A 129,851-nucleotide genomic window follows, 5' to 3' on the forward strand; every position below is an offset into this window, starting at 1 on the left:
GTGGAAAGCTCGGGGCTGCGACACAGCTCACCTAGGATTGCACACACCTTACTAAGTGTGAGGTCCTGAGTTCAAGCCCTGGTACCACATAGGGCACTGGGACAGAGCTGAGCAAAACTCCATGGACGGTGGAGTGGGGCCGGGCGTCTTTCCTCCCTCAGTGTCTCCCTGAAGTTAAAAATAGCACGCCAGGGGTGGCGGGCGGGATGGCCAGGCTTCACAGACCTGGAGAAAGTAAGAGCTCAAATGACAATAAGGGTCGAGTCGCTGCCCCAGGCGCACAGCAGCAGGTGGTTCACTGGACTAGCAGCCCCGAGGCTCTGGATTCAAACCTTGGCACCACAGGGTCAAGCAGGAGCCGCCCAGATGAGCTTTCTTGCAAATCCTTAAAATAAATATTAAGGGAGTCGGGCTGTAGCGCAGCGGGTTAAGCACAGGTGGCGCAAAGCACAAGGTCGGCATAAGGATCCCGGTTCGAGCCCCGGCTCCCCACCTGCAGGGGAGTCGCTTCACAGGCGGTGAAGCAGGTCTGCAGGTGTCTATCTTTCTCTGCCCCTCTCTGTCTTCCCCCCTCTCCATTTCTCTCTGTCCTATCTAACAATGACAACATCAATAACAATAATAACTACAACAATGAAAAACAACAAGGACAACAAAAGAGAAAATAAATAAATAAATAAATAAAATTAACAAAAAAAATATTAAAAATGTAACGTGCTGATCTCTGGAGAGGGAGCACAGACTGAGTTCTCGCACATGGAGGATGTGGAGTCAAACCCAGGACGTCCCTTCTGCTGTAAATGGGGAATGTGAACAGAAGCCTTGACCCCGGGATCAGGGTGCAGAAACAGTTGAGTGGCACTGACCCAGAATTGGCTCACACTATAACTTCTGAGCCCTGAATCTCAGCAGTTTCTTTTTTATGGTGAAACAGTCCACAAAAAAAAAAAAAAAGGAAAAGAAAAAGCTTGGCTAATGATTCACCAGGACCAGGAGATGGAGAGAGGTAATAAAAGGCTTCAGGATTTCAGGGCCATAAACACCAGAAAGGCTTGGCATTGAGATATCCTGAAAAAACGATTCGAATACTCGCAATTATTTTTATATGTGATTTCAACAGCACACCCTGTGTGCTACCCACTGGGCTACCCCAGCCGCTATTTCTGGGACCTGCGCTCTGGCCCCGGACCCCACACCCACCCAGTCCCATCTGTCTGTTCACATTGACCGTCTTAAGCTGTGAGATTTGGGGAGGGGGTCCAGAAAGCCTCAATGAGTCACACCCCCCATTGAAGGGAAAGAGGAACCTGAGGAAGAGCCCCAAGCTGGCCCCAGCACCCGGATGCAGCCACACCTGCTGGTCCCGGCACCTGGATGCAGCCACCCCCAAAGGTGGCCCCAGCTTCTCATTTAGAAGTCTGCCCAGTTCCTCTTTGCTTTTCTGCTGCTGGGCCCCAACAGTCATTCCAGCTGCCTGGGGGGTGAGGCAGGTTGGGTGTCAGACCAGAGGGTCCCCCACCCCCACCCGACCTCCTTTCCAACTTGGAGAAAGAAGAGAAGCCTGAGAAAGAAGGGAGGGAGGGAGTGAGGGAGGAGGAGAGGAGGATGTAGTTGTTTGTTTACCAATGGACCTTCTGAGGTTGTGAAACCTGGGGGTTTGCAAGGGCTGTTTGGGGACACCGACTGGGGGCTGGGGCTCCCCTCTGCCGGCTGCCCAGCCCGAGGGGCCGCCCCCCACCCCCTGGGCAGCTCTGCACCAGAACCCAGAGGCAGGGACCCCAGAACCGGCTGCCAGTTGCTTAAAGTTTGCGGCACAGGCCTCCCCTCCACCCCAGGGGAGGGTGGAGGCATGGAGGGACCGGCTCCCCTTTGCCCCCACTGGCAGAGGCCCGGGAGCCGCCCCTCTGGCACCCATAAAAGCAGCCAGGGCCGTGGCGGGCACTGTGGAGACATGGCAGCTGGCCGGGTGCAAGTGGGGGTCCTGCTTCTGCTGGGCGCAGCCCTGTGTGGTGAGTGCCCTGGCTGAGGATTCCTAATCCCCCCCATAAGCACCCCCCCCCCGCCCCTCCGCTCAGGCTGTCTGGGCGCCCCGGGAATTCTCGTCCCGGACCCTCAGGACGAACAAGCTGTGGGGCAGGTGCCTGGGTCAGGGTGCTCAGGCTGGGGGTGCAGGTCTGGGAGGCGGACTCCCCGATTTCTTCTGTACACCCCCTCCAGCGGCACAGCCACGCGGTCGGATCCTGGGGGGCCGGGAGTCAGGGCCCCACGCCCGTCCCTACATGGTGTCCGTGCAGGTGGACGGCAAGCACGTGTGTGGGGGATTCCTGGTGGCCGAGCAGTGGGTGCTGAGTGCTGCCCACTGCCTGGAGGACGTGTGAGTGGGGCTGGGGGGGGACTCATGAGTAGGGCTGGAGGATGCGTGAGTGGGGCTGGGGGGACTCAGTGGGGCTGGGGGACTCATGAGTGGGGCTGGGGGGACTGGAGGATGCGTGAGTGGGGCTGGGGCTGGAGGCTGGGGTCAGCGCCTAGGCGGGGAGGTGTGGCCCCGTCTGGTGCCCCCAGCTGCTCCGTGGCGTAGGGAGGGTCCCCTGACTGCCCCGTCCGGCCCCCAGCGGCCCAGGGAAGACGGTGCAGGTGCTCCTGGGCGCCCACTCGCTGTCGCAGCCGGAACCCACCCAGCAGCGCTACGACGTGCTCCGCGCGGTGCCACACCCGGACAGCCGGCCTGACACCATTGACCACGACCTGCTGCTGCTGCAGGTGCGCCCCAGGCCCGGGCCCACCGCCCCCACCGCGTCCGCAGTGCCCCTCCACGCAGCCCGCCACTGACCCACCCTGGGCCCCGCCGTGACCCCCTGACCGCCCCCAGCCCCCGCAGAAGCCCACCCTGGGCCCCGCCGTGACCCCCTGACCGCCCCCAGCTCCCGCAGAAGGCCACCCTGGGCCCCGCCGTGCAGCTCCTGGCGTGGCAGCGCAAGGACCGCGACGTGGAGGCGGGCACCCTGTGCGACGTGGCGGGCTGGGGCGTGGTGAGCCACACTGGGCGGCGGGCCGACCGCCTGCAGCACCTGACGTTGCCCGTCATGGCCCGCGCCACCTGCAACCAGCGCACCTACCACGACGGAACCATCACCCAGCGCATGATGTGCGCAGAGAGCAACCGCAGGGACAGCTGCAAGGTGCGCGGGGCGGGGCTTGTTGGGTGGGCGGGGCCGCCGGGCGCGGCTTGTTGGGTGGGCGGAGCTGCCGGGCCACGTGGGCGCGTACAGGGCGGGGCCACCGGGCCAGGGCTCCTCCAGTGGGCGGGGTCACATATCCGTGGGGCTTCCCGAGAGGTCGAGGTCTAAGGTGGGCGGGGGGGGGGGGGCCAGCACGCGATGTGGGCGTGGCTAAGTCGGGGCGGGGCGGGGCCTGGGTGGAAGCGAAAATGGAGAGTGTCCGGCGGGGTGGTCCGATGGGTAGGGATGGTTGCAGGCGTAGGAGGTGGAGGGCAGGGCCAGGAACCTGGACGGGGAGCCCAGGCCAAGGGCCCACGGCCGGGCCGAGGTCTGGGGAAGTGGGCCCGGGTCCTGGGGTGCCAGCCCTCTCCCCCCCACGCAGGGCGACTCCGGGGGCCCGCTGGTGTGCGGCGGCGTGGCGGAGGGCGTGGTTACGTCGGGCTCGCGCGTCTGCGGCAACCGCAAGCGGCCGGGCATCTACACGCGCGTGGCCAGCTACGCCGCCTGGATTGACAGCGTGATGGGCGGCGCCGCCTGAGCCGCCCGCAATAAAGCCTGCAGCATCCGCCCGCCCGCCCCGCCCCGTGTGCTGCTTCCTGACCGCCAGCTAGGCCTCCACTTTTCCCTGCTGAGCCCTCACCCTGGGTGAGGGACCCACCCGCCCCTCTCCCGAGCCCCCTGCGCGGGGCCCGGTCCACGGTCACCCCTACACTGACCCTGGATGGGTAGGACCATCCGGCCCGTGCTTGGAGAAACTGAGGCTCAGAGCAGCCCGACTCCCAAGCAGAGCCGCCAGGCCTGTGTTCCCTGCGTCAGTGGGGTCGTTGCCCGGGCCTGCTCGCCCCACCCCACCACGCGCCCTGCCCCAGGACCCCAGGCCTCTCCCTGGCGGGACCCCCGTCTGAACCCCGCTGGCTGTCGCTTCCCCACGAGTTCGGGGGCAGAGACAGGGGCTCGAGGTGGTGGGAGACCCCCTTGGGCTTGCGCTCTTCGTCCATCCACTCACTGGAGTCACGCGTTCGTCCTGTGCGCTTGTGTGGAGGGTTTGGTGGAGTCCAGCTGGTCAGCTCCACATGTGGCCTCGGGGCACCCAGCTGGAAGGGGACACTTCAGCTGTGAGGCCACCAGGTGGCTCTGGGGAGACAGTAGCTCACTAGCTACCCGTGGGTGCGGCCCTGGGGTAGGGGGGCAGGTGGGCGAGGCTCTGCCCACAGAGGGAGGGTGCCACACACAGCCTGGCCTGAGCCCGGGGCCCCACAGCAGGACCAGCCTCATCTGTGGTGCCTCCCTGTCCCGAGCCTGAGACTGTGCTTGGAGAGGTGGCCTTGGAGTGGCACACCCGGGAGAGCAGAAGCATTGCCGGGCGGAGGGACCTGAGTTCAAGCCCGGCTCCACACCTGCAGGGGGAGCTCCTTGAGTGCCGGAGCCGGGCTGCAGGTGTCTCTCATTCGGTCTGTCTCCGCCTCCCCCGCAATTTCTGTCTTTATAAAGAAAAAGCAGGGCAGAAGGGTAGATAGCATGGTTATGCACACACACTCATGCCTGAGGCTCCAAGGTTCCAGGTTCAGTCCCACACACCACCGTAAGTCAGAGCTGAACTGTGCACTACTGGGAAAGAGAGAGAGAAAGAAAGAGAAGCAGGAGCAGGTGGGAGTGCACCTGGCTGGGCACATGTCAACTCAAGGACCCGGGTTCAAGCCCCTGGGCCCCACTGTAGGGGGGAAGCTTCATAAGCAGTGGAGTGGGGATGCAGGTATGTCTGTCTGTCTGTCTCTCTCCTCCTCCTCCCTCTCACTTTCTCTCCATCTCCATCCAATAGGTAAGTAAACGAGACAGAAGTCTGGGAGTTAAAGGACTATTTACAAGATGTTTTAATGGAAGCCAAAGACGACTGAAGGGCGTGCTGCTGGGGGAGGGGGGAGGATGGCACCTGAGGGGTTCCCTCCCGATGCCTCTCGGGGGCCCAGGTGGCCCAGGTGATGCCCGCACAGCCCCCCTCCCACGTCCTCTTCTAGAACGAAACCAGCTGTTGCCACTCAGCCGGCAGGTGCCTGGGGCACAGGGTCCCAAGGGGGCCCAGAGGGGGCTCAGGCGGGGCTGAGCAGGTGGACGGACAGATGGGCTCAGGGGCAGCTGCGGGGCAGCCTCCGCCACAGCCCCCCGCACAGGCAGTTCTTGGTCCAGCGCTGCTCCCACTGCTGCACGGCCGTCGCCGCGTTGGGGGACCTAAGCATTGTCACGCAGCCGCACCTGCGGGCACCGGGTGGCCTCCTGAGCCCCAGGATCCCATCCCCGGAGAGTCCTCTGGGTCCCGGGACCCCACCCCCACGGAGAGCCCCCTCACCGGGTGCAGGCCTTGCACTCCTCTGTAGGGTAGGCACCCAGGTGCAGCCGCCGCAGGTGGTCGATCTTCGGCTGGCCCGGGGCCCTAGGGGGGCGAGAGGGTGGGCACTGATTTCCCTGCGCGGGGTCAGGCAGCTGGGGGAGTACACGTGCCCCACTAGGGAGAGACACCGGGCAGGAGAGACAGGGGCCCTCAACTCCGGCCGTCCGGCAGCAAGTCAAAAATCAAGTAGATGGGGAGCCGGACGGAAGCCGGCCAAAGGGGTGTACCTGAGCAGGCCATCGAGCTGCAGGGCTGTGGCACTGCTGGGCAGGGCGGGGGCCTGGCCAAAGCGCAGGCGCAGGGGCTGCTTGGGCTGCAGGCGGCTGGCCAGCCCGTCGCTGACCGGCAGCCAGTCCAGGCGGGGCGGGAGCAGCTGGCTGGGCAGCAGGCAGCACTCGTCCAGCAGAGTCTCGTCCGGCTCGTTCGCAGGGCCCTCGTCCCGGCCTGAGGGGGGCACACTCAGCGCTGGGCGGGGCCCTGACGCCCACCCACCTGCCCATCCACGTGGGGCCCAGGGGACACCGGGACTGCAGGCCGGGAGCTGAGCATAGGCCAGCCCAGGGGCTGCACCAGCACGTGGGGGCCACGCCAGGACCTGGCCTGGGGCAGAGGGCTGCAGGGACTGGCGTTTTGGTGGAGAGCCCTCACAGGAGTCTTACTTTGGCGGGGAGCATGGGGGGGGCTGGGTGGGGACTCACAGCTGGTCCAGAGCTTGGTGAGCAGACGGAAGAGCAGGGACATGCTGTCCTGGGTGTCCGACGTGGCCGTGTAGACCGGCAGGCAGCTGGGCTTCAGCAGCCCCCAGATGCGGATCACTACCATGAGCTCCCGAAGCATGCCCAGCGAGGGCCCGTCCCGCAGGAAGCTGTGGCCCGGCCGCAGCGGGGAGCCCTGGGGGAGGTGGGGTCAGACCATAGCTGGGGGAGCCCCAGTGACAGACCAAATCTAGGATCTAGGGGAGCCCCGGGGGCAGTGGGGGCAGACCCTAGCTGGGGGAGCCCGGGAGCACAGGACAGGGAGTACAGGACAGCCAGGGGAGAGTGAGCGGCCCTCCGGAATGGCCGAGCAGGCACCTGGTTGGGCAGGCTGGTCAGCAGGTAGAGCACAAAGTCGCCCACCCACTGGAGCAGCTGCTGCAGTGCCTGGAGCGTGTTCATGTCGAGCACGAACTCCTCCGTCTTCAGGTTGATCATCACCTTGTCGATGTCTGCGGGTGGCCCGGGTGGCGGGGTGAGACCTGCCCCGCCCCGGCCGCCCGCTCGTCCCACGCACCCACGCACCCACGCACCCACGTACCCACGTCGGTGATCTTAGCGCAGACCTCGCTGAGCCGGTCGCCAGGGCTCTTGTCGGGCGTGTTGAGGAAGTGCGGGCGCAGCAGAGACTTGAGCGTGGAGCTGACGGCGATGAGGAAGAGCTTGGCGTGGTAGTCGCACACGCGGGTCAGCGTGCAGGGCGACAGCTTGCAGAGCGACGCCTTCATGGCCAGGATGCGCGTGGACAGCACCTGGGGGCCCAGCACAACCTCAGGCTCCGACCCCCACCCGTGCACACACTCGCTCTCCTGGCTCGACAAGGGCAAAAGTCTGTTACCGAACCCCCGTCACCTTCCTGGGGGCACACAGAGTGCGCCCAGAGTTGCTCCAGGACCCCGGGCCTCAGCCGCCCTGTGCCCCTCCCAAGTTCAGAAGTCTCCCGCAAAAGGAAACCATGGGGGCTGCGGGGATAGCTCGGTAGGTAGGGCACCCACCTTTCCTCTTCATGGTAACAACAGAGAGAAAAGCAAGGCGTTGCACTGACACCCACCAGGCTTCGGGTCTCAGGCTGCATGTCCTGGGCTGAGCTCTGACCCCTGACCCCGCGGGCCCCACCTGCCACAGCGAGGCGCTCTGACCCCTGACCCCGAGGGCCCCACCTGCCGCAGCGAGGCGCTCTGACCCCTGACCCCGCGGGCCCCACCTGCTGCAGCGAGGCGCTCTGGCGCGTGTACTCCTCGTGCAGCCGCTCCACCAGGCTCTGCACCATGCCCGGCTGCACGTGCAGCAGGATGTCCCACCAGTCGTAGCCCGTCACCATGCAGTACTCCAGCAAGAACAGCAGGTGGCGCAGCGCCAGGCTCACCTCCAGCGGGTGGCCCAGGGACGGCGACACGCGCAGCAGGCTGAGCTGCAGGACAGGATGGGAGGGGGCGGTCACTGGGGTCAGGGCTGGTCCTGTCTCCGCACCGCACCGCCCCGCCCCGCCGCACCCCCACCTTGCCGTGGCTGTCGATGGCCACCAGCGCCAGCGAGGTCCAGGACAGCTGCACGGCCTTGAAGTGCACGGCGGGGCCGGCGGGGCGCGGGCGCTTGAGGGCCGGCTCGTCCAGGGAACGGGGGGCCGCGGCTCCGTAGAACACAGCCATGCTCTGCAGCGACAGCCGGTGCACGATGTGCACGCTGCCATCGTGGAAGGCCAGCGCCAAGCCTGGGGGTGGGCGGGGTCAGCGGGGGAGGCCCCGCCCCCGCCGAGGCCCCGCCCCCGCCAGCCAGCAGGCCCAGGCCCCGCCTCACCCAGGCCTGGGTAGAACTGGGTGTCGTTGGCCACCTTCAGGTCGGTGTTGGTGAGGGAGATGGGCAGCTTGGGCAGCGCCACCGCCGACACGCGGTCCAGGTCGTTGGTGGCCGACAGGATCCGCCACTTGAGGATCATGGGCTGCTTGTCACCCACTGCGGGAGACGGGGTCACACTGTGGAGCTCTCGGCCGGCAGGGGCTCTGGCCCCGCTCCCACTGACCAGGCACCAGGGCACTAAGGGCCCGAGGTGACCACCGGCCCCCTTCCCAGGACCCTCAGGACAGGGGACACGCCGGCTGGCCGGCCCCCGACGTCTGTATGGGTGTTCCCTGCTCTCTGGCCCTGGGCTATGGGCTGTCACATGACCACGGGGCCTGGCCAGCCAGCAAATGGGGCTCCAGGGTGGCAGGCCAGCTCGGGGGTCCAGCCAGGAGGAGGTGGCGCGGACCAAGACGCACCCACGGGGGAGATTTGCTGGAAGATGTTGTTCACCGGGAGCCCCTCCTTCCGCAGAGACCAGCACTCCACGATGCTGCTCGTCTGGCTGGACGCGCACAAGAGCACCTGGGGGAGTGGCAGCGAGGGCACGCATTGGGAGGCGGGCGGGATAGAAGGGGGCGGGGCCGGGCAAGGTGAGGCCAGCGGGGAAATGAGGGGGCTGGGCCGGGCGGGGCCATGGAGGTGGGCAGTGAGGCCCTAGGTAAATGAGGGGGCGGGGCCGGGGCCAGGGAGGCGGGCAGCGAGGCCCTAGGTAAATGAGGGGGCGGGGCCGGGGCGGGGCCAGGGAGGTGGGCAGCGAGGCCCTAGGTAAATGAGGGGGCGGGGCCGGGGCCAGGGAGGTGGGGGGGCGTCCAGCGAGGCCCTAGGTAAATGAGGGGGCGGGGCCGGGGAGGCCAGAGGGGAGTCGAGTTGAGGGGGGGCAGGTCCAAGCAGGCTGGTGGGGGTCCCCACTCTTTCTGCAGCACCCCAGCTCTGCCCGCCAAGGCGGCCCACCTGCTCCGACATGTCGCGGGCCAGGAATCTGAGGTGTGTGACTGCGGGGAATTTGTCCCGCCTGGCGAGGTCGGTGGTGCAGCGCATGAAGAGCGAGGGCAGGATCTCCGTGTCGATGTGGCACTTGTCGCTGACGACGCTCACGCACACCTTGAAGAACTGCACCGGTGATGCGCTGCTGCCGTCCGCTGTGGCCACCACGATGTTGCCACCGCCCGTGAAGGCGATGTCGGCCAGCGCCACGCGGCCCCGCAGCCGGCACAGGCTCTCGGTGGACGTGAGCACCTGCCCGCTCGGCCTGAGCAGGGACACGGTGACCAGGCCGCTGACCGTCACTGCGATCCAGCCCTCCATGGGCTTGCCCCCGAACAGCGTGAGCGACGGCGAGAACTTGACGCGGGAGAACTTCTCCCCGAAGCTGGAGGCGGCCGACTGCAGGGGCGGAGGGTAGGGGAGGGAAGGGGAGGGGAGGGGAGGGGTGTCGCTGGAGCACGGTCGGTCGGGACTCAGGGTCAGGAGCTGCAGCAGGGAGCCCCCACACCACCCAGGAGGGCAGGAGGAAGGGGCACTGCGGCTCATGTGCACGGTGCCCCCAGTTAGATGGGGGTCGAGGAGAGTCAAGGGGAAGCTCTTGAGGGGTCAATATTAGAAGACTGAAGACTGCAGCCACCGGCTAAGGGAAGGGACAGAGACTGAGGCCACCACCCACCAGTTAAGAAAAAGCTTTGGGGGCGGGGAGACAGCATAACAGTCATGCAAACAGACTCTCCTGCCTGAGGCTACAAAGTCCCAGGTTCAATCCCCCGCACCACCATCAGCCAGAGCTGAGCAGTGCTCTGGTGTTTCTCTGTCTTCTCTCTCTGCATCTCTCTCAAAAGTAAAATAAATTTAAAAAAAAATTTTAATTATCTATGTTTAAAAAAAAGAAAAGAAAAAGCTTTGGGCGGTAGCACAGCGGGTTAAGCACACATGGCGCAAAGCGCAAGGACCTGCGTGAGGATCCCGGTTCAAGCCCCTGGCTCAAGCCCCCGGCTCTCCACCCGCAGGGGTGTCACTTCACAGGCGGTAAAGCAGGTCTGCAGGTTGTCTTGCCTTTCTCTCCCCCTCTCTCCTTTTCTCTCTGGCCTATCCAACAACGATGACAACAATAACTACAGCAACAATAAAAAAAAAAAAAAAAGGGCAACAAAAGGGAATAAATATATTTTGGGGGTCGGGCAGTATCACAGCGGGTTAAGCACACATAGCGCAAAGCGCAAGGACCAGTGGAAGGATCCCGGTTCGAGCCCCCAGCTCCCCACCTGCAGGGGTGTCGCTTCACAGGCAGTGAAGCAGGTCTGCAGGTGTCTGTCTTTCTCTCCCCCTCTCTGTCTTCCCTCCCCTCTCCATTTCTCTCTGTCCTATCCAACAACAACAACAATAATAACAATAACAAGAGCAACAAAGCGGGGGGGGGGGGGGATGGCCTGAATCTTAATCTGCTTTTCACCTGAAAAGTGAAATTAGTGATAGTGGCATTTTGTTTACAAATATATACTTAAAGCATTTTAAATCGGGCCTTCACAGTGCTAGCTGTTAAGAGCATTTACCTTTCTCTGGGTTCAGAAAAAGAAAGAAAGAAAGAAAGAAAGAAAGAAAGAAAGAAAGAAAGAAGGAAAGAAAAAGCTCCTTTGAGGACAGCCGCCACCAGTAGAACAAGAGGCTACTAAGAGCCCAGGTCTGACAGACTCTCGCTGGTCGGCGCAGGGCCCCGGGTTCAAAACCCCCAGAAGCTGGTGGAGGGAGGGGCCGCTGGCAGGTATCGGGCAGGGAAAGGGCATCCCCGACCCGACCCAGGCGCAGCACCCACCTTCTCCACGTGCAGAGCCAGCTTCACCCCATTGTGCAGCCAGGACAGGGCCACGATGGGGTCACCCTCTACCAGGCTGCCCGTCAGGCTCTCCCAGCTGTTGGCCAGGTGGTCGGCCATGCTCCAGCACTTGATCTGCCCGTCCGCGTCTGCTGACAGGAGCCGCGAGCCTGTGGGGGGACGGGACAGCGGGCGTCAGGCGGGTGGGCAGGGGCACGGGAAGGGGTGTGGCCCGCAGGCACCCTCACCTGACTGGTCCCACTCGAGGCAGGTGATGGCCTCGCGGTGCTCCGAGGGGATGGAGTGCACGTCCCAGGGGTGCTCGGTGTCCAGGATGTGAATCGTGCGGGTCAGGTCTGGGGGAGGGGTGGGGGTGACTCGGGTGCCCGCTTGAGAAACCCGCCCGCCCGAGTGCAGAGCAGGCTGGGGCGTTTCCTCCCGCCGGCTTCAGGGTTTCTGGAGCCTTCTCTGGAGCCGGCACCAAGTACAGCCACCTGCCTGGGAGAGGCCCGCCCCACCGCCCCACCGCCCCACCGCCCCACCGCAGCCTGCAGCTCCAGCCCTCATTCTAGGTGGGGGCGCACCCTGCTCATCGTTCCGGAGGTCGGTGGTGAAGGCGATGAGGTTCCGGCAGGACCAGGCACAGGCCAGAGGCACCGACGGGCAGTGGGTGCTCCGGGGCCACTTCTCCCACTCGCAGACGTAGGCCAGGTCCATGGAGGCTGGGGATCCCGCCGTCAGGGGCAGAGCCTTGGGAGTGAGGGAGGCAGGGGTCCCTGCAGGGAAAGCAGCGGGCCAGCACTCAAGTGGGTGGGCTGCGCTCCCAACACGGCGGAGGGGTCGTCACGGGATGGCAACACGGGTGGGAGGCAGAGTGGGGGGACAGGAGACAGGAGGGGTCCCTGTGAGTGCCTCCCTGTGGCAAGGCCCTGCTGGCTGGCTGGGAGGCCGGCAGAGGGTCTGAGTCTGCTGAGGCACTGGGGGCAATGACACAGGTAGGGAGGTCGCAGTCTATCTCGGGGAACCCCACAGACTTGCAGGGGGGCGCTGGCAGAGTCCTGGGAAGCCTCCGATTAAGCAGGTCTGTCTGCACCGAACACTAGCTTCTGACCCTGCAAAAGAGAAGCCGGACTGACCACCCGCACCTCCATTCTCTATCACTCCGCGGAGCTATGCCCCCACCCCACACCCTTCAACAGTTTGCAAGGTCTCCCAGGCCAGCCCCCAGCCCCAGTTTTCCCCCTGAGCCCTCCAGTGCGACCTCAGCTCTCAGACCGGCTCCGCTGGGACCACACAGCCTCTAAGGCCCTTCTCAAGGGCTGCAGATCCCGACCAAAAGCCGATCGGCAGACCACGCTGCAGACCCCGGCCTAGCACACGCCTCAGCCTTGCCTCTGAGCCTACAAGGTCCAGGCATTCCTGCCTCGCGAGAGTCGCAAAGCCAGCAGCACCCAAAAGCTCCAGGCCCCAGAGCAGGCGAGATCCGATTCCGCCCACCTTGACCACGCCCACCGAAGGCACAGGCTCCGCCCCCAACTCAATCCCCAGCTCTGTGATTGGAGCAGACTCGCTCCGGGCCCCGCCCCCATCCCGGAGCAGCCCCGAGCCCCGCCCTGTGATTGGAAGCGACTCGCTCCGGGCCCCGCCCCCGAGCGTTCGCTTACTAAGATCCACAGGCCCCGCCCGCACTCTGCTCCAGGGCCTCCCCGAGGACTCCCGGGCCCGGCACAGACACCCCGCTCTCCCCGCCGCTCTCCGGCAGCCTCTGCGCCCAGCCCCGCCCGCTGACCCCTCAGGCCCCGCCCCGCCCCGCCCCGCCCCCTCAAAACCCGCGAATCCCCGGCCGCGCTCCCTGAGCCCGCTCGCACCGTCTGGAGTCTGCCGCTGCCACGGCCCCGCAGCCCCGCGCTCACCGGCCCGTCCGAACGTCCCTCCGAGCGGGCGGCGGCGCCTCCCGGCTTCCTACAGCGCCGTCTCCGGCGCTGCCATTTTCCCGGCGTTTCAAGGTGCGCGCGCAGCGCAGTCGCTTGCAAAGGCTGCTGGGACAGTGGTGGCTCCAGTCCCGCCCGCTCTCCGCGGGCATATTTGCATGTAATCTGAATAAACTTCCCAGCAACCCCAGTTCAGGGTGGTAAAATGAAAAGTACTCGATAAAGAGTCCCTCCAGTGACTAGCCCTGTTGTGTTATGCTTTGCGTGCCATGAGAGTATACTGTATAAAGTATATATCTTTAAAGCTATGATGAGATCCACGGGGTGGGGGAGTCAAAGTCATCATAACTGCGAAGTGATAGTTCTTTTGTGCTTTAAATAGTCCTGAAAGTGACTCTGCCTTCGTGCTCGCTTCGGCAGCACATATACTAAAATTGGAACGATACAGAGAAGATTAGCATGGCCCCTGCGCAAGGATGACACGCAAATTCGTGAAGCGTTCCATATTTTGCTGCCCTCCTGGGGCGGTCCTCCCGCAGACTCCCCAGGAAACACTAAGCACAGCACGCACTCCACCTGCACTCAAGGAATGGACTGCAAGTACCAGGGCCCCCCAGCAAAGAGCCAGTTCCCCAGGGAAATGCAGATAATGTTCCGGAACTAGCATAGCATACAACATCCGACACACATAACTGCTTGTTTCGTACACTCTCGTATAGCGACAGAAACTGCGGGGAAGGCGAAGTTAGCAGCCCTACTTCATCACTTATTAAGCTTCCCCTGCGGATAGGGATCAGGGGCTTGAACCTGGGTCCTTGTGTCTGGGAACATGTGTGCTCAACTGGATGCATACCCCCTGGTCCAGAAGTGCTGGACACACTCCTGGAGGGTCATCTGCGGCAGGAAGGGTGTTCCCCTGCCCTCTGCGGGTGAGGCCGGCTCAGCCACCAGAGCTAAACACCCGGACCCCAAGGCCAGGCGCTGGAGACCAGGTGTCTCCGGCCGACAGGTCCTCTATGCCGGCTTTTCACTGTCACAGATGTCCCCCAACCAAGGAGTCCTCGGAGTGGGTACCGGGCCCTCTGCACCACATCACCAGCCATCCCCTTAACCGACTGAAGCCAGCCCCAAACCGGTTGGTTGGTTGGTTGGTTGGTTGGTTGGTTGGTTAGTTGGTTGGTTGATTTTTGAGAAAACTGTAGAAACATGAAAGAGGGCTAGGTCCTCACTGCTAAAAGACACGTTTTAGGGCAGGCCAGGCCTGGCCAGCTAAGTCTCCCCATCCAAATACAAGTCCTGAAGTGAACCAGTCAAGGCAACAATGGAGGACCAAGGAAGAGAGGGGACATGAGAGATGTCCACCCCCAGGAAGAGTGAGTTGCCAAGGAATACTCCTGAAAATATAAAAGCATGGGGGCAGGGGAGCTAATGAGAGCAGCAGCTGTTGGGCTTTCAACAGTCTGCAGGAGGATCACCCCACGAGTGCCCTGGCCCCAGGAGCAGGAAAGGGACACACACCCAGCCCGAAGCCTGTCTGATTCTGGTGGTCCAACCCGTCTCAGGAGTCAGCACATTCTATTACTAAACAGTGACTGTGGGAGTCACACAGCTGACAAGTGGGAGTGTAGGGCAGTGTCCCCCCCATTCCAGCTGGGCTGTCCCTGAAGCCCACCTCACCCCAGTAAAGGAAAACCATGCAGTCCATGCCCAGAGCACCAGAATTTTATTGAGGTCTGTACTCAGCACACACGGGGTGCAGGAATCCCCCCGCTCAAGGGACGCAAGGACACACCATATCCACAGAGCCAGGCTGGGGGCTGAGGGGCCATGGGGAGGGGACGGAGCAGTGGGGCAGTGGCTTCTGGCTGGAAGTCCCGGACCCCAGAATGAAGGCGAGGGAGGACAGTGAGGGGACAGCCGGCAGGGAACCCTCCCAAAAGGCACGGGGAGGGGTGGCAGGGTACATCCCAGAGCAGGGTAAAATGCAGTCACATGCATGCACACACAACGCCACGCACCTGGCGAGGGGGGCCAGCCCCAGAGACCCCCCCCCCCATCCAGGCCCCACAACAGAGAGGGTCACGCAGGAGCAGGAGTGAACCTCCTCCCCTCTCAGTGGGAGCGAGGTTTTGGTTTTTTTTTCCCCCCAAAAGGGAACTTTTTAAAATCTACAACAAATCACACCAAATTCTTTAAAAGTGATAAAAACCCAGCCTCTAAAGCTGAAGGCAGAAAATAACAGCAGTGAGCAGACCCAGGCCCCCACCGAAATACAAGGCTCAGTGGGAGAAAGCCAGGGCCACCAGGGTCTCGACACCAGTCAGGTGGGCTTCTGGTCGAGGTGGGCAGGAGTGGCTGGGGGAGACAGCCACCCCGAGGTGGACGAGAACGGGGTGTCGTAGAGAGACAAACATGATCAAGGCGGGCTGGCGCGGGCAGCCATCAGCTGTGCCGCCCCAGGTAGGCCGACAGGAGCAGTCCGGGGGGCAGGAAGTCCAGGTGGCGGTTGCTCACCTTCATCTGGCGCTGGCCCTCCAGGTCTGTACCTGGGAGTGGACCGGGAGGGGTGGAGGACAGGGGGATGGGGGATACGGAGGGAGCAGGGAGGACAGTGCGACAGGGAGGGGACCAAGGGGTCAGAGAAGGACAGGGGCGCACAGAGACCACGTTGAGCCGCTGCTCACCTGGCGGCCCAGGGCCCACCCCCAACCGCAGGATCTGTACCCCCCCTTCACATTCAGGCTCACTTGCCCCGCCTGGCCTCCGGCCCCCAGCCCCCATGGCTGCAGAACAAAGACCAGGACAGGCTTCCCCACCATCTGCGGGAAACCATCCTGGGGTTGGCATGGAAACTATTCCCTAGCAACCGCAGCTTGCTGCACTAGACAGATGTGGGGAGGGGGCCCACAGCTCTTGCCAGCCTGGGGTTCCTCCCCCAAAAGTCAAGTGGGACACTTGACTAAGGGGACACTGCGGACCTGGGAACACCCCCTCCCATGCTCTCTGCCTGGTTCCATGGCCCCCGACCCCCAAGGGCAACGGGGAAGACCCGGTCGATGGGCAAGACACCCTGCCTCAGTTTCTGCGGGGTCACTCACTGGCCGAGATGAGGTCCATGTACTGGCAGACAGCGTGGAGGAGGAGGCGCTCAAAGCTGCAGAAAGAACACCGGTGTGAGCAGCTGGGCGGGATCCTTCCCAGCACTCCCCCCAGGCCCTGAGCCTCACACCTGTTGTCCAGCAGGGCGGTGTACACGGCCTGAGGGGACACGGAGAAGAAGCTCAACAGCCGCTCCTCCCAGTTCTCCAGGGTCTCCTGCGACAAGGTCATACGGGGCTGGGGAGAGGCTTCCAGAGCACAGGCCCCTGGGGGTCAGACTTGTCGGGAGAACTCGACAGCCAGCAGGCCCGGCACACCCTGGAGGGACCCCCACAGCGCCCCCTCACCATGGGAATGCGGCTCCTCTTCAGGACGGCCCGCAGCCGCCGGCTGATGCGCTGGAAGCACTCGCTGGGCGTGTAGGCGGGGTGCTCTGCAAGGCCGGGTCCCCAGGTCCCACTCTGCACGGCCAGCTAGCCCGGGCCCCGCCCACCTCTCCTGGCCTCCCGCAGCCACAGGCCCCGCCCACTGAACACTCACCCCGCCTCCCTCCCGCCACGCCCCCTCCAGGAGCCTATCCTGTTGGCTCCCCATCCATGCCGGACACGCCCACCCACAGGGACCTATCCAGAGCTGGCCACGCCCAGTGCCCCGCCCCCAAGCGGCACTCGCCCCGCCTCTCTCCAGCCACGCCCACCACCCCCGGCCCAGCCCACAGGGACCGATCCAGTGCCGGCCCGCCCACCTCTGCGCCGGTCCTCCCCGCGGCCGGGCCCCCTCCTGCGGGCCTTGCAGGGGCCCTGCTCCTCCAGGTAGCGCAGCACCCGCTCCTGCTCCTCCCCGGAGCGGTTCATGAAGTCATTCCACGCCTGCAGGGCGGCCGGGCCTCAGTTTCCCAGCCAAGCACACGGAGGACCCGCTGCTAGAACTGCTCCTGGGGGCCAGGGGGGCCTAGCTAATGGAAGGACAGGGACTGGGGGGCCCTGCTAGGAGGGGGGCGACCCGGGGGGCCTAGCTAGTGGATGGAGAGGGACTGGGGGGGGCCTGCTAGAAGGAGGGGAGCGACCAGGGGGGCCTAGCTAGTGGAAGGACAGGGACTGGGGGGCCCTGCTAGGAGGGGGGCGACCAGGGGTGCCTAGCTAGTGGATGGAGAGGGACTGGGGGGCCCTGCTAGAAGGAGGGGGGTGACCAGGGGTGCCTAGCTAGTGGATGGAGAGGGACTGGGGGGGCCTGCTAGAAGGAGGGGGGTCACCAGGGGGGCCTAGCTAGTGGAAGGAAAGGGACTGGGGGGGCCTGCTAGGAGGAGGGCGACCAGGGGGGCCTAGCTAATGGATGGAGAGGGACTGGGGGGGGCCTGCTAGAAGGAGGGGAGCGACCAGGGGGGCCTAGCTAGTGGAAGGACAGGGACTGGGGGGCCCTGCTAGGAGGGGGGCAACCAGGGGGGCCTAGCTAGTGGATGGAGAGGGACTGGGGGGGCCCTGCTAGAAGGAGGGGGGCGACCAGGGGGGCCTAGCTAGTGGATGGAGAGGGACTGGGGGGGCCTGCTAGAAGGAGGGGGGCAACCAGGGGGGCCTAGCTAGTAGATGGAGAGGGACTGGGGGGGCCTGCTAGAAGGAGGTGGGACGACCGGGGGGGCCTAGCTAGTGGAAGGAAAGGGACTGGGGGTGCCTGCTAGAAGGAGGGGGGGGCGACCAGGGGGGCCTAGCTAGTGGAAGGACAGGGACTGGGGGGCCTGCTAGAAGAAGCGGGGGGGGGGGGGGGGCGACCAGGGGCCTAGCTAGTGGAAGGAGGGGATCCGAAGGCTGGTGGAGGGGGGTCCAGAGCCTGGTAGGGGTTGGGGATGTCGCCCACCTCCACGTAGCTCTCGTTGTTACAGGCCTCAGCAAATATGCGGGGAGCTGCGGGGGCGGCCAGGTCCCCCTCGTCTGCACACGCGCCCCCATCCGCCTCCAGCAGCGTCAAGAGGTACTGGGCTGGGGGAAGCAGGTCTGAGCAGGTGGCAGGTAGCCCCCCAGGCTCCTTGGGGACCCAGGCCCACCCTCCTTGTCCCTCCCCTCCATGCTGGCCACCAGAACCTCCCCACGTGCTACACTCCGCATCCCACAAAACCCCACCTGCAGTACCCAGACCCCTGCTCACTGTTCTCCAGGCGCTGGAGGCTCTTACGCCCCTTGGCCTTGGGTACGAGGTCCGAGTTCCGCACAGCCTGGTTGATGAAGTGCTGCTTCCGCCTGGCGGCCGAGAGCCTCTTGACCTGGGGGCTGGCCAGTGGGGGCAGGCAGCCGGGCAGGGAGCTGTGAAGGGATGGGGGGTGTCACCGGATCCACAGGAGCCAGGACCCCTGAGGAGGATGCCCCTGCCCTGCCCGAGCCCCGGGAAACACACAGAACCCCACCTTCAGGGATATGGGGACAACTGCGGGGCAGATGGGTAAACTGAGGCAGAGGAAGCCCTGGGGCCCTGTCCACACATGTGGTGCTGGGCTGCAATTCTCTTTGTATTTGTTATTAGATAAGAGACAGAAAGAAATTGAGAGGGGCAGGTAGTGGAGCACCTGGTTGAGTGCACATGACCCAAGTTCAAGTCCCCAGCCCCCACCTGCAGGGGGAAAGCTTCACGGGTGGTAAAGCAGGGGTACAGGTGTCTCTCTGTCTCTCTTCCTATTACCCCCTACCCTCTCGATTTCTGGCTGTCTCTATCTAATTAATAAGACAATAAAGAAAATTTTTTCAAGAAATTGAGAGGGGAAGGGGCGATAGAGAGGGAGAGGGACAGAGAGACACCTGTACCCCTGTTTAACCACCCGTGAAGCTTCAGGGACCAGGAGCTCAAACCCGGGTCCTTGAGCACTGTAATGTGAGCACTTAACCAGATGCACCACTGCTGCTCCCCCCGCCAACTCACTTAGGAGTTTATTGATTCTGAGAGTGAGGAGACATCCCAGCCCCGCTCTATCACCAGAGGAGAGCCTCCGCTGGTGCCAGGTGGCTGGGACCCAGGGCCAGGCACAGGGCCAGGCGTGTGCTGTACCCCGAGCTGGCGTCTGGAACAGCCCCCAGTACCCCAGTGTGCCCAGCTGGGGCCAAGAGTTAAGCTGGCCTCCTTCTGGTAGATGCCCTTAATGGGGAGGGAGATTAGCAGGCACAGCTGGGCTCCCCGTCCCCTCCCTCCCACTCCCAGAGCACCCCATGGTCTGGACCACAAGAAATGAACAGGGTGGAAGGGTAGGCGCCGAGAGGCGGCAGCACCAGAGCCCATTACGGGGCTTGCACTGCACCCAGGGCCGAGCCCAGCCCCAGTACACTGGAGGGAACCCTTTCTGTCTGTCTTTAAAAGGCAGCTTGGAGCAGTCAGCCCCAGGGAGGACGAAAGCGTTAAGCAGGCCCGGCCGGGTGGGGGCGCAGCTGCTTAAGCAACGGAACCATGCTCAAGGAACGCAGGTTCAAGCCCCTGCTCCCCACCTCCAGGGAGGAAGCTTCAGGGCTGCAGGGGTCTCTGTCTCTCCCTCCCCTCCCCTCTCAATCTCCCCTCCTAGCCACTAATAATGGTAATTCAGGCCAGGGAGGCAATGCAGTGGGGATGTGGCAGACTCCTGCCATCAGCAGAGCTGAGCAGGGCTCAGGTCCGAAATGAGAAACACTCGTGAGTCCCGGCTCACGCCAACAAGGCGGGGGGACCCTGGGAGTTCCCCCGCTCCCTCCTGCGGCCAGCCCTCGGCCACCACCTGAGAGTGTGGAAGGGGGCCAGGAGCCGGTGGCCGAGGGCCAACAGTGCTGACAACAGCCTGACACCCCAAAGCTGCGGGGGCGGGGGCGGGGGCAGGAGCTGGATGGCGTCCAGGGTGGCAGCCTGGCAGTGCCAGATAACAGAGCCTGGACGGGGGCCTGGGGAGACCTCACAGTGGGCGGGTGACGTCCTGCGGCCCAGCCCATGTTTTCCCTCCTTTCCAGAGCCCGGCTCAGCTCTGGCTGAAGGTGGTGCTGGGGATTGAACCTGGGACTTTGGAGACTCGGGCAGGTGAACCCCTGTGATGTCTCCCAGCTTCCTCCCCTGCCCATTCTTAGAACAAAGAAAAACGGGGTCCAGGAAGGAGGCGCAGGGGGCAGAGAACTAGATTTTAAACCATCAGGTCCTGAGTTCAGTCCCTATACCCAACATGCCAGAGCGAGGCTCTGTTTCTCTGTCTTTCTAACGAATGCATTTTTTCCCTCTAGGGTTATCACTGGGGCTCGGCGCCAGCACCACGAATCCACTGCTCCTGGAAGCTGCTTGGACCATTTTGTTGCCCTTGTTGTGGTGGTTGTTGTTGGACAGGACAGAGAGAAATGGAGAGAGGAGGGGAAGACAGAGCGGGGGAGAGAAAGACAGACACCTGCAGACCTGCTTCACCGCTTGCAAAGTGACCATCCTGCAGGTGGGGGGGGGGGGGGGGCTCGAACCAGGATCCTTACACCGGTCCTTGCACTGGTCACTGTGCTACTGCCCAGCCCCTACAAATGGACCTTTAAAAAATATTTTATGGGAGTCAGGTGGTAGCGTAGTGAGTCAAGCGCAGGTGGCGCAAAGCGCAAGGACTGGCTTAAGGATCTCGGTTCGAGCCCCTGGCTCCCCACCTGCAGGGGAGTCGCTTCACAGGCGGTGAAGCAGGTCTGCAGGTGTCTATCTTTCTCTCCCCCTCTGTCTTCCCCTCCTCTCTCCATTTCTCTGTCCTATCCAACAACAACAACATCAATAACAACAACAATAAGAACTACAACAATAAAACAAGGGCAACAAAAGGAAACAAATAAAATATTTTATATATTTAATGAGATAAAGAGATACACAGAACAAGACCAGAGCCCTGCTCAGCTCTAGGTGGTGGTGGTGCTAAGAATTGAACCTGGGCGGGGGAGACAGCATAATGGTTATGCAAACAGACTCTCATGCCTGAGGCTCCTAAGTCCCAGGTTCAATCCCCCCCCCACCCCCCCCACCCCCCCACCCCCCGCACCACTATAAGCCTGAGCGTGCTCTGGTGTTTCTCTCTCTCTCTCTGCATCTCTCTCAAAAGTAAAATTAATTTTAAAAAAAAATTGAACCTGGGACCTCAGGCAGGAGATTCTTTTTTTAAAAAATATTTATTTATTTATTTATTTATTCCCCTTTGTTGCCATTGTTGTTTTATTGTTGTCATTATTGTTGTTGTTGATGTCGCCGTTGGGGAGCCGGGGGCTCCGACCTGGATCCTTGCTGTGGTCCTTGTGCTTTGCGCCACCTGCGCTTAACCCGGCTTAACCCGCTGCGCTGCCGCCCAACTCCCAGAGGATTCTTTTCACAATCACTGCGCTGTCCCCCCAGCCCCACAGATACCCTTAACATAAACAAATCAGACAGGACCAGGTGGCGGCGCACCTGGCTAAGCGCACACACTACAATGCGTGAGGACCCAGGTTCAAGCCCCCCGTCCCCACCTGCAGGGGGAAAGCCTCGGGAGTGATGGAGCAGGCTGGCAAGTGTCTGTCTCTCTCCCTCTCCCCACAACTGCTCTGTCTGTATCCAATAATAAGTAAGTAAAACCTAAACTATAGTGAACAAATAAGTAAAAATAAGGCCAGAACACAGCTGACCAGGCAGAGCAGGTCTAGTGCCTACTGTGCACTAGACCCCTGGGTTCGAGCCCCAGCACCAGTGGGAGCATCATGGACAGCACTGGGGGGAAGCTCGTGGATGGTGGCTCAGGGCTTTGGGGGTGTCCCCTCTCTCTGTCTCAGAAAATCAAAGGAGATGGCCAGGGAGTATCAAGTGGATGGCCTGAGGCCCCAGAGGCCCTAGGTTCAATCCTCGGCTCTGCCTCATGCCAGAGCTGAGCAGTGTTCTAGGTTTTCTCTCACTATGACAGGATAAAGAAATAGGTACAAAAATATACTCTCCAGGTTGAGCGCACATGGCGCAAAGCGCAAGGACCGGCGTTAACGATCCCGGTTCGAGCCCCCGGCTCCCCAGCTGCAGGGGGAGTCCCTTCACAGCCGCTGAAGCAGGTCTGCAGCTGTCTGTCTTTCTCTCCCCCTCTCTGTCTTCCCCTCCTCTCTCCATTTCTCTCTGGCCTATCCAACTGTGATGACAAGAAGAATAAGTGCAACAATAAAACAACAAGGGCAACAAAAGGAAACAAATAAATACTTTAAAAAACATGTATATATTATATGTATATACATACTTTCCAGAACGGAAGCCCGAGCTGAGGAGTTCACTGGGCATGACTTCCTTCATGCCCAACTGAGTCTCAGCAAAAATAAGTCAAATGTGGTTGGGGTCAGGGGCACAGTGTGAGGTCCCAAGTTCAAGCCCCAGCAGCACACGGACCAGAGTGGTGTGCGGGTCTTCCTCTCCCTCCTCTATCTTTCTCACTAATGAATAAAACCTTAAGAAAGGGGCCGGGTGGCGGCACACCTAGTTGAGCACACATGCACACAGTACAGCGCACAAGGCCCCAGGTTGGAGCCCCCGGTCCCCACCTGCAGGGGAGACACTTCACAATCGGTGAAGCAGGGCTGCAGGTGTCTGTCACTCTCTCTCCCTCTCTGTCTCCTTCCCCCCTCTCAATTTCTCTGTCTCTATCCAATAAATAAAGATTTCAGAAAGTTAAAAAAAATAACTAAGAAAAGTGAAATTGGGGCTGGGCCCCGTTAAGCACACCTGCTCCCACACTCAGGACCTGGGTTCGAGCCCCCACTCCCCACCTGCAGGGGGAAGCTTCATAAGTGGTGGAGCGGGTCTGTAGGTGTCTCTCTCCCTGTCTCCCCTCCTCTCTTGATTTCTCTCTGTCTCGTGAAATAAAATGAAAAAATTAAAAGTTAAATTGCAGATTCTCTCCCCCCCCCCCCCATGAATCAAGACACAACTGAAAAAACAAAACAAGACAAAACAAAGCAGGAGAGGCAGAGGAGACCCAGCCAAGGGGGCCGCTCTCTGCCCCAGGGCCTTTGCACAGCCCCACCCTGAGCCCCAGGCTCCACCTTCCACTTGTTTATTTCTAGCTCCGGCTCCTCCTCCCTGGGCTCCTGGGGGCAGGTTCATGGCCGCCTCCCCAGCCCAGAGCTGCTCCCTTTCTGTGTTTGTTGAATGAATATCAGCCCCTGCTAGTGGGGAAATTGAGGCACTGAAGGCTTCCCCCTCACAGTCACCCAGTGGGGGTCGGAATGAAATGGGGGCCCCTTTGGCAGAAGGACCCACCCACCCTCACACCCAGTTCCCCAAAGGCTCTGAGATGTGGCCTTGTGACCGCAGGGCGGGTGGGGTCCCCGGAAGCTGCGGGAGAGGATGGCGCGGAAGCCAGGGGGGCGTGCGGGGGGGGGGGGGGGTGACTCAGGCGGGTGGGGCGCCTCAGAGGGCAGATCTGGGGAGCCGCGGGTGGGGGTCTCTCAACCTGCCTCACCCGGGGCGGGGAAGACAAGCTGTGACACCTGCCAAGAGGCCATCAGGGCGGGAGAGGGCCACCTGGCCCTCCCGTTACAGCTGGGGCTGGACAGGGGACCCCCACCCGCAACCCCGGCGTGGGGAGGGGTGTCCACGTCGACAAGGGAGCTGCCATAAGGGGGCCACCTCGGCGAGGCCGTCCCCGGGTTTGGGGGACCCCTTTCCATCTGGGTTCAATCTGAACCTCCACCTGGATACCGAGCGCCCCGTCTGCTGGGGAGCGGGGCTGCCGCCCTGACCCGACCCGAGGCGGCGGGGCGCCCCCAGCCCCGCTTTCCAGACGCGTGGCGACCACAGCACCCGCGGGTGGACGGCGCACGGGGACCCGCGGGCTCAGTGCGGGGACCCCGGATTCAGGTCCGTCCCCACCGCCACGTGGAAACCCACCAAAGGGGGTCTCCACTAACGGGGGGCCCCCGCTCCGCGAACCCCCGAGACTTTCGAGGGGGCGCCGGGAAGCCCCCCGAGCCGAGACCCCGCGCACCCCCAGCCGGGAGCGCAGGCGGCCCTGGGGAGGCTCAGGGAGGGAAGGGGGTCCCGGGGAGGAAGGGGCGAGCGCCCCGGTTCGCTCACAGCGTCCGCCGCCCGCCCTGCGCGACCCCCGCCAGCGCCGCCGCCTCCGAGCTGCCCTCCGGGTTGTCCAGCGCCACCATGGCTCGGACCCGCGGTAGCCGCCGCCGCCCGGCAGGCCCGCCGGCCCGGCAGGAAATGACGCGAGGGGCGGACGGGGGCGGGGACCGGGGCGGGGACCGGGGACAGTGTGGGGGGCAGGGGGCAGAGACGGGGGTTACCAGGGGGCAGGGGTAAGGGACTCTGGAAGCAGAGGTGGGGATACTGGGTGTCGGGGTGCAAGGAGTGGGGACACTGAACCCGGGACAATGGGGGGCGGCGGTCTGGGGCCGCAGGACAGGGGGCCGCACTGCCCTCCCGCGGGCACTGGGGCAGGGTTGTTCTGGGGGGTGGGTGCAAATCCCCCAGCGCGGGAACTCTGTCTTCCGGGGTGGGTGGGAAGCAGGCTCAGAGTGAGGAGGGAGCTGCATGGCCCAGGCTCCCCCCAAGTGTGGGGCTTAGGCCGAGGGCCCCAGTCCACCCACCCACACACACACACCCAGTGCTGCTCTGCCTCTCTCTAATTTTTAAATTTTTAATACGTTTTTTAAGGTTTATTATTATTATTTGCCTCCACTACGAGTCCACTGTTCCTCTAGGTCATTTTTCCTATTTTGTTGCCTTGTTGTTATCGTTGCCACTGCTGATGTTCGATAGGACAGAGAGAAATCAAAAGAGGAGGGGAAGACAAAGAGGAAGAGAGAAAGACAGACACCTGCAGACCTGCTTCCTCTTGTGAGGCGACTCCCTGCAGGTGGGGAGCCGGGGGCTCAAACCGGGATCCTTACTCAGGTCATTGCCCTTCGTGCCATGTGCGCTTAACCCACTGTGCTACCGCCCAGCCCCAATTTTTTTTAACTCTCTTTATTAGGGGATTAATGGCTTACATGAGGGGATTAATGGCTTACATCAACAGTAAACACAACGGTTTTTTGTTTGTTTTAAATTTTTATTTATTCCCTTTTGTTGCCATTGTTGCAGTTATTATTGTTGTTGATGTCATCGTTGTTGGATAGGCCAGAGAGAAATGGAGAGAGGAGGGGAAGACAGAGAGGGGGAGAGAAAGACAGACACCTGCAGACCTTCTTCAGCGGCTGTGAAGGGACTCCCCTGCAGCTGGGGAGCCGGGGGCTCGAACAGGGATCCTTACTCCAGTCCTTGCGTTTTGCGCCACATGTGCTCAACCCGGCTGCGCTACCGACGGACTCCCCCAATTTTTTTAAATTATCTTTATTTGGATAGAGACAGCCAGAAATCGAGAGAGTAGGGGAGGTAGAGGGGGAGAGAGCAAAACAAACACCTGCAGACCTGCTTCGCCAGGGTCCCCAGGATCCCCGTCCCCCAGGCCCCACCGCCCACCAGGGCCCCCAGCCCCCCCGAGGACCCTCGGGCCCGGCACCCACCCGACCACTCTCCGGCCCAGATCCCAAGGCTGACGGCCTGTCGGCTACGGGCCCTGCACCACCGCACCCAGGTCCAGGCTCATGACGACCAGCGAGGCGCACGTGACCAGTCGCGACACCTGCGGGGGCCGGAACCACTCTGCTCAGCCAGACTCCCCGCTGCCCTGGGATGTCGCGACCCCAACCCTACCCACTCAACCCCTGGGTCCCCCTTGCAGGTTCTGCCAGCTCAGAACCGCACCTCCCAAACCCAGACTCTCTCCACAGGTCGCCACCCACCAAGTCCCACGACAGACCCCTCACCCCAGACTGCCCACAGGGGCCCCGCTGAGCAGCCCAGACCTGGTCCTCCCGCCCTAGACACGCCCACATGACACCCAGACCCGCCCTCCCCACGTCTCGCCCACGTGGGCCACACCCACCCACCAATCTCTGCTCGACCACGCCCACCCCCGGGATGGTTGCCTTGGGGAGTGGGGGCCCTAGGGGACTGGGGACCCTAGTGGGTGGGGGATCCTGGGGAACGGGGGACTCTTGGGAGTGGGGACCCAGAGAATGGGTGCCCTGGGGTGTGGGGGCCCTGGGGGACAGAGGTTCCTGGGGGATTGGGGGCCCAGGGAGACGGGGGCCCTGGGCAGTGGGGACCCTGGGGGACGGGAGACCCTGGGGAGTGGGGACCCTGGTGGGCGGGAGACCCTGGGGGACGGGAATCTTGGGGGTCGGGGCCCCTGGGGAGTGAGGATCCTGGTGGGCGGGGGGCCCTGGGGGGGTCGGGATCCCTGGGGGCAGGAGCGCAGCCCGACACCCGCCTTCCCTGGGGTGCGGGGTGGGGGCGCGGGCTCTGCGGCCGTGTTGGCGCGGGTGCTGGCTCTACACCGCGAGTCCCCGGCCCCGCGCCCCAGCCTCCACGCCACCCTCCCTGCACGGCCACCCCCCGGGCGCTACAGGTGCGACCCCACCCAGGTGCACCCCAGTCCCTTCCCTCAGCGACCGGCAGGTGCGGGGACCCCCTTTCCCGTGGGCGCGCCTGGCATGCCCACAGCCCTCCAACCTGTCCCCTGCAGGTGCAGCCCCTCACCTCCTCCCCACGCCCCCCAGGCCCAGGTGCAGCCCCCACTTCACGTCCCTGGCCCCCAGGCCCAGGTGCCGGCACAGGTGTCGCCAAGGTGCTGCTGTTCACCGCGTCCTGGCGGACACCCAGCTGATCCTGCTGCTGCGGGTGCTGAACCCCCGCTCATGCCGCCTACGTGCTCAACACCTGGGCGCACGGCCTGTCCTGCAGCTCCACACGCAGCCCACTGCTGCGCGCTTCCGCCAGGCGCTCTGCCAGGCTTGCCCGCAGCCAACACGTCGAATAAAGTGAGTCCTGAGACGTTTCTGAAAGCGTGATGGAGTGTGTGGCCAGGGAGGCTGTCGAATCCAGCCTGACTTCATCAGGCTCAAATGCACATATGTGCACATATGCACCTATGTGGCGCAGCGGGTTAAGCGCACGTGGCGCAAAGCACAAGGACCCGCATAAGAATCCCGGGTTCGAGCCCCCGGCTCCCCACCTGCAGGGGAGTCGGTTCACAGGCGGTGAAGCAGGTCTGCAGGTGTCTGTCTGTCTCTCCCCCTCTCTGTCTCCCCCTCCTCTCTCCATTTCGCTCTGTCCTATCCAACAACAACGACAACATCAACAATAATAACAACAATAAAGCAACAAAGGCAACAAAAGGGAATAAATAAACAAATATTTATTTTAAAATGTCTTATATTTATTTTCCCTTTTGTTGTCCTTGTTGATTTTTTATTGTTGTAGTTATTATTATTGCTGTTGTTGTTGTCATCATTGTTGGATAGGACAGAGCGAAATGGAGAGAGGAGGGGAAGACAGAGAGGGGGAGAGACAGACAGACACCTGCAGACCTGCTTCACCGCCTGTGAACCGACTCCCCTGCGGGTGGGGAGCCGGGGGCTCGAACTGGGATACTTAAGCCGGTCCTTGAGCTTTGCGCCATATGCGCTTAAACCACTGTGCTGCTGCCCAACTAATTTTTTTTTTTCCACCAGAGCACTGCTCAGCTCTGGCTTATGGTGGTGTGGGGGATTGAACCTGGGATTTTGGAGCCTCAGGCATGAGAGTCTCTTTGCATAACCGTTATGCTATCTAGCCCTGCCCATAAATAAGTATTTTTTAAAATGCACACACATACCCTCAGGAGCACACACAGAGTCTCTGGCTACCTCCTGCAGAGCCAGCTGTCTCCTCCAGGAAGTCCTCCTAGACACCATGCCCAGCCTTCCCCTGCTAAGTCTGACACCACCACCTGACAGAAACAGGTCTGTCTTGTCCCCCATTCCATAGGCTGTGTGCACAGCAGGACTGAGTAACCCTTTGTGGCAAGGTCACCAAGCCTGAGCCGGCAGGGGGAGGAGCAAACACGAAGCATAGTCCAGGGGGACTTCCTGTACCTGAGGCCCTGGGTTTGAGACCCTGTTCCACAAGCACCAGAGGAAGCTGCATGAACGGTGCTTTATTTTTATTTTTTTTTTAACTTTTTAATTATCTTTAGTTACTGGATAGAGACAGCCAGAAATCAAGAGGGAAGGGGATGATAGAGAGGAAGAGAGAACCCTGCAGCCCTGCTTCACCACTCGCAAAGCTTTCCCCCTGCAGGTGAGGACGGGGCTACATCCCGGGTCCTTGAGCATTGTAATACATGCGCTCAAACAGGTGCACCACCGCCCAGCCCCTAGGATTATTTTTTTTCATTTCAAAATTGTATTATTTTATTTCAGCTATTTTTATTCAACAGGACAGAGAGAAATCAAGAGGGGGAGACAGACACATTTTGCCCATCACTCATGAAGCTTCTCCCCTGCAGGTGGGGACTGAGGGCTTGAACCTGGGTCCTTGCACAAAGTGATATGTGCGCTTAGCCAAGCGCACCACAGCCTAGCCCCTCATTTCAGTGTCTGACTTAGCGGGGCCCGGGAGATGGTGCAGCTTCAGACTTCCGTCCTTGGCAGACATGGAGCCATCCTCTGCTCTGTGTTTGCTCCTCCCCCTGGCCTGTAGCACTCTCAGAAATAAACAAGCAACATCTATTTAAGTTCCTATCTATCTATCTATCTATCTATCTACCGTTTGAAAGAGAAAAGGGACCAGACAGAGAAAAGGAGAGACAGACTCTTCAACCTGCTGGGCTCCTAGGAGGTGCCCGGGGCTGGGACCCAGGGCCGCAAGCGTAGCCAAGGGGGGTGCCCTGTCCTCTGAGCTGTGTACTCAGGTTCTGGAAATTCCTGAGGGCAGCATTATGGGCACAGAGAGAAGCGGTGTATGCAGAGCTCCTGGTTAGCTGGGCTGGGGGGGGGCTGAGTCGTGAGTGACCCCTGTGACAAACCACTCCATCCTGGACCCTGGTGGTGTGTGCAGGCTCTCTCTGTGTCTCTCGCACTGCGTGGGGCGGGATGGGAAGGCCTGGTGTCCGCACGCAGGTCAGCCTCTTGTGCGCTGGCATGGCCTGGCTGCAGAGGGTCAGCTACTGCGGGGCCGCTGAGACCCTCCAGGGCATCAGGTGGCTCCGTGGGCAGGCGGCTTGGCACCTCCAGGGTGGTGGAGGGGCGGGGACCTGGGTCCTGAGCATGGAGAGCAAGTGCCTCTGTGTGGGACATCTCACTGCACCAGTTACCCCATTCGCGAAGTTCATCACTCAGGGCCCGGAGGTGATGCAGCCCACACAGCCCCTTGGGGTTGAGCTTCCCAGCAGCACCTGAGGGCACCTGGTGGGGGGCAGGGGGAGACACAGAGTGTCCAGGTGAGGAGACATAGAGACCCGGCAATGGAAATAATAATAACACAAAAAATAAATAAAAATAATGAATTAAAAGTAAAAGTAGGGAGTCAGGCAGTAGCGCAGTGGGTTAAGCGCACGTGGTGCAAAGCGCAAGGACCAGTTCTTCTTCTAGCGTTCGCCCTTCTTCCGTAGCCAGTCAACAGCGTCAGGTTGAGCCTGATGTCAAGTTTCGAGACCTCCTTTGAATCTGGAGAGGTGGCAGTCGTTGACTGTGTGGGTCATAGTCTGTCTGGAGCCGCAGGGGCAGTTCGGGTCGTCTCTGGCTCCCCAGTGATGGAACATAGCGGCACACCGGCCATGGCCTGTTCGATAGCGATGGAGGAGGGCCCGATCATAACGTGCTAGGTCAGAGCCGGGTTGACGCTCGCAGGGGTCTGTGATGAGGTGTTTGTTCTTGACCTCAGCTGACTGCCAACTCTGTTTCCAAGAGACTGGAACAGAGAAGTTCAGTGTAGGCGTAGGGGACCAGATTGGGTGACGAGACGACAAGCGTTGGACAGGGTGGGCGAAGATATCCGCGTAGATTGGCAGGTCCGGTCGAGTGTAGACTTGGGAAATGAACTTAGATGATGCCGCATCCCGACGAATATCTGGCGGGGCAAGTTGCTGAGAACTGGCAGCCATGGAACCGGGGTGGAACGGATGGTTCCAGAATTATCCTCATGGAGGAATATAATTTGGAATCGACCAAGTGGACATGGGGGCTATGGAACCATCCTGGGGCACAGTATTCTGCAGCGGAATAGCATAATGCCAGAGAGGATGATCGCAGTGTGGAAGCGCTCGCGCCCCATGAGGAGCTGGCCAGTCTTGCAATGATGTGATTCCTCGCGCCCACCTTTGCTGCAGTTTTTATGAGATGTTCGTGAAATGACAGAGTGCGATCGAGAGTAACGCCGAGATAGACTGGCTGGGCTTCATGCCGGATTCTCGTATCGCCAAGCTGCACATTAAGCTCACGCGAGGCCGAGGCATGGTGTAGATGGAAAACAGATGATACCGTTTTTGCAGTGCTAGGGATTAGTCGCCATTTTTTACAGTCATCAGATATCAGAGACATGTCTTTCGTGAGTGTTTCCTCGAGGATGTTGAACTTGGATGCCTGAGTTGCACAGCAGATGTCATCGGTGTAGATGAACTTCCTTGAAGAAGTTTCTGGGAGGTCATTGATGTAAATATTAAATAGCGTAGGAGCCAGAACAGAGCCCTGGGAGAGGCCACTTGAGACAAGTCTCCATCTGCTAGACTTGTCACCCAGATGCACCCGGAATCTTCTGTTTTGGAGAAGAAACGATATAGTGTTGGCCACCCATGGAGGCAGGCATCTTGAGATCTTGACCAGGAGACCACGGTGCCAGACCGTGTCGTAGGCTGCTGTGAGATCCACAAAGACAGCACCCGTCTTTAAATTCTTCTGGAATCCATTTTCAATGTAAGTTGAGAGGGCCAGGGTTTGTTCGCAGGTAGATCTTTCTGGGCGGAAACCAGCTTGGGCGGGTGATAGGAATTTCTCTGTAAGATGAGAAATACGTGACAGAAGCAGCCTCTCAAGGAGTTTGTAACACACGGAGAGGAGAGAAATTGGTCTATAGCTGGCGGCCAGTGTTGGGTCTTTCTTTAGTTTCAAAACTGCTATTATCTTCGCCCGACGCCAAATTTTGGGCATAGATTCAGATTCCAAGGACCAGTGTAAATATATAAATAAATAAATAGATAATAATAATAATAATAAAATAAAGGACATGGGTAGATAGCATAATGCTGATGCAAACAGACTCTCCTGCCTGAGGCTCTGAGGTCCCAGGTTCAATCTCCAGCACTACCATCAGCCAGAATCAGTAGGATTCTGGGGAAATAATAACAACGACAATAATAAATGATAATAGTTCTGCAAACAGAGTCTACTGCCTGAGGCTCTCAGGTACTAAGTTGAATACCCAGCTCCACCACCAGCCAGAATCAGCAGGGCTCTGGGGAAATAACAACAATCACAATAAGAATAATGGTTCTGCAAAAAGACTTTCCTGCCTGAGACTCTCAGGTCCCAGGTTCAGTCCCCCGCACCACCAAAAACCAGAGCTGAGCAGGGCTCTGGAAAAATTAAATGGAATGAAAAAAAATGAAGTGAAATAAATAAAATAAAAATTAAATTAAATTTAAAAAGTATACACAAAATTAAGAAATCAGAGAGGCCTCCCTGAGGTTGCACAGGCTGGAGTGTGGGGTTTCATCGATTTCAAGGGGGATGGTGCCACCTAGTGGAGAGAGGCGGAAGCGCAGGAGCTAGAGCTAGGCCCCGCTGCCGGCAGGCTGCACCCGCCCTCCTTAGGCCCCGCCCATCCCGAGGCATCGCCCCAGTTGCAGTCCCGCACCTGCCCACCAGGTGGCGCGCGCGCCCTGCAGGTTTCCCAGAGTTTTTTTGTGGGGGCGGCAGTTAACAACCCAACCTGGACGTCCAGTGGCGACTTCCCGGCTGTGCCGTGCATAACAGCCATCTCACATGGACAAACTACATTAGGTGGGTTTTTGTCATCACTGGGACTACACCCCTCTAGGCCGACGGTTTCAGGTAGAAAGACAGACGAAAGGACAGACAACATGCCACCCATGTGTCCCTCCAATACCGTGGGCATGGACTCAAACCCCGGTGATACCCATGGCAAAGCAGTGCACGCTCCAAGGAGCTATTTGCTGACTGTGGGAAGGAAAAAAATAATAATAAAAGGACTTATGAGCACATGTACAGTGCGCAAGGATCTGGGTTCGAGCCCCTGGTCCCCACCTGCAGGGGAAAAGCTTCATGAGTGGTGAAGCAGGGCTGCAGGTGTCTCTGTCTCTTTCCCTTTCTTTTCTTTTTTTAAAATATTTTTAAAGTATTTATTTATTCCATGTTGTTGCCCTTTTTGTTTTATTGTTGTCATTATTATTCTTGTTGTTATGGATGTCGTAGTTGTTGGAAAGGACAGAGAGAAATGGAGAGAGGAGGGGAAGACAGAGAGGAGGAGAGAAAGACAGACACTTGCAGACCTGCTTCACCGCCTGTGAAGCGACTCCCCTGCAGGTGGGGAGCCGGGGACTCGAACCAGGATCCTTGCACCGGTCTTGCACATTGTACCACGTGCAGCACTTAACCTGCTGCACTACCACCCGACTCCCCATCTCTTTCCCTTTCCATCTCCCCGTCCTCTCTCAATTTCTCTCGGCCTCTATCCAATAATTATGAACAAATAAGAATATTAATATGGTTTTTAAAAAATATTCATTCATTATTGTTGGGAGGAGACTCAGCAGGAATACACGCCTTACCGTGGTCGAGGATCTGGGTTCAAGCCCAGGCTCACCAGGTGGGAACACCAGGACGAAGCTTCCAGGGTAGTAGAGCTTAATCCCCCTTCAGTGGTAGGATGGAGCATGCACAGAAGCCCCTGAAATAAGAATAATATTTAAAATAAAATACAAAAGCCGGGGCCCTGGAAGCCCCACACTGGGAAGCAGAATTTCAAGAGCGATGTCGCCATCTCGTGGACACCAGCGGGATCGCAGCGCAGGAACACTAGCCCCGCCCCAGACCACGCCCACCACCCCAGGCCCCGCCCCGACACCGCGTCGCGCCCATAGGCCCCTCCCCCGCGGACCGCCCCGCTCGCAATTCAGCAACCGCCCGGCAGGTGGCGACGGCGCGCTGTGGAAATCTCTCTTCCCGGTTCCCCCACAAAAGAGAGCCCAAGATTGGGGTGAGGCAGTTGGCACCCCAACCTAGACACCCCGAGGTTCCGAGCTGGCATGGGGAGACGTCCCCAGCACCACCGGCAGCCGGCGCTGAGCAGGGCTCTGGGGAAAATAACAATAATAATAATATCAACAGCAACAATAATAGTGGTGCTGCAAAAAGACTCTGCTGTCAGAGGCTCCGAGGTCGCAGGTTCCATCCCCAGCACCACCGGCAGCCGGCGAGCCCCCCAGCTGCCCACCTGCAGGGGAGTCGCTTCCCAGGCGGTGAAGCAGGTCTGCAGGTGTCTGTCTTTCTCTGCCCCCTCTGTCTTCCCCTCCTCTCTCCATTTCTCTCTGTCCTAGCCAACAACATCAATAACTACAACAATGAAACAACAGCAATAAAAAAACAAGGGTAACAGAAGGGAAAATAAATACAGTTTTATATATACATATGGAATATATATATAATATATATACTCCATATATACATATGGAAAATACTTGCAACTGAGGGTGTGGGAGACAGTATAATGGTCCTGAGAAAGACTCTCATACCTTGGACTCCAGGTTCAATCCCCTGCACCGTCATAAGTCAGAGCTGAGCAGGGGTCTGGTAATAAATAAATAAATAAATAAGGGCCAGGCTGTGGCGCACCTTATTAAGTGCTCACATTACAGGGCACAAGGGCTCAGGTTCAAGCCCCTGGTCCCCACCTGAAGGGGGAAACTTGGCGAGTGGTGAAGCAGGGAAGGCATCCCTCTGTGTCTCACTTCCCTCTCGATTTCTGGCTATCTCTATCCAATACATAGAGAGAATAAAAGATTAAAAAACAAAGACCTTCTTGTGGTCTAGGAGGTGGCACAGTGGATAAAGAACTTGACTCTCAAGCATGAGGTCCTGAGTTCAATCCCTGGCAGCACATGTACCAGAGTGATGTCTGGTTCTTTCTCTCTCCTCCTAGCTTTCTCATGAATAAATATATTTTTAAAAAAACCTTAAAACAACATGCATGGGAGTTAGGCAGTAGCGCTGCGGGTTAAAGCACGTCGTGGCACAAAGCGCAAGGACCGGCGTAAGGATCCTGGTTCAAACCCCCGGCTCCCCACCTGCAGAGGAGTCGCTTCACAGGTGGTGAAGCAGGTCTGCAGGTGTCTGTCTTTCTCTCCCCCTCTCTGTCTTCCCCTCCTCTCTCCATTTCTCTCTGTCCTGTCCAACAACAACAACAACAAGGGCAAAAACAAATGCAGAGAAAATGGCCTCCAGGAGCAATGGATTTACGAATCGGTGTAGGCAGCAAGCCACAGCATTAGCCCTGGAGGCAAAATATATATTTCCAGAACTTGGGACCTGGTGCTTGAGTTCTGCCCTTTACCCACTGAACCTCTTCACAGACCACTCTTTCGACTTTTTCCTTTTTAATTATTTTTAAATTTTAACCAGAGCCCCACTCAGCTCTGGCTAATGGTGGTGCTAGGGATTGAACCTCAGGCAGGAGAGTCTTTTCATTTATTTATTTCTTTATTGACTTCAGGATTGTTGCTGGGGCTTGGCGCCAGCACTATGAATTCTCTACTTTTGGCAGCCACTTTTTCCATTTTATTGGAAATCAAGAGGGGAGGGGAAGATACAGAGGGAGAGAGATAGAAAGACACTTACAGCCCTGTTTCACCACTGTGTAGCTCCCCCTGCAGGTGAGGACCAGGCTTGAATTTTTTTTTTTTTTTTTTTTTTTTGCCTACAGGGTTATCGCTGGGGCTCAGTGCCAGCTGTACGAATCCACTACTCCTGGGGGCAATTTTTCCTATTTTTTTTGTTGTTGTTGCCCCTTGGTGTTGCCCTTGGTGTGGTTGTTATTGTTGCTATTGCTGTTGTTGTTGGATAGGACAGAGAGAACTGGAGAGAGGAGGGGAAGACGGGGGGGGGGGGGGGGGGAGAAAGACAGACACCTGCAGACCTGCTTCACCACCTGTGAAACGACTCCCCTGAAAGTGGGGAGCCGGGGGCTCGAACCGGGATCTTAACACCAGTGCTTGTGCTTTGTGCCACGTGCGCTTAACCTTCTGTGCTACAGCCTGACTCCCTAGTTTTGGTCTTTTTGAATCTTTTCAAGATGTTTCTATTTTCTTTATTTTTTTTATATTTATTTGTTTATTCCCTTTTGTTGTCCTTTTTTTTTAGTACTATTTTTTATTGGGGAACTAATGTTTTACATTCAACAGTAAGTACAATAGTTTGTACACGCATAACATTCCCCAGTTTCCCATATAACAATACAACCCCCACTATGTCATCTATCATCCTTCATGGACCTGTATTCTCCCCACCCACCCACCCACCCCAGAGTCTTTTACTTTGGTGCGATACGCCAATTCCATTTCAGGTTCTACTTGTGTTTTCTTTTCTGTTCTTGTTTTTCAACTTCTGCCTGAGAGTGAGATCGTCCCATATTCATCCTTCTGTTTCTGACTTATTTCACTCAACATGATTTTTCAAGGTCCATCCAAGATCGGCTGAAAACGGTGAAGTCACTTTTTTTTTTTTTTTTTTTTTAACCAGAGCACTGCTCAGCTCTGGTTTATAGTGGTGCAGGGGATTGAACCTGGGACTTTGGATTCTCAGGCATGATAGTCTTTGCATAACCATTATGCTATCTACCCCTGCCCGAAGTCACCATTTTTTACAGCTGAGTAGTGTTCCATTGTGTATATAGACCACAACTTGCTCAGCCACTCATCTGTTGTTGGACACCTGGGTTGCTTCCAGGTTTTGGCTATTACACATTGTGCTGCCAAGAACATATGTGTACACAGATCTTTTTGGATGGATGTGTTGGGTTCCTTAGGATCTATCCCCAGGAGGGGAATTGCAGGGTCATAGGGCAGGTCCATTTCTAGCCTTCTGAGAGTTCTCCAGACTGTTCTCCACAGAGGTTGGACCCATTGACATTCCCACCAGCAGTGCAGGAGGGTTCCTTTGACCCCACACCCTCTCCAGCATTTGCTGCTGTTACCTTTTCTGATGTCTGACATTCTCACAGGAGTGAAGTGATATCTCATTGTTGTCTTGATTTGCATTTCTCTGACTTGGAGCATTTTTTCATGTGTTTCTCGGCCTTTTGGATCTCTTCTGTGGTGAATATTCTGTCCATGTCCTCCCCCCATTTTTGGATGGGGTTATTTGTTGTCTTGTTGTTGAGTCTGGCAAGCTCTTTATATATGTTGGTTATTAAACTCTTGTCTGATGTATGGCATGTAAAGATCTTCTCCCATTCTGTGAGGGGTCTCTTGGTGTGGGTAGTGGTTTCTTTTGCTGTGAAGTTTTTTAATTTGATGTAGTCCCATAGGTTTATACTTGCCTTGGTCTTCTTTGTAATTGGATTCATTTCATTGAAGATATCTTTAAAATTTATGCAGAAAAGAGTTCTGCCAATATTTTCCTCTTAGTATCTGATAGTTTCTGGTCTGACATCCAAGTCCTTGATCCACTTGGAATTTACTTTTGTATTTGGTGAAATACAGTGATTCAGTTTCATTCTTCTGCATGTTTCAGCCCATTGTTTCCAACACCATTTGTTGAAGAGACTCTGCTTTCCCCATTGAATAGTCTGAGCCCCTTTGTCAAAGATCAGATGTCCATAGGTGTGGGGGTCCTTGTTGTTTTATTGTTGTAGTTATTATTGTCGTCATCGTTGTTGGCTAGGACAGAGAGAAATGGAGAGAGGAGGGGAAGACAGAGAGGGGGGAGAGAATGACAGACACCTGCAGACCTGCTTCACCGCCTGTGAAGCGACTCCCTTGCTACGGCCCGATTCCCAAATGTTTCTATTTTCATGACAGAGGCTGAGCTCTGCCAAAGAAAGGCTGAGTGAGGGCACGAACATGGATGCCAGCTGTGCCAATCCTGGGCTCTAACACTGAGTTATCACCAACCAGGCTCCCACTTTACCCATCATTTATTTATTTTTACATTTATTTCTCTATTTATTCCCTTTTGTTGCCCTTGTTTTATGGTTGTTGTTATTGATGTTGTTGTCGTTGTTGGCTAGGACAGAGAGAAATGGAGAGAGGAGGGGAAGACAGAGAGGGGGAGAGAAAGACAGACACCTGCAGACCTGCTTCACCGCCTGGGAAGCGACTCCCCTGCAGGTGGGGAGCCGGGGGCTCGAACCGGGATCCTTACGCCGGTCCTTGCGCTTTGCGCCACATTCCCTTAACCCGCTGCCTTGCTGCCCGACTCCCTGTCCATCATTTCTTTTTCCCCAGAGCACTCCTGGGCTCTGGCTGGTGGCAGTGCCGGGGTTGTACCTGCGGCTTCTTCACTCAGAGCCTGGGCCTGTGCGTCTTTGGCTGGGCAGGATGCAGTCTCCCTAACTGCTGTTATTTCTGTCTCAAGCCGTTTCCTAGAGTCCAGGAGGCCGCCGCGCGGTGGAATCTGAAGCCCGCAGCCCTGACCTCAGTCCTGGCATCACATGTTTGATGTTGTCATCACATGGCATCACCTCAGTCCCGGCGGAGTGATGCTCTGTTTCACTCTGTTTGTTTTTGTTTGGCCGCCGGGGCTAACCCGGGGGCCCGGTGCCTGCAAGGCTCCACCGTTCCCAGCAGCTGCTTCTGTCCTCTAGAAAGAGAGAGAGAGAGAGAGAGAGAGAGAGAGAGAGACCAGGAAAGACAGACGGCAGCATGGCCCCACCACACAGGAAGCTTCCCACCGTCATGGGGCGACCTGGGCCTTGAACCCGGGCCCCCAGGCATGGTAACATGTGCTGTCCCAAGTATCCTTTGAAACCCCCCCCCCCCCCATGCTTTTTTCTTTTTCCGGAGCCCTCCTCAGCTCCGGCTGGGAGTGGAGCTGGGAATGGAACCTGGGTCCTCGGAGCCTCAGGCAGGACAGTCTGCTGTGTAGCCCCACGTCTGGCCTGTCTGGCCTCCTTCCCACACGGGGCCGGGCCTCTGGCCTCTGAGGGGGCACTGCCTCCCCCACCCAGGAGCTTTTTGATTTGGGAGGATAAAGGACCATTTGTCAGTGGTTGAAGTGCTCCCACCCCCAGATCTGTTAGACAGACAGACAGACACCCCAAACCCTGAGGGAGGGAGCGAGGCCCTTCCTGATTTCCTTTTGTTCGTGTTTCTTTTACCTTTTTGAATCCTTATTTGTTTACTGTTTTAAGAAGTTTAATCCACAAGCTCTTTTTTAAATATTTTATTTGTTTACTTTATCAAAGAGGTGTAGAATGAGAGAGAGAGAGAGAGAGGCCAGAGTCCGCCCAGGTGTAGAATGAGAGAGACCAGAGCCCGCGCGCGGTTCAGCTCTGACTGGCGGTGGTGCCGGGGATCAAACCAGTGACCTCAGGGCCTCAGGCAGTAGTGATTTTTGCAGAACCCCTGTGCTGTCTCCCCAGCCCTGAGCCTCTTTTATTTTATTTGATCATTTTTTTTTCTTTATTGGGGGGATTACTGGTTTTCAGTCAACAGTAAAACACAGTAGTTGGTCCATGTGTCACATCTTTCAGTTTTCCGTGTAACAACCCAACAACTCCGCTAGGTCCTCCTCCAGTGGTGTCATGTCCCGGGACCTGAACTTACTGGTAGTCTAAACTCACTCCACCTTATTTGAGGTTGGTGGCTGGCAGCACTGCCACTGTCCCATGGGGACGACCTCTCGTGCCCCCACCCCCGTGGGCATCTGCACACCACTGTCCCCCCAAGTCGGGTCCCTTCCTTCCTCCGCACACCCCAAAGCAGCTTCCCTCCTTCCACAGAGTCCTCTGCCCTGGAGCAGCACAGAACCTTAATTCCCTCCTTTCTTCCTTGCTTTCTTTCTGCCACCAGGGTCACCCCTGGGACTGGGTGCCGCCCAGTTCCACTGCTCCCAGCGGCCATTTTCTTGCTAGAGGGTGACAGACAGAGAGGACAGACCCCTGCAGCACTGCTCCCTGGGGGGCTTCACCTGCTGGGGGCCTGGCCACCTGGCCCCTCTTCTGATTTCTCATGTCTTCCTTCCAGAGCCCTGCTCAGCTCTGGCTGACGGTGGTGCAGGGGACTGAGCCTGGGACGAGAGCTAGCAGCCTGAAGCCTAATGTTTCCATTGATATGTGAGAACGCGAGAGACAGACACAGAGCACCAGGCAGTGGTGCACCCAGTCGAAAGCACCCATCACAGCGCACAGGGACCTGGGTTCCAGCCCCTGGTGCCCACCTGCAGGGGGGAAGCTTCACGAGTGGTGGAGCGGGGCTGCGGGTGTCTGTCTCCCCCTCCCTCCCTCTTCTGTCTTATTTAATAAAAGAAAAAGAAGAGGGTTGGCCAGTGTTGTACCCGATTAAGCGCACTTAGTACTAAGCACAAGGACCCACACAAGGGATCCGGGTTCGAGACCCCAGCGCCCTGCAGGGGGGGAAGCTTCACAAGCACGGAGCGAGGGTGCACCTGCATGGTGGGGAGGGGGGGCTTTCCGGCCGCCCTGTTGCACCTGGGCGCCTAACCTGCCCCCCAGTGTGTGTGTGTGGGGGGCTGGCAGGGCCGGGGGCCACCTGTCACCAGCCTTCAGGCCAGCACCCTGGGGTGGGGAGACCATTTGGGGGGTGGGCACCCGTCAATACAGGGCCTGCATGGGGAGGGGCTGGAGAAGACGACCGCTGTGTCCTGGGGGGATATGAGCCTTGGGGGACCCCCCCAAGAAAAGGGACCCCAGCTCCCCTGCTGGGGACCCCAAGATTGGGAGGCCGGCCCTGCCTCCCGGTGACTCCTGATGGGGGTCCCCCCAGGGGTGGCGTCTGCGGCTCGGGCCCACCAGCACCCGAGTCCACGGGGAGCCCCTCCCCAGCCCGCCCCTCCAGCCCCCCGCGCCGCGAGCCCATTCTGCGGACTGGCAGCCTGGCTCACCTGCGCAGGCCCCGAGCCGCGCCTCAGGGGCAGGGGTGAAACTCCCAGCCCGGCAGGAGCGTCCGGGGCGCGCGGTGGGGGCGGGACCCGGGGAAGGGGTGGTGGTAACCGCTGGGTCTCCGGGCCCCGGCCTCTGGGGCGCAGGCCCAGACGCTCTCCGCTCCCAGAGCTCCCCGGGGGCGCCCCTCTCCCGCCCCCGCCGCGGGCGTCCTGTGCGCTGTAGTCGCGGCGCGCACTTTGCCCACCGTCCCTAGGTCGGGGGGGGCGTGGCCTGGCCGCGCGGGTCCGACGCCCCGGCTACTTAAAGGCGCTTAAAGGGGCCGCGCCGCGAGCGGAGCGCGGCGCCGACTGCCCAGCGCTTGTGGGTCCGGGGCCGAGCGCGGGGCCGAGCGGGCGGCGGGGGGCGCGGACCCTCCCCGCCGGCGGCGCTGAATCACCCGCCGGGCATTTGCATCGCAGAGCGATTTGTCAGCCGGTGATTTGTCTGCGGGGCGGGGCGGCCGGCGGGCGGGGCGGGGCGGGGCGCCCGGGGGACCTCTTGCCAATCGGGGCGCCGGGGGTGTAGACGCGGCCTGGCTCGGGGCTCGGTGAGTCGGCGGCCGCGGGGAGCCCGGGCGGGCGGGCGGGCGGGCGGCCGGGCAGCTGGGACCCGGCGCCGCACTCGGACCCGGGACCCCCCCCCAGCCCCGCACTCGGCTCCGGCCCCGCAGGCCCTGGCGGTGAGCCGGCGCCGGGCGGCCCCCCTGAGCGGGTTCGGGGCCCGGGGGCCCTGGGGGGCGCCCTGCAGACCGGGCCCCGGGGGCGTCCCCGAAGCTGGGGGTTCCCCGGGTGGCTTGCGGCGGGTCCCGCGGGCGGAGCCCCCCCATCCACCGGCCTGGCGCCCCGGGTGCTAGGGGGTCGCGGGGTGCGCGCCCTGCACCCCCGGCGGCCGGAAGGAAACGGGCCCGGCTCCCTCCGGACTCGGGGTTCCCGGGAGCAGCGGGGGCGGGGAGGGGGCACAGCTGGTGCTCAGCAGCCCCTCTGCCTCGGAGTGTCTCTGGACGGGGGTGCGCTGGGCTGGGGCCGTCTGGGGAGGGGTCCCCGGGAAAGCCCCCAGTGGGGCGGGAAGGGGCGCGTGTGCCAATCGCAACGTCCGTGCCCACCGGCGCTTGGTCAACGCGCTTCCGTTTTCGGTCCCGGGCTGCCCCCCCATGCAAATCGGCCTCTTTCCTAGAAGCCCAGCGCCCGGCCTCCCGCCCCCCCAGCCCCCCGCCCCGCCCCTCCCCCGCGGGGCCCCTGTCGCCTTGCACAACTCTCGAAATAGCCGTGTTTTGCAAGCCCCGCGGTGACCTCCCGGGGAGGGCGTGGCTGGCCCCTGGGGCCTGGGGGGCCGCCCCCCCCTTGCAGCCCCCCAGGCCCCCTCCCCCGGGGCTGTCATCCAGCGGGGGCTGGGGGCCGAGGACAAAGGGCTGGGGGGGCGGAGAGGGGGTCGGCAGGGCGGTGGGGGCCCGCGCCCTCCAGTTTGGGGTTCACGGGTGGGGGTGCCCGGCCGGGGGGTGGGGGGCTCCCCTCTGCCCCCTCCCCTGGGCGGGCGGCTCCCGCGCCCCTCCCCCACCCGACCCGGAAGGGTCAGTCGCCCGCGGGCAGCGAGGGAGGGGGCTGGGGGCGTGGCTTCCTCCACCTCTTCCTCCTGACCCCGAGGGGGGGCGCCCGGCGCTTCCGTGGGGGGGGGCGGCCTCCGAGTTGCCCAGGTGGGGGAGGGGCCAACCGGGTGGGGACGGGCCCCTGGGCCTGGGGGCTCCGACCAGCTCCCCCCATGATGGCCTCTGGGGGTCTCCACCGCCTGCCGGGTACCTGTGCCGGGGAGGGGGGGGCTCCTGCCCTTTCACTGTCCTGGGGAGGAGGTGGCCCCTCCCAGGCCTGGGAGGTCCCGGCTGCTCAGGGGGACCTGTGACCAGCCTGCCTGGCCTGGCTGTGGAGCCTGGGCGGGGGGAGTCAGGACTGGGCAGGGCGCCCCCCAGCCCCTGGCCCCCATCTCGCCTGCCTGGGGTTGGCCCGGCTGAGCCAGTTGGCTTCCTCCTGTTTTATTGGAGGCCTGGGGGTGTGGCGCTGGCTGGGGGGCTGGGACGGGCCTGACCACTGCACCAGCCGCCCACAGGCCACGCACCCGGCTGGGGCATTTGGGGGAGAGCTGCCCGTTTGGGTCGAACCTGGACCGGGGTCCTGGGGGGCCATGTGAGGGTCACTGTCAACCCTCCCCACCGGGTTCTATGGGTTCCAGTCCCAGCTAGGCAGCTGGAGTCACCTCCTTCTAAAGTGGGGACCCCCAAAACACTTCCCTGCCCAACAGCTCAGTGACAGGGTAGAGTTGGAGGGAGGGGGCTCAGAACTGGAACCCAGAACCCCCAATCCGGGGCCACCGGCCAATCAGAGCCAGGGAGGGCCCTGTCTCCCTCTGTGTTCCTTGTGAGGCAATAATCTGGGGTCCCCTCCCCTGGGGTGCCCATCAGTGGGGGACCCCCTCGGGAGGGAGTCTGCCGTGGGGTGATGCTGCTTTGGTCACTTGGTTCGAAGGTGGACGGTGGCGGTGGAGGAGGCGGGGACAGTGCATGGTCCTACACCTCCAGGGAGGCCTCCGGGTCTTGCCTCCGCAGTGGGTGTGGAGGGGCCTGACCTCTCCCTGTGCCCCCCAGGTTTCCGCCAAGGTGTGCATGAGACCCCGGAAGGAGGAGGAGGAGGCGGCCGGCATGCCACACCAGCCCTCGGCCTGAGAGCCCCCGCCCGCCGCCACCCTGCACTGCCCCGGCCCCCCCGCGGCCCCTTCCCCTCCGAGGCCCCCCGGATCCCGGGCCGGGCCGGCCCGCCGGGCCATGAAGCTGCAGGCCGTCATGGAGACACTGCTACAAAGGCAACAGAGAGCCCGCCAGGAGCTGGAGGCCCGGCAGCCCCCGCCTATGCCCCCCGCTGCCCCCCGTGGCCCCCGAGGCCCCCCGGACGAGGAACGAGAACCAGACACCTCCCGCATGCAGCGGGCACAGATGGCCGCCCTGGCCGCTATGCGGGCGGCCGCGGCCGGCCTGGGGGGCCTGGGTCAGGCAGCAGGAGACGCCGAGGACAGGGGCCCCGGTTCCGAGGATGAGGATGCCCCCCGGGAGGGCTCCCCCGGCCGGGACGGCAGCAGGCAGGGCCGGGCGGACGGCGACGGGCATTCAGACAACACTGTCTCCGAGGAGGACGAGTCGTGAGTCGGGGTGCAGCTGGGTGGGCGCAGACTGGTTTCGGGGCGCAGGCCTGCAGCACGGCGATTTCAGGGGGGTGAAGGGGGGATTTTTTTAACGCAGATCCGGGACCCCTGAGTCCTGCCACCTCAAGGCTCCTGGCTGGTGTCTCACCAGAGACACAGAGAGAGGGGGGGAGACACATTAGATGGACCTGCCAAGGGCCTCCCGTGTGGAGTTGGGGCTTGAACCCGCGCCACAGGTGTGATAGCAGGTGTCTCCCTGTGATAGGGGGCGCGGTCTTCCTGCCCTGAGCATCTCAACCGTTTTGAGAGACAGGAAACGGGAGACAGGAAGAGAGAAGCTCTGGAGTTTCTCCTGGTGTCTCGAGCCTGGCTCTCCCAGGTGGTGCTGGGGCCCACCTCACCTATGGGTGACACTCCGAGCGGCCTCCCTGCCTGGAGCTTTTGTTCTTTTACCCTAACTGCCTTCCCCACCTCACACCCAGCCCTGCTGAGCTCTAGCTGATGGTGATGCTGGGCTTTGAACCTGGGGCCTCGGTGCCTCCGAGTCTGATCACGAGGGTTCCGGTATCTGCAACTTGCTGTCCTATTGAATGTCCTTCCTATTTGTTTTGTTTTTTGTTTGTTTGTTTGTTTTCCCAGAGCTCTGCTGAGCCCTGGCAGACGTGTCGCTGGGGATTGAACCTGGGACCTCAGAGCCTCATGCAGGAGAGTCTCTTTGCAGAGCCCCTGTGCTATCTTCCCAACCTTACTCCTTTCTTTCTTTTTTTTTTTTTAATGTACTTATTCTCAAGAAGTGAGAGTGTGCGCTAGCGGCAAGAGCGTTAGAGGCCAGATACCCTGCTCAGCTCTGGCTGATGGTGGCTCCGGGGATTGAACCTGGGGCCTCGGAGCCTCAGGCAGGAGAGAGGCTTTCTACAGAACTGTGGTGCTGTGTCTCTCACCCCCCCCCGTTTTCTACCCTGCTTTTCCTCCTGTCGGAGCTTCCCCCTTGTTAGCCGTGCTGCTCCCTGCGGTGCTGGGGCTCCAGGCCCCGAGAGTCCTCCGGCAGGTGGAAGGGGGCGGGTTCCCGCCAGGTGCTCCAGGGAGAGGGTGTGGGACACTGGCTGAGCCCCTCACTCTTGCCTTGTGCCCCCAGGAAGCCGAAATGGGAGGAGGAGGAGGAGGAGGAGGAGGAAGAAGAGGAGGAAGAAGAGGAGGAGCTGGAGGAGGAGGAGGGGGAGGAAGAGGAGGAGGACCTGGACGAGGAGGAGGGGCTAGGCCCCCCGGGCCCCACGGCCCTGTTCCCCCGCAAGGCCCCTCTGCCCCCCGCTTTCCGTGAGGGCACGCCCCGGGCGTTGGGCGGCCAGGATCGGGGGTCTGGGCCAGCCCACCCCGGAGCGGGCACCCACGGTGTTGCCCAGCTGCAGCCGCCAGACCACGGGGACTGGACTTACGAAGAACAGTTCAAACAGGTGGGCAGGGGGCCCGGGGACTGGTGGGTGGGGGCATGGGGACCGGTGGGCAGGGGCCCGAGGCCTGGTGGGCAGGGGACCCGGGGACTGGTGGGCAGGGAGCCCCGAGGCCAGGCTGGCTGTGGGGGGGCCCCCAAGGCCGGGACTGGTGGGCAGGGGGCCCCAGGGACTGGTGGACAGGGGGTCCCTGAGGCCAGGCTGGTATGGGGGTGGTCCCCAAGGCCGGAACTGGTGGGCAGGGGGTCCCTGAGGCCAGGCTGGCAGAGGGGGGGTTCCCCAAGGCCAGGGCTGGAGGGCAGGGCCCCAAGGCTGGGACTGGTGGGCAGGGGTTTCTGAGGCCAGGAGTGACAAATGATGGTCTCCGAGGCCAGGGCTGACATGGGGGGGTGTCCCCCCAAGACCAGGGCTGATAGTGTGACATCCCTGTGGTCGGGACTGGTGGGCAAGGGCCCCCCAGGCTTAAGCTGGATCCTCAAGGCTGTGACTGGCAGGACAGGGGTCTCCGAGGTTGAGGCTGGCAGGAGGGGGCCTCCAGGGCCAGGGCTGGCAGGAAAGGGGTGTCCCTAAGATCAGGGCCTGTGGGGTGGGGTCCCAAAGCTGGGCTGGGTGAGGCTGGAGCCTCAGGTCTGGGCGGGTGGTGGGCTGTGGCCAGCGGAAGTGGCCTGCTGCCCGGCCTTTGAAGTGGCTGCCCGGGGCCGGCAGATGGGAGCCAGATGGTGGCCGGGCTCACGTTCCCGCCGAGGCCAGCTGGGTCTGCCCGCTGGGAGTGGCCGTCATGGGGCGGGTGGGGACCAGCGGGCGCTGGACAGAGGAGGGGCGGCCGCTGGGACTCTGGGGGTTCGAGGAGGGTGCCGTGACACGGAGGAGTGGCTGTGGGGACGTGGCTGGCTGCATCTACCTCGGTTTCCCTCCCCGTCTCCCAGGGGCCCCACATGCCTCTGGGCTCAGAAGGCAGGACCCCCAACGCAGGAACCCCCACTCAGGCACGTGTCCCGGTGCCGTCCCGGGCCGAGTCCCGGCTTCAACTCGGGGAGAAGCGCCTTCTTTCCCTTCCTCCACTGGCTTAGCAGAAAGAGCAACATTCCTGTACCGGCGATGGCAGGGCTCGAACCCTGGGTCTCCCCAAGGAACTGGGTCCCAGTCTCCCACCTCTTGTCCTGGGGGTCCCTGGGGTGGGAGCTTCTGAACCTCAGTTTCCTTATCTAGACGGACCGCTTGGTGCTGAAACCCCCCCCAACCCCCGCCCCCCCCCGCAGGTGGGGATGGGGGCCTTGAACCCAGGGCCTTGTGCTGCCAGCCGGCCCAAGTTTATTTATTTTGGTGAAGGCTGGAGCCTGGGCCTCCAGGGTCTTGAGCCTGCACGGCCTGTGCTCTGACAGCCTGCCCCACTCCACTACCCACGGGGCTCCCCATGTCATCTGTGATGCCCCCATGTAGTGCCTGGGTTTGGACCTAGAGCCGCAGGCCAGCCGGTCCCACCCTCTGCCCACAACCAGTGATGGGTAGGAAAGCCAGCAGGTGCCGGGGCCTCTCTGTGCCCCAAGCCCTGGAGGTCGTGGGTGTGAGGTCTCAACTGATGCAGAGGAGAGACTCCTCACTCTTTCTCTTGAGGTGTGTGTGAGGGGTCTGCATCCCCTCCCCCGCATGAATGGTGCTGAGTGGGGGGGCTCATCGGAGAGGCTGGTACTGCCAGGGAAGGGGCACCACCGCTGAGGCTCTGCGGGGTGTATAGGAGTTTGGGGGGAGTGGGGGGCTGTTGCCGAACACTGGGGGGGGTTCATCAGGGCTGAGGGAGCCTCCCGGGAAGCCTGGAGCCCACGCCGTGGCCACACCCCCTGGCCGCCTGCCTGCCTGCCAGGCCTGGCACCCTGCCTGCCCGTGCCAGCCGCTGACTCAGCCGGAAGCAGCAGCCCTGCCGCCAGGGGTCAGCAGCCTGGCCTCGCGCCCACGTTCTGTAATGACACACGCGGCTAGGGTTCGCGCCCTGGGTAGAGCGCAGCAGGGTCCCCCAGGCAGCCCGGCCCCTACACCAGTGCCTGTCTCCCCGCCGCACACAGGCGCGCAGGCTGGAAGGGGGAGGCTATGGGGTGTCCCTGGAGTCTGGGGGCATCGTGGGGGGCGGGCGCGTGCAGGCGCGGTCCACAGCCTGCCCCTTGTCTGCTGGCCAGGAGCCCTGGCTCTGCTGGACAATGGGGGGGTCATGGGGTTAAACGGTAACTAATCTGCCCATTGAGGCTGGCGGTCAGCTGGCGGGGTCCCCTGGGGGGCGGGCAGAGAGCGGGCTCTGTCCCCTGACCTCAGGGCCAGGACCCATTAGTAACCCATCCTCCAGGCTGAGAGACGGCCCGCCAGGGAGGGCACCGGCCTCGTGGGTTTGTGCCCAGGTGCCACATGGGGGCTGCCACAGTGCTGGGAGAAGCTCCCGGCTTACTTTCTGTGAGACAGAGAGCAGGGAAGTCACATGTGAGGTCTGACTGCCAGAAGTACAAATCAAAGAAAGGGTCTTGGAGGGGTGTGGACGTGCACCCCATATTTCTGCCCACAGAGGATTGCGGAGGGGGGGACACCGTGGAAATAGGCACGCCAGATGCAGGGCCAGGCGCCCTGAGAATAGGGAGCCTGGGGGCTGGGAGGCGGCTCAGCAAGCAAGCCTGCCGTGGTTGTCCATGGGGCCCTGGGTTCTAGCTCTGGCACCCTGGGGACCCCGACAGACCCCAGTTGTCACCCTGAGGCCTCTGTCCCCCTGAGCGGCTTCACTTTGTCTGTTTTCATTCGAGGCAGAGAGACACCGCCAGCTCAGAGCTTTCCCTGGTGCCCTGGCTCTTCCCATGGGGTGCTGGGGCTCCGTCCAGGCACCCTCCCCACTGTGCTGTCTCTGGGCCCTTCTGACACCTGGTTGGAGAGAGTAGCAGAGCAGCGTGGGGGTGTGGGTGCTGGCATGGGGCCCGGGGGGGCCGTCTGGGGTGTGGGGTGTGTCTGTCTGTGCGTCTGGCAGCCGGGGTGTGGCTGTGAGTGTCGGGGCGCCGTGTGTGGAGGGGTGCTGATGGCAGTGTGGTCCCCTGTGGCCCCCGGCCTCTGACGTGTGTCTGCCCCCTGTCCGACTTGGAGTGTTGGCTGGGGTCCCCGCCTTGGCTACAGGCTGGTGTGGTACCTCCTCCTGGCAGCCCGCCCGCCTGCCCGTGTTCCTGGAAAGCTGGCTGGCTGGGGGTGCCCGCACCCGCCTGCCGCCTCGCACCAGGAGTCTTTTGGGGCAGAGGCAGGGGTCAGTTTGGTGCCCTTCTGAGGCCCCTGTTCTCCCACCTCTAGCGGAGGTCCCCCAAAGTCCTGTCCCCACCCCTGGGGGGAGTAAAGACGATCTAGCCTGGATCCCCCTGGGGCTGCCTCTAGCTCAGGGGGGGTAGCCTGCACCCACAAACCCTGCTCCGGTGGCAGGTGTGTGGGGCACGTGGTGGGGACCCCTAGGGGGTCCATCCTGGAAGCTACCTTCACTCCATGGTGGGGGACTGAACTCGCAAGCTTGGGGTGTTGGGGCCGCCCATCTCGATGCCCCTGCTATACCCAGTCGGTGGAGACCCCAGATTTGTTTGTGGCTGGGCACCTGCCCCCCCCTTCCTAGAAATTTCTCTGTGCTGCGCCCCAGTTCCCTCCAGACCCTTCTCAGGCCCGGAAGCCAGGCGAGAGGCCCGGCACCTTCTGGGTTTTCTATTCCTGACCCCGTGGGCGGGGGTGCAGGTCCTGGGGGGCAGATGTGCAGCCCCGCCCAGAATCACTTCCCCAATTTACCCGTGGCCACCTGGTGGTGTTACTTGCCGGGAACTGAGGTGTCCGGGCCCCTCCAGGTGCAAGGCTGAGGCCTTGGGCGCACCCCCGCCCTGTCTGCATCCCCACTTTACAACAGCCCCCAGAGTGGCGGTGGGGGCTGCTTTATTCTGTGCAGAGGGGCTTTCTCTGATGCCAGGGTCCTTCAGTGTGCTGCTGGGACCAGGGCCTCCTGTCTATCAGGCCCCCAGCTCTATTTCTGCGTCTGTCGCTTGCCTGTACCCTCTCCCTCAGCCCGTGCTGGACCCCATCTCCCTGGCCTGCAAGGTTTTGGATAAAACCCCAAACCCCAGCTTTCCCTCTGTCCATCCCTGCGCTGTGTGGGGATGTGCTCTGGGGCCCCCCACATGCAGCTGGCCAGAGAGGTGTTGGGGGGGAGCATCTGCCTCAGTATCTCCAGGTGCAGACTGGACATGGAGGGGGTGCCCGCTCGGCCGCCGTGGGTGTCTGTGTGAAGGGGGGGGCACCCTGGGGACCTGGCTGCAGCCCCACCTGGGGCCCAGGGCAGGGTGCTGAGTCATCTCGTCCTGGGAGGGGGCAGGAGGGGTGGGGCGCCCCCACTGGGGGCTGGTGAGGCAGAGTAAGCCCCCCACACCCTCTCGCACCTTCTCGCACCGGCCCCCTCCAGAGCGCCCTGCTCCAGCCAGACAGTAGAGACAGGAGACAGAGACAGAGAGAGCACAGCAGCATGGAGACCCGAGCCCCAGGGTGGGGGCGGCCGGCCAGCGGGGCGTCAGTTTGCGGACGCAATGTGCTAGTAGTATCCCTGCCTGGCCGTGGAGGCTCTGCCCTGGGAGCCGCGTCTGCCTACGTGTTTATTTTATGAAGATTCTCGGGAAGCAGAGTCCCCGCAGGCAATGACCTCCGACCCCCCCCCCCCCCCGGGTTCACCCTTTTCTAGAAGCCAGGGGGAGCCTCAACCTCCCCTGGGGTCCCCCCATCCCCACCCACAGTGGGGCCCCTTGGACCTTGGACCCGCCTGGGTGGCGGCTGGGGGCCCGGGCTTGGGGCCAAAGTTTCCCGGGGGCCCCAGAGGGGGCGGTTTCTCTGCTGGGTGGGGGGGGCGGGGGGAGCCTGACCCCCCTGCGGTGACCTTCAGCCAGGGCTGCGGGAGATGGACCCCCAGGCACTCATCTTGGTGGGGGTGCTGGCCAGGGCAGGCTCTGGTTTGGGGGTGCCTCTCTCCTCCCCCAGGACTCCAGGTCAGCAGCCTGACCCCTCAGTACCAGGCAGCTCCTCATTTCGGGGCTGAAAACACCAGTTTCGCCACAAACAAGAATTTCCTGTTTGCCCGGGCGGGGGGGGGGGGGGGAGGGGGAGGGGACCGCCGGCCGCCCTGTGCCCTTCCCCCGACCAGCTGCCGGCTGCTTCCTGCCCCCCCCCACAGCCACGGGGGTCCCCCACCCCGCACAGGCAGGGAGCCTCAGGTGCAAGGTCCCCGCGCGACATGCAGACCCGAGGGGAGCTGGGGGCAGTTGGGGGGCGCTGTGGGTGCTGGGAATTGTGAAAGAAGTCCGCAGAGCCTATGGGGGCGCCCTGGCCTCCCCCCATCCCATGGCGGGTGGCAAAGGGGACCCAGCCTCCAGGCCCCCCCCCTGCAGAGAAAAGAAGGTGTCCTCATGGGTTGTGGCCCCCCCATCCTGGAGAAAGCGGAGTGTTTGTGGGGTACAGAAACACCTAGGGAGGGCCTTCTAGAGCCCGGCAGAGCAGTGGGGGTCTGCTTGGGGAACCACGGGCTGGGGCTGATGGTGGGGACCCTGTGAGGCCTGGGGAGGGGAGTGGCAGAGGGTCTCAGGGCACCTCTTTCTGGCTCTCACTGGGTGGGGGGCCTTTGTACAGATCCCTCTAAGGAGGAGTCCAGCTGGACTGTGGAGGCTGATGGGGGGTTGTGCTGGCCTGCGGGGGAGCGGAACCAGGGTGGGGAGCCAGGCCCCATAAACTGGGGAGGCGTTGTGTGAAGTGGCCCCCTGGGGTGTGGCATTTACCACCCTTTATGGCCTCTGACCCCCAGGGTCACCATTTGGTTTGCCTCCTTCTTCCTGGGGGGGGGGGTCTTGGGGCAGCAGTGGCCCCTCTGGACTTGGGGGAGGGTGCCCCGGGAACTGTCCCGGGAAGTGGGGAAACTGAGGCCCAGTGAAACCCCAGGAGGGGTGGGGGGGGGTCTCATCTGCAGGACCCCCTATGGGAAGGGTCGTGGAACTTCCTGGGGTCTGTCTGGGTGTCCTCTGGCTCCCTGCACTTTCTGCCCTTCTTGCTGAGAGCAGTCCAGCACCCTGCCCGGGGCCCTACTTCCACCTCTGAGCCGATGTGCCCCAGTCTCTTAGGGGGACACGGTCACCGGATTTGGGGCCCCTTGGTCTACCTGCTAGGACACAACGGGGGTGGCGAGGGGCCAGGCCAGCCTCCCTCCCCCAGGTCCAGCTGCCCGGTGGAGACGTCCACCTGCGGGTTCCAGCGCCTCGGGCAGGGCCGCCACCATAAATCAGCGAGGAATGTCGCCCGGCTGGAGGCTCTGGCCACACCCCCCCCCCCCCCCCCCGGGCCGACCACCCAGCCTGGCCCCAGAGCAGCTGGGGGGCCCCCCACCCCGGTTTATCTTTGAGATGCAGATGGGGAAACTGACGCCCTTGGTGTCTGGGGCCCTGCTGACCAGCTTTTGGGGCCTGGCCTTGGTCCCATCTGAAGCCTGCTGTGCCCTCCTCAGCCTTGGGGACCCCTACCTCCCCCTCAGCCAGCCGGCCTGGTCTGGGGGGTGCAGAGGGGGGGTCCCTTGGGGAATGCAGCCTCTTGTGGGAATGTGGTCTTCTGCAGGGGTGCAGGGTGGTTAAGTTGGGGTGGCGCTGGCATGCGGGGAACCCTGGTCCGACAGCCGGGTGCTTCTGAGAAAAAAGGATTCAGAGACAGGGCCAGGCAGGGAGGGCTCAGTGACACAGCCCTGGGGACCGCAGAATCAGGAGGGGCTGGGGGAGTGTGGGGCACCACATGAGCTGAGGCAGGGTCTTGCCTTCCAGCCTGGGGAGCCTGGAGTTTGTGGAAACGGGGTGGGAGGCAGCTTTGCCCACGGGGGAGGCGGCGGGGGGGGGGGGAGATCAGGTGGGATTAGCCTCGCCGGCGGGGTGGGGAGCTTTCTGGGACAGCCTCCCACCGACCTCTCGCCGCTGACCCACCCCCACTGCCCCACAGCTCTACGAGCTGGACGGAGACCCCAAGAGGAAGGAGTTTCTCGATGACCTGTTCAGCTTCATGCAGAAGCGAGGTGAGGCTGAGACCCCCACCCGACACCCTCCGTGGCCTGCCTGGCTGTGTTGCCCCACTGTCCCTCCGGGGAGGGAGACCAAGGCTGGGAGGTGCAGTCCAGCCCTTTGTCCAGCCAGCCCTCCCGCAGGCCTGGAAGCTTCTGTAAACACCAGCCCGGAAGGGAAGAGAAGGGGGTGGGGGCATTAACCCCTCCCAGCCTGGCTGGAATGTGGCTGGACCCTCCAGGCTATCGCATCCAGCAGCAGCGGGGCCCGCCTCGCCCTGGGGCTTATCAGCCCAGCCTGCCCTCTCCAGGGGGCTCCCTGGCAGCACTGGGGGGTCCTGCCCCCCCCCAGTAGAGGAAAGACCAGGGCCTGGTCAATGCCATCCCCTTGCCCTGTGGCCCAGCCTGGGAGCCCCTCCTGCCAGGGAGACCAAAGCCTACACTTGTGTGTGTGTGTGTGTGTGGGGGGGGGGGGTCCCAGTGAGCCTCCTCCCCTGGGAGACCGAGGCCTCCACTGTGTCTGGGAGGAAGGGCTGCCTCTTTGGGGGCCCAGTGACACCCCTTCACGACCAGCAGTCCAGGTCTTCCAGCCAGGGGTGCCCCACTCACACCTCTTGCCCAGCTGTTGGCCTGGGGGTGCCCCCCCTCTCTGGGAGACCGAGGCCTCCGCCGCCTCTCGGGGTGTCTGACCAGGGTGCCCGCCCGGGCCGGGAGACAAGGCCCTCCTTGCCCCGCCGCAGGCACGCCGGTGAACCGCATCCCCATCATGGCCAAGCAAGTGCTAGATCTCTTCATGCTCTACGTGCTGGTGACGGACAAGGGGGGGCTGGTGGAGGTCATCAACAAGAAGCTGTGGAGAGAGGTCACCAAGGGCCTCAGCCTGCCCACCTCCATCACCAGCGCCGCCTTCACACTGCGCACCCAGTGAGCGGGCGGGGGCACCCCGGGGGGGAGGCGTGCAGGGGGGGCAGGGGTAGACGTCAGGGGGTCATGGGAGCCTCAGGTGGCGGGGGCCAAGGAAGGGGTCCCCCAGACCGTGACGGGGAGCGCGGGGGCCTGGACGGCGGGGGTGCTGGGTCCCCCTGACAGTGACGGGGAGCGCGGGGGCCTGGACAGCGGGTGCTGGGTCCCCCAGACAGTGACGGGCAGCGCGGGGGCCTGGACAGCAGGTGCTGGGTCCCCCAGACAGTGAAGGGGAGCGCGGGGGCCTGGACAGCGGGGTGCTGGGTCCCCCAGACAGTGACGGGGAGCGCGGGGGCCTGGACAGCGGGTGCTGGGTCCCCCAGACAGTGAAGGGGAGCGCGGGGGCCTGGACAGCGGGGTGCTGGGTCCCCCAGACAGTGACGGGGAGCGCGGGGGCCTGGACAGCGGGGTGCTGGGTCCCAGCCCTTGGCCAGCAGTGGGAGCCAGCTGCTCGCCCCCCCAGGTACATGAAGTACCTGTACCCCTACGAGTGTGAGAAGCGCGGGCTGAGCAGTCCCAACGAACTGCAGGCCGCCATCGACAGCAACCGGCGGGAGGGCCGGCGCCAGGGCTTCGGGGGCTCCCTCTTCGCCTACTCGCCCGGTGGGCACGGCGTGCTGCCCGCCCCTAAGCTGCCCGTGCCTGGCCTGGGGCTGCCCGCCGGCACCAACGGCAGTGCCCTCCCCACGGCGCCCAAGATCAAGAAAGGTGAGGGCCCGGGCGGGCTGCAGGGGCTGCTCTGTGCACTGGGATGGGGTGAGGGGTCTGGAGGCCGTGCGCCCCGGATCGGGGGTCCCCTGTGGGTGAGGGAGGGCCAGGGAGGATAGCACCCCGAGGTGGAGTCCCTGGCACCTGCCTGTGTGCACGTCGGGTGCCGCCCCTGGCTCTGTGCTCAGACGGGCATCACCAGCTGGTCGCCCTCGGGGACAGAGGTGGGGGCCAACTCGGGGGACACGGGTCCCTTGCCGCCTGCTCCACGCTGACCCCTGCCCACTCCCCGCCAGAGGAGGACTCAGCCATCCCCATTGCCGTCCCCGGCCGCCTGCCCGTGTCCCTGGCGGGCCACCCAGTGGTGGCGGCCCAGGCAGCAGCGGTGCAGGCGGCGGCAGCCCAGGCTGCGGTGGCGGCCCAGGCGGCGGCCCTGGAGCAGCTGCGGGAGAAGCTGGAGGCCGGGGAGCCCCCCGAGAAGAAGATGGCACTGGTGGCGGACGAGCAGCAACGGTTGATGCAGAGGGCGCTGCAGCAGAACTTCCTGGCCATGACGGCACAGCTGCCCATGAGCATCCGCATCAACAGCCAAGGTGGGCGGGGCCTCATGGGGCGGGGGCTGTGGGCGGGGCTAGTGGTTGGGGCGGGGTCTGCGTGGGGCGGAGCTAATGTTTGGGGTGGGGTCTGTGGGGCGTGGTCTCACGGGGCGGAGCTAGTGTTTGGGGTGGGGCCTGTGGGGCGTGGTCTCATGGGGCGGGGCATGTGTGGGTGCAGTCTCCTAGGGCCGGGCCTGCACAGGCACAGTCTCGCGGGGTGGGGCCTTGTGGGACGAGGTCTTGCAGGGTGGGGACTGGCCTGGGGCGGGGCTAGTGTTGGGGGTGGAGTCTGTCCCGCAGGCAGGGCCTTTGCCCAAGGGGCTGCGCCTGGGGCCTGCTGGGAGTGAGGCTTGAGCCTGGCTATGTAAAGAGCACCTAGGAATCAATAAAAACTAACATGGGGCTGGGGAAGACAGCAGCGCAGGGGTTACGCAAAAACTGGCCTGCCTGAGGCTCTGAGGACCCAGGTTCAATCCCCAGCACCGACGTCAGCCAGCCAGAGCTGAGCAGGGCTCTGTTGCCTGTCCTTTTCTTTTTAAGTTATTTTCTTTTTTTTTAATTTTTTTAATATTCATTTATTCCCTTTTGTTGCCCTTGTTTTATTGTTGTGGTTATTATTATTGTTGTCATCGTTGTTGGATAGGACAGAGAGAAATGGAGAGAGGAGGGGAAGAGAGAGGGGGAGTAAAAGACACCTGCAGACCTGCTTCACCGCCTGGGAAGCGACTCCACCGCAGGTGGGGAGCCGGGGGCTCGAACCGGGATCCTCACTCTGGTCTTTGCGCTTTGCGCCACCTGCGCTTAACCCCTGCGCTACAGCCCGACTCCCCTTTAAGTTACTTTCTTTTTAATTTTTTTATATTGATTTTCCTTTTTGTTGCCCTTGTTGTTTTATTGTCTTTGTAGTTATTGATGTTGTTGTTGGGTAGGACAGAGAGAAATGGAGAGAGGAGGGGAAGACAGAGAGGGGGAGAGAAAGATAGACACCTGCGGACCTGCTTCACCACCTGGGAAGCGACTCCCCTGCAGGTGGAGGGCCGGGACCTCGAACCGGGATCCTTATGCCTGCCGGTCCTTGTGCTTCACGCCACGTGCGCTTAACCCGCTGTGCTACCGCCCAACTCCCGATTTCTTTATTTTAGAGACAGAAATTGAGGAGTGGGGGCGGGTAGAGGAGAGAGAGCAAGGCACCTGCAGCCCTGCTTCTTGGCTCCTAAAGCTTCCCCCCATCGTTGGAGGCTTGAAGCTTGAACCCAGGCCCTTGTGCCGGTACCATGTGCATTTAACCTGGTCCTCCACCACCTGGCTCTCCTTTCTTTCTCATTAAAGTAAAATAATTTGTTGAGAGAGGGCCCAGGGGGTGGAGAGCTCACCTCACTGTGTGCTAGGATCTGGGTTCAAGCTCTCAGGCACCCCATGACAGCACAGATGAGGGGAGGCTTCAAGCCCTGGAGTCTCTCCTCCTGTGTCTCTCTTTCCCGCTCTTTCTCTCACATCATTCGTTTCAGTATATCGTGATGGGAGGGGTGCAGGCGTGCAGACACACAGCCTCAGCCATAACCCCAGTGGCAAGAAAAAACAAAAATAGAGAAGCCCAGGGCCCCATGCCCAGCTGTGGAAAGAGCACGTCAGAGCCCCGTCAGATCAATAAGAAAGATTGGGTGGAGGGGGGGCGGGGTTCAGCCCCTCCGACCGCATCAAAGGAGCCGGCTTATCAGGGTGGTCAGGCGGTGGGGCAGGGTGGCCAGAGGGACAGTGCAAATAGGGGACAAGTTTAAAAATAGCACAGATGCGGGTGGAGAGGGGCCTCGGGGCCTTGGGGCCTGCAGCCCTGACACCACCTGGTAAAGCCCCAGTGCCCCGGGGGAAGCTCCACCGCCCTGGTCTCCATCTCTTCCTGGTGCGTCTGCACGGCCTCCCCCTGCAGAGTAAACACAGACAAGGATGGGGCCCTGTTAGCACCTGGGGCGTCACCAGGGTCTCAAGGCGAGTATGAGCCCCCGGCGCCCGCCCCCTGCATCCTGGCCCAACCCAGGTGTTCTGCGGGACCGGGCACCGGCCTTGCACCCTGCTCCCCGGGGCGTCCTCGGGGCCCGTTTCCTAGAATCGCGGGCACTGCGCCCCCGGGCCCAGGCTGGGGTGGCCCAGGGAGGTCCCCCCTGACCTGGCCTTGCCTGCAGCCCCCGAGGGCCGTCAGGAGGCAGCTGTGAGCACCGGCGGCGGAGGCAGCAGTATCACCATGTCGGTGGAGATTAACGGCGTCGTGTACACAGGTAGGCCTCGCACCCCACACCCCTGCACCTCCAGGACCTGGGGCCATGGGCTGGGTCCCTGTCTGAGGATGGGGCAGAGTGCACACCTTGCCGTTTGCGGGCAGCTGGGTGCAAGCCCCAGCACCATATGGGGGCACCGCACACAGCCCAGGGAAGCTCCGTGAATGGGGGAGCTGGGGCCAGGTTAAAAACCCCCCCCCCCCCCAGTACAGGGTAACAAAGGGCCTAGCAGATTCATGCAAAAGGTCTCGGGCACATGGGCTCTGCAAATAGCCTTTTCTGCCTGAGGCTGTGGGGAGAAATAGTAATAGTAATAGTAAGTAAGTTCTCAGGCTCGAGACTCCTGGGTCCCGGGTCCCCGGCTTCCATCCCGGGTGGGTGTGACATCTCTCGCACCGGGGTTCACTCTGCTGCTGGGCCCCGACCCTGACCCCGACCCTCCCACTCAAGCTCTGGGGAGACGGGCCAAGGCGGCGGGACAGCCCGGCTGCCACCCCGCTGAAGGAAGCCCGCACCCATTATTCTAGACAAAAACAAAGTGACGATTAGGGGTCACACCACAGTGCACAAGGACTCGGGTTTGAGCCCCGGCCCCACCTCGGGGGGGAAGCTTCCTGAGCGCTGAAGCGGGGCGGCCAGTGTCTCTTGCGTCTCTCCCCGTCTCTTTCTCCTCTTCCTGAATTTCTGTTCGTCTCTATCCTAAAGAAGTACTTACAGAAATAAGTGAAATTAAGAATAAAGAAGAGTCAGCTACAGGCCAGAGACAGTCTGCCTGCCTCCTGCCTTGCCGTGTACTTCTAGACTGGACCCCAGCCCCCCCATGGGAGGCACCAAGGCACCAGGAGCAGCTTGGCTGCTGCACTTTCCCCGAATCCCGGGGGGTCAGGCCTGTGCCACGGTAGCTCCCCACTCTCACCCCTCTCCGTGCCCCCTCTTTCCACTAGGAGTGCTGTTTGCTCAGTCCTCCGCAGCTGGCAAAGGCGGCGGCGGCGGCGGCGGCGGCGGCCCTGGGGGCCGGGGAGGCACCAGCGGGACCTGTACAGCCGGCGGTGGCGGTGGCTCGACCAGCGGGGGCGACCAGGGGACCCCCACTTCTACCTCAAACAACTCGGTGCCTTAACCACGCCCCCTGCGCCCCCTCCAGCAGCCCGAAACCAGGCAAGGGGTCCCGGCGTGCTGGGGGGGCGCACAGGAGCCCAGCTGACGCCAAAAAGCAGAGAGAGCCGTGTACACACACACACACACAGACACACACACACACACTTATATATAAAACGTGTAATGATAGCCAAGGAGACACTTGAATCACTCAGGTGGGGACAGACAGATGCCGGGCCTCGAACCGGCACTGCCACCTCCCCACCCGTGGCTGCGCCCCCCCCCCCCCCCACTATGGGGACCGTCTGTTTGGTTTCTGTTTTTCTGGGACTAGGGCATTTTCTTTTTCTGTTTTAACTTTTCGTCCTGATGGCAGCGGTGGGCGGGGGGGGCTGCTTCATTCTCTGGAGGTGGGGGCGGCGTTGTAAATAGTCTATTTTATTCTGGGGGTGGGCGCAGAGTTTGTATACAGTCCTGTGTGTGTCTTCAGGGAAACTGGACTTGGACAGGCAAAAAAAAAATCCTCAGAAGTGAGGGGCCCCTCTACTGTCCCCAGGGACCCTAATCTGCCCTGGGGGGGGGGCTGGACTGGAGGCCATCAACTCAGGTGCTATTGGGGGGTGGGGCCCTCCTCCCACTTCACCCCACAGTGGGGGTCTGCATTCTTTGGTGGGGGGCAGGACTCCGGGAGGGGAGGGGTGTCCCCTGTCTGAACCCCCAGGCCCCTGTCTCAGGGATGATCCGGCCTGGAGGCTCTGTTTCTGTCTGGGGGTGTCCTGCACCCCTTCCCACTCCTGTCCCCCTCCCCCAGGCTCCACCTTCCTCTGGGTTGGGGGATGCTTCCTGCTGAGCATGCGGCCAAGTCTGGGGGCCCCGGGGACCCCGTAACCCAGGCATAGCTGCCCCCCTCAGGGAGCTCCTTCACCCCTGCACCCGTACGGCTCCCTGTGGAGGACCCCAGCTGCTGTAATTGGGCCCCAGGGTGGGGGCACTAACAAGGCGGGGGGGGGGGGGCAGCCTCGGTGCCTCCCTGGGGCACAGGGCAGCGGTTGCCTTGGGGGTGGGGGTGGTGAGCCCAGAAATGGGGTGCCTTCTGGATGGCCCCGGGAGTCTTGTGAGGGAACCCTTCTTTCCCCAGTCTTGCTCAGGGTGGGTGTCCGGGGGGGGGGGGGGCGGCATCCAGGGCCCCTTCCCCAGTCTTGCTCAGGGTGGGTGTCCGGGGTGGGCGGCATCCAGGGCCCCTTCCCCTTTTCCTTCTAGAAAGTTCTCTCCCCAGCCCTCTCCCTCTGCAGGAGCACAATCATTGTGGGAGACACAATCTGGCTGGGTGCCGGGACCTTCTGTGGGCCGAGCACCCTGTCCCCCTCCTGGGGGAGCTCTTTCTACCTCAGGTGTGACTTGATGCCAAATCTACCTGCCACCCCCACCCCGCGGGGCGAGGGCCTGGCCTGCTGTTCAAGCTGATTGTAGGGGGTTTGGGGGCCCCGGCCGCCCTGTCTGGGGGTGCAGCTCAGCATCCTGTATGCAAGCCGGGTGGGGAGGGGCTTCCTGTGGAGATGGCAGGGTGGTCTCCAAACTCAGGGCAGGGAGGGACGCCCCGCTGCCCCCATGTCCTGGGCCGCTTCTAGAATCTTCCCGGTGACCTCTGATCTGGCTGGGGGGTGGGGTGGGGTCTTGTGCACCACTGTACTGCTGTTTCTTCTCGTGTGCCCCCCCCCCCGTGCCCCGCCTGCCCCCCCATGCCCTCTGCTTGGCCATGTCCGCCCGTGAAATGTCTCTGGGGACGGGGGGGGGGGGGGGGGCAGGGGCTGCGACCCCAACTCAGGGCAAAAGGCAGAAACTGTAAAACAGAAAAATCGCATCCAACACAAAGGTCTCATCATCTACCTCTGGCGGGCCTCCGCCGCGGACTCACACTTTGCAGGACGTGTCAGGTGTTGAAAGGGAAGCTGGACAGACAGACAAGACAAAAGACCAAAAAGGAAAAAAAAAAGTTTTTAGAGAAAGGTGTGATTTTTTTTTTTTTTTTTTTGGAGATTTAAAAGAACACTGAAAGTTTACATTTTATAGTGACATTATTATCAGATTGTATTTAAGTGGGTTGTGACCTGCGGAGCTGATATTAAACCAAGACAAACACTCGCACTCGGACCCCCGCCGCTGCTGGCTGATTTTCTTTGCGTCTGGGGGGACACCGGGTGGGGGAGGAGCTCTGGGCTTGGTGCCACCCCCACTTTGGGTTGTGAACCAGGGTCACCGAGGGGCTTGGGGCAGAACCCCCTAGCCCCACTCGGCCCAGGGCTTTTGCACAGCACCCGCTTCCTGGCCTTCCCAAAGACCCATCCCGCACACACGCACATCCCTGGATCAAGTTGAGGGGCTCCCTTCCCAGCGTCCAGCTCGAGGTCCGAGGACCGAGCCCTCCTCCAGGAAGCCCTCCACCTTGGCTCCTGGCCTTCTGGCCAGAGGTCACTCCTGCCCGAGATAAGGCGCCAACAGCCCCTTCCTCCCTGGGACTGGCTGGGCAGCCAGGAAGGCCGCTGGCCCCAAGGTCACACAGCCCTGTCCCCTGACCCCTGCCCGCCCGCTGTGGGCTCCCAGGGTCAAACAGCCAAGAGGGGTCACGTGCCCTCCCCACCTCCAGAATTAGAAATGTCCCGGCTTCGGGACCCCTTCACCCACTTCCTCTGGGGGGTGCGAGTCCCCAAACAGCAGGTGCACCAGGGGGGCCTCTGCCTCAGTTTCCCACCCCCCCCCCAGCAGGCGCCAGGCTGGGTGGTCCAGACACCCCGCCCCCACGCCCAGCCTTTGTCCGGCGCCTGCAGCCCAGGCTCGCCCGGAAGGGCTGGGGGTGGGGTGGCCTCTGACCTCCCGCCAGCCAGGCCCTCCCGGGGGAGGGGGCCGCCCTGCCCCCACAGGCCCTCAGCCAGGCTGCCCCTGAGGTGGAGCTTGGGGAACCCCTGGAAGCCAGGAATGTGGAAGCCTGCAGGCCAGTTGGACGTGGATGGGGTAGGGGGCAGGAGGGGGAGGCTGTCACCTCCTCCAAGCCGCCCTCCTGCCTTGGGATCTCAACCTCATCTGGGGAAACTGAGGCCCAGGGTGCCCTAATGTCTTCCTGATTCCTGGCCACTCATCTCCCAGGTACTAGGGTCCAAAGGAATCTGTGGGTGGGCGAGTGAGCACACTGGCACTTGGAGGGAGGGACTTGAACGCAGTACCGCACCCAGGTTGAAGGTCCAAGCTTGACCCACCGCACCCCGTCCGGGGTGGCCGCACGGGCTTGCTCCGGGACGGATTCTCAGGGAGGCAGGAGCCAGGGGCCAGGGCCGCTCTCTGGGACCTGGGACTTCCAGGAGGCTGGGGTGGCACAGGGGGTCAGCCCCCGTGCCCGCCGCGCTCTTCTCTCTGTGCCCCGGGAAGCCCCCCAGGCCCCCCACGCAGGCAGCAGCCCCCCGTGCACGCGCTCACCGCCAAGCCTTTGCGCCTGCGGGCGGCTCGCGGGCGCCACCTGCTGCTCGCTGCTGGTGCTGCAGCCAGAGCTGGCCGCAAAGTCGGGGTCGGGGGCACTACTCAGGTGGGCTGCTGGCCTTCGCACCCCACCTCCAGCCCCCCGGTGCTGCCAGAGGGTGCATGTCGAGCTAGCTCCCCTTCTGCAGCATGAGAGACCTTGCTTTGATCATCATAGATTTCATTTATTTTTTACCAGAGCACTGCTCAGCTCTGACCGATGTTGATGTGGGGGACTGAACCTGGAAGCTCGGAGACTCAGCCTGAGAGCCTCTTTGCAGAACCATTATCTACCCCCGCCATATGCTGTTTCTGGAGGAGAGAAAGGAGAGTCTCAGGGCATCAGCCAGCACCTACCTCACCAGGGGTGACATTTACACTCCTTGCCTGAAGTGCTGGGCTCTGAGCACCTCCCTCCCCGGCCCAGTTCTCTCTCCTGTTGTTGCTGTTGTTGTTTTTAATTTTATTTATTTATTTTCCCTTTTGTTGCCCTTGTTGTCTTTTTATTGTTGTTGTAGTTATTATTGTTGTTGTTATTGATGTCGTTGTCGTTGTTGGATAGGACAGAGAGACATGGAGAGAGGAGGGGAAGACAGAGAGGGGGAGAGACAGACAGACACCTGCAGACCTGCTTCACCGCCTGGGAAGCGACTCCCCTGCAGGTGGGGAGCCGGGGGCTCGAACCGGGATCCTTCCGCCGGTCCCTGCGCTTTGCGCCACCTGCGCTTAACCCGCTGCGCCCCCGCCCGACTCCCTTGGTTTTTCTTCTTTTCTTTTCTTTTTGACTTATTCACTTATTTATTAATATGGGGGTAAGGGGGACTAGATCTCAGGACGGGAGGATCCAATGCCGTAGCCACCACCTCCTGGGCCACTTCTCCTTCTCCTTTTACTACAATAAAATTAAGTAAATGTAGCACACGCATGCTGGTGAAATAGCTCACTTGGGTAGTGTGCTGCTTTGGATGTGCACGACGTGGATTCCAGCCCAGCCGCACTGCACTGAAGGAAGCTTCGGGCTGCGGCCTCTTTCACTGTCTCTTGTCTGTAAAGCAAGTAAACCAACTCACAGAGGCTGCGGAGGCGGCGCAGGGACTCGCACAGGCCTTGCAGGCAGAGGCCGCAGGCCCAAGGAGCGCGCCACGCGGAGCTGGGCGAAGAAACCACAGGTGTGGTGGTGTCTGTCTGTCTGTCTGTCTGACTGTCTCTAACCATCAACCAGTGGCACGGAGCGGTGACGGCATGCATGTGTGAAGCCCGGATTCCACCAGAAAGAAGTAAATGAATACGGACATCCTAAAAGGCCAGGAGAAGCGGGACCACTACCCCCAAACACCTAGCAGGAATTGGCCCAGCCACCGCCAGTGAGTTAAGAAGCGCTACTATGGGCGGAACCTCCCCGCTTTTCGGCCTCAATGTTTCAAGTGCGCACGCGCGAGTCCGGTACAGCGTACACATGCGCAAGTCGGGGGCCTCCGTGGAGCCCCGCCGCCTTCATACTGACGCACTTCCGGAAGGCGGCAAGATGGCGGCGCCCATGGAAGTAGCGGTCTGCACGGACTCAGCGGCGCCGCTGTGGAGCTGCGTGGTGTGGGAGCTGCACTCGGGCGCCAACCTGCTCACCTACCGCGGCGGCCAGGCAGGCCCTCGCGGGCTGGCGCTGGTGAACGGCGAGTACCTGCTGGCGGCGCAGCTGGGCAAGAACTACATCAGCGCCTGGGAGCTCCAACGCAAGGTGGGCGGGGCCGCGCTCTGCGCATGCGGGGCCGCGGGATCCGGGCGCCTGCGAGCGGTCTCTGGGGAGGGGCCTGGGCAGCCGGGGCGAGGACGAGGAATGCGCGCCTTGTGGGTGCGGTGGGCTCGGATCCTGGAGGGAAGAGGTCCCGACCGCGGAACCTGAGCGACTCCTCTCCCCGCCGCAAAGCGAACCCCCCCCTGGAGCCCCGGTCCCGCCGGGTTGGTGATCTGCCCTCACCACCGATGCAGGGCCAGCTCCCCACCTTGCCTGCCTGTCCCCCTTGCATCTGGGGACTTGGAGAATTAACGCCAAAGAGATGTGCAGGGAGTCGGGCGGGAGCGCAGCGGGCCGGGCGCAGGTGGCAAGGACCGGCTGAAGGATCCCGGCTCGAGGCCCCTGGTTCGAGTCTTTTCACAGGCGGTGAAGCAGGTCTGCAGGTGTCTGTCTTTCTCTCCCCCCTCTCTGTCTTCCCCTCCTCTCTCCGTTTCTCTCTGTCCTATCCAACAACAACGACATCGACAACAATAATCATAACCACAACAAGGCTACAACAAGGGCAACAAAAGGGGAGAAAATGGTCTCCAGGAGCTGGGGATTCATGGTGCAGGCACTGAGCCCCAGCAATGACGCTGGAGGCAAAAAAAAAAAAAAGATGTGCTGGAGTCGTGGGGCAGCGCAGCGGGTTCAGCGCACGTGGCTAAAGCGCGAGGACCGGCTTCAGGACCCCAGTTCGAGCCCCCGGCTCCCCACCTGCAGGGGAGTCGCTTCACAAGTGGTGAAGCAGGTCTGCAGGTGTCTGTCTGTCTCTCCCCCTCTGTCTTCCCTTCCTTTTCCCATTTCTCTCTGTCCTGTCCAACAACGACGACATCAATAACAACAGCAATAACCACAACAATAAAAAATAAAAACAAGGGTAGCAAAAGGTAAAAAACAAAGATATTTTTTTAATTTTTCAAGATGTGCAAGGAAAGCCGCCCAGGTGTCTAAGAGATGAGTTGGTGAGAAAACTTGGTCAGTATGCACAGTGAAGAATGAAGTCACCTTCTTCACCTCCCCTTAGGTAGCATTTTAAGGAATCCTGTGAAGTGGGGTGAGCCGGAACAGGAAGGATGAATGTAGGCCTCATTCAGAGACAGACCCTGAGCAATAAGAACGCAAGGACAAACAAAAAGCAGGACTCGGACTGCGTTTCCTGCTCGCATGCACCGCAGCAAAGGACTCCGGGGTTGGGGGAGAGGATTCAGGTCCTGGGACGTGATGGTGGGGGCGGGGGCGGGGGCGGGGCAGACCGTTATGTGGAAAACAGAAATGTCGTACAAGTACCGACTACTGTATTTTAAGACTTTATTCATCGTCAGATAGAGACCAATTGCGAGGGGAGACAGAGAAACACCTCAAGGCCTGCTTCACAACTTGTGAAGCTTTCCTCCTGCAGGTGGGGACCAGGGGCTTGAACCTGTGTCCTTACGCACTGTAATGTGTGCGCTAAGCCAGGTGCGCCACCGCCTGGCCCCCAACGACTGCATTTTACTGTGGGCTGTAAACCACTAATCCCCCCGTAAAGAAAGATGTGCAGAGCCGAGGGGCAGTGGAATGGTTCTGCAGAGAGACTTCCAGCCGAGACTCCGAGGTCCCGGGCTCAATCTCCAGCACCACCATCAGCCAGGGCTGAGCGGGGCGCTGATACAAGAAGTTGAAATAAGTATGTTGCTGTGATTATCAAGGTGGGGAGCAGGATGGACTCAGAGCATTTCTAGCCGGGGATCAAACTTGGGGCTGGGGAGTCGGGCGGTAGCGCGGCGGATTAAAGTACAAGTGTCGCAAAGCACAAGGACCCGCATAAGGATCCGGTTCGAGCCCCCGGCTCCCCACCCGCAGAGGAGTCACCTCACAGACGGTGAAGCAGGTCTGCAGGTGTCTGTCTTTCTCTCCCCCTCTCTGTCTTCCCCTCTCTCTCTCCATTTCTCTCTGTCCTATCCAACAACGATGACATTAACAACAACGACAATGATAACTACAACAGCAACAATAAAAAAGGGCAACAAAAGGGAATAAATATCTTAATTTTTTTTTTTTTAATGTTTACACAAAAGCTAGGGCTGAATGCCAGCAGCTCCAGTGCTGTTCGCACTGGGAAGTTTGGAGCCGTGAAAGTGGGGCAACAGGCCAGATGTCGGGTGTCAGGGAGACTGGCCGTCCGTCAGGCTCTCTCCGTGCCTGGCCCTCCTCTTCCGATGTCCCCAGAGCTCCGGCCCCTCCCTGAGTTCCTGTAGGTTCCACCCCCTCCCCGGCCAGAGCTTCCAGCCTCTGTTCAGCCACCCATGGGTGCCCTCGGCTTCTGTGTCCCAGGACCAGCTCCAACAGAAGATCCTGTGTCCCGGCCCCGTCACTTGCCTGACCGCCTCCCCCGACGGCCTGTACGTGCTGGCAGGCATCGCCGAGAGCCTCTACTTGTGGGAGGTGAGTGGCCCGAGCCCGCGGCGTGGACCGCCCTCCTCCTCCTCCTCGACTGCGGCTCCGGCCGGGACTTCCCTCCAGTGGGGGCCTTGTAGCCGAGGCCGAGGCCTAAGCTCAGGGAGCTCTCCTCTGAGCCAGCCTACCGGGGACGGTGTCGGCTGCAGGCTCTGAGCACGGCACGTCTGGACTCTGTAGGCCTCCCTGTTAGGGCCTCGAGCCCAAGGGCACCATGTCCCCATCCTTCTCCACCCTCCCCCGCCGCCATCTGCAGTGACTGTCTGTCAGCAGCAGGTGTTGGGGGCCTGGTGCAGCCGTCCCGAGTTTCTCTCCCACGGTCACAGCTGGCCTCGACACCCTTTTCTCGGTGCCCAGCTGTGGGGTGTCTCCTGGGGCCCGTGTGCGGCGCCCTGAGCTGACCGCCCCCACTCCAGGTATCCACGGGCAACCTGCTGGTCATCCTGAGCCGGCACTACCAGGACGTCACGTGCGTGCAGTTCTCGGGGGATGGCAGCCACTTCCTGTCGGGGAGCAAGGACTGCCTGGCGCTGGCCTGGAGCCTCTGCAGGTGCGGGGCCGGAGTCGGGGGAGGTGCCTTCGGGGGGCTGGGCCCAGGCTCACTCAGCCCCCCTCCGCAGTGTGCTGCAGGCTGACCCCTCCCGGCCCCCTGCCCCCCGCCACGTGTGGACCCGCCACACCCTCCCCATCACAGACCTGCACTGCAGCGTCGGGGGGCCCTTGGCCCGAGTGGCCACCGCCTCGCTGGACCAGACTGTGAAGGTACAACCCCTCCGGGTCGGGGTGGCCTTCACTTCCGGGCTGTGGCCTCGTGGCCCTGGCTCCCCAGCTTCCAGCCTGGGGTCCCAGCAGGGCTGGGGGGGGCGCCTCAGGGCTGAGGGTCTGGGCCGAGCCTCACAGCGTGCCCCCAGCTCTGGGAGATGTCCTCGGGAGAGCTGCTGCTGTCTGTCCTCTTCGACGTGGGCATCATGGCAGTGACCATGGACCTGGCCGAGCACCACATGTTCTGCGGGGGCAGCGATGGCTCCATCTTCCAGGTGGACCTCTGCGCCTGGGTGAGTGACATGGCAGCGGCTGGCCCCGCCCACCGCCGGCCAGGCCCCTCCAGCCTCAGCCCCGCTCTCCTTCCCTGCCCCCAGCCCGGCCAGAGAGAGAAGAGCTTCCGCCCCGAACAGGACGCCGGGAAGGTCTTCAAGGGACACCGGTGAGGCGGGTGGGGGCGGTGCAGGTTTATGCGCCCCCACCCAGCCACCGGGCAGCCTGGGGTCACGGCGCCGTCTGTCCCCAGGAACCAGGTGACCTGTCTCTCGGTGTCCACTGACGGCACGGTGCTGCTGTCTGGCTCCCACGACGAGACGGTGCGGCTCTGGGACGTTCAGAGCAAGCAGTGCATCCGCACGGTGACGCTCAAAGGTAGGCTGGGGAGATGCGGGCTGCGCTGCCTGCCGCCGGAGGGTAGGCAGGACCCCTGACCCTTGTGGCCGCCCCCCCCCCCCCAGGCCCAGTCACCAACGCTGCCATCATGCTGGCCCCCGTGGGCATGCTGAGCTCCGACTTCAGGCCCAGCCTGCCCCTCCCGCACTTCAACAGGCACCTGCTAGGGGCGGAGCACGGGGACGAGCGCCACCGTGGGGGCCTCACCCTGCGCCTGGGCCTCCACCTGCAGGTATGGGGCTCCCTGGGCTCCAGGGAGGGACATCCTGCCCGGCTCGACAGCCCACCTTGCCCGCCCTGAGCCACAAGCCCTGTGTCCTAGGGGGCAGAGCCCAGCTGCCAGGAGCGAGGGGAGCAGCTGCATGAGGTCATGTGCTCCGCGATGGAGAAGGTGGGCGGGGCACGCAGATGAGGGCTGCAGGGCGGGCCAGGGGTGGGGCTATGCAGATGAGGGCTGCAGGGCGGGCCAGGGGTGAGGGGTGGGGCTATGCAGATGAGGGCTGCAGGGCGGGCCAGGGTTGGGTGGAGTGGGGGTGCGCGTGGTGGGGGCGAGGGGCGGGGCTATGCAGATGAGGGCTGCAGGGTGGGTTGGGTGAGAAGGTATGGGCGTGGTTATGGCCTGAGGGGTGGGGCCTCCAGGGACTTGCCCTTCCTCGGGTGGGTGGGGCTTGGGAAGGGACCCCAGAAGCGCTTCTAGGCAGACTGATGGAGAAGTGACTGAGGCCGGGGCAGTGATGACTGGAGGGCCACCCAGGGAGAGGGAAGGACCCTAGGAACAGGAGCTCCTGCGGTGGGGTCCCCTCTCCTGACCCCACCCCGTCCCCAGAGCGTGCTGGGGGGCCCGGACCGGCTGCGCATCAGGGTGACAGAGCTGGAGGACGAGGTGCGCAACTTGCGGAAGATCAACCGCGACCTGTTCGACTTCTCCACACGCATCATCACGCGGCCGGCCAAGTGATGCGGCTGTGGTTCCCGGGAGTATAGACCGTGGGCGGGCGGGCGGGGCGGACCCCTCTGGTTTTCTAACAAAAGTCGAAACGCTGCTCTTGTGCACCAAACTTGTGTGTTGGGGGCCGGCACCCCGGGGACCCCCTCGGCTCCTGGGCTGCCCCGCCTTTGCCCAGCTGGCAAGCTGTGTGGGGCCTGGCAGCTGCTGGGGAGTGGTGACCAGGACCCCCATCCCCAGCCAAGTCCCTGCCAGCCCACGGTTAGCCACCACAGGCCAGCCACCAGCCGGGCCTGGTGCCCAGCCCAGACACCCAGGCCCAGAGCCGTTGGCAGAAGTTTCCAGAAAGCGGCCCAGCCACCAGCCGCCAGCCCTGGTTAATGGTCCAGAAAATCCCTGTGATTTAGTTTTGCCGGAACCTCTGCTGCCGGTGACCTCATGCCGGCTGGCCTGCAATGTCCCGGGTGACGGGCCCAGGCACTGCGGCAGGGAGTGGGGATACCTCGGCACTGCAGCCCACTGCCAGCCTGGGGAAGGGGCCGGGCAGGGGCTTACAGAGGTTGGGGGACAGGAGGGCACCTCTGCTGACCACTCAAAAGGATTCCTGTCCCCACAAGGAGAGGGTGGGAGCGTGGTCCAGGGACAACCCCAGGGCTACAGCTGTCACCACCTTGCACCCCGTGATTCAAGCCCTGGGGCCCCTGTTGGGGCCTCTCAGGACTGAAAAGGCATCGTACCCCCCTCCCCCACAGCTGTGAGTCATATGCAGGGGCTTGGCTGTCCCCTCCTGGGACACTGGGAAGGTCAGCTGTCCTTGGGGCCCTTGCCTCACCCGCTGGGGTCACCCCAGAACTTCCTGGCTCGCAGCTGGGTGCCTGTCCTCAGCCTTGCTGCAGCCATCGGTTCTGGAGAGAGTCACCCATGGGGGAGGGGCAGGCCCAGCAGAGATGGGGTGCCACCGGGTACAGGACGGGCTGAGACTGCTGGGGTAGCTCTCCCCCAACAGAGTCCACACCTTGCAGGAGTCCCTTGGGATGGCCCAGCTAGGGGGCGGCCTTGGCAAAGGTGACACCTGGCTTTGACTGAGCCGGGGACTGTCCCTGCAGCCTGGCCCGGCCCGGCACTGGCCCTGGCTGTCCCCGCCGCTGGCCTCCGCCACTTCTCATCCGCTAATGGGTTTGTGTCCCTGCGGGGAGCTGGGAGCTGGCGTGAGGCTGTGACCAAGGCGGCCAAGTGCTGCTCTGATGGGGCTTCAGGGTGGGTGCTGGCACCCTAATATTCTGCCCCCCACCTACCCATGGCGGCCCTCTTCATCAAGCACTGCCAAGTGGCTTGGCAGGCGCTGCAGAGGGTGACGTCACCCAGCATCCCTCGGAGCAGGACAAAGTGACCCTGCTGCTGAGTTCCCAGCGTGCGTTGTGGGGCAGTGAGTCCCAGGTGGGGGGTGGGGGGGTCCCCAGCTTAAGGGTACCTTTCTAACAGCAGACAACGTTTTTCGGGGGGGGGGGCACTGGGTTTTGAAGGTTGAAGAGGAGCTCTATGGTCCGAGTTTCCTGCCCAGGGTCATAGGGCAGATCTGCCTGCCTGCCTTGGTTTCCTGAGGGTGCCTGGAAGTCTACACTCAGATGGCTAGCCTGGGGGTGGGGGTGTCTGGGGACCTGCTGTGCCTGTGTATGGGGGAGGTTCCTCTTCCTGGCTGGGAGGCGTGGGTCCAAGATGGGGCGATGCCCAGGACTGCAGGGGCGGCTATGACAGGCCGCTTTCTTCCTTGGAGCCTGAAGGGAGAGAGGTGCAAGGTAGGCAGGAGCAGTGGCCAGTCCTGCTTTCCCACCACCAAAGTCCCCATTCTGAGTATCGGGGTGGGCTGGGGTTTACTAACTATGAGCATGGAGGAGAGGTCAAACCAGTCAGGGGTCCCCCTGCTTGGGGAGGGGGGTGGCAGGAAGACAGGGAAACAAGGGGCGGGGGCAAACCCAACTCAGTCCCCACATTACATATGATGTGCAAAGACCCGGGTTCAAGCCCCAGGTCCCCACCTGCAGGGACAAAGCTTTGCAAGTGGTGAAGCAGGGCTGACGGTGTCTCCGTCTCTCTTTGATGTTATTTTCCCAGGGCACTGCCCAGCTCGGGCTCGTGGTGGTGCAGGGGATTGAACGGGGAACTGTAGAGCCACAGACATGAGCATCTCTCTGCAGAATCATTAATGCTGCCTATCCTTGCCATCTCTGTCCCTACCCAATAAATAAAGGTTAAATAGGAGAGGGATGCCGGCCAGGCGATGATGCGAGGAGGGAGGGGCGCGGGGCGGGGCGTGGGGGCCCCTCCCTCCTTAAGCCGGGCAAAGCCGCCAGGCGCCCACAACTTGGGGATGGGGCCGGTACGGGCGCTGTGTCTCAGCCTGGCGCTGACTCTGGCCCTGGGGTGGGCGGGGGGCCACCCGCAGCCCTGCGGCTCCCTGGCGCGCTTCGGGGTCCCGGCGTCAGGACCGGGGGCTCCCGGAAGCCCCCTGCGCCTCGGGGTGCTGCTGCCCCGCGCGCCCGCCGCCCGCGCCCGCGTCCGCGCGGCCCTGGCCCGCGCCCCCGTGCCCCGCAACCAGAGCCTGGAGCTGCTGGGCGCCGGCCGGGACCCCGCATCTCTGGCCCGAGGGCTGTGCGGAGCGCTGGCCGGCCCGGTGTCGGTGTGGGCGCTGCTAGCCTTTCCCGACGCGCGGCCCGAGCTGCTGCAGCTGCACTTCCTGGCCGCCACCGCCCGCACTCCGGTGCTCAGCCTGCTGCGCCGCGAGGCCCGCGCGCCCCTGGGCGCCCCGGTACGCGGGGTGCGGGGGTCGGGACGTCCAGAGGGTTGCTGGGGGTACTCCGGTTCTCTTCTCCCTCTGGGACACAGCAGCCCCCACACACACTGGATGGCAGATGTGGGGACCCCTGTGCTGTGGCCTCAGCACTTGAGGGGAAAAGGGGGACCCCGCCCCCCAGGACTGAAGGAGTCCATGGACGTGTTCTCCCTCTGCTCAGGGTTTAGGCGGGCTCCCTGCCAGGCTCCAGGGGCTCTTGGGAGCCCTTATCCCCCATTGGTCCCCCAGACTCAGCCCCACTCCCTCCATGACCTCCTGGGTGATTCCGGGGGTGCCCAGGGTCCCCCTTCTTTGTGCTGGGGAACTCTCCAGTTGCCTGGATCAGGGGTGGAAGTGAGGCTTGGGGGTGGGAGAGAAGGGAAGCGCTGGCTGTGGACCTCAGGAAAGCCCCCGCCTCTAGACTGCAGGGCTCCCCTGACCCCAGCTCCCTCTCCCCGGTCGCCTAGCCTCCTTGTGCCCCAGCCCCGGCTTGTGATGCCCTCTGCTTCCGCCCCCGGGGAACAGCACCCCTTAGGAGTCTGTCAAGCTCTGGAGGACACCCTAGAATTATGGGAGTGGAGGGGCCCGGAGTAGAGGGGGCCCAGTTCCTGGCTTCCTGGGAGAAGGCTGCGACCAGAGTGTCTGGAAGAAGGAACCCAGCTCAGGGGGAGGGTCCCACCGCTTCGACTGTCCCTGAGGGGCTGGGGGGGGGGTCTAGACTGGTGTAAGGGGGCCTTAGTGAGATGGGAGGCAGTGTCTGGGGGTGTGGGGGGAGGGCAGGGGAGGGGGCTCCGGTGGCAGGCCTGGGGGGGCCATAGGGTGTGCGAGCGAGGGGTGGCAGGCAGACCTAGGGAGTGTGTGGGTGTGGGCGGGAGAGGTGCGGCACTGACGGTGCGCCGGGTCCCCAGACCCCGTTCCACCTGCAGCTGGACTGGGCCTGCCCTCTGGACGTGCTGCTGACGGTGCTGGCGGCCGTGCTGCGGGCGCACGTGGCGGCGGAGTCGGTGGGGCTGGCGCTGTGCCGGGTGCGGGACCCGGGCGGCCTGGTGGCCCTGTGGACCCTGCGGGCCGGCCGCGCGCCTGCGCTGGTGCTGGAACTGGAGCGACCCCCGCTGGGGCCTGAGGGGCCGAGGGCGCGCCTGGCGCCCCTCGCCGCCCTGCCCGCCGCAGTGCTCCTGGGCTGCGAGGGATCTCGGGCCCTCCGCCTGCTGCGCGCCGCGCCGCCGGGGCCTCGCTGGCTGCTGGGCACCCCGCTGCCCGCCCAGGCGCTGCCCACCCACGGGCTCCCGGCCGGGCTACTGGCGCTGGGCGAGGCGGGGCGGCCCCCGCTCGAGGCGGCCGTGCACGACGCGCTGGAGCTGCTGGAGCGCGCGCGGGAGGCGGCGTGGGGGGCGCGGCCCGAGGGGCGCCCCGAGCCCCCCAGCGTGGACTGCGCCTCCCTGCCGCCGCCTGGGTCGGCGCCGGAGTCCCCCGGGAGCCGCCTGGCGCGGTGAGTGGGGTCCCCTTGGGGGCGGCTTCGGGGTGTGTGGGCGCGTTCAGCTCGGACCCCTGCTAGCGCCGTCTTGGGCCTGGCTTCTCCTAGGGAGGAGAGTGACAATCAGGGCTCCCATAGTGCCCCCACTCCACCCGGCAGCTTGCAGGGGCGGTGTCCCGGGTAGGTGCAGGGACGACCCCCACAGAGGTGGGGCCGGGCCTCAGGAGGCGAGGGGCAGGCGGGGCCCACCCTGGGAGCTGCTCTCGCTGCGGGGCTGTCGCACTGGGGCGCAGGGGCACCCCGAGCGCGGCCCGGGGCGGAGCCAAGTCCCCGGGTGCAGGGGCGCCCAGACCGCCACACGCACGTCCGCGGCGGGCCCAGCTCCCGGGCTGCCGGGCACCCACGCCCCCTCTCCGCAGGTCGCTGGCCCACACCGCGTTCCAGGGCCGCACGGGCCCCGTGTGGGTGAGCCGCGCCTCGCAGGTGCACCTGTCCCGCCGCTTCCGCGTGTGGACGCTGCGCCGCGACACCCGGGGCGCGCCGGCCTGGGCCGCGCTGGCCACCTGGCGCGACGGCCGCCTGAGCCCGGAGCCCGGGGCCGCCCCGCGCCCGCCGCCGCCGTCGCCGCCGCCCCCGCCCCGCGCCCGGCCGCGGCTGCGCGTGGTCACCCTGGTGGAGCACCCGTTCGTGTTCGCGCGCGAGCCCGACGCCGACGGCCGCTGCGCCGCCGGCCAGCTGTGCCTGGACCCCGGGCCGGCCGCGGCCGCCGGGCTGGACGCGCTCTTCGCGGGGCTGGACGACGGCTCGACGCCCCGCGCGCGGCGCCGCTGCTGCTACGGCTACTGCATCGACCTGCTGCGCCGCCTGGCGGCCGACGCCGCCTTCGCCTTCGAGCTGTACCTCGTGGCGGACGGCAAGTACGGCGCGCTGCGCGACGGCCGCTGGACCGGGCTGGTGGGCGACCTCCGCGCCGGCCGCGCGCACCTGGCGGTGGGCAGCTTCAGCATCACGGCGGCGCGCTCGCAGGCGGTGGACTTCAGCAGCCCCTTCTTCTCCACCAGCCTGGGCATCCTGGTGCGCGCCCGCGACTCGGCCGCGCCGCTGGGCGCCTTCATGTGGCCGCTGCACTGGTCCATGTGGCTCGGCGTGTTCGGCGCGCTGCACCTGACGGCGCTGGTGCTCACGCTGTTCGAGTGGGCCAGCCCCTTCGGCCTCACGCCCCGCGGCCGCAACCGCGCCACCGTTTTCTCCTGCTCGTCGGCGCTCAACCTGTGCTACGCGCTGCTCTTCGGCCGCTCGGGCGCCAGCAAGACGCCCAAGTGCCCGGCCGGCCGGCTGCTCATGAACCTCTGGGCCATCTTCTGCCTGCTCGTGCTGTCCAGCTACACGGCCAACCTGGCGGCCGTCATGGTGGGCGACAAGACCTTCGAGCAGCTGTCGGGCATCCACGACCCCAAGGTGGGCCTGGGCCTGGGCCTGGGCCTGGGGGCGGGCGGGACCTTGACCTCAGAGGCAGGCGGGTCGGGGTGGGGAGGGGGCTCCGGAGGCGGCGCCTAGCCGGTGGGGCCGGACCTGGGGGCGGGGCTGGTGCTCGGTGCTCGGGAGGCCCCGCCCCCCAGTTTCTTTACATTTAATTTCTTTTTGCCTCCGGGGTTATTGCTGGGGCTCGCTGCCTGCACCACGAATCCACTGCTCCTGGAGGTCATTTTCCCCCCTTTTGTTGCCCTTGTGGTTTTATTGTTGTAGTTATTATTGTTGTTGTTATTGATGTTTTAGTTGTTGCATAGGACAGAGAACAATGGAGAGAGGAGGGGAAGACAGAGAGGGGGAGAGAAAGACAGACACCTGCAGACCTGCTTCACCGCCTGGGAAGCGACTCCCCTGCGGGTGGGGAGCCGGGGGCTCGAACCGGGATCCTGACGCCGGTCCCTGCGCTTTGCGCCACCTGCGCTTAGCTCGCTGGGCTACCAACCCGACTCCGACTCCCAACCTTTTTTTTTTTTTTTTTTAACTTTTATTTCTCTTCTTCTTTGATAGGACAGGTAGGATCCGAGAGGGGTCTGGAGGAGAAAGAAAATTGAGGGGAGGATAGAGACACGTGCAGCATCTGCTCGCCACCCCTGAAACTTCCTCCTCTGTGGGTCGGGGCAGGGGGCTTGAACCCGGGTTCCTACACGGGGTAAGGTGTGTGCTCAGCCGCGCGCCACCGCCCAGCCCCTGGCGGGCACCCCATCCTCGGGGGTCAGCCAAGCCGGGGCGACTGGGTGTAGCAGGGGTGAGGCCAGGAGCGGCGCCCAGACCTGCCTGGACAGGGGGCCTGGGGCCCTACTGATGCTGTCCGTGGGCCACGCACCTGGGCAGCTCGCGGGTAGCTCGTCCCCCGGAGGCCGGCCACCCCACCCCAGGGTCGGGCCCGGACAGCCCGTGGCGCCCAGCGCTGAGGGCCCCCTCCCCCGCAGCTGCACGAGGCGGCGCGGGACTTCCGCGTGGGCACCGTGTGGGAGAGCAGCGCCGAGGCCTACATCAAGAAGAGCTTCCCCGAGCTGCACGCGCGCATGCGCCGCCACAGCGCGCCCACCACGCCGCACGGGGTGGCCATGCTCGCGTGAGCAGGGCGGGGGCGGGGGGCGGGACCAGAGGGCCCAGTCGGCCAATGAGCCGCGTGGGAGGGGCCCGTTGTGCCGCCGGGTGGGCGTGGCCACGGAGGGAGGGATTTGATTGGGGCGGGGCCTCCCTGGCGCAGGAGTGACCCGCCCGAGCTCAACGCCTTCATCATGGACAAGTCGCTCCTGGACTACGAGGTGTCCATCGACCCCGACTGCAAGCTGCTGACCGTGGGCAAGCCCTTCGCCATCGAGGGTGAGGCCCGTGGGCGCCCTGGGGGTGGGGCTCCCCCGCCCGCCCGCCCCCCCCCCCCCGCCCGCCACCCCCGCCGCCCCCCTTCCCCCCCGCAGGCTATGGCATCGGCCTCCCCCGGAACTCGCCGCTCACGTCCAACCTGTCGGAGTTCATCAGCCGGTACAAGTCGTCCGGCTTCATCGACCTGCTGCACGACAAGTGGTACAAGATGGTGCCGTGCGGAAAGCGGGCCATCGTGACCGAGGTGTGCCGGGCGCGCTGCCGTGCACCCCGCAAAGCCCGCCCGCGCCCGCGGCCCCGCCGCCCAGGCTGAGGCCCATGCTCGCCCGCAGACGCTGCAGATGGGCGCGCACCACTTCTCGGGGCTTTTCGTGCTGCTGGGCCTGGGCCTGGCCAGCGCCCTGCTCACGCTGCTGGGCGAGCACGCCTTCTATCGCCTGGTGCTGCCTCGCATGCGCCGCAGGAACCGGCTGCAGTACTGGCTGCACACGAGCCAGGTGGGCGTGCGTGGTGCGGGTGCGGGTGCGGGTGCGGGGCGCAGGCCCGGACTAAGCCATTTCTCGTCCCTAGAGGATTCATCGCGCCCTCAACACGGAGCCGCCCCAGGGCAGCGACGAGCCCGTGTGCAGGTGAGGCGGGGGTTCCCGCGGATGCGGGCGGGCAGAGGGAGTGCCCTGACTCGGGCCTGTTCCCAGGGACCCTGAGGAACTGCCGCGGGACACACGGGACACACAGGCGGCGGGGCAGCGGGGCTGGAGGCGCGTGCGGAGGACGGTGGTGCGGGAGCGGGAGCGGCGCGTGCGCTTCCTACTGGAACCAGCTGCACAGGCCGGGGATGCGGGGTGCTCGGAGGGGGGCCCCGCCAGGCTCAGCCCCAATGGCCGGCCGGCCACCGCCCCTGCGCAGCCAGGGGAGCTGGAGCAACTGGAGCACCGCATCGAGGCTGCGCGGGAGCGCCTCCGCCAGGCCCTGCTAAGGCGCGGGGAGCTGTGGTCACAACTCGGCTGCAGTGGGGGCGGGGGACTGCTGCAGGGGTGTGCGGGGGACGCACTATGACCCATCACCCCCTGCGCTAAAGAAGAAGGCGGCCCTGTCCGCGACAGTTTATTGTCCTATATACAAACACAATTTGTACACTGCAAATTAAATAAAGGAATGGACGCCCTGCCTGCCTCGTCCAGGCCACCCGCTGCCCCGCAGGGGGCTGTCGTGAGGGGCCCCGCGCCCCGAGGCTCCGAGCGCTGAGAAGGCACTGCGCACGACGGAGCACCAGCGAGCTGGGGCAGGGCAGCCCCGGGCCTGCTCTCCGTGGTGTGGGGCGGCAGCTACAGACCCTGCACCACCCCTTCCAGAACCTTCCCTCCATCCATTTCTCCTGAGGGCCCACCTCTTCGGGGGCCGGCGCCTCCGAGCCCTGGGGGCTCCGCGAGGTCTCTAGCTGGCCCAGGCGGCCAGGGTCAGCGGCCACCAAGGGGCTCAGGACCCCGCCTCTGAGGGCGTATCCTCTGGGGTGGAGGTCTCCGAGCTGGGTCTGCTCTCTGCCGCCACCGGGGGCGCTGTGGGAGGGCTGCTGTCCTGCGGGGGCCGTGGGAGGCCTCCAGCCGGGCTCAGGGCACCAGCGGCCACACGGCGGTCCAGCAGGGAGGCGCCGAGACCCGACAGGAAGGAGGCGTCTGTGATGATGGCGGCCGTCTCGGCCACCCAGCCCAGGTCGCTGCTGGCCGCCGCCGCCACTGAGGCGGCTGCCACCACCAGGGAGCTGGGTGCCTCGTCGGCGGCAACAGGGCCTCCGCCGGCACCCGGAGAGGCCAGGGCGGGGGGCCGGCCGGCGGGCGCGGGCACGGAGGCGGCGTTGTTGTTGAGGTCGTCCGGCAGCGCGGTGGGCACACCGGGGCCCAGCGGGGGCGCCTGTAGCAGCAGCAGCTCCTGGACGCGGACCTGCTGCAGAATGGCCGGCAGCTCGTAGTGGTGGAAGAAGTAGATCATGGAGTGCTGGGGACAGCACCATGCGCCACATGTCAACAAGGGCCAGCTGGGCCGCCCCGCCCCTCGCCGCTTGCCCCGCCCACCCGCCAGCTGGGCTGCCCAGCCCCCGCCCCCCCCCCCCCCCCCCCCGCCAAGCACCTGGATGAAGAGCCAGGAGGTGACCAGGGCCAGGCTGCTGTACTGCCCGTTGAAGCGGTAGTGGTAGGCGTAGAAGGCGAAGTGGTACAGGTAGAAGAACCTGGTGCAGGGACCAGCCTGGTCAGCAACCCCTCCAGACCGGCTCCTCCCACCTGTGCTGTGCCCCCGCCCACCAGAGCCAATGGTGGCTGATGCCCCCTCCGGCTCCTCCCACCTGCGCTCTGGCCCCGCCCACCTGAGCCAATGGTGGCTGATGCCCCCTCCGGCTCCTCCCACCTGCGCTCTGGCCCCGCCCACCTGAGCCAATGGGCAGGTGCCCCCTCCGGTTCCTCCCACCTGTGCCGTGGCCCCGCCCACCTGAGCCAATGGCGGCAGGTGCCCCCTCCGGTTCCTCCCACCTGTGCCCTGGCCCCGCCCACCTGAGCCAATGGCGGCGGCTGGTGCTGGTGTGGCAGCAGATGGCGTCGTACTGGTCAGCCAGCCACACGATAAGGATGATGTAGAAAGCCGTGGTGGTGTCATTGAAGAACTCGGACATGATGGCCTCCATGCCTGCGGGAGGGCGGGAGGGAAGGGCTGGTTGGCCGGGGCGGCGGTGGGGCGGTGCCGGGGGCTGCGGGGCGGGCAGGGCCTCACCTACGAGGGCCAGGATGACGGTGAGCAGGGGCGTGGCCGGGAAGGCGATGGTCATGTTCATCTCCAGCATCTGCAGCAGGTCCACTGCGGGCCGCCAGGTGCGTGAGTGGGGGGGGCGGGGCACACGCGGACAGACACACAGGCACACGGACCTGACCGTGGGCACACAGACACGCGCGGCGGGTGGGCACTCACCGATAAAGACAAAGATCTGGTGGTGGGAGTAACGCAGCAGCATGGACACGCTCAGGGTCTGCGGGGAGGGGGCCGTGGTCAAGGCGGAGGGTCCCCGGGCTGAGGGTCCCAGCTGAGGACACGTGGGGGAGGGGTGGCCGGGGGTCTGCGGGGCCCCAGGGAGTGTCCTGGCCGCACTCACGAAGATGACCATGATGACGAAGGCGGCCAGGTAGGAGGTGCGTGCCATCCACATGCTGACGAAGCGGTAGTGCTCTCCGGACACCACGTTGCGCAGGAAGCCTGGGCGGGCGGGCGGGAGTGCGCGGGGTGACGGCCTGTCCGGCCCAGGCCCCTTGCCCCCCCCCCACCCCACCCCCGTCCCACCTACCCTTGTTCTCCTCGTCCTCCGCCAAGCCCTTGACACTGGACATGAGGATGTCGTCGTAGCCCAGGAACTCGGCCAGCAGCAGGCGGCTGAAGCGGTCCCCGAAGCACTGGTCCCGCGTGGGGTCTGCGGGGGGTCGCGGTGAGTCGGCCGGTGGGTCTTCCCCAGCCCCCCCTCAGGGCCGGCCCACTCACCCAGGGTGACCACCATGACGGGGATGCTGAGGCGCTGGCGGGTGGCCTGGGACAGGCGCAGGAAGCCATACTCAAGGGAGTACTCCACGATGTACTCGTCCTGGGCCCACGCTGGGGGGACACAGGGTCAGCAGGGTGACAGCCCGGGGACCACAGGGTCAGCAGGGTGACAGCCCAGGGACGAGACAATGGGGAGCAGGGGCAGCCCCCCAGGTCCAGGGACACAGGGACTGGGTGTGGTAAGCTACAGTGGGGGTTGCTTTTGGGGGGGCCCACCTTTGCCGGCTGTCTCGGGGAAGGGGAAGTCCTGGCTGGCGTTGGCCTCGGCGCTGCCCAGGGCCGAGAACACTTTGGGCTCAATGTCCAGCTCAAACTGTGGGCGGGAGACACGACCTCAGGCCTCCACCAAGCGCCCACCGCCCCGGGGGGCTCAGGATGCCACGTGCCCCGCCCCACCGTCTGGCAGGAGCAGATGGCCCCACGTCACCGGGAGCTCGCTGGGCTCCAGCCCATATCACCGCCTCCCACCCGGCTGGAGCCCAGCGAGCTCCCGTCCCCACCTGGATGGAGCGGTTGGCGAACATGTCCACCGTGAGCTCCTCCTCGTCGTCCAGCTCCAGCCCGCTGGGCTCCAGCGCCAGGCCGGGGAAGGGAGCGCGGGCGGCGGCGGGCGCGCCGGGGCAGAACTGCAGGAAGACGGGCGCGCGGCTGGAGTTGTGCTGAACCTCCACGCGGAGCACCCCCTCGCGCGGCCACTGCTCCCGCACGTGCTCCAGACAGCTGACCGGTGACCTCGAGAACACCATGTGGATGTAGGCCAGCACGAAGAGGACAAACAGGGCCTGGGGACAGAGACCAACCGGGTGGGTCAGACGGGCAGACAGACGGGGCAGGGACGGAGACAGGTTGGGTCCGGACAGCCAGGGGTGGGCGGGCCGAGAGCAGGAACAGGCCAGCAGGCAGGGTCAGAGGTCAGGGGGCCTCAAGGACCCGGCGGGCACTGCCCCGGCCACGGGCGTGGGTGGACGAGAGCTGCCCGGCGAGTGGCGCCAGCTGTCCTGTCCCCGAGGCCCAGCCCGAGCTCAGTGCTATAAACAGCCTCCCTCCTCCCGGCCAGTCCCACCCCTGGACAGGGGATCCCAGGGCGTGCCCGAGTGCCACCCCCGAGGACCAGAGCGTTCAGGGTGGCTGCAGTGGTCTTCGGGCACCCACCCGGCTCGGGCTGCCAGACGCGCAGCCGGGGGCATGGACCCCTGCCGGCCGGTACCCAACACCAAGTGGGGTGAGGGGGGCGGGGGACACAGACAACCCCAGCCCAGGAGCCATTGCCGGGGGCCCTGCTCAGTGAGGAGCCGGCCCCACCCCCAGGCCCCAGCCCAGGTGCAGGGGTGGGCACCCAGGGCCGAGGCAGCTCGTGGGGTCACCGGTGGGTGCAAGAAGCAGCGCCCCATGACGGCTCCCCGAGGGCAGGCGGCTGGGGGACCCCGCCGAGCAGGGAGGTGGGTGTCCAGGCCGCCGGGGCTCGGGGTCCCCCAGGGATCGCAGCCACCTGCATCCCGAGGGCGGGGGAACCTGAGTGGGGGAGAAGCTGCCCACGGGACCCCAGCCCGGCCGGCCTGTCAGACTGGTGGCTCCAGACTGCCCAGGGCCCCACGCCCTGCCTGCGCGTGGGCAGCCGCCCGACAGCTGTCACCACCTGGGGCCCAGCCCTGGTCAGCGCCGGTGCCACCGCCGCCGGGTGGGTGACCTCCCTGAGGCTGCGGGGGCCGGGGGCGTGGCCTGCCGGGGGCGTGGCCTGCCGGGGCGTGGCCTGACCCCATCCAGGCCCCGCCCCCGGGAGTCCAGCTCCGGGCCGAGGCCAGGGGTGCACAACTGGGGGTGGGGCCCTGGCAGGTCTCGAAGCGGTGGAAGCCACAGGCTGGAAGGACAGACAGACGCAGAAGACAGCCACCTGTGGCCGCCCCCACGGAATGTCTGCCGCCCCGGGTCGGGGCTCAGAGGTCACCGCGGGGGACGCCGCTGCGGGTCTGGGGGGTCCAGTCCGAGGCTGGACACTCAGGCCGAGAAAGGGTGGCGGTGCGCCGATCAGGGCCCCGCGGCGTCCGTCGGGGCGGGGGCTCGCAGAACCCGGAGCGGGAGTGGGGTGCGGCCCCCCGGAGGGGGTGTCAAGGGTCAGGGGTCAAGGGTCACCTTGAGCAGCACGAAGAACTCGAAGAGCCGGCGGAAAGCGGGCGGGAAGAGCCGCGAGTAGGTGACCGCCATCTTGAAGAAGAGCGCGTGGAAGAGCCGGTCCCGCACGTTGATGAGCGGGTTGGGGTTCAGGGTGGGGGCGCGGGGCCCGCGCGCAGGGGCCCCCCCAACACCGCCGCCGCCGCCGTTCGACCCGGGCCCCGGGGCCGCGGGCGCCGCCTGCTGCTCTGACATGCCGCCCACGGGTCCCCGGGGGTCGTCCCGCCGCCTAGGCCGAACTCGCCGCCGCCGCCGCCGACGAAGACTAGGGACGCCCGGCCGCAGCCGCCGCCGCCGCCGCCGCCGCCATCTTCCGCCTCCGCCGCGGCCTGGACGCCAGCGAGCCGGCCGGACAGAGCGCCGCCCGCCGCGCGGGACGCTGGGATGCCGGGGCCCGCCCGCGGAGGCCACGCCCCGGGCGTCCCGCAACCGGCCTCATTTGCATACGACGGCCCCGCCCACCGGGAGCTGTGTCATCAACGAGTTGCCAGGCTAGAGCGGCGGTCCGGCAGCGCGGAATGCTGGGATGCCGAGCCGCGCCCCCTTCTCTGCGAGGCCCCGCAAAGCGTCTGGTTATTTGCATACGCGCTAATCCCGTTAGTCTCGTCGGCATCCCGGTGGCGCCTGATGAGGAAAGCAGTGTGCCCCTTTCTAGAACTTTCGACGGAATGAAAGGCGCTGCGGGCGAGCCTGGCGGGAGGACACGTCGTCGCGGGGGGCTTTAGAAGTCCAAGCAGAGAGCAAGGCGCCCGCGGAGTCGCCCTAACTGCGAAGTGCCGTCGGGTTTCCCCTCCCATGTGGAGCGAGTGCGCCTCCGCCTAGCCGATCTAAAGCTCCCAGCCTCTTCCGTGTTAGCTGCTCCGGCTCAGACGCAACCTGCTCGGAGCACCCCCCTTACGGTCACCGTCCGCGCCTGGGCACCGGCACCCGGTGGCCCCCGCGCCCACCGTGGGCGGGTCCCGGGCGGCTCATGAGCCGCCTCTGCGTCATAAAGCGCGGGAATCGTACTGCCGCCCCACGGATGGGCCCGTGAGCCCTGCCCGCTGTGGGGACGCGGTTCCCCGCCCCTCGCCCGCACCCCCTCCTCGAGGCAGCCACCGGGCTCCTACACAACCCTCAAAGCCCCAGCTGCAGGGTCCCGGGGGGACGTGGGGCGCCCCAACCCCGCCAGAGCACCGCGCGGGCTGCGGGCTGCGGGCCGGGGGCGCAGGAAGGGGCGGCCGGGCGCGCGGCGCGGCCTTATAAGGACATGCGCTCGTGCAGTGGGCGGCGGGGCGGGCCTCTCCCTCCCGCCCTCCCGGCACCGCCCACCCGGCCTCCCGGCCACCTCTCTCCATCCCGGTTCCTCCGTCCGTCCCGCCGGCCATGAGCTCCACACAGTTCAACAAGGGCCCCTCCTACGGGCTTTCGGCCGAGGTCAAGAACCGGGTGAGTCGGGGCGCACCCCAGACTCCGCAGGGGCGGGGGGAATGCAAGCCAGACCCCCTAAATCTGGGAATGCACAAAGTGGGGGCGTCCCTCTTATGGGGGAGCAACGACGGCGGAGACCTGAGTGTCCAGGGGCTCCTCCGTGGGGTGACAGCGGCCACCCAGGGGGACCCCGGGCTCCCTCAAATCGGGGAGCGGTGCGGGCTCAGTCCTGGGCGTCCTGGGCCCCCTCTCTTTGGGGTGCACTTTGTCCAGACTCCGTCCAGTCTGGGGGAGCATGAGGAATGAGTCCGGCCTGGCCCCCACCACCTAGGAATCCCTCCTCCCAAGCCAAAGCCCCCCCCCCCCCGCCGTCCCCTGCGCCTAGCTCAGACCGCATCCCATGCTTGGGACCCCACAATCTGAGGGGGAGCCCCTCGCCCCCCACACACACACAGAGACTTCTGCTTTTGGCAGGGAAGGTGACTTGGAGACGCGCCCCCTGCCCCACCGCCCGCCTCCCGGGGATTTCCCCACCTCACACCTGGGAGGGGAAGTGGGGGCCCCTGTGGGGCTGTGGCTCAGCGAGGGGGGGTGCATCTGGGGCCACACAACTTCCCCGGCGCTGCCCAGGCCGCACCCTGGGAGGGTCCCAACTCAGTCACCCACTCCAACACTCCCCCAGATGGTCCAGGGCTCAGAGAGGCGGGTGGGGCTGCCAGGAGTCACAGATCTGGGGCGCGGGGTGGGGGGCCCCCACTCCAGAAACCAGGGATCCCGGGGTGGGGTGGGCCCACCACCAGAAACCAGAGATCCCGCAGGGACAGCTGGTCCGGATTTGGCGGGCGGGGGGCGGGGTGGGGGGGGAGGCACATTCCTGGCCGTTGGCGGTCGGGGCAGGAATGTGGCCGCGGGCAGAGGGATGTGTCTCAGCTCAGCTCCGGGGTGCCCGGCACTCTGCCTCTGGACTCGGACTTAGCGGGTGGGGGGGGGTACTGAGGCCCGAGAGGGACCTCGCCGTCCAGGTGCTGGGGGCAGCTCCGGGACCCTGGTTCCCTGGGGTGGGGGTGGGGGTGGGGGTGGCGAGGCAGGGTGCCAGCAGTCAGTCTGGGGGCTCTAATGACCATCTGGGGGGTCTCCCTCACTTCTTGGGGCCATGCTGTCCAGGGGAGGGGTGATGTTTTTCAAACATTTATGGGCTCGGGAGACAGCTCGCTGGCGCTGGAAACCGCTGTCCTGCCGGAGGCTGGGAGGTCCGGGGTTCAAGGCCCAACACCACCTTGAGCCAGAACTCAGCAGCAGGGCCTCGTGCTTCCTGGTCACCTGGGTGCTTTGCTCAGTAGCCCCCTCCCTTTTTTAAGGTGTGTGTGGGGGGCTCTGGGAGGAGATTCTGTAGATTGGGGGGAGTCCCAGGCTGCAGGTTGAGCCTCCTCCCTAACAAGTCCAGTCCACAGAGAGCAGCAGAAGGGCTGAGGCTGAGCCCCCAGAGGCAGACGGGGTGTGGGGTTGACAGACAGGAATATGCCTGCAGCCCAGGTTCCTCTGAGCCTAGGAATGGCTCTGCTGACAGCCAGCCTGGGGGCCATTAGGACCCTCCGGCTCTTCCTCCCTGGGAATCACCAGCCTTGCCCTGCCCAGAGCCTGCGGGCTGTGTGCTCACCGGCCCGGCCCCGCCTGCCCTCCAGCTCCTGTCCAAATATGACCCCCAGAAGGAGGTGGAGCTTCGAGGTTGGATCGAGGGCCTCACCGGCCTGACCATCGGCCCAGACTTCCAGAAGGGACTGAAGGACGGCGTCATTCTGTGCACGTGAGTGGGGCGGAGGCCACCTGCCTTCCCCTTCTTCCTCTTCCTCTAGCGCCTCCAACAGGGAGAGCTTCCTCTGGTGCCCAGAGACCTCCCGTGTGGTGTGCGGGGCTGGGGGGATCTTGGCCGCCTCTCCGGGCTCCACAGTTTAGAGGGGCAGATCAGCTTGAACCCGGGCGAGGGTTCCCACGGTGACGGAGCCCCACGTGTCCCCAGGCTGATGAACACGCTGCAGCCCGGCTCGGTGCCCAAGATCCACCGCTCCAACCAGAACTGGCACCAGGTTGGGTTGGGGGCCGGGGGGGGGGGCGGCGGAGGGTGCGGCGAACCCCCCTCACAGTGCCCCCTGTCCACTTGCAGCTGGAGAACCTGTCCACCTTCATCAAGGGCATGGCCGCCTACGGCATGAACCCCGTGGACCTGTTCGAAGCCAACGACCTGTTTGAGAGCGGGAACCTGACGCAGGTGCAGGTGTCTCTGCTGGCCCTGGCAGGCAAGGTGAGGCTGGCGGGCAGCCCTGGCGCTGACACCCACCTCCACTCTCCAGCACACACCCATTAGCCCTCCCTCCACCCGATCTCCATCCTCCATCCTCCATCCATCCATCCTCCATCCTCCTTCCATCCATCCATCCATCCTCCATCCTCCATCCTCCATCCTCCATCCTCCATCCATCCATCCTCCATCCTCCATCCTCCATCCATCCATCCTCCATCCACCATCCTCCATCCATCCATCCTCCATCCTCCATCCATCCATCATCCACCATCCTCCATCCATCCATCCATCCATCCTCCATCCATCCATCCATCCTCCATCCTCCATCCATCCATCATCCACCATCCTCCATCCATCCATCCATCCTCCATCCATCCATCCATCCATCCTCCATCCTCCATCCATCATCCACCATCCATCCATCCATCCTCCATCCATCCATCCTCCATCCATCCTCCATCCATCCATCCATCCTCCATCCACCATCCATCCTCCATCCAGCCATCCATCCATCCTCCATCCATCCATCCATCCATCCATCCTCCATCCATCCATCCTCCATCCCATCATCCCCAAGCTGTCACAGCCCCCCAACCATGGTATTCAGTTCTGTAAGCAGACCCCCCACCCGAGGCCCTGGCTAAAAAGACGGGGGGTGTGGGTAGGGAGAGGACACCCCTGAGGAGCTGTGTCCCCCCAGGCCAAGACCAAGGGGCTGCACACGGGCATGGACATCGGGGTCAAGTACTCGGAAAAGCAGCAACGCAACTTTGACGATGCCACCATGAAGGCCGGCCAGTGTGTCATTGGGCTCCAGGTGGGACGGGGGGAGGGCAGCCACCATGAAGGCCACCAGTGTGTGTGGGGGTACCAGGGGTGCGGAGGGGCTGGGGTCGGGGCGGGGTCACACAGCCCAGGCAGACCCCTGACACCTCCCTCACAGATGGGCACCAACAAGTGTGCCAGTCAGTCGGGCATGACGGCCTACGGCACCCGGCGGCACCTATATGATCCCAAGAACCACATCCTGCCCCCCATGGACCACTCCACCATCAGCCTACAGATGGGCACCAACAAGTGTGCCAGCCAGGTGTGACCCCGGCCCACTTCACTGGAGTTTCCCCCGGTGCTGTGACCAGTGTGGTCCCACCATGTGGTGGGGTGGGCAGAAGATGGCTGGGGTGGGGCGGGGCTGCCCCTCCTGACGTGCCCCGTGCACCCCCTCCCAACCAGGTGGGCATGACGGCCCCGGGGACCCGGCGGCACATCTACGACACCAAGCTGGGCACAGACAAGTGCGACAACTCGTCCATGTCCCTGCAGATGGGCTTTGCACAGGGCGCCACCCAGAGCGGCCAGGTGTTCGGGCTGGGCCGCCAGATCTACGACCCCAAATACTGCCCACAGGGCCCCGCAGGTGGGGGGGCGGCAGGGGGCGGCGGGGAGGCCCAGGATGGACCCCCCTACTGCCAGGAGGAGGCCGGATACTGAGCTCCCAACTCTCCTACCTGGGGGGCCTTGGGGGCACATTTCCCAGCAGGCTCTGGGCCCAGGCGTGTTTTGTGGGAGCCCTCCCCCACCCCCCCGCCATGGCTTCCTGTTTCTTCCCCCTTGTTCCGTGTTCTCTGAGGTCCGTTTGCGGTTAGTCTACTGCAGGACCTGCAAAGAGAGAGATAACTGTTTTCCAGGGCTGGGGGCCCGGCCCAGGGCACACCTCAGGTATCCTGGAAGGTGCCCGAAGCCCAAGACCTCCACCCCCAGGGGCTCAGTGAGTGGGAGTCCTGAGTGGTCAGGGCAGAGCTCAGCTCATTGCTGTTGTTCCCCCCAGCACTGCACAGGGACACCCCCTCCTGGAGGCCCCCCACCTCCGGAGACCTTTATAATGTGAAAAGCCAACTGTGGACCAAAGACAATAAAATCCACCTCTTTTTAGGAAAACGACCACTGCAGTTGTCTTTCTGGTGGGGGGCGGCAGTGTTGGGGGGGGTCGCAGGGCTTTCAAAGGAGGGATGATGGGGGGGCGTCGTGGTGGGAGTGAGTGCATGTTACAGTGTACAGGACCCGGGTTCGAGCCCCTGCCCCCACCGGCAGGGGAAATCATCGTCACAAGTGGTGAAGCAGGGCTGCAGGTGTCTCTCTCTCCCCCCCTTCTCTCCCCATTTCTGTCTCTGTCCAATACTAAAAGGAAAATGAAAGGGGTGGGGGTCCTCCCCTCTGCCACGGGAGCAGATAGCAGCAGCGTGCAGCCCTCCACTTGCTTCAGGACCCGGGGGTCCTTCCTTGGGAGGGAGCTCCTAGCCCTCATCAGAGCCCCGGGACCCCAAACCCGACCCTACCCTCCGGGTGGTAGATGCACCCGCCATGGGAGGGTGTCCCCGCGCCCATTTGCCTGACTTCCCCAGGCCACCATGGGGGGAGGTAGGCCCTGCGGGCTGCGGGCGGCCCTGAATTTCAGAAGGAGGCTACCAAACCCTGCTGTGATGCAGCAAAAGCTAGGCGGCCCCTTTAAGAAACCCGGCTTGGGCGTAGTCCCGCCTCCCCCTACGCGCGCGTAGCTCCGACTGGCCCGGAGCTCGGAGTGGCGGGAGGCTCAACCAATGGTAGCGGCCGGGCGCAGTCTCCCCGCAGACCGCAGTGGGGGGAGGTCGACCGCACCCGTCGGGAGCCCCTCTTAAAGGGGCCGTGCATTCCCTGAAAGAGCGGGTGCGGGCCCTCACGCACCTCCCTTCCCTGCTGGTGAGTGGACGGGGGGGGGGGGGGGGGGGCTTCGGGCAGGCCTGACTCCTCATTCTCCAGGGGGAGGGTGGGCGTGTCCCCCACCCGCTGTTGACAAATGGGGAAACTGAGGCCGCACCCCCAGACCCCGCTGGCTGTGGAACTAGACTCCAGGCGGGTCGGGGGTCCGAGGGCCAGAGGCTCATCCCACCCCCAGCGGCTCCTCGCCCCGCCATCTGCCTCAGTTTCCCCAAAGGTGTTGCCAGGAGGGGCAGGCGCTACCGAGTGGGGTGTCTCGGGCACCCTTCCAGCTCTAACCACTGGGGGCAATGGGGGTCCTGCCTGGGCAGGGAGCAGGGCCTGGAGTCGCCCCTCCTTGGGGGTTGGGACGTGCAGGACCCCGGGTGGGGCTAGGCGCCTGGGACCCCCACCCTTCGTGGGGCTAGGCGCCTGGGACCCCCACCCTTCGTGGGGCTTAGGGGCCTGGGACCCCCACCCTTCGTGGGGCTTAGGGGCCTGGGACCCCCACCCTTCGTGGGGCTTAGGGGCCTGGGACCCCCACCCTTCGTGGGGCTTAGGCGCCTGGGACCCCCACCCTTCGTGGGGCTTAGGGGCCTGGGACCCCCACCCTTCGTGGGGCTTAGGGGCCTGGGACCCCCACCCTTCGTGGGGCTTAGGGGCCTGGGACCCCACCCTTCGTGGGGCTTAGGGGCCTGGGACCCCCACCCTTCGTGGGGCTTAGGGGCCTGGGACCCCCACCCTTCGTGGGGCTTAGGGGCCTGGGACCCCCACCCTTCGTGGGGCTTAGGAGCCTGGAACCTTCGTGTGGGGTTAGGGACCTGCATCCCTCCAGCTGGGGTGAGGGACCTGGAAGCCCAGGCCCCCATACAGTTAGGTGGCCCCAGGAGGGGTTAGGGACCCGGTGTCCCCAGTCGCCATACAGTCGGCACACACACACACACACACACACACACACACACACTGTGGAGTCACCAACCTGGAACCTCCCTGCAGAGCGTGAGTCCTGCCACCCTCCACCATGGGGTCAGGGACTTGGGGTCCAGGGTGCAGCCTGGGGCTGAGGGGGTTAAGCCGGGCCCGCCTCATGGGCCCAGAGGGACCCCAGGGATCGGGTGGCAGGTGGCAGGAGGCCTCTCTCCCATTGGCTGCTCCACCCCAGCCTGCTGGCGGCCGCCTGGCTGCCTGCCGCCCTCGCCACCGCCCTGCCTGCCGGCTGCATGCTCGGGGCGGCCCAGAGAGGGCGGGCGGCCAGCCAAGGACACACAGCACCGGGCCATGGCCTTCTGCGTCCAGCTGCAGCTGCTGCTCTGGAAGAACTTTCTGTGTCGCCGCAGGCAGCCGGTAGGGCCCGGCGGGGTGTGCGGGTGTGGGGGCCGGATGCCCCCGGGCCCCCCCAGACGCCTGCCCCCTGCCCCCCAGGTCCAGCTCGTGGTGGAGCTGCTGTGGCCCCTCTTCCTCTTCTTCATCCTGGTGGCCGTGCGGCAATCCTACCCCCCCGTGGAGCAGCACGAGTGTGAGTGCGGGCGAGAGAGGCACTGCCTGCCGGCCCCCCGAAACGGCCAGGCGGGCTAGGCACGGCGCCCAGCTGTCCCCCAGATCTTCTCCTCTTAAATATTTTGATTGGTTTATTGTTGGATAGAGACAGGGTGAAATTCAAAGGGGAGGGGGAGATAGAGAGGGAGAAAGACCGAGAGACCCCTGCAGCCCTGCTTCACCATTTGTGAAGCTTTCCCCCTGCAGGTGGGGGCCAGGGGCTTGAACCCGGGTCCTTGCGCACTGTAATGTGAGCACTCGACCAGGTGCGCCACCGCCTGGCCCCAGCGCCTCCTTCTCTCCCCCTGTCTCTCTCTCCCACATAAACACAGGGCCTGGAGCAGAGCGCACACTCCCATGCTCTGGGACCTGGGTCTCTCTCTTCTTTGGTGATGGGGAGAGAGACACAGGGAGAGCCAGAGCCCTGCTCAGCTGTGGGAGATGGAACCTGGGGCCTCAGACCCTCAGGCAGGAGACTCTTTCTGCAGCACCCGTGTGGTGGCTCGCTCCCTCTCTTTTTAAGATGGGGTGGGCCCGAGGAGGGAGGGAGGCACCAAAATGACTGTGCAGCCGAAAAGGGCTTTTCATGCCTGAGGGACCAGTCATCCCAGGCTCAATCCCTAGCACCAGAACCTAGGGCTCTGGCAAAATAATTATGATTAATAGCTGTGGTAACAATCATCATAATAATAGGGGTCTGGGAGGTGGCACGGTGGATAAAGCAATGGACCCTCAAGCGGGAGGTCCCGAGTTCAATCCCCAGCAGCATGTGGACCAGAGTGACGTCTGGTTCTTTCTCTCTCCTATCTTCTTCTTAAATTAATATATAAAATATTTTTAAATAATGATAATAATAGAAAACAAAAAAAGAGTCCACAGGGAGCAGTGGGACAGCACAGATGGGAAGCCCCCACATGTCCCCAGATAAATTAATAAATAAAGCCTTAAAAAGAAAAACGACTCGGATTCAAACCCCCACTCCCTACCTGCAGGGGAGCTTCGGGAGTGATGAAGCAGGGCTGCAGGGCTTTCTTTTTCCCTGTCCCCAGTCCCCTCTCAAAGGAAATAAGAGAGGAAAAAATGGCCCCCGGAATAGTGCTGGCACTGAGCCCCAGAGATAATCCTGAAGGCAAAATAAAAGGGGATCCCTGGGAGCTGATTCAGTGCTTAGAACTAGTGGTTCAGTGCCTAAAATCCTGAGTTCAAACCCCAGCGTGTGCCTAAGCGAGGCTCTACTTCTATCTCTCTCTGTCTCTGTCTCTCTCTCTGTCTCTGTCTCTCTCTCTCTTTTTTGTCTCCAGGGTTATTGCCTGGGGCTCGGTGCCTGCACCACAAATCCACTGCTCCTGGAGACCACTTTTTCCCCTTTCTTTGCCCTTATTGTTTTATCATTGTTGTGGTTATTATTATTGTTGTTGTTATTGATGTCGTCATTGTTGGATAAGACAGAGAGAAATGGAGAGAGGAGGGAAGACAGAGAGGGGGCGAGAAAGACAGACACCTGCAGACCTGCTTCACCACCTGTGAAGCGACTCCCCTGCAGATGGAGAGCTGGGGGTCTCTCTCTCTTTTATTTATTTTATTTATCACTGGATAGAAAGAGAGAAATTGAGAAGTGAGGGGAGACAGAGAGACACCTGCAGACCTGCTTCACCACTTGTGAAGCTTCCCCCTGCAGGTGGGGAGCCCAGGGCTCAAACTGGGATTCTTACACCGGTCCTTGTGCTTCGCACCATGTGCACTTAACCCGCTGCACTCCTGCCTGGCCCCTCTGCTTCTCTTTTGTTCATAAAGAAAGTGTCTCAGAGGTAAGGGGAACAGGAGGGCAGGCAGAGAGCACCCCTCCTCCCCTGGGGATGTGGGTGTAGGGGGCTCAGTGCCTTCCTGTCCCCTGCCCTTCAGGCCACTTCCCCAACAAGCCGCTGCCGTCGGCGGGCACCCTGGCCTGGCTGCAGGGCGTTCTCTGCAGTGCCAACAATACCTGCTCCCCGAGGCCCACTCGTGCCCAGCAGCCCGGCCTGCTCAGCAACTTCAATGACTCTCTGTGAGTGGGGCAGGGGCAGGGGCAGGGGCCTGGGAGTGCTGCGGGGGGTAGAGAGGCCGGGTTCTTGGAGGGGGGCAGCAGCCTGGAAACCTGGGGGGCTTGAGGGCCTGGGGGGTTAGGGGATCTGGCATCACCCGGCCCCCCTCCCCAGACTCTCCCGGCTCATGGCCGATGCCCGCACCGTCCTGCGCAGCCCCCAGGCTCACCGCACACTGGCCGGCCTGGGGCAGCTGCTGTCAGCGCTGGAGGCCGCACGGGGAGCAGGTGAGGCCTGCCTGGGATGGGGGTGGGGGTGAGGGCAGACTCGGGGTTGGGCAGGAGCATCTCACCCACCTCCCTGTCCCCCCAGACTGGCCTCAGCCGGGGGAGCATCTAAACACTGGACTATCCCCGGACTCGGAGCTGCTAAGGAGGTGGCTTGACACAGTGAGGCGGCCCTCTGTCCCTCTGTCCCCCTGTCCCTTGTCCTACTCTGTCCCTGCCTGGCCTAGTGGCCCTGTGGTCCGGCCCTCAGTCCCTCCAGAGTCCTTGTGCTGTGTCTCCAGGTGTCCCCGGAAACCCTGGACAGCTTCCTGTTGGCAGCAGGCAACTTGACCCAGGAGGTAAGACCCCCCCCCAGGCCCACCGGAGTTGGGGGGCTGCTGGGCACCTTCCACAGGGAGGGAGACGGATCAGGAGGAAGTCACCCAGTGGGTGGGACACATACTCGCCCCTGCCTGGCACTGAATGGGGGAAACACACATCGTCCAGGGAAGCTCTCCATGGACGGTGGAGGGGGGTGGGGCATCTCTCTGTCTCTCTGTGAAAAGAGACAATAAGCCACCAGGAGTGGGCAAGGCACGCAGGCACCCACAAACTAGAGGGTCAGGGTCCAGGCAGCGGCACACCTGGTGAGTGCACCTGTCACCTGTTCGAGAACCCAGGTCCCAGCCCCCAGGGCCCCACCTGCAGGGGGGAGGCCTCACAAGCAGGTGCCTCCCTCTCCCTGTACATCTCTTGCCCTCTTGACTTCGGTCGGTCGCTATCCAAAAGAAAAGAATAAAAAGACCAAACGAGGGGAGCCGGGCGGCGGCGCAGCGGGCTAAGCGCACGTGGTGCAAAGAGCAAGGACCGGCATAAGGATCCCGGTTTGAGCCCCCGGCTCCCCACCTGCAGGGGGGTCGCTTCCCAGATGCTGAAGCAGGTCTGCAGGTGTCTGTCTTTATCTCCCCTCTCTGTCTTCCCCTCCTGTCTCCATTTCTCTCTGTCCTATATAACAATGACGACGATATCAATAACAACAATAATAACTGCAACAACAATAAAAAAGCAAGGGAACAAAAGGAAAAATAAAATAATTAATTAATTACAAACTAACAAAGCAGAAAGAGGAGTACGGGGTGGGACGGGCAGGCCAGCCAGTGGACACTGCCCTGGCTCCTCCCCAGCTCCTGATGCTGCCCAGCCTGGCGGAGCTGCGGGCACTGCTTCAAAGCCCCGGGAGGCTCGGGGGTCCCCTGGGGGTCGTGTCCGCTGTCCTGTGCAGTGCCCAGGGCCCCAGTATCCTCCAGGGAACCCCCCTTGACTGGTACGAGGACAGCCCACTGAAGGAAATGCTGGGGACAGTGCCCACGTCCACTCTGCCAGACTCGGGCCTCAGTGAGTTTCCACGGGGAACGGTGGGGGCTGGCCTCATGGGGGAGTGCTCCCTGGTCCCCTGCCCGCTCTGCTGGGCAGGGGCTGGCGTGAGTGGCCGTAGGGGGATCAGGGTGGTGCCAGGCTGGTCTCACAGGGTGGGTGCCCCCAGGCCCAGCCTGCAGGGAGCTGTTGAGGTCTCTGGAGGTTCACCCACTGTCCCGACTGCTCTGGAGACGGCTGCGGCCGCTGGCTCTGGGCAAGCTTCTGTTTGCCCCCGACACACCCTTCACCCGGACGCTCATGGCCCAGGTGCGCAGGGGGTGGTGGTGGCTAGGGGCGGCCCCCGGAGGACTTCCTGGAGGCATCCCACATTGGGGTGTCCTCTTCCTGCAGGTGAACCAGACTTTCCAGGACCTGGCTCTGCTGAGGGACGTGCAGGAGGCCTGGGGAGTGCTGGGTCCCCAAATCTTTGACTTCATGAATGACAGCTCAAATGTGGCCTTGCTGCTGGTGGGGCCCCGGACACTACCAAACACACAGGTAATGAGGGCAGGGGGCATGGATGGAAGAGGGCTGACCTCTGGCCTGCCCCCCACCCCAGAGGCTCCTGCACCCTCGGGGCCCCGGAGGCCAGGCCCGGAAGAATGCTCTCCGAGACTTCCTGGACCCCAGCGCGGGTGGCTATAGCTGGCTGCAGGCTCACGAGGACGTCGGGCGCCTGGCAGACTCGCTGGGCCGCGTGGTGGAGGTGAGGCCCCCACACGCTGCAGGGAGGGAGGAGAGGCGGGGGGGGGGGGCCTGCCAGGCGGGGCGGGCACCCGTGCCCGACACAACCCCCCGCCGCCGGCCAGTGCGTGTTGCTGGACAAGCTGGAGGCCCTGCCATCGGAGGAGGCCCTCGAGGAGCGCGCCCTGGAGCTGCTGGCCGCGCGCCGCTTCTGGGCAGGGGTAGTCATCCTGCGGCCAGAGGATGCCCGCGACCCCGGGCCGCAGCCAGACCCCAGCGAAGTCCGCATCAAGATCCGCATGGACATAGATGACGTCAGGAGCACCAATAAGATACGAAACAGGTGGGGTCGGAGCAGCATGATTGGCAGGGGCCGGCGGGGGCGTGGTCTAAGTAGGGTGGGCGGGGCCAGAAACTCTCCTCATTGGGCGAAGGCCTGCGGTGGACCAAGTTTGGGGGCGGGGCCATTGAGTTCTCGTCGGGGGGGCTGGGGGGCGTGGTCATACCTTTGGGCAAAGGTCCCACCGGTCCAGACTTTGGGGCGGGGCCAACGGCTGGTGGGCGGGGCCCGTGGACGTCCCTCCCCCTTGATGGTGCCTGGCAGCACGCGGACAGGGCTTCCCAGGCCTGGTGGGCGGGGCCAGCGAGTTCACACCCACCCGGCCGCTTAGTAGCCTGGCGGGGTCACCCCAGGTCTGGTGGACGCCCAAGACCCGGCGGGTGCACAGGGTCAGCAGCATGCCGCTCTTCTGCAGTCACCGCGGGCAGGGCCCGGTGAAACCAAGGCCCTGTGGACGGGACCGAAATGTGGTGGCGGGGCCCAGGGCGTATGGGCGGGGCCCGAGGCGATGGGTTTGGTTGTGGTTGGGACTCAGGTGTTACAGGCGGGGCCAGGGCCCAGAGGCGCGAGCGGGGTCTCGCTTTTCCACCTGCCTGGAGGCGCTTGGGAATGGGCCGAGGGCACGGGCGGCGCCCCCGGGTCCCAGCCCCTCTCCAGCCGCCCGCCCGTCCGTCCCGCCGCAGGTTCTGGGACCCCAGCCCGGCCGCGGACCCGCTCAAGGACCTGCGCTACGTGTGGGGCGGCTTCGTGTACCTGCAGGACCTGGTGGAGCGCGCGGCCGTGCGCGTGCTCGGCGGCGGGGCGCCCCCCGCGCGGCTGTACCTGCAGCAGATGCCGTACCCCTGCTACGTGGACGACGCGTGAGCGCCCCGCCCGCGCCCGCCCGCGGGGTCCCCCCTCCCGCCCCGCGCCCCTCACCCGCCCGGCGCCCCCGCAGGTTCCTGCGCGCGCTGAGCCGCTCGCTGCCGCTCTTTCTCACGCTGGCCTGGATCTACGCCGTGGCGCACACGGTCAAGGCCGTGGTGCGGGAGAAGGAGACGCGGCTGCGGGACACCATGCGCGCCATGGGCCTGAGCCGCGCAGTGCTGTGGCTCGGCTGGTTCCTCAGCTGCCTGGCGCCCTTCCTGGTCAGCTCGGCGCTGCTGGTGCTGGTGCTCAAGGTGGGCGGGCAGGGGCCCGGGGCGAGTTCAGAGGTCGTGGGGTGCCCAGGACAGTATTGTTGGGCGAGGGGCGGGGCGCCCAGGGTGTTGTCGTGTGGCCTTCAGCCTGCGCCCCCCCCCCCCCGCCCGTCCGCAGCTGGGGGACATCCTGGTGTACAGCCAGGCGGCGGCGGTCTTCCTGTTCCTGGCGGCCTTCGCGGTAGCCACCGTGGCGCAGAGCTTCCTGCTGAGCGCCTTCTTCTCCCGCGCCAACCTGGCGGCCGCCTGCGGGGGCCTCGTCTACTTCGCGCTGTACCTGCCCTACGTGCTGTGCGCCGCCTGGCGGGACCGGCTGCCCGCCGGGGCGCGCGTGGCGGCGGTGAGAGGGCCGGGCCGGCGGGGCTGGGGGGCCGGGGCCGGGGGCTGACCCCACCCCGCTGACCCCAGCGGACCGGCCCCGCAGAGCCTGCTGTCTCAGGCGGCCTTTGGCTTCGGGTGCGAGAGCCTGGCGCTGCTGGAGGAGCAGGGCCTGGGTGCGCGCTGGCGAGACCTGGGCGCAGCACCTGCGGCTGACGTGTTTAGCCTGGCGCAGGCGGCGGGCTTCCTGCTGCTGGACGCGGCGCTCTACGGCCTGGCCACCTGCTACGTGGAGGCCGTGTGGCCAGGTGGGCGCGCCTGCAGGGCAGGGAGGCGATCCCACTCCATGCTCTTCTGGGGGTAACTGAGACCACCGCCCCCGCAGGCCAGTATGGGGTCCCCGAACCCTGGAACTTTCCTTTCCGGAGAAGATACTGGCTTGGGCCTCTACCCCCCAAGGGTCCCGCTCCACCCCCGGCCTCGCTGGACCCCGAGGGTGAGACCCCACACTTTTCAGTGTCTGGACCCCCAAAAGCCCAGCCCCCCTCCCAGCTGAGCTGTCCCCCTCCCCCCCCCAGTGTTGGTGGAAGAGGCGCCCCCCGGCCTGGAGCCTGGGGTCTCTCTTCGAGCCCTGGAAAAGCGCTTCCCAGGCCTCCGGCAGCCGGCTCTTCACGGGCTCAGCCTGGACTTCTACCGTGGCCACATCACTGCCTTCCTCGGCCACAACGGGGCCGGCAAGACCACCACACTGTGAGCAAAGACTGGGGGCTGGGGGCGGCCCTTCATCCAGGGCACCCCTGATGGCCCTCCACCCCCACCCCGCAGGTCCATCCTGAGTGGCCTGTTTCCGCCTTCTGGAGGCTCCGCCACCATCCTGGGCCACGACCTGCAGACGGGCCTGGCGGCCATTCGACCACACCTGGGCGTCTGCCCGCAGCACAACGTGCTCTTCGACCTGTGCGTGCTGGGAGCAGGGCCCTGGGGGAGGCTGGGAGAGTCAGGGAAACCCCACGGAGACTGCGGGACCTGGGCCTGGGGGGCCTTAGGGCTGACCCCCTCCTGCGGGACCTGGGCCTGAGGAGGCTTAGGGGCTGACCCTCTCCTGTGCAACCTGGGCCTGGGGGGCCTTAAGGGCTTACCCCCTCCTGTGTGACCTGGGCCTGGGGGGCCTTAGGGGCTGACCCCCTCCTGTTTGACCTGGGCCTGGGGGGCCTTAGGGGCTGACCCCCTCCTGTGCGACCTGGGCCTGGGGAGGCTTAGGGGCTGACCCCCTCCTGTGTGACCTGGGCCTGGGGGGCATTAGGGGCTGACCCCCTCCTGTGGCACCTGGTCCTGAGGTGCCTTAAGGGCTGACCCCCTCCTGTGTGACCTGGGCCTGGGGTCCTTAGGGGCTGACCCCCTCCTGTGGCACCTGGTCTTGGGGTGCCTTAAGGGCTGACCCCCTCCTGTGTGACCTGTGCCTGGGGAGGCTTAGGGGCTGACCCCCTCCTGTGCAACCTGGGCCTGAGGGGCATTAGGGGCTAAACCCCTCCTGCGAGACCTGGGCCTGGGGGCCCTTAGGGGCTGAACCCCTCCTGCGAAACCTGGACCTGAAGGGCCTTAGGGGCTGACCCCTCCTGCAGGACCTGGTCCTGGGGGGCCTTAGGGGCTGACCCTCTTCTGTGGCACCTGGGCCTGGGAGGCCTTAGGGCTGACCCCCTCCTGTGCGACCTGGGCCTGGGGGGCCTTAGGGCTGACCCCCCCCTGCGGGACCTGGGCCTGGGGGGCCTTAGGGCTGACCCCCCCCTGCGGGACCTGGGCCTGGGGGGCCTTAGGGCTGACCCCCTCCTGTGTGACCTGGGCCTGGGGTGCCTTAGGGGCTGACCCTCTCCTGTGTGACCTGGGCCTGGGGGGCCTTAGGGCTGACCCCCTCCTGTGGGACTTGGGCCTAGGGGGCTTTAGGGCTGACCCCCTCCTGCGGGACTTGGGCCTGGGGGGCCTTAGGGCTGACCCCCTCCTGTGGGACTTGGGCCTGGGAGGCCTTAGGGCTGACCCCTCCCTGCAGGATGACGGTAGATGAGCACATCTGGTTCTACGGACGGCTGAAGGGGCTGAGCTCGGCAGCTGTTTGCCCCGAGCAGGAACAGCTGGTGCAGGACGTGGGGCTGGAGGCCAAGCGGGGTGCACAGGCACGGCACCTGTCGGGTGAGCCCCAGACAGACGCAGGGCCGGGGGTGTGGCACCAACAGTGAGCCCCTCCCAGCTCATGGACCACCCCCTCCAGGAGGCATGCAGCGGAAGCTGTCTGTGGCCATCGCCTTCGTGGGGGGCTCGCAAGTGGTCATCCTGGACGAGCCCACGGCTGGCGTGGACCCCGCTTCCCGGCGCGCCATCTGGGAGCTTCTGCTGAAATACCGTGCAGGTGGGGGTGCTGCGGTGGGGACGCTGCACAAGTGGGCAGCTTGGACATGGGGGCAGGGTGGAGGGGTTTTGCTAGGACACTGCTGAGACAGGTGAGTGAGCGTGAGGGAGCTTGGAATATCATGGGGGGACAGCCGGGTCTCCCTTCACCTTATTCACGACATCTCTACTTCTATTTCATTTTTATTTTTGGAGTGGACCAGATCCCTGCTGAGTTCTGATGGTGGTGCTGAGCATTGAACCCGGGACTTCCGAGCCTCAGGCAGGAAAGCCCGTAACAAAGCCCCTGTGCTGTGGCCCCGTACACAGTCGACTGCCACTGGGGCTTGGCCGTTAGTTCTCTCCGATAGAGGGAGAGGGAGAGAGACAAAGCAGACAGACACCTGCAGCCCTGCCCCAGCTAGATTCACACTGAATGTGGGTGGGGCGACACCCCCCCCCCAGCTGAGTCCTGGTGATTTCACACCACAGAGATCTCTCTGCCCAACCCCATCTGCCAAGGAGAGAGAGGAGAGATGCCACAGCCCCAACCCATCAGCCATGGAGCTCCCCCAGTGCTATCTAGGGCACTCCCACGTGGTGCCAGGGCCTGGGGCACATGGAGTCCTGCTCTACCATGTGGGCCATCGCTGGGCACTGGGGGTGAGGTTTTGAGGGGTCAGTAGGAGTTCTCTGACTGTGCTGCATGGCCCCTGGCCCAGGCCGAACATTGATCCTGTCCACCCACCACCTGGACGAGGCAGAGCTCCTGGGGGACCGGGTGGCGGTGGTGGCCGCAGGCCGTCTGCGCTGCTGCGGCTCCCCGCTCTTCCTGCGGCGGCACCTGGGCTCCGGCTACTACCTGACGCTGGCCAAGGTCAGGGGGCTGCAGGGCAGGGGTGGCGGGCCGGGCTGGGGCTGCGGCTCGGGGTCACGCAGGATGCCCCTGCAGGCTGGCGCTGGGCCTGGGGAGGACGGCAGGGGCCGGCAGGACGGCACAGCAGGTGAGGGCACCCTCGGGCCCCAGAGACTCTGGGGCTGCTTCTTCCAGAGGTGGGCCCAGGCTCCGGCCCACCCACCCACCCCAGGACCTCCTTGGTGGGCCCAGGACCCCACAGCCTCTGATGCTCCTCCTGGCCTGCCCTAATGCCCCCTGGGCCCCCAGACGCCCCCCGGACCCTCTGACTCCACTCCCACACACCTGATGCCCAGGCCCCCCTGATGCCACCCGGCCTGGCTCCTCCTGGTCCCCCCTGACAACTCCCCCACAATGACACCCCCCCATGCCCTTAGGACCACCCTGATGACCCTGAGGTGCCCCTGATGCTCTACCCCACCCCACCCCTGCCAGGCTCCCCTGCCCCTGCCCAACAGTTCCCCCCACCAACTGCTGGCACTGAGCCCCCCGCAGCTCCCCGGGTCCCCCTGACTGCTGGTCTGGACCCCCAGCCCCCAAAGTCCACCAGCTGCTGGCCCTGACCCCCACACACATTCAGGGCCCCTCCAACTGCTGGCCCTGGCACAGCGCCACGTGCCCGGGGCGCGACTGGTGGAAGAAAGGCCCCGGGAGCTGATGCTGGCACTGCCCTATGTGGGCGCTCAGGATGGCAGCTTCCCTGCTCTGCTCCGCGAGCTGGACCAGCGGCTGCCTGAGCTGGGCCTCAGCGGATATGGCATCTCAGACACCAGTCTGGAGGAGGTGCAGAGGGCTGCCTGGAGGAGGTGGCCTGGGGTGGAGCCCTGTGTGTGTGTGGCAGGGGGACCCACCTCCAGCTTGCTTTCTCCCCAGATCTTCCTGAAGGTGGTGGAGGACTGCTCGGAGGAGTCCCATCCAGCCCGAGTGGCTGCAGGTGGCTGACCCCCAACCCCTGACACCTGACCCCCAGATGCAGGGTGGATCTGACTTAACTCATTTGCTGTTCATTACTTTTAATTTTATTATCTTTATTTATTGGATAGAGACATCCAGAAATCAAGGGGGGAGGTAGAGAGGGAGAGGGCTGGGTGGTGGCACACATGTTGTAATGCGCAAGGACCCAGCGAGCCCCCAATCCCCACCTGCAGGGGAAAGCTTTGCAAATGGTGCAAAGTAGTGAAGCAGGTCTGCAGGTGTCTGCCTTTCTGTCCCTCTCTGTCTCTCCCTCCTCTCAACTTCTTTCTCTCCCATCCAGTCAAGTGGAAAATGGCCACCAGGAACAGTGGATTCATAGTGCCAACACCCAGCCCCAGAGATAACCCTGGAGGCAAAAATTAACTCATTATGTAAAACTGGGGAAAAAGAAAAAAAAGTTAGTGCTGGCACCAAGCCCCTGGAGACAATAAAAAACCAATAGCGTGGGAGCTGGACAGTGGTGCAGCGGGCTAAGTACACTTGGCATGAAGTGCAAGGACCGGCGTAAGGATCCCGGTTCAAGCCCCCGGCTCCCCACCTGCAGGGAAGTCGCTTCACAGGCGGTGAAGCAGGTCTGCAGGTGTCTGTCTTTCTCTCCCCTCTCTCTCTCTGTCTTCCCCTCCTCTCTCCATTTCTCTCTGTCCTATCCAACAACGACGACATCAATAACAATAATAACTACAACAACAATAAACAACAAGGGCAACAAAAGGGAAAAATAAATAAAACCAGCAGCGTTTGTCTGCGAGCTCAGGCTGCGGGTGAGAGAGGAGCAGGGTGCCTCTTGAGTCCCTCGGTCTCTGGAGGCCCTCGGGGTTCCTCTCTGGGTCGGTGCCAGGCCCACTGCGCCCCCCCCCCCCCCGGCTGCCATCCAGTTTTCACTCAGGACTATCCTGGGCCCGGATGACAGAGGGGCCCGGAGATGCAGCTCAGTTTGCTCAGTGGTGTGTGCACAAGATACAGGTTCTGTGGTCCGGGAGGTGGCACAGTGGCTAAGGCACTGGACTCTCAGGCGTGAGGTCCTGGGTTCGATCCCCGGCAGCACATGGACCGGAGTGATAGCTGGTTCTTTCTCTCTCCTCCTATCATTTCATTAATCAATAAAATAAAATAATAAAAGATGCAGGGTTCTAAGTTGGACTCCGAAAATCAAAGAGAGAGGAGAGAGCACAAAGCCCTGCTCCATCCAAGGAGCTCTTCCCGGTGCTGTAGTCAGGGCGGGGCTTCCATGTGGCGCCAGGGCTCGAACCCAGGGCCTGGCCCATCGAAAGGCGTGCTCACTGCCTGCTGAGCTCGCCCTGCAGGGAGACCGGCCTTCTGACACTTCCTTCTGTGCCCTGCCCCCACCCGACCCGCAGATGGAGCCCCTCCGCGGCCAGTCACAGCCGAGCACCCCCAGGACCCCACCCCGCCGCGGAGCCCCCTGGAGGACGCAGCGCTGGAGAAGGGGGTGCCCGGTGAGCCACCCCACCCGCCCTGGGACCGCACTGTCCACGCGCCGGACCCCTAACCCTTGACCTTCGCGTCCTCGCAGGGGGGGCCGCCCCCAAGGACTGGGGGCCAGAAGCGGGGCGACTGCGGGGCTGGGCGCTGACCACACAGCAGCTCCGGGCTCTGCTCCTGAAGCGTCTCCTGCTCGCCGTGCGCAGCCGCAGGGGCCTGTTCTCTCAGGTGAGGGGACCCTCCGCCTCCTCCCCACCCTGGGGGGACTGCACGCCCCGCCCCCACGACTCTACGCCCCGCCCCTGGACTGCACACCCCTCCCCAGACTGGACGCCGGTCCACTGGACAGCATGCCCCAGCCCTGGACTGGATTTCCCCAGCGCCTGGAAGCCCCGCCCACTTGACTGGCCACCCCGCCCATTCGGCGTGATGTCACGCCCACTGGGTTACGTGCCCCGCCCACTCGGCGAGATGCCACGCCCACTGGGTTACTTGCCCCGCCCACTCGGCGAGATGCCCCGCCCGCTGGGTTACTTGCCCCGCCCACTCGGCGAGATGCCACGCCCACCGGGTTACTTGCCCCGCCCATTCGGCGAGATGCCACGCCCGCCGGATTACTTGCCCCGCCCATTCGGCGAGATGCCACGCCCGCTGGGTTACTTGCCCCGCCCATTCGGCAAGATGTCGCGCCCACTGGGTTACTTGCCCCGCCCATTCGGCAAGATGTCGCGCCCACTGGGTTACTTGTCCCCCCCATTCGGCGAGATGTCGCGCCCACTGGGTTACTTGCCCCGCCCATTCGGCGAGATGTCGCGCCCACCGGGTTACTCGCCCCGCCCATTTGACTAGCTGTCCCACCCCTTGTCTGGAAGCCCCGCCCCGGGCTGCACGCACCGCCCAGTCCTATCCGCAGCTCCCCAGCCCCCGCCGGCCTGGGGGAAGCAGGGTGGGCTCTGCAGCGGAGCCTGACAGCACTGGAGCTGGCGACCCGCAGGTGGTGCTGCCCGCCCTGTTCGTGGGCCTGGCTCTGGCCTTCAGCCTTATCGTCCCGCGGCCGGGCACCCGCCCCGCCCTGCGCCTCAGCCCCGCCATGTACGGGCCCCAGGTCACCTTCTTCAGGTGCGTGGGGCTCGGGTGCGGGTGCGTGTGCAGGCGGGCGGGCTGGGTGCCCTGCGGCTCTGAGCGCCCCTGGGTGCCACTCGCAGCCAGGACGCCCCCGGGAACCCCGAGCTGCTGCAGGCGCTGCTGGAGGAGGCAGGATTGGGGGCACCCCCCCTGCCCGGCGCACCTCACGAGTGAGCCCCCGCCTTAACCCCCCACCTCCCTCCACCCCAGCCCCCTGCGGCTAGCCCCCACCAGTGAGCCCCCAGCCCCTCTGTACCCCCCCACCCGCCCCTGCAACCCCCGTGGCCTGGCCTCATCTCCACCCAGCCCCCCTGCACCCCCATGGCCGGGCCTCACAGCCACCCCCCACAGGACCCCCGAGTGTGGGCGCCCCCCCACCTGTCTCTTCCGTGCACCCGAGCCACCCCGAGCCGTGACCGAGGCGCTGGCCGCCGCCCAGTGGACTCCCGGATCGGCGTCGCCCCCCTGCCAGTGCAGCCACCCCGGTGCCCGCCGCCTGCTGCCCTCCTGCCCCCCTGAGGCTGGGGGCCCCCCGCCCCCCCAGCTGCTCACCCCCACCGGGGAGCTGGTGCAGAACCTCACTGGCCGCAACCTCTCCGACTTCCTGGTCAAGACCTACCCCAGCCTGGTGCGCCAGGGGTGAGTGCCTCCTGGCCCCGACGCAAGGAGGGTCCTCCAGCACTTCTCAGCTCTGCCCGTCTCTCTCGGCTCTGCCTGTCTCTGTCTCAGCTCTGCTGTTCAGCTCTCTTATTTGTCTCTCTTATCTCTTGTCTCTGTTTCTCTTGTCCTTATAGAGATAAATCTTGGGAAAGGAGGGAGCGCTATACCTCTGCAGCCCAGCTCCCCTGCTTGGGAAGCCTCTCCCATGCAGGTGTCGGGGGGGGGGGGGGGGCTTGAACCGAGGCCTTGAAAATGGTGACGTGTACAGTCTACCATGTGTGCCCCCCGCCTGGTTCTCCTATCTGTCCTGTTTCTCCTTTCTGTCTTAGACTCTCTCTGTTTCACCTGTCTCTTCGTCTCTTCCTGTCTTTCATCATCATCATTACAGAGACAGAAATGGGGAGACACAGGGAAAGAGACAGAGAGACGCCCGCAGCCTGCTCCATGACCTGTGAAGCCTCCCCCGCAGGTGGGGAGCAGAGGCTTGAACCCCCGGCCCCTGACGCACTGTAATGTATGCACTCTACCCAGTGCAGTGCCGCCAGGCTCCTCTGCCTGTCTCTTGTCTCTCCCCATCTCTCATCTCTGCCTGTCTCTCCCCACCAGCCTGAAGACCAAGAAGTGGGTGAATGAGGTCAGGTAAGCCACGCCCTGCCTGGCTCCCCGAGACCCCCACCGCCCCCAACCGCCTTCAGCCACCTCCTGCGCCCCCCAGGTATGGGGGCTTCTCCCTGGGGAGCCGGGACCCTGACATACCCTCGGGCGAGGAGCTGGCCATCCGTCTGCAGGAGCTGGGCACGGCGCTGCACCCCCCTGCGGGCAGCCCCTTGGACCACGTGCTGGGCAACCTCACGGCCTGGGCGCGAGGCCTGGATGCCCAGGAGAGCATCAAGGTGGGCAGCCTGGAGGAGGAGGGGGAGACCTGCCCCTGCCCCAGCCCCGACTTCTAGCCCCAGACCACTGACCGTAACTATCACTCTGCCCCTGACATGAACACTGGTCCTGTCCCCACTCTGACTTGACCCTGTCCTCGGGTCCTGACCTTGACCTTCATTTAGATCCTGACTTTCATCCTGCCTCCCTGGCCCCTGCCCTTACCCCCAGATCTGGTTCAACAACAAGGGCTGGCATGCCATGGTGGCCTTCCTCAACCGTGCCAACAATGCCCTCCTGCGTGCTCACCGAGCCCAGGGTCCCGCCCCCCATGCCCTGCATGTCCCCCGCATTGCCACCTTCAACCACCCGCTGAACCTCAGCAAGGAGCAGCTGTCGGAGGCCATGCTGTGAGTCCCGCAGCCCCGAGGAGTGGGGATGGGGCTCAGGGACCCCCCCCACACGCCCAGCCCTCTACCCCGCCCCCAGGATGGTGCAGGGACCCCCCACGCCCCGCCCTCAGGATGGCACAGGTTCCCCCACGCCCCGCCCTCTGCCCCGCCCCCAGGATGGCGCAGGGACCCCCCCACGCCCCGCCCTCTGCCCCGCCCCCAGGATGGCGCAGGGACCCCCCCACGCCCCGCCCTCTTCCCCGCCCCCAGGATGGCGCGGGGACCCCCCCACGCCCCCCTCTGCCCCGCCCCCAGGATGGTGCAGGGACCCCCCCCACGCCCCGCCCTCTTCCCCGCCCCCAGGATGGTGCAGGGACCCCCACACGCCCCCCTCTTCCCCGCCCCCAGGATGGCGCAGGGACCCCCCCCACGCCCCCTCTGCCCCGCCCCCAGGATGGTGCAGGGACCCCCCCCACGCCCCGCCCTCTTCCCCGCCCCCAGGATGGCGCAGGGACCCCCCACGCCCCCCTCTGCCCCGCCCCCAGGATGGTGCAGGGACCCCCACACGCCCCCCTCTGCCCCGCCCCCAGGATGGCGCAGGTCCCCCCACGCCCCCCTCTGCCCCGCCCCCAGGATGGCGTCCTCCGTGGACGTCCTGGTGTCCATCTGCGTGGTCTTCGCCTTGTCCTTCGTGCCGGCCAGCTTCACGCTCGTGGTCATCGAGGAACGTGTGTCAGGGGCCCAGCACCTGCAGTTCCTGGGAGGCCTGCCGCCCACCCTGTACTGGCTGAGCAACTTCCTGTGGGACATGGTGCGTGCGCCCCCTCCCTCCACCCTCGGGCCCAGGCTGGCGGCCCCGACTCCCTGCATAGAGTCGTCTGTCCGTCCGCCCGCAGTGTAACTACCTGCTGTCCGCCTGCATCGTGGTGGCCATCTTCCTGGGCTTCCAGCAGAGGGCCTACGTGGGCCCCCAGAACCTGCCCGCCCTGCTGCTGCTGCTGCTCCTCTACGGGTGAGTGTCCCTTGATCTTCGCCCGGCGCCCGTGTCTCCACACAGGCGGCGCTGGCAGGGCGGGTGAGTGGGGCCCCAGGTCCAAGGCCCAGAGTCAGCGGGGCAGCTTCGTGGGCGCTGGGGTAGGCTTTCGGGACCCTGCCTCCACTCAGAATGCAGGAGAAATTTGGGGTGGCCCTCGAGGGACAGCGGGGCTGGGAGGCCTTGAGTTCGGAGCCGGGCACCTCCCGTACCGGTGCTGTCTAGTCTCTGTCCTCTAGCTCATGAGCTGGATAAAATTAAGTCTTTAAAAGAAAAAAAGAGGGGGGCAAGGAGATAGCACAGAGATTCGGTAAAAGACTCTCAGCCCGAGGCTCCAGGCCCCAGGTTCAGCCCCCGGCACCACCGTCAGCCAGAGCTCAAAAGGGCTCTGGGGAAATAACAACGACAGTAATAACAGTATGACTCACAGGGCTTGTGCAAAAGACTCTCCTGCCTGAGACTCTGAAGTCTCACCTTTGTTTTTATTAGACAGAAATCGAGTTAGAAGCTGAGAGGGAAGGGGGAGAGAGAGACAGAGTCACCTTTCGGCCTGTCTCACCATTTGTGAAGCTTCCCCCTGCAGGTGGGGACTGGGGGCTCGAACCTGGGTCCTTGTGCACTGTAATGTGAGCACTTAACCTGCCACCATTTGGCCCCTTCCGAGGTTCAGTCCCCAGCACCACCATCAGCCAGAGCTGAGCAGGGCGCTGCTGTCTGTGTGTCTCTCTCTCTCTCATTACAACAAAACTCTTGTGCAGGGAGACAGCTTAGAGCTGTCGCACATGCACAGGGCCCAGGGTTCATCTCCTGGTGCTGCTTTCTCTGTGAGGTGAACAAAAGGGGTTGAGAAATAGCTCACTCAGTGGAGGAAGTGCTTCCCAACTCACAAGGCCGTGGGTTCGAGCCCCAGATTCATGTGGGAGTATCATGAAAGGTCCCAGAGGAGCTGCAAGGATGGTGGGTCAGGGCTGGCGCATGTGTGTGTGTGCGCGCGCGCACGCTGAGCTCTGGCTGACAGTGGTTCTGGCTGACAGTGGAACTGAACCTGGGGCCTCTTTCTCCTGTCTTAAAAATGTCTTAATGAGGGAGTCTGTCTTCCCCTCCTCTCTCCATTTCTCTCTGTCCTATCCACCAACGAACGACATCAACAACAACGATAATAACTACAACAAGGGCAACAAAAGGGGGGGGGAAGGCCTCCAGGAGCAGTGATTTCATGGTGCAGGCACCGAGCCCCAGCAATAACCCTGGAAGCAAAAAAAAAAAAAAAAAAAAAAATGTTGGGAGTCGGGCTGTAGCGCAGCGGGTTAAGCGCAGGTGGCGCAAAGCACATGAACTGGCATAAGGATCCCGGTTCGAACCCCGGCTCCCCACCTGCAGGGGAGTCGCTTCACAGGCGGTGAAGCAGGTCTGCAGGTGTCTATCTTTCTCTCCTCCTCTCTGTCTTCCCCTTCTCTCTCCATTTCTCTCTGTCCTATCCAACAACGACGACAACAACAACAATAATAACTACAACAATAAAAAAAACAACAAGGGCAACAAAAGGGAATAAATAAATAAAATAAAATATTTAAAAAAAAATGTTAATGAGGGAGCTGGGCGGCAGCGCAGTGGGTTAAGCGCAGGTGGCACAAAGCGCGAGGACTGGCAGAAGGATCCCGGTTCGAGCCCCGGCTCCCACCTGCAGGGGAGTCGCTTCACAGGTGGGAGCCTTTCTCTCCCCTCTCTGTCTTCCCCTCCTCTCTCCATTTCTCTCTGTCCTATCCAACAACGACATCAATATCAACAATAACTACAACAATAAAAAAGGGCAACAAAAGGGAAAATATATACAAAAAATTTTAAAATCATTTTTTTAAAAAGCTCATGCTTGTCTGCATTCCTGTGGACAGGGCTTTGGCAGGGCAGGTGGGAGGAGCCTGGGGGTCTGGGGGGCCACCGGGCCTGCCTGACCGCGCCCGACAGGCTCCCGGCCGTGCCCACAGCTGGTCCATCACGCCGCTTATGTACCCGGCCTCCTTCTACTTCTCCGTGCCCAGCACGGCCTACGTGGTGCTCACCTGCGTCAACCTGTTCATCGGCATTAACGGCAGCATGGCCACCTTCGTGCTAGAACTCTTCCCGGACCAGGTGGGGGCGGGCTCAGGAGAGTATGGGCGTGGTCCGGAGGCGGGGCCGGGGCGGGGCCTGGGAGTGGGGGGCGGGGTCAGGAGGCAGGCCTAGGGCAGGAGGCGGGGCCTGGGGAGTGGGGGCGGGGTCAGGAGGCAGGCCTAGGGCAGGAGGCGGGGCCTGGGGAGCGGGGGCGGGGTCAGGAGGCGGGGCCTGGGGAGTGGGGGCGGGGTCAGGAGGCAGGCCTAGGGCAGGAGGCGGGGCCTGGGGCAGGAGGCGGGGCCTGGGGAGCGGGGGCGGGGCCCGGGGCAAGAGGCGGGGCAGGGGTCCGCATGGGACCGCCCTCGCACTGGGATCCCTGACCTACCTGCCGCCTCCGGCCCTGAGCAGCAGCTGCAGGATGTCAGCCGGATCCTGAAACGGGCCTTCCTCATGTTCCCCCACTTCTGCCTGGGCCGGGGCCTCATCGACATGGTGCGGAACCAGGCCATGGGAGATGCCTTGGAGCGCTTGGGTGAGTGCGGCCCCAAGTCAACCGCAGATGACCCAACCCCCAGCCCCGGAAAGAACTAGAGGTTTGTGGTGGCCCCGTGTGGCCCAAATCAGAGGTGTCCTAGAATGGCTTTATCGAGGGTTATATCACTAGAGGTCTAAGACCCTAAACACGGGAGGTGCTATGACCATTGTTTCCTCTGCCGGCCAGAGAGTACCTGAGTGATCCCTGTGGATTTTGGTCCCTTCCCTTAAGACCCCAAGGAGATGGGACCGGGAAGGGCCAGAAGACCCCAGGCACCCAGTGCCCCCTCCTGCCCCACCCACAGGAGAAGGTCAGCTGCAGTCGCCCCTGCGCTGGGAGGTGGTCGGCAAGAACCTGGTGGCCATGTTGGTGCAGGGGCCGCTCTTCCTCCTGGTCACCCTGCTTTTCCAGCACCGAGACCGCCTCCTGCCGCAGTCAGTGGGCCCCAGGGTGCGTGGGGGTGGGGGTAGGGTGGGGCGCGGGGCCACCCAGGCAGCTGTCTCTGTCTTCAGACGCAAGCTGAGCCTGCCACCGACCCTGGGGGACGAGGACCAGGACGTGGCCCAGGAGCGCGAGCGGGTGGCCCGGGGGCGCACCCAGGGTGACGTGCTGGTGCTCAGGGACCTGAGCAAGGTGGGTGCGTGCAGCCTGCGGGGCGGGGGCTCCCCAGGGCCTCCCTCTCAAGGCCTGCCCGCTCCCAGGTGTACCCGCGGCAGAGCGCGCCCGCCGTGGACCGCCTGTGCCTGGGGGTGCCCCCCGGGGAGGTGAGTTGGGGTGGCCTACTGTGCGCTCCTGTCCCTGCTGTGCCCCTGCTCTGCCGGCAATGCTGCTGCGCACCTCCCCACCCTGCCAGTCACCACCCTTTGCTGAGCACCCGCTGTGTGCTGTCTGCCATCTGCTAAGCACCTACTGTGTGCTGCATGCCCTCTGCTGGGCATCTACCATGTGCCCAGCCCTCCACTGGGCACCTCTGTGCTGCCTCCTGCCGCGAGAACACAGCCACTCACGTGCCTCTCTGCTGAGCGTCAGCGGTGCACTGAGCACCTAGAATGTGCCTCCCACCCCCTACAAGCACCTACTGTGAGCCAGGTCCTCTGCCGTGCACCTGTGTGCCACCAAGCCTGGGGCGCCTGCTGTGCGCCCCTCACCCATTGCCAAGAGCCTCCTGTGTGAGCACCGTGTCCTGAACACCCACTGTGCGCACCTCCTGTGTGAGCGCCGTGTCCTAAACACCCACTGTGTGCACACCCACGGAGCACCCACTGTGCACCAGTGCTGAACACCTACTGGGCGCCAACACCAGGGCTCCTACTTCCACTTGGTTCTCACAGAACACCTACTGTGTGCCCGCCCCTACTAGGCCCTGCAGTCCTCAGTTGCTTTTTTCCTGGTGGGAGAGAGATTGAGGCAGAGAACGTACCACGCACCCTGGCTCCACGCCCCAGCGAGTTTCCCCTGTGCTGTCCTCAATGTGGCGCCAGGGCCCAAACCCAGGGCTTCGCCCGCCCGCTGAACCATCTCTGCCCGCACACACATCCTTGCTCTGTGCGACCCCGGTAAAGCCCCACTGTGCACCGGGGTCAGGGGCACCGCCGGGCGGGGGAGCTGGCTCATCTGGGCAGTGCAGCCCGTCGCCACAGACATCCAGGCTGTGGCCCTGTGGCATCTCTCTCTCTCTCTGTCTCTGTCTCTTTTATTTTTAAGATTTTTTTTTAATCTTGTATTTATTTATTAATGGGCAGAGCCAGTGAAATTGAGAGGGGGAGAGGAGACAGCGACAGAGAGACCCCTGCAGCCCTGCTTCCCCACTTGTGAAGCTTCCCCCTGCAGGTGGGGCCCGGGGGCTTGAACCCGGCTCCTCGCACGCACACTGTGATGAGAGCACTTGGCCAGGCGCGCCACCGCCTGGCCCCTCTCTTTGCTCTTTAAGTAACTTCGTTTTCCCCGGAGCCCTGCTCGTGGTGCCGGATTAGGCCTGGACACACAGCCAAGGGCAGGAGAGTCTGCAGAACCACCGGGTCGTCTCCCCAGCCCCTTTGCCTCTTTCTTTCAGAAAAAAGAGCCCACTAGTCGGGGGGGGGGGGGGTCTGGGCCTGAGGCTTGAGTCCAATGTCTGTCTGTCTGTCTGTCTGCTGCCGGGTGCCTCTCCAAAGGTCCACTGAGAGCAGCCAGCCCCTCCCTCTGCCCCTGGACCCCCGCAGGCCCACGGGTGCTGGGTGCTGGGTGAGACCCTGTGCTGTCCCCCCAGTGCTTCGGCCTGCTGGGCGTCAACGGGGCCGGCAAGACCTCCACCTTCCGGATGGTGACCGGGGACCTGCGGCCCAGTGCCGGGGACACACTGCTGGCGGGACACAGGTGCGGGGTGGAGCCGGGAGCGGGGAGCCAGGTAGGCGGCCCCCCAGCCCCGCAGGGGCCTGACCTCCCTCCCTCCACCCCCAGTGTGTCCCGTGAGCCCGCAGCCGCCCGCCGCCACATGGGCTACTGCCCGCAGACAGACGCCCTGTTCCCACTGCTCAGCGGCCGCCAGCACCTGCAGCTGTTTGCACGCCTGCGCGGTGTCCCCGGCCCCAGTGTGGCCCAGGTAAACCCCCAGCCAGTCCAGGTGACCCCGACCCCCATCCTGCCCCCCCGTGTCACTCTGATCTCTCTGTCACACCTGTCTCTCCGTTTATCCTGGGGCGCTCACCCTGCCTCTGCTTCCCATAAGGGGGCCCCGCCCCAGATGGCGAGTCAGGGCCAGGCATCCCCCTAAACTGCCCCCCATCCCAGATGGCGAGCCGGGGCCTGGCGCGCATGGGACTGTCTCTGCTGGCCGACCGGCCGGCCGGCACCTACAGTGGCGGCAACAAGCGCAAGTTGGCCACGGCGGTGGCACTGGTGGGGGACCCGGCGGTGGTGTTCCTGGTGCGTGGGGGTCGGGGGACGGGGTGGGGTCCAAGGGGACGGGGCTCACGGGACCCCTCACCCCAGGATGAGCCGACCACAGGCATGGACCCCAGCGCGCGGCGCTTCCTGTGGGCCAGCCTGCGGGACCTGGTGCAAGCCGGCTGCGCAGTGGTGCTCACCTCCCACAGGTGCGGGGTCAGGGGGCGCAGGGGTGCAGGCTGAACGGTGTGGCCTGGGTCCAGGGCGCAGGGCGGGGTGCCCGTCCCACCTCACCCATTGCTCTGGGCTCAGCCAGGGGGTGAGGGTTCGGCGGGGTGCGGCCTTGGGAGCACGGGCCCGTGTGCCCAGCGGGTACCCGCGCGCAGAGCCCAGGGCGCACAGGGTGGCGGCTTGGGGACGGGGGCGCAGGGCTGCAGGCGGGGTCCCCAGGCCGGGCCCTTGCACCCAGGCTGCGCCACGCAGGGGTGAGGCCGGGCGGGGACCCTGGTCGCAGCATCCTGACCGCCCTTGCAGCATGGAGGAGTGTGAGGCTCTGTGCACGCGGCTGGCCGTGCTGGCGAGCGGCCGCTTCCGCTGCCTGGGGAGCCCGCAGCACCTCAAGACCCGGTGAGCGCTGCGCCCACACCCGCCCGGCTCCCCATCCCGGCCGGACCCCCACCCACCCGCCCCGGCTCCCCATCCCGGCCTGACTCACCCCCACCCCCAGGTTCGGGTCGGGCCACTCGCTGACCCTGCGCGTCCCCGCCGGGAGCAGGGAGCGGGCTCAGGCCTGGGTGGCGGCCACGCTCCCGGGGGCCGAGCTGCTCGAGGTGCGTGGGGGCCGCCTTCGCTTCCAGCTGCCGCCGGGCCTGCGCGGCGGGCTGGCGCGGGTCTTTGAGGAGCTGGCAGCGGGCGGCGCAGACTGCGGGCTGGAGGACTTCTCCTTGAGCCAGACCACGCTGGAGGAGGTGCGGGGGCGGGGGCGCGGTGAATGGGGGTTTGGGGGCCTGGGGCGAGGGGTGGAGGGGCTGGGGCTGAAGGGACCGGGGGCCATGGGGACAGGAGCCGGGGTGGGGACAGAGGACTTCTCCAGGAGCCAGACCACGCTGGAGGAGGGGTCTGCAAGTGGGGCTGGGGGCAGTGAGTCTGGGGGCTGGGGCTGCCTGGGCGGTTGGGTAGCAGTGGGGACCCGCCTCACACACACACACACACACACACACACACACACACACACACACACACACACACACACACCGTGTCCCCAGGTGTTCCTGCGCTTCTCTGAGGACCAGGGCCGAGAAGCCGTGGCAGGAGCAGAGACACAGCCCCCCAAAGTCATCAGGGAGTTCCTGGATGACCCCCACACGGCTGAGTCAGTGCTCTGACCCCCGGGACCCCAGGAGGGGTCCCCAGCACCCCCGTGTCCGCGGGCAGAAATAAAAGCCATCGGCTGTAGTGCCTTGCGTCTGCGTGTCCAAGTGCTGGTGGGAGGGGAAAGGGGCCCGTTGCAGGGGGCAGTCTACCCACCCCACCCCCAGGGCCCTCTGGCGCCTGGGTCGCGTCAAGTGGCCCTGATCTCAGGGCCCAGGAATGCCAGGGTGGCCAGCCTGGGAGCCGGGAGCCGGGAGCCATGAGCGGCCGCCGGAGGGTCCTCAAGGGGCTGGCGGGCTGGCTGTGTGGCTGGATCCGTGCCCATGTGGGGGCACCGGGGCTCAGCCTCTGCCCTCGGGACCCGACACTGCGGCCCCAGGTGGGTGTTGGGGCTGCGGGTGGGGTGACCCCCCAAGTGGCGAGCTCAGATGGCGGCCCTGAGCTGACCACCTGTCGGGGCTGTTATTTGGGGTCTTGCTAAATAAATAATTCAGGGGTGGGGCGGCCAGGTGGTGATCCTGGTTGAGCGCACCTGTTACAATGGGCAAGGACCAGGGTTCAATCCCCCGCCCCGCCCCACCTGCATGGGGTAGCTTGCGAGTGGTGAAGCAGGGCTGCTGGTGTGTCTGTCTCTCTCCGTCTCTGTCTCTCCCTCCCTCTTAATTTCTGGTTGTCCCTATCCAATAAAGATAATCACAAAAGTAAAATATTCAACTTAAACCCGGGGCTGGGCAGTAGGCCCCTGGTAGTACAGGTTACCACCAGAACACCTGGATTCAAGCCTGGGTCCCCACCTGCAGGGCAGGCTTCATGATCACTACAAGAGTCTCACCTTCCTCCCTCTCTCCCCACTCAGCTTGTTCTCTGTCTCCTTAGAGTGAGAGCGAGAAAAGAAGTGACCACCCATCACGCAGGCTCCAAGTCCCAGCTAGATACCTCTGCTGACAGCTGAAAAATAGATATTTAAGTGCTTAACTTCTATTTTATGTGTTCATTTTTTAATTTTTATATTTATTGCTCCCTTTTGCCGACCCTGTTGTTTTTTATTGTTGTTGTAGTTATTATTGTTGTTGTTACCGATGTCGTCATTGTTGGGTAGAACAGAGAGACATGGAGAGAGGAGGGGAAGACAGAGAGGGGGAGAGAAAGACAGACACCTGCAGACCTGCTTCACCGCCTGGGAAGCGACTCCCCTGCAGGTGGGGAGCCGGGGGCTCAAACCGGGATCCTGACGCCGGTCCCTGTGCTTTGCGCCACATGCGCTTAACCCGCTGTGCTACTGCCCGACTCCCTATTTTATGTGTTTATTTTTAATTAAAGATAACAAATAGAAAGAACCCAGAGCCCTCCCTACTCAGCTCTGGCTAATGGTGGTGCTGGGGACTGAAACTGGGACCTGGGAGTCCGGAGGTAGCGCAGCGGGTTAAGTGCAGGTGGCGCAAAGTGCAAGGACGGGCGTAAGGATCCGGGTTCGAGCCCCCGGCTCCCCACCTGCAGGGGAGTCGCTTCCCAGGCGGTGAAGCAGGTCTGCAGGTGTCTATCTTTCTCTCCCCTTCTCTGTCTTCCCCTCCTCTCTCCATTTCTCTCTGTCCTATCCAATAACAATGACATCAATAACAACTACAACAATAAAACAACAAGGGCAACAAAAGGGAGTAAATAAAAATTAAAAAGAAAAGAAAAGAAACTGAGCCCTTTGATATCTCAGCCATGAAAGTTTTTTGCAGAAGCAGTGTGCCGTCTCCCTGCCCCCAGCCCGCTAACGTGAGGCGAGGGGCTGGAGCACCTGGTTCAGCCACACCACAGTGCTCAAGGACCCAGGTTCAAGCCCCCACCCCCACACCTGCAGGGGGAAGCTTCCTGAGCAGTGAAGCAGGGCTGCAGGTGTCTCTCTGCCTCTCTCCCTCTCTACCACCCCCCTCCTTTCAATTCCTCTCTCTCTCTGATAAAAAAAAATAGAACTAAAAAAGAAAAAAAGAAGGACTGGGTGGCAGCGCACCTGGTTAAATGCACCTCTTTCCATGCACAAGGATCCAGGTTCAATCCCCTGGTGCCCACCTGTAGGGGGGAGGTTTTGGAAGCAGTGAAGCAGGGATGCAGGTGTCTCTCTGTCTCTGTGTCCTGCTATTTCTCAATTTTCCTTTGTTTTACCAAATAAAGGTAAAAAAAAAAAAAAAGGCTGCTGGGAGTGGTGGGCTCATAGTGCCAGCACCAAGAAGCTGGTGGGTTAAAGGGGCAGTGGTGTACCGGGTTAAATGTGCATGATACAGGGGAGCCGGGCCGTGGCGCAGCGGGTTAAGCGCACATGGTGCAAAGCAAAAGGGCCGGCTTAAGGATCCCGGTTCGAGCCCCCGGCTCCCCACCTGCAGGGAAGTCGCTTCCCAGGCGGTAAAGCAGGTCTGCAGGTGTCTGTCTTTCTCTCCCCCCTCTGTCTTCCCCTCCTCTCTCTCTCTCCATTTCTCGCTGTCCTGTCCAACAACGACAACATCAACGACAACAATAATAACTACAACAATAAAACAACAAGGGCAACTGAAGGGAAAATAAATATATTTTTTTAAATGTGTACATGATACTAAGCGCAAGGACCCACACAAGGATCAGGGTTCGAGCCCCCACTCCCCACCTGTAGGGGGGAAGCTTCACAGTGGTGGAGCAGGTCTGCAGGTGTTTCTATCTCCCTCTTCCATCTCAGTTCTCTGTCCTAGCTAAGAAAAATGGGGCAAAAAGTGGCCACCAGGAGCAGAGGATTCATACTGCTGGCAAGGAGACCCAGTGATAACCCTGGAGGCAAAATAAATAAATAACAATTTTAAAAAGTTATAATGAGACTTGATTAGGGCAGGGGTAGATGGCATAATGGTTATGCAAACAGACTGTCATGCCTACGGCTTCGAAGTCCCAAGTTCAGTCCCCTGCAACACCATAAACCAGAGCTGATCAGTGCTCTGGTAAAAAAAAAAAAAAAATCCTAATAATAAGACTTAATTGACTTGAGAGAAGGAGAGAGAGTGTACGCTGCTGGGTGTAGAACTGGGGACCTCATGCTTCCAAGCCCAGAGCTGTAGCCACAGGCTACCCTACCTTGCCTTTTATTATTATTATTATTATTATTATTGGGTAGAAACAGAGAAATCCAGAAGGAAGAGGAAATAGAGAGGGAGAGAGAGACTCCTGCAGCCCTGCTTCACCATTTGTGAAGCTTTCCCGCTGCAGGTGGGAGCTGGGGATTTGAACCCAGATCCTTGCGTATTGTAGAATATATGTTCAGGTGTGCCACCACCTGCCCCCTCGCCCCCCTTTTTTTTTTTTTTTTTTTAAGATTTTACTTATCAGAAAGATAGGAGGAGAGGGAGTCGGGTGGTAGCGCAGCAGGTTAAGCGCAGGTGGCGCAAAGCTCAAGGACCGGCATGAGGATCCCGGTTCGAGCCCCCGGCTCCCCACCTGCAGGGGAGTCGCTTCCCAGGCGGTGAAGCAGGTCTGCAGGTGTCTGTCTTTCTCTCCCCCTCTCTGTCTTCCCCTCCTCTCTCCATTTCTCTCTGTCCTATTGAACAACGACGACATCAATAATAACTATAACAATAAAACAAGCGCAACAAAAGGAAATAAATATTGAAAAAGAAAAAGAAAAGAAAGGAGGAGAGAAAGAAAGAGCCAGACATCACTCTGGTCCATGTGCTGCCGGGGATTGAACTCAGGACCTCACGCTTGAGAGTCCGGTGCTTCATCCGCTGTGCCACCTCCTGGACCACCCGCCCCCTCCGCCTTTTTAAGAGAGTGAGGCAGAGAGAGACAGGCGGAGAGAGAACAGACACGGGACACTGTTTCCCCCCACAGAGGTACTCCACGTGGTTGCCAGGGGGCTTGAACCCAGGTCTGTACCACCCGGCTCTTGGGGGCAGGGCTGGGCCGGCAGGCCAGAGAGGCCGAGGGGGCACCTCGCAGGCAGGGCCCGCACCCCAGGGACCCCAGTCCCGCAAGCAGGTCCCCGCGGGGCTCCGGGAAGCGGAAGGCGGGCGGGGCGGGGCGCGGCCAGGGGACCCGCCTTCAGCCTGTGCCAGCGGCCGGCCGGGAGTAGAGGCGGCAGGGAGGCCGGGTGCGGGCAAGGCGGCGGGCCCAGCCGGTCACGTGGGCCTGACAGCTGGGGAGGGGGCGCCGGCCGGCCCCCACGGCCAGCATGTTCTCCAGGAAGAAGCGAGAGCTCATCAAGACCCCGTCCATCTCCAAGAAGAGCCGCGCGGGGAGCCCCTGCCCGCCCGCGGGGGTGAGTGGCTGGGGTGGGGTCGCCCCAAGGCCGCCCGGGACCCCCGGTGCTGTCGGCGAGCTTGGCCTTCCGGGGCGCCCATGGTGGTGAGCACCTGTTCAGGGCCCCAGACGGAGAGGGAAACTCCAGGGTGTGGGAGTGCGCAAACTGGGGGCTCCGTCCGGTGCCAGGTGCGAAAGGGCTTGGGCACAGCTTGGGGGTACAGCTATTTGATGGTGGGGCGGCCTGGGGGGTATCGCCAAGGTCTGGGGGTGTCGGCGAGGCCGAGACTTGGGGGGGTGTCTTGGGCCTCGGGGGTCCCTGGCACTTGGGGGGCAAGACGGAGCGGTGGTATCACCACCAGGAAGTGTCTGCAGCGGCCTGGGGTGGGGTCAGGGCTGGAGGGACCCTCTCCTGGACGTCCCTGCCCCCACCAGGAAGTGGGGGCCCCCTCCCCCGCCACCGCAGGCCCCGCCCCTGGCTGTGGTTAGGGTTGTGACCGTTGTTTGTGAAATTGAAGAAAGGGATGTTGGGTAACAGGTGTGGGAGGGGGCCCCAAATCTCAGCCCCCTGACCTCTGGCCCCTGCCCCTGGGGGTCAGGCGGCAGACCCTCCAGAGCCCGGCTTCCCTCCCGGGGAAACTGAGTCTCACTACCCGGCCCCCTCCCAGGAGCTGTCGAGGAAAGATGGGGACACGGCATCCCTGGGACCCGGCCCCGAGACCCCCGGGGGGACCCTCAAGCGGCCCACCAGCCTCAGCCGCCACGCCAGCGCCGCCGGCTTCCCGCTGTCTGCGCCCGGCTCCTGGACGCTCGGCCGTGGCCACCGCAGCCCGATGGCAGCCACGGAGGCCCCCGGGGAGGCTCCCGTCGATGCCGCCGCGGTGGAGGACATCTCCCAGCTGCTGGCCGACGTGGCCCGCTTCGCCGAGGGTCTGGAGAAGCTCAAGGACTGCGTCCTGCACGACGGTGAGGCCCCCGGGGACACGGCGGGTGGCTCTCACAGGCACACAGAAGGGGGCCTCACAGCCAGGGCTTTGAGGCATGTGTAGGAGTTTGGTGGCCGGCAACCAGAGGAGCTTGGGGTGTGGGCAAGGTGTGAGACTCAGAAATAAGAACTGGAGGCGCATTGGGGAGAAGCTTCCTGGACGGTGGGCGGTGGAGAACCACAGACGGACAGACGGATGGACAAGGAGGCTGGGTGGACAGAGAGGGCAGGGAGGCCACTGTCTCCACCAGGCTGACAGCGGGCTTCCTGCCCGGTTATTTTCATCCACTTCCTGTTTGTGCCGGGCGGGCGGGCGGGCGGGCACCCCAACCCACAGACAGCGCCCCACGTGCCCTCCCAAACCACATCGCTGCCTCCGCCCGCCCGCTCCCGGGCCACCCGCCCTTTGAAAGGATGACGATGGGGCTGTGGTCCGGGTGACGCCCTGACCCCAGCTCCACCTTGGGCGGTGGGCGCTCACGCGGAGAGCCCCCTTATCTGCGGGCGGGGTGGGGGCGTCCTTCCTGGGGAAACTAATCGCCTGTCTTTCCCACTGGCGCTTCCTTGGGGCCAGCCAGGCCTGCGGGTGGGAGTGGGCGAGACCCCTCTGAGCCGGGGTCCCTCTGTAAAGGGGGTTGAGCTGGACTGAGGGGGTGGAAGGGTGCTCGGTACCCCACCCCCTAAAGTCAGCAGAAGAGGGGGGACTCCGGAGTCAGAGTCAGGGTGGACCCGGGGCCTCCCCACCTCTGTTGCTCTGGCCTCAGTTTCCCCAGATAGGCTGGTGGGATTGAGAGGGGGGCTGAGCCCTGGGTCAGGGCAGGAGTGGGGGGCCAGAATCAGGGAGCAGGGGGTGGGGGGCTGAGCCTTGGGTCATAGCCTGGGCAAGGGGCAGGGCGGAGGGTAGGTGGCAGGGCAGCAGCACAGGGGGCCATGTGGGATCGGGGTGGCCCCCAGTTGGCCTCTGGTCTGCAGTCCCCATCCCCACGACCCGACCCGGCCAGGCCATGTGCCTTTTGGGGGCGAGTGCACCCCCCGCTGGAACTGGGGCCAGGGCACCAAGGGCCCAGGTGAGGGGCCACGTGGCATGGGGCCTGGCCTGGGCCAGTCCCCGTGGGGAGGGGACACAGAGCTGAGCCCCGGGTGGGGAGGAGTACAGGTGCACCTTAGCTCCAGGGAGGGGTGCGGGAGGCTGGAAGCTCAGACGGGCAGGGTTGCGACTGGGCCCCTCCTTTCTCTGGAGCCCCATCCAGGGATCATTCTGGGTCCCTGCCCTGGACACATCCTGCCCCTCTGGAGGCCTTCCTGGAGGAGGTGGCCTTTAGCAGAGTCCGGAGTGCAGGCTTCATTGTTCCAAGCCTCTGAAGGCTGGTCGGGGAGGAGGAGGACAGTGACTGTCACCATCTGGTGGTTGGGAGCGGCACAGACATGCCTGCAGTCCCCTCCCTATCTCGTGCTGGAGTGATACTCCCCCCTCTCTCATCCTCGTTGTCTCATTAATTAGTAACACACAAGGGCCAGCAAAGTAGCCCCCAGACCACTCGTTGTTCTGTGACAGGCATGACCTGGGTTCAAGCCCAGCCCTCGTCACACTGGAGGGAGCTTCCATGCTGTGGCAGCCCTCCCTCTCTTGCTGCCTCTCTCCCTCCTCTCTGACAATAGTCACCTGAGAGCCATAATCAGGTCTGGGAGCCCGTAAAGGGTTCTGCAGCGAGACTCCAGCCTGAGGCTCTGGGGCTCTGGGGCTCTGGGGCTCTGGGGCTCTGGGGCTCTGGGTTCAGTCCTCACCACCACCATCAACCAGAGCTCAGCAGGTCTCTGGGGAAATAAAGTAATCTAATAATAATGATGATGATGATACTGGGAATGTGACAGCCAGTAATTCTGCAAAAGACTCTCCTGCCTGAGGCTCTGAGGCTCCAGGTTCAATCCCCAGCACCAGCAGCAGCAGCAGCCAGAGCTCAATAGAGCTCTCTTTCTCTGTCTCCCTCTGTATTTCTTTTCTTCAAAACTAAACCACAAAGCCAGAGCTGGGCACAAGGCTCTGCCAGGCCCTCCTCTGCCCAGACACCTGCTGTGGCTCCCCAAACCACATGAATTCAGGGGCAGCAGGTTCACCGAGCTCCAGCCTGTCTCGGCCTAATTGTCTGCATCCTTAAGATGGGGTGTAGCTGTGTTCCCTCCTCTTGTGGCTCTGGGAGGAGCTGGGGGGTGGTGCATGCACAGGCAGGGATGGCAGGGAGAGGTGTGTGGGCAGGGAAGGGCCTGGAGGAGGCAGCGCCAGGACTGTAGCTGGAGGACAAGTCAACCCGCTGCACAGAGGGGGCACCGGAGCCGGTCAGGCCTGCTCGCTCACGCCCACTCTGTCCCACAGACCTCCTGGAGGCTCGCCGGCCGCTGGCCCACGAGTGCCTGGGCGAGGCCCTGCGGGTGCTGCGCCAGGTGATCTCAAAGTACCCACTGCTCAACACCTTGGAGACCCTCACGGCCGCTGGCACGCTCATCGCCAAGGTCAAAGGTTGGCCCGCAGGGCCCTGCAGTTGGGGCAGGCAGACAGGGTGGGCTCTGAGGGCTGCGGGGGAGCGGCCTCCAGCCTGGCACCACGCCCACCCCGCCCCTGTGTCCACGCAGCCTTCCACTACGAGTGCAACAATGACTCCGACAAGCAGGAGCTGGAGAAGGCGCTGGAGACCATCGCAGTGTCCTTCAGCAGCACGTGAGTGGGGAGGGGTCTTCGGGTGGGGGGCACGGGTGGGGGGTGCAGGGGGCACCGGGTGAGGGTCTACTGGCGGGGGGCAGGGGTGCGGGGTGCATGGGGCACCGGGTGAGGGTCTGTGGGCCGGGGGCACGGGTGGGAGGTCTGGGGATACCGGGGTGAGGGTCTGTGGGCCGAGGGGGGGGGGCACGGGTGCGGGGTGCATGGGGCACCGGCTGAGGGTCTGCGGGCCGGGCGGCACGGGTGGGGGTGGTGGGGGCCCCCTGACGCCAAGCCCCCTGCAGCGTGTCCGAGTTCCTCATGGGTGAAGTGGACAGCAGCACCCTCCTCTCGGTGCCCCCCGGGGACCCCAGCCAGGTGAGCAGCCCCTGTGTCCGGGCTTGGGGTGCAGTGCAGGGTGGCCCCGTCTGACTGTGCGCCCCCCCCCCCCCCCCAGTCCATGGAGACCCTGTATGGCCAGAGCGGCGAGGGCGCGGCGGGGCCGGAGGACTGTGACACGGGTGAGTGGGCGTGGCTGTGGGGGCGGGGCGGAGCAGTGCTCGGTGGGCGGGGCTGTCCGGGGGGGGGGGCTACCTCCAGAGGGCTGGGCGGGGCAGCGCTTGGTGGGCGGGGCTTGCACATGGCTGGGAAATGGGTGGTGGGAAGGCGGTGGGCGGGGCTATCGCGAACGGGCGGGGCGGAGCAGCCTTTGGTGGGGCGGGGCTTGGCTCCACGAGGGGGACGTGGGTGGTGGGCGGGGCAGAGAGGGGAGGGCGCGGCTGGGCTGGCGGGAGGGGTGGTGGGGCGTGGCAAGGGTGGTGTGGGCGGCGGTCGGGCAGGTTGTGTGGATGGTAAGTATTTGGTGGGCGGGGCTCTGCTGGCTGGGGCTTTGGGGTCTGGGGCGGCGCTTGTCTTCCTGCCTGGGTGTGGCCGGTGGGCGGGGCAGCCTGTAGTGGGTGGGGCTTGCGCCATTGTTGATGGGCGTGGCTTAACTCCGTGCTGGAGCCGGGCTTTGGCTCACTGGTTGGTGGGCGGTACTCGCGGGTGGGCGGGCGGACTCTGTGTGGGCGAGGTTGGAGGGCGGGGCTCTCTGGCTGGGCGGGGCTGGGTCCCCCCTGAGCGCGCCCCGCCCGCAGGCTGCCCGGCCCCGGAGGAGGTGGACGTGGTGCTGCAGCGCTGCGAGGGCGGCGTGGAGGCGGCGCTGCAGTACGCCAAGAGCATGGCCAAGTACATGAAGGACCTGGTGGGCTACCTGGAGAAGCGCTCGGTGCTGGGTGCGTGAGGCTGCGGGGCGGGGCGGGGCGGGGCGGGGGCTCCCCGCAGCCCCACTCACAGCACCCCTCCCACCCATCCGCAGAGATGGACTTCGCCAAAGGCCTGCAGAAGATCGCACACAACTGCCGCCACACGGTCACGCAGGAGGTGAGCGGGCAGGGCCTGACGGGTCGGGGCTGAGGTCCGGGCGGCGGCCCCGCAGCCCCCCGGAATCCCCTGAAGCCCACTCTCCCGCACCGCAGCCGCACATGCCTCTGTTGTCCATCTACTCGCTGGCCCTGGAGCAGGACCTGGAGTTTGGCCACAACTTGGTGCAGGCGGTGAACACACTGCAGACCCAGACTTTCGTCCAGGTGGGGGCGGGCACGGGCACGGCGGAGGCAGGGCCAGCGGGTAGGCGGTGGCAGGGGGCCAGGCAGGCAGCACAGGCGGGAAGTAGGCGGGCAGGGGGGAGGCCGGGGACTCAGACCCCAGTACTCAGAACCCTCCTCCCCAGCCCCTCAGCGTGAGGCGCGTGGAGCACGAGAAACGCAGGAAGGAGATCAAGGAGGCTTGGCACCGCGCCCAGAGGAAGCTGGTACCGTGGGCCTGGGGCCTGGGGGTGTGCCCAGCCCACCTGCTTTCCCCTGCAAACTCTTAGTTTCTGCTGCCCAAGGGCCAGGCAGTGACCTGTTTCTTATTGATTTGCCGAGGCTCTTTATATATTAGAGAACCCCAGCCAGGACGGCTGTGTCTTCCCAACTTCCTCACCCTGGAGTGTTTGAAGTGTGGTTCAGGCCTTCTGTGCCGGGTGGGGATGGGGCTTGCCCGCCGTACTGGGCTTTGCCTCTCCTGAAGCTGAGTCTTGACTCTGGGTATCTCGGCCTGCAGGGATGGGGTGTGCCTTCCCCCAAGGCCAGGACTGCCTCCAGGGAGGGGGGCCCCGGGCGGGCTTCCAGCCCACCGCCCTGGTATCCTTGGGGTGGCTGGGCTGGCTGGGGTGGCCGTCCTCCTCTGGTGTGCCCCAGGGAGGAGGGGTGCTCCCGGACGGCCTGGGGTGTGACCCATCGCTCCCCTCGCCCACAGCAAGAGGCCGAGGCCAACCTGCGCAAGGCCAAGCAGGGCTATGTGCAGCGCTGTGAGGACCACGACAAGGCGCGCGGCCAGGTGGCCAAGGCTGAGGAGGACCAGGGGGGCTCGGGGCCCGGGGCGGGGGGCGCCGCCTCCAAGGCCCTGGACAAGCGGCGGCGGCTGGAGGAGGAGGCCAAGAACAAGGTGAGGGGGCAGCGTGGACGCGGGCGTCGCTGGGGCGGCCACTCCGCCACTCCGTGCGGGATCTGACTGTGCCCGCGCCCCAGGCGGAGGAGGCCATGGCCACGTACCGCACCTGCGTGGCTGACGCCAAGACGCAGAGGCAGGAGCTGGAGGACACCAAGGTCACCGCGCTGAGGCAGATCCAGGAGGTCGTGCGGCAAAGTGACCAGACCATCAAGTCTGTGAGTGCGGGGGACGGGGGACGGAGGGGGAGCCGTCTTTTTTTATTTTTTAAAATGTTTTTAAATTATATTATTTGGGGCCAGGTGGTGGTGCACCTGGTTGAACACACATGTTACAGTGCACATGGACCCAGGTTCAAGCTCTGGGTCCCCCACGTGCAGGGGGGAAGCTTCAGGAGTGAAGCAGGTCTGCAGACATCTCTGACTCTCTCCCTCTTTCCCTCCCCTCCTCTCTCAATTTCTCTGTCCTGCCCAATAAAATGGAAAAAATGGCTGCCAAGATTCCTAGTGCTGACTTCCTTCAGTGATTAACCCTGGAGGCAAAAAAAAAGAAGACATTGTATTATGCCTTTATTTATTATTAGATAGAGACAGAGAAATTGAGAGGAGAGGGGCAGGTAGACAAGGAGAGATCGTTAAAAACTTAAAATATAATAATAATAAGATATTTAAAAAAGGGCCAGCTGATGGCCCACCTGGTTGAGTGCACATGTTATAGTGCACAAGGATCCGGGTTCAAGCCCCAGGTCCCCACCTGCAGGGGGAAAGTATTGCAAGTGGTGAAGCAGGGCTGCAGGGGTCTCTTCTCTCTCTCTCTTTTTTAAAAATCACTTTTATTTACTTATTACTGGATAGATGCAGAGAAATTGGGGCGAGGGAGAGAGATAGAGACAGCTGCTGTCAGCCAGGGCTCTGCTGCAGCCCTGACCCCCGCCCCGCCCCGCCCCGCCCAGGTGACCATCTCCTACTACCAGATGATGCACATGCAGACGGCGCCGCTGCCCGTGCACTTCCAGATGTTGTGTGAGAGCAGCAAGCTGTATGACCCGGGCCAGCAGTACGCCTCGCATGTGCGCCAGCTGCAGCGCGGGGATGAGCCCGACGTGCACTATGACTTCGAGCCGCACGTGCCCGCCAGCGCCTGGTACAGCCCCACCTGGGGGCTGCATGTGTGGGGCTGCACCTGGGGGGCTGTGTGCCGGGCTGCACCTGGGGGCTGCACCTGGGGCACTGCCTGCCAGGCCCCCACCCTAACAGCCCCTCCCGCCAGGTCTCCGGTCATGCGCGCCCGCAAGGGCAGCTTCAATGGAGGGGATGCCGCAGGGGCTGAGGGCTCAGGCAGCCCGGCTGAGGAGGGGGCGCCGGCCAAGGAGTCCAGGGGTGAGTGGGGGGCGGCGGGGGCGCCGGCCAAGAAACCCAGGGGTGAGTGAGGGCAGGGAGTGGGGGGGGGCCCAGTCATCGAGTCACCGCAGTCCCTCCCCAGGCGGGCGGGGGCACCAGGTGCACAAGTCCTGGCCCATGGCCATCTCGGACCCCGACAGCGGCCTGGAGCCTGGTCCCGGCACAGGTGAGGGGCGCCCTGGGACGGGGAGGAGCACAATGGGTGCCCCCGCCCCGGGGAGCCTTCGGGTTCAGGGCGCCCCCTTTCCGTCACCACCCAGGGGACTTCAAGAAGCTGGAGCGCAGGTCATCCACCGGCACTCTGTCATCAGCTGAGGAGCTGGCGGAGCCCGAGGGCGCAGCATTTGGGCAGGGTGAAGCCTGGGCACGCCCTTGGGGGAGGAGGGCGTGCAGGGGGAGGCCCAGGGGTGTCCTTGTGGGAGAGGGGTGTGTAGGGGAGGCCCGGGAGCGCCCTTGTGGGAGAGGGGTGTGTAGGGGAGGCCTGGGGGCGCCCTTGTGGGAGAGGGGTGTGTAGGGGAAGGCCCGGGGGTGCCCTTGTGGGAGAGGGGTGTGTAGGGGAGGCCCGGGGGCGCCCTTGTGGGAGAGGGGTGTGTAGGGGAAGGCCCGGGGGTGCCCTCCTGGTGAGGGGCTGGCCAGGGGGTGGTTATGCCCTCTTGGGAGGGGTGGCCAGGGAGTAGGTGCGCACAGGGGGAGACCTGGGTGTGCCCTCTTGGGGAAGGGGGGGGATCTCCAGGGGGCAGGGGCGTTTGCCCAGGGCGCAGGGGTTTGGAGCGGGCATGCACACTGGGTTTGGCGCTGGCGCTGCCCCTGACCGCCGCCCCGACCCCCAGCAGACCTGAACCGCCTGACCCCGGAGCTGAGCGTGGACGTGCCCAGCGGCCCCTTCCGCCACGTGGGTCTGTCCAAGGCCGCGCGCACACACCGCCTCCGCAAGCTGCGTGCGCCCGCCAAGTGCCGGGAGTGCAACAGCTACGTGTACTTCCAGGGCGCCGAGTGCGAGGAGGTGTGTGCGGGCTCTCTGGGTCCTGCATGCTGTGTGGGCGGGGCAGGCGGAGGTGCGCCCGGCTGAGTGAACACGGTCCAATGTGCAAGGACCCGGGTTCAAGACCCGCGCTTCCCACCTGCAGGGGAGAAGCTTCAGGAGTTGTGGAGCAGGGCTGCGGGCATCTCTCCCCCCACCCCTCTCTCTTCCCTCTCAACCTTTCTCTCATATATATATTTATATATAACGCCAGGGAGACAGCAGGGTAGTTCTACAAAAGTCTCTCCTGCCTGAGGCTCCGGGGCGCCAGGTTCCATCCCCAACACCATCATAAGCCAGAACTGAGCAGGGCTCTGGGAAAAATCAATAACAGCAATGATGATAATAACAAGGCTGGGGGGGGGGGGTCCCAGGTGGTGGTGCACCTGGTTAAGTGCACATATTACAATGTGCAAGGACCTGGGTTCAAGCTCCTGGTCCCCACCTGCAGAGGGGAAGCTTCACAAGTGGTGAGGCATTGATGCAGGTGTCTCTCTGTCTCTCTCCATATCTCCCCGTTCCTCTCAATTTCTATCTCTGTCCAATAAATAATAATAAATAAACGCTGGGGAGGCAGCATAAAGGTTCTGCAAGACTCTCCTGCCTGAGGCCCTGAGGTCCCCAGTTCAATCTCCAGCACCACCATCAGCCAGAGCTGAGCAGGGCTCCGGTCTGTCTCTCGACCTCTCTTATTAAAATAATATATATTATTCTTATATAATTATTTAACAATATATTATTATATATGGGGTGGGGTCTGCTTCAGGAGCGCCTGATGTCACGGGGTCACGAGGTATTGGGGTCCTGCAGGGAGAAAGGCGCGGAGGGCTCTGCAGACCTGGGGGAGGCAGGGCAGGGATGGGGGCAGCCCAGGTGGGGGCCTGAGCTGTCTGGGCCGTGGGGCCAAGTGGGACCCCCCCCCATGGGCCAGGTGGGGCGCAGACCCCGGGCAAGCGGGTAGGCCGCCCGGCCTGGGGTGATACGCGGGTCCCGGCCGTGTCCCCAGTGCTGCGTGGCCTGTCACAAGAAGTGCCTGGAGACGCTGGCCATCCAGTGCGGCCACAAGAAGCTGCAGGGCCGGCTGCAGCTCTTCGGCCAGGACTTCGTGCAGGCCGCGCGCGCCTCCCCCGACGGCGTCCCCTTCCTGGTCAAGAAGTGCGTGCAGGAGATCGAGCGCCGGGCGCTACACACCAAGGTGGGCGGGGCACAGGGGCGGTGGGTGGAGGGGCGCCCGGGACCGGCAGGCTGAGCCGCACCTCCCCGCAGGGCATCTACCGGGTAAACGGCGTGAAGACGCGCGTGGAGAAGCTGTGTCAGGCCTTCGAGAACGGCCAGGAGCTGGTGGAGCTGTCGCAGGCCCCGCCGCACGACATCAGCAACGTGCTCAAGCTCTACCTGCGCCAGGTGCGCGGGCTGGCCGTCCTGCGGGCGGAGCCCGAGCTGGAGGCGGGACCCGTGGCGGGCGTGGTCTGTTTGTGGGCGGGGCATCGCCGGACTGGCCCTCGTGGTGGGGCGTGGTCGGTAGGTGGGTGGGGTCTCCTGTGGGCGGGGCTCACCAGGGATCTTGAGTGGAGGCAGGACCGGTTGGGCGGGGTTGCCTGGGGGCGGGGCTCCACACCCTGGGCGTGGCTCTCCCAGGGTCGTGCCCGGTGCCCGTACTGGGTAGAGCCATGCTTACTGGCCGGGGCCACTGGGTGGGCGTGGTCCGAACCTGCTGGGGCGGGGCCGGTTCCTTCAAGGGCGGGCGCTCCTCTGGGCGGGGCCGTGCGCCTCTGTGGGCAGAGCCGGCCCCGCCCACCTGAGCCCCGCCCACCCTCCGCAGCTGCCAGAGCCGCTCATCTCCTTCCGGCTGTACCACGAGCTGGTGGGGCTGGCCAAGGACAACCTGAAGGCCGAGGCTGAGGCCAAGGCAGCGTCCCGAGGCCGGCCGGACGCGGAGACCAGTGAGGCGGCAGCCCTGGCCATGGCAGGTCGGCTGCGGGAGCTGCTGAGGGAGCTGCCCCGGGAGAACAGGGCCACGCTGCAGTACCTGCTGGGGCACCTGCGCAGGTGAGGGCGGGGCTGCACGGCGGGGGCGGGATCCCGCAGGTGAGAGGCGGGACTGCACAGGTGAGGGGCGGGGCTGCAAGGCGGGGGCGGGGCCTCGCAGGTGAGAGGCGGGACTGCGCGGGTGAGGGGCGGGGCCTCGCAGGTGAGAGGCGGGACTGCGCGGGTGAGGGGCGGGGCTGCAAGGCGGGGGCGGGGCCTTGCAGGACGGGGGCGGGGCTGCAAGGAGAGGGCGTGATTTCGCAGGGTGGGGCGGGGCCTCGCAGGATGGGGCGGGGCCTCGCAGGTGAGAGGCTGGACGGCACAGGTGAGGGGTGGGCGGTGGGGGACACCCTGGCAGCCCCTACCCCCTGCGCCAGGATCGTGGCCCTGGAGCAGGACAACAAGATGACTCCGGGGAACCTGGGCATCGTGTTTGGGCCCACGCTGCTGCGGCCACGGCCCACGGAGGCCACCGTGTCGCTGTCCTCGCTGGTGGACTACCCGCACCAGGCCCGCGTGGTGGAGACCCTCATCTCCCACTACAACCTGGTCTTCGACGGGGATGCAGAGGCGCAGCCCGGGGGCCAGGTGAGGCACCGGCCCCTGGGGGGTGGAGGGGCCCAGGACTCAGACGCACTGAGGTGTCTTTATAAAAGTCTGTTAATTTAAATTTACTTATGTTTTAATTTAAAAAGAAAGAAAGAAAAAGGTCCCTTCTCAGCTCTTGCTGATGGTGGTGCTGGGGTTTGAACCTGGGACCTCAAACTCCAGGCAGGAGAGTCGTCCATCCTGCAGCATGCCAGTACGCTAGGACCCAGGTTCAAGCCCCAGTCCCCACCTGCAGGAGGAAGCTTCACAAGCCGTGAAGCAGGACTGCAGGTGTCTGTCTCCCTCCCTATCTCCCCCACACCCTCTCGATTTCTGGCTGTCTCTAGCCAATAACTAAAGATATGGGGGAAAAAATGTTTAGTTCTTTGCAGGCCCTTTGAGAGAGAAAGAGAGGTGGAGGGAGGTGGAGGGAGATGCTGCCCTGGCCTCTGCATGTCCCGGGGTCGAGCCCCACCCAGCCCAGGTGTGGAGAAGCCGCACACACGTGAGCCCCAGCTCTGCACTGTCAGGAACCCAGCCCCCCGACAACTCTGCCCCCCAGGATGAGCCGCCCCCCCAGCGGGTGGAGGTGCTGGTGCAGCTGCCCTACCTAGAGGCCGGCGAGGACGCCGAGGACGGAAGCCAAGGTCAGTGCCGTGGCAGGGGAGCGGCTGGGTGGTGGAACCCCACGTTTAGTGATTATTGACGGGGGCCGGGGGGCGGGGACCCCACATCTTAGCAGTTACACAGACCGGCAACCTCATGGCACAAACGGTGCGTGAGGATGGGGAGCGCGGCCTGGGCATCCAGGGCTCTAGGCCGGCTCAGCTCCTGGACCCCTGTTCAAAGTTTTGCGTGTGGATGTGGGGGGGGGGCAGTGTCAGGCCAGCCCTGGCACGCAGGATGCCAGGAGTTGAACGTGGGGCCTCGTCCCTGAGTCCTGCGCCCCTGCCCGCTCAGCTCCCCTCGGGGAGTCCATCTGGCCACAGGTGTGCGTGCTGGCAGTTAACCTCCAGTACTGACACCTGTCTTTAGACAGGCCGACTGAGCATCGGGGAGAGACAGAGACACAGAGATGGAGAAGGAGAACTTCACTTCCACACACTTGATGTCAGGGATGGAACTTGGGACCTGAGAGCCCATTGCTCTGACCACTACACTCCCCGCGGGCCATGATGGGGGGGGAGGCCCTTTTTTTTTTTTTGCCTCCAGGGTTATTGCTGGGGCTCAGTGCCTGCACTAGGAATCCACTGCTCCTGGAGGCCATTTTTTCCCTTTTTGTTGCCCTTGTTGCTTATCGATGTTGTTGTTGTTGTTATTGCTGTCGTTGTTGTTGGACAGGACAGAGAAATCGAGAGGAGGGGAAGAGAGGGGGGAGAGAAAGACAGACACCTGCAGACCTGCTTCAGGGGGCCGGGCGATGGTGCACCTGGTTTAGTACACGTGACGGTACACAAGTACCTGAGTTCAAGCCTCACGGCTCCACCTACAGGGGGGAGGCCTCGCAAGTTGTGAAACAGGTGGCCGGCTGCCTCCCCCCCCTTTTCTTTTTGCCTCCATGTTTATCACGGGGGCTCAGTACAGGCACAATGAATCCACTGCTCCTGTGGCCATTACTTACATTTTATTTTTGTATTTTTGGTAGGACAGAGAGAAATTGAGAGAGGAGGGGAAGACAGAGAGATGCCTGCAGACCCGCCTCACTGCGTGTGAAGCTTCCCCCTGCAGCTGGGGAGCTGGGGGCCTGAACCAGGGTCTTCCTGCTTTGTGCACTTAGCCAGGTGCACCACCACCTGCGCCCTCCCTCTGGATCTCCCCTCTCCCTCCCAATTTCTGCCTATCCAATAATAAATAGAAGGAAGGATTCAGAGGGGCAGGTGGTGACACAGCTGTTTGAGCGGACACATCACAGTGCTCAGAGACTCAGGTGCAAGCACCCAGTCCCCACCTGCAGGTGTCTGTCATCATGTCTTCCCCTCCTGTTTCCCTGTGCTATCAAATTAAGTTAAAAAAAAAAAAAAAAAGGCCCATGGGTGGGGGAGGCAGCCTATGGCCTTGCACACTCTCCTGCCTGGGGCAGAGGCCCTGCTGTGGGGCCCCAGCACCACCGTCAGCCAGAGCTGAGCAGGGCTGTGGGGAAGAGGGTTCCCGTCCTGAAGCAGAGATGGAGGGACCTGGCTGTGCCCACGTCCCCCTCGCAGCCTGTCTGTACCCCTCGCCCCCAGAATGCCGCCTCACCTCTAACGACTCGGACTCGGAGCTGGAGGACCCCCTGGCGCTGTCGGGGGTGGGGGTCGGCCTGAAACGGCTGAGCTTCCTGGAGACGCCTGGTGGCCGGCCTGAGGCCGGGCACAGCTGTGGGCACAGCCGCGGGGACAGCCTCAGCGGCAGTGGCAGCGAGGAACTGCTGGGGCCCGGGGAGCCGGGGGAGCTGGGGGACGCGGCCCCCAGATGGGAGGGGCTGGGCGGCTACAACACCAACCAGAGCAACAACCGGCTCCCTGGCCGGCCGCTGGCCATGAGGCTGCGCGGGGACCGGCGCCCCCAGTTCGTGTAGCCTGCGCCCCTCCTGCCTGACTCTGGGGTCAGGGGGCGCTGGTGGCCAGCCCCTCTGTCCTGACGGTTCTGCTTCAGTGAAGGCCTTGTCTGAGCCCCCGCCCGTGGGTGGGTGGTCTGGGGTCCTCACGGCAGGGCAGCCCACCTCTCTGATGCTTCTAGAAGCGCTGGGTTCAGTGTCCCCACAGGGAGCAGGATGGGAGCAGCGGCCCCACAACCCCGCCCCTGGAGACAGAGGCTCAGCCCCCCTTCCAGAACCCCCCGCCCCCCGACTATCCCTCTGGCCACAGCAGGTCTGGGGGGCGGCCTGTCCCCAGGCCAGACGGTTAACGGCTGAAGGGGCGCATCCCTTAGCAGGGGCCACGAGCCCCAGGACGGTCCGGGGTGCTTTCACCCTCTAACCAATAAAGCTTTCTGTAAACAAAGAACTTGGGGTGCTTTCACCCTCTAACCAATAAAGCTTTCTGTAAACAAAGAACTTTAACAAATGTATTTATTAACAAAGAGACAGAGATGGGCTGGGAGGACAGGAGACACCTGCAGTCCTGCTTCTCACTCAAGTCCCTGCCCTGCAGGTGAGGTTGGGGCTTGAACCCGGGTCCTGGCACAGGTGTATGGCCACCGGGCCCTCTGA

At 63.7% G+C, this 129,851-nt stretch overlaps 11 protein-coding genes and 1 non-coding gene across 27 annotated transcripts in view; 8 read left to right on the forward strand and 4 right to left on the reverse strand.

Moving 5' to 3' along the window:
• The first annotated feature begins 1,806 nt into the window (after window positions 1-1,806).
• CFD (complement factor D) lies at window positions 1,807-3,797 on the forward strand. The gene is made up of 5 exons (XM_007524854.3): window positions 1,807-2,009; window positions 2,218-2,374; window positions 2,613-2,760; window positions 2,922-3,179; window positions 3,601-3,797. The coding sequence occupies exons 1-5, from the start codon at window positions 1,850-1,852 to the stop codon at window positions 3,754-3,756; spliced, it is 879 nt and encodes a 292-aa protein (XP_007524916.3). The 5' UTR covers window positions 1,807-1,849; the 3' UTR covers window positions 3,757-3,797.
• Window positions 3,798-5,205: 1,408 nt separating this feature from the next.
• On the reverse strand, window positions 5,206-13,026 carry MED16 (mediator complex subunit 16). 5 transcript variants are annotated; one of them, XM_060181449.1, is made up of 17 exons: window positions 12,870-13,012; window positions 12,245-12,357; window positions 12,036-12,115; window positions 11,586-11,751; window positions 11,250-11,357; window positions 11,002-11,171; window positions 9,153-9,584; window positions 8,618-8,723; window positions 8,157-8,312; window positions 7,859-8,070; window positions 7,564-7,770; window positions 6,901-7,111; window positions 6,678-6,811; window positions 6,303-6,495; window positions 5,832-6,048; window positions 5,563-5,646; window positions 5,206-5,468 (listed from the first exon to the last, which is right to left on the reverse strand). In XM_060181449.1, exons 4-17 carry the CDS (start codon window positions 11,716-11,718, stop codon window positions 5,342-5,344), a joined length of 2,490 nt encoding a protein of 829 aa, XP_060037432.1. In that variant the 5' UTR covers window positions 11,719-11,751; window positions 12,036-12,115; window positions 12,245-12,357; window positions 12,870-13,012; the 3' UTR covers window positions 5,206-5,341. The 5 variants fall into 5 exon arrangements, with proteins under 5 accessions (XP_060037432.1, XP_060037431.1, XP_007524854.1 ...); XM_060181448.1 differs by having other exon boundaries at window positions 12,245-12,371; XM_007524792.3 differs by lacking the exon at window positions 12,245-12,357 and having other exon boundaries at window positions 12,036-12,113; window positions 12,870-13,026.
• A 310-nt stretch (window positions 13,027-13,336) lies between these two features.
• LOC132535682 (U6 spliceosomal RNA) lies at window positions 13,337-13,443 on the forward strand. The gene has a single exon (XR_009547397.1). It is a non-coding gene; the product is annotated as a U6 spliceosomal RNA (small nuclear RNA).
• A 1,195-nt stretch (window positions 13,444-14,638) lies between these two features.
• R3HDM4 (R3H domain containing 4) lies at window positions 14,639-24,202 on the reverse strand. Of its 2 annotated transcripts, none has more exons than XM_016188945.2 (8): window positions 24,063-24,202; window positions 18,171-18,325; window positions 17,883-18,004; window positions 16,777-16,900; window positions 16,379-16,464; window positions 16,162-16,190; window positions 16,031-16,086; window positions 14,639-15,478 (listed from the first exon to the last, which is right to left on the reverse strand). In XM_016188945.2, exons 1-8 carry the CDS (start codon window positions 24,140-24,142, stop codon window positions 15,375-15,377), a joined length of 756 nt encoding a protein of 251 aa, XP_016044431.1. In that variant the 5' UTR covers window positions 24,143-24,202; the 3' UTR covers window positions 14,639-15,374. The 2 variants fall into 2 exon arrangements, with proteins under 2 accessions (XP_016044431.1, XP_007524855.1); XM_007524793.3 differs by having other exon boundaries at window positions 16,162-16,247.
• A 15,755-nt stretch (window positions 24,203-39,957) lies between these two features.
• Window positions 39,958-59,457, forward strand: ARID3A (AT-rich interaction domain 3A). 3 transcript variants are annotated; one of them, XM_060181452.1, is made up of 9 exons: window positions 39,958-40,409; window positions 42,607-43,154; window positions 44,293-44,608; window positions 51,611-51,683; window positions 52,409-52,592; window positions 53,095-53,339; window positions 53,636-53,932; window positions 56,116-56,208; window positions 57,153-59,457. In XM_060181452.1, the coding sequence occupies exons 2-9, from the start codon at window positions 42,784-42,786 to the stop codon at window positions 57,326-57,328; spliced, it is 1,755 nt and encodes a 584-aa protein (XP_060037435.1). In that variant the 5' UTR covers window positions 39,958-40,409; window positions 42,607-42,783; the 3' UTR covers window positions 57,329-59,457. The 3 variants fall into 3 exon arrangements, with proteins under 3 accessions (XP_060037435.1, XP_060037436.1, XP_060037434.1); XM_060181453.1 differs by having other exon boundaries at window positions 40,400-40,521; XM_060181451.1 differs by lacking the exon at window positions 39,958-40,409 and adding an exon at window positions 40,530-40,653.
• Window positions 59,458-62,312: 2,855 nt separating this feature from the next.
• Window positions 62,313-67,493, forward strand: WDR18 (WD repeat domain 18). 2 transcript variants are annotated; one of them, XM_007524794.2, is made up of 10 exons: window positions 62,313-62,548; window positions 64,901-65,011; window positions 65,440-65,573; window positions 65,644-65,785; window positions 65,935-66,078; window positions 66,163-66,227; window positions 66,312-66,436; window positions 66,523-66,689; window positions 66,780-66,848; window positions 67,284-67,486. In XM_007524794.2, the coding sequence occupies exons 1-10, from the start codon at window positions 62,339-62,341 to the stop codon at window positions 67,413-67,415; spliced, it is 1,299 nt and encodes a 432-aa protein (XP_007524856.1). In that variant the 5' UTR covers window positions 62,313-62,338; the 3' UTR covers window positions 67,416-67,486. The 2 variants fall into 2 exon arrangements, with proteins under 2 accessions (XP_007524856.1, XP_060037474.1); XM_060181491.1 differs by lacking the exon at window positions 62,313-62,548 and adding an exon at window positions 62,556-62,769 and having other exon boundaries at window positions 67,284-67,493.
• A 2,249-nt stretch (window positions 67,494-69,742) lies between these two features.
• Window positions 69,743-75,625, forward strand: GRIN3B (glutamate ionotropic receptor NMDA type subunit 3B). Of its 3 annotated transcripts, XM_060181457.1 has the most exons (10): window positions 69,743-70,209; window positions 71,142-71,722; window positions 72,127-72,624; window positions 72,769-73,165; window positions 74,167-74,312; window positions 74,451-74,566; window positions 74,662-74,810; window positions 74,899-75,063; window positions 75,137-75,195; window positions 75,262-75,625. In XM_060181457.1, exons 1-10 carry the CDS (start codon window positions 69,772-69,774, stop codon window positions 75,620-75,622), a joined length of 2,910 nt encoding a protein of 969 aa, XP_060037440.1. In that variant the 5' UTR covers window positions 69,743-69,771; the 3' UTR covers window positions 75,623-75,625. The 3 variants fall into 3 exon arrangements, with proteins under 3 accessions (XP_060037440.1, XP_060037439.1, XP_060037441.1); XM_060181456.1 differs by having other exon boundaries at window positions 72,127-73,165; XM_060181458.1 differs by lacking the exon at window positions 74,899-75,063 and having other exon boundaries at window positions 72,127-73,165.
• A 32-nt stretch (window positions 75,626-75,657) lies between these two features.
• Window positions 75,658-80,720, reverse strand: TMEM259 (transmembrane protein 259). 2 transcript variants are annotated; one of them, XM_060181460.1, is made up of 11 exons: window positions 80,273-80,696; window positions 78,643-78,924; window positions 78,359-78,455; window positions 78,083-78,193; window positions 77,892-78,014; window positions 77,703-77,803; window positions 77,522-77,579; window positions 77,327-77,410; window positions 77,110-77,242; window positions 76,691-76,790; window positions 75,658-76,558 (listed from the first exon to the last, which is right to left on the reverse strand). In XM_060181460.1, the coding sequence occupies exons 1-11, from the start codon at window positions 80,504-80,506 to the stop codon at window positions 76,043-76,045; spliced, it is 1,839 nt and encodes a 612-aa protein (XP_060037443.1). In that variant the 5' UTR covers window positions 80,507-80,696; the 3' UTR covers window positions 75,658-76,042. The 2 variants fall into 2 exon arrangements, with proteins under 2 accessions (XP_060037443.1, XP_060037444.1); XM_060181461.1 differs by having other exon boundaries at window positions 77,327-77,579; window positions 80,273-80,720.
• An 860-nt stretch (window positions 80,721-81,580) lies between these two features.
• Window positions 81,581-85,961, forward strand: CNN2 (calponin 2). The gene is made up of 7 exons (XM_007524795.3): window positions 81,581-81,739; window positions 83,404-83,525; window positions 83,739-83,805; window positions 83,883-84,020; window positions 84,721-84,837; window positions 84,964-85,110; window positions 85,254-85,961. The coding sequence occupies exons 1-7, from the start codon at window positions 81,677-81,679 to the stop codon at window positions 85,509-85,511; spliced, it is 912 nt and encodes a 303-aa protein (XP_007524857.1). The 5' UTR covers window positions 81,581-81,676; the 3' UTR covers window positions 85,512-85,961.
• Window positions 85,962-87,897: 1,936 nt separating this feature from the next.
• On the forward strand, window positions 87,898-111,262 carry ABCA7 (ATP binding cassette subfamily A member 7). Of its 2 annotated transcripts, XM_060181454.1 has the most exons (46): window positions 87,898-88,097; window positions 88,176-88,269; window positions 90,192-90,333; window positions 90,485-90,597; window positions 90,683-90,759; window positions 90,879-90,935; window positions 91,761-91,971; window positions 92,120-92,259; window positions 92,344-92,490; window positions 92,552-92,698; window positions 92,802-93,019; window positions 93,700-93,876; window positions 93,954-94,176; window positions 94,313-94,534; window positions 94,619-94,820; window positions 94,898-95,008; window positions 95,091-95,262; window positions 95,338-95,469; window positions 96,557-96,696; window positions 96,776-96,913; window positions 97,614-97,768; window positions 97,844-97,895; window positions 98,388-98,590; window positions 98,681-98,741; window positions 100,141-100,239; window positions 100,317-100,453; window positions 101,220-101,344; window positions 101,431-101,520; window positions 101,702-101,989; window positions 102,617-102,649; window positions 102,726-102,903; window positions 103,115-103,293; window positions 103,909-104,086; window positions 104,172-104,287; window positions 106,294-106,438; window positions 106,808-106,931; window positions 107,239-107,368; window positions 107,447-107,567; window positions 107,636-107,698; window positions 109,183-109,289; window positions 109,374-109,515; window positions 109,704-109,838; window positions 109,905-110,008; window positions 110,334-110,426; window positions 110,527-110,767; window positions 111,065-111,262. In XM_060181454.1, exons 1-46 carry the CDS (start codon window positions 88,032-88,034, stop codon window positions 111,182-111,184), a joined length of 6,348 nt encoding a protein of 2,115 aa, XP_060037437.1. In that variant the 5' UTR covers window positions 87,898-88,031; the 3' UTR covers window positions 111,185-111,262. The 2 variants fall into 2 exon arrangements, with proteins under 2 accessions (XP_060037437.1, XP_060037438.1); XM_060181455.1 differs by lacking the exons at window positions 87,898-88,097; window positions 88,176-88,269; window positions 90,192-90,333; window positions 90,485-90,597 and having other exon boundaries at window positions 90,722-90,746.
• Window positions 111,263-115,205: 3,943 nt separating this feature from the next.
• Window positions 115,206-129,645, forward strand: ARHGAP45 (Rho GTPase activating protein 45). Of its 3 annotated transcripts, none has more exons than XM_060181462.1 (23): window positions 115,206-115,434; window positions 116,084-116,381; window positions 118,772-118,915; window positions 119,029-119,113; window positions 119,398-119,470; window positions 119,550-119,613; window positions 120,229-120,366; window positions 120,450-120,514; window positions 120,610-120,720; window positions 120,864-120,944; window positions 121,433-121,621; window positions 121,705-121,842; window positions 122,577-122,767; window positions 122,894-123,003; window positions 123,107-123,190; window positions 123,285-123,377; window positions 123,855-124,027; window positions 125,052-125,240; window positions 125,312-125,449; window positions 125,868-126,094; window positions 126,451-126,661; window positions 127,224-127,308; window positions 128,863-129,645. In XM_060181462.1, exons 1-23 carry the CDS (start codon window positions 115,348-115,350, stop codon window positions 129,216-129,218), a joined length of 3,330 nt encoding a protein of 1,109 aa, XP_060037445.1. In that variant the 5' UTR covers window positions 115,206-115,347; the 3' UTR covers window positions 129,219-129,645. The 3 variants fall into 3 exon arrangements, with proteins under 3 accessions (XP_060037445.1, XP_016044459.2, XP_060037446.1); XM_016188973.2 differs by having other exon boundaries at window positions 115,208-115,434; window positions 128,887-129,645; XM_060181463.1 differs by having other exon boundaries at window positions 115,208-115,434; window positions 123,858-124,027.
• A 48-nt stretch (window positions 129,646-129,693) lies between these two features.
• POLR2E (RNA polymerase II, I and III subunit E) overlaps window positions 129,694-129,851 on the reverse strand; it is a 5,699-nt gene continuing 5,541 nt past the window's right edge. For both annotated transcript variants that reach the window (XM_060181465.1, XM_060181464.1), the window contains exon 7: window positions 129,694-129,851. This exon is cut by the window's right edge. The gene's annotated coding sequence lies outside the window, so the exon portion shown is untranslated.

This window comes from Erinaceus europaeus, chromosome 23 (genome assembly GCF_950295315.1).
Source record: "Erinaceus europaeus chromosome 23, mEriEur2.1, whole genome shotgun sequence".
Taxonomy (NCBI): Eukaryota; Metazoa; Chordata; class Mammalia; order Eulipotyphla; family Erinaceidae; genus Erinaceus; species Erinaceus europaeus.

Bases quoted from the DNA above. Each gene is read 5' to 3' on its own strand.
- CNN2 (XM_007524795.3), top strand. From the start codon at position 81,677: ATGAGCTCCACACAGTTCAACAAGGGCCCCTCCTACGGGCTTTCGGCC. The intron at 83,526-83,738 runs GTGAGTGGGGCG...ACGTGTCCCCAG, and splicing joins GACGGCGTCATTCTGTGCAC to GCTGATGAACACGCTGCAGC. The intron at 83,806-83,882 runs GTTGGGTTGGGG...GTCCACTTGCAG, and splicing joins CCAACCAGAACTGGCACCAG to CTGGAGAACCTGTCCACCTT.
- ARID3A (XM_060181452.1), top strand. From the start codon at position 42,784: ATGAAGCTGCAGGCCGTCATGGAGACACTGCTACAAAGGCAACAGAGA. The intron at 43,155-44,292 runs GTGAGTCGGGGT...TTGTGCCCCCAG, and splicing joins GTCTCCGAGGAGGACGAGTC to GAAGCCGAAATGGGAGGAGG. The intron at 56,209-57,152 runs GTAGGCCTCGCA...TCTTTCCACTAG, and splicing joins TAACGGCGTCGTGTACACAG to GAGTGCTGTTTGCTCAGTCC.
- CFD (XM_007524854.3), top strand. From the start codon at position 1,850: ATGGAGGGACCGGCTCCCCTTTGCCCCCACTGGCAGAGGCCCGGGAGC. The intron at 2,010-2,217 runs GTGAGTGCCCTG...CACCCCCTCCAG, and splicing joins GCTGGGCGCAGCCCTGTGTG to CGGCACAGCCACGCGGTCGG. The intron at 2,761-2,921 runs GTGCGCCCCAGG...GACCGCCCCCAG, and splicing joins ACGACCTGCTGCTGCTGCAG to CTCCCGCAGAAGGCCACCCT.
- WDR18 (XM_007524794.2), top strand. From the start codon at position 62,339: ATGGCGGCGCCCATGGAAGTAGCGGTCTGCACGGACTCAGCGGCGCCG. The intron at 65,786-65,934 runs GTACAACCCCTC...GCGTGCCCCCAG, and splicing joins CGCTGGACCAGACTGTGAAG to CTCTGGGAGATGTCCTCGGG. The intron at 66,079-66,162 runs GTGAGTGACATG...CCCTGCCCCCAG, and splicing joins AGGTGGACCTCTGCGCCTGG to CCCGGCCAGAGAGAGAAGAG.
- MED16 (XM_007524792.3), bottom strand. From the start codon at position 11,718: ATGGACCTGGCCTACGTCTGCGAGTGGGAGAAGTGGCCCCGGAGCACC. The intron at 8,071-8,156 runs GTGAGGCGGGGC...GCCCACCCCCAG, and splicing joins CCAGTTCTACCCAGGCCTGG to GCTTGGCGCTGGCCTTCCAC. The intron at 5,647-5,831 runs GTACACCCCTTT...TCGCCCCCCTAG, and splicing joins CAGCTCGATGGCCTGCTCAG to GGCCCCGGGCCAGCCGAAGA.
- GRIN3B (XM_060181456.1), top strand. From the start codon at position 69,772: ATGGGGCCGGTACGGGCGCTGTGTCTCAGCCTGGCGCTGACTCTGGCC. The intron at 70,210-71,141 runs GTACGCGGGGTG...CCGGGTCCCCAG, and splicing joins GCGCGCCCCTGGGCGCCCCG to ACCCCGTTCCACCTGCAGCT. The intron at 75,196-75,261 runs GTGAGGCGGGGG...GCCTGTTCCCAG, and splicing joins AGCGACGAGCCCGTGTGCAG to GGACCCTGAGGAACTGCCGC.
- R3HDM4 (XM_007524793.3), bottom strand. From the start codon at position 24,142: ATGGTGGCGCTGGACAACCCGGAGGGCAGCTCGGAGGCGGCGGCGCTG. The intron at 16,901-17,882 runs GTGGGCGACATC...GCCGCCCTGCAG, and splicing joins ACAACGAGAGCTACGTGGAG to GCGTGGAATGACTTCATGAA. The intron at 16,087-16,161 runs GTGTGAGGCTCA...TTCTTTCTGCAG, and splicing joins ACCGCCCTGCTGGACAACAG to CTTTGAGCGCCTCCTCCTCC.
- TMEM259 (XM_060181461.1), bottom strand. From the start codon at position 80,506: ATGTCAGAGCAGCAGGCGGCGCCCGCGGCCCCGGGGCCCGGGTCGAAC. The intron at 78,456-78,642 runs GTGGGGACGGGA...TCCCGCCCACAG, and splicing joins TCGCCAACCGCTCCATCCAG to TTTGAGCTGGACATTGAGCC. The intron at 77,243-77,326 runs GTGAGGCCCTGC...GCCCTCCCGCAG, and splicing joins CGTCATCCTGGCCCTCGTAG to GCATGGAGGCCATCATGTCC.
- ARHGAP45 (XM_060181462.1), top strand. From the start codon at position 115,348: ATGTTCTCCAGGAAGAAGCGAGAGCTCATCAAGACCCCGTCCATCTCC. The intron at 120,515-120,609 runs GTGAGCGGGCAG...CCCGCACCGCAG, and splicing joins GCCACACGGTCACGCAGGAG to CCGCACATGCCTCTGTTGTC. The intron at 121,843-122,576 runs GTGAGTGCGGGG...CGCCCCGCCCAG, and splicing joins GTGACCAGACCATCAAGTCT to GTGACCATCTCCTACTACCA.
- ABCA7 (XM_060181454.1), top strand. From the start codon at position 88,032: ATGGCCTTCTGCGTCCAGCTGCAGCTGCTGCTCTGGAAGAACTTTCTG. The intron at 90,936-91,760 runs GTAAGACCCCCC...GCTCCTCCCCAG, and splicing joins CAGGCAACTTGACCCAGGAG to CTCCTGATGCTGCCCAGCCT. The intron at 97,896-98,387 runs GTGAGGGCACCC...ACACACATTCAG, and splicing joins CCGGCAGGACGGCACAGCAG to GGCCCCTCCAACTGCTGGCC.